Source organism: Anabas testudineus, chromosome 1 (genome assembly GCF_900324465.2).
Source record: "Anabas testudineus chromosome 1, fAnaTes1.2, whole genome shotgun sequence".
Classification (NCBI taxonomy): domain Eukaryota; kingdom Metazoa; phylum Chordata; class Actinopteri; order Anabantiformes; family Anabantidae; genus Anabas; species Anabas testudineus.
In genome coordinates, this window is record NC_046610.1 from 3,923,768 (window position 1) to 4,067,946 (window position 144,179).

The 144,179-nt window shown below is 38.9% G+C and overlaps 1 protein-coding gene across 1 annotated transcript; it reads right to left on the minus strand.

Moving 5' to 3' along the window:
- Window positions 1–11,075: 11,075 nt before the first annotated feature.
- Window positions 11,076–120,044, minus strand: LOC113162053 (voltage-dependent T-type calcium channel subunit alpha-1I-like). The gene is made up of 37 exons (XM_026360019.1): window positions 120,016–120,044; window positions 99,699–99,810; window positions 95,713–95,846; window positions 82,702–82,799; window positions 77,654–77,813; window positions 70,817–71,159; window positions 70,000–70,092; window positions 64,051–64,390; window positions 63,560–63,966; window positions 58,203–58,354; window positions 56,187–56,372; window positions 55,322–55,439; window positions 54,790–54,945; window positions 53,555–53,642; window positions 51,159–51,325; window positions 49,528–49,598; window positions 48,816–49,311; window positions 48,617–48,717; window positions 46,845–46,968; window positions 45,850–45,918; window positions 39,732–39,910; window positions 38,621–38,747; window positions 37,514–37,639; window positions 36,851–36,940; window positions 35,134–35,326; window positions 34,156–34,307; window positions 31,936–32,045; window positions 28,499–28,632; window positions 26,626–26,696; window positions 23,574–23,652; window positions 22,891–23,012; window positions 21,522–21,974; window positions 16,903–17,043; window positions 15,117–15,251; window positions 13,666–13,840; window positions 12,553–12,761; window positions 11,076–11,729 (listed from the first exon to the last, which is right to left on the minus strand). The coding sequence occupies exons 1-37, from the start codon at window positions 120,027–120,029 to the stop codon at window positions 11,076–11,078; spliced, it is 6,579 nt and encodes a 2,192-aa protein (XP_026215804.1). The 5' UTR covers window positions 120,030–120,044.
- Between the last annotated feature and the right edge of the window lie 24,135 nt (window positions 120,045–144,179).

The following is a 144,179-nucleotide window of genomic DNA, read 5'->3' on the forward strand; positions in this document are numbered from 1 at the left end:
TATTATTATTATTATTATTATTATTATTATTATTATTATTATTATTATTATTATTATTATTATTATTATTATTATTACTACCACTACTACGACATAAGTGAACTGAAGAGATCAGAAGAGTCATTCTTTCATACCTGATACCAAGTATCTCAAACAGATATGACTTTGCATCTGTATGACATCTACTGGGATGTCAATTAATGGCAATATTAACCCATTCATGTCAACATCTGATGCCTAGAGCAGTGAGGTAGTAACATAATGCCAAAGGTAGCAGGGTAGGGTAGCAACAAGGATGGGAAGATTGAAGATAATCATTTTTCTACCTAACCAATTGCATATGTGTCTAAAATAAACCAAGCCATGAGGTTTCCATGAAGGGTACTTTTTACACTGACAAAAAATAAAACACAGAGAGGGATTGACATCACTTACATAAATGACAGCATCACTAGTTTACATCCTAGTAATGTTACCATTACTATGGTTAGAAAATACTTCTAAAATACACATTTTGAAAGATGGTGACCCTCCTCCCATATACTAACTCTTATGCAAACACATCTGTGAGTTGCAACATACACATAACTACAAATGTGACCTTCGTGTGATTGCACGGTAGTGTCCTTTTTCCATACGTAAACACACATAAATGTAATTTGTCTATGGAAAGAAAAATGACATGTCAAGATGTTATGTTGGAATCATTATCATGTAAAGAACAGTAGCATCACTGCATCTGATGGCAGCTAAAAAGACCAACCTAGTGACCCTATTTCTCATTTAGCTCCATCGGGCTCGACTAACTAGATTGATGCTTTTGTCCTTTCCATTAAAGCACAACTAGGTTATTGTGGCATTGACCAACCAGCGCTCTCCTCCTCTTATACCACTGTCAAGCAATTTAGCTCGAGAATTGCAGTGCAGCTAGAATTACAAATTATATGACAGGATTTACACAGTAATGCCCTGAATTCTCAATCATACTAATGTGCACAGGCAGGCATGCACAAAACGATGTACACACACATACACACACACACACACACTCACCCACACACCTCCATTCCAATGGAAAAACAAAGTCATTGCAGTAATAACATGTTTAATTTTCAGTCTGCCTCCACGTCTACTCTGCCTCCTTAATGGTGCTGAAACAAGCTTAACACATACACCCACATGCTTGCTTTCATGTACAACCTAATACACATATGTGATTCACATTTCAATAACTGCAAACTTTCACACCAAGTTAATTTAGTTGAGTTTACAATCAGAAGAAAAATGCTTGTGGGTTAGAACAGTGTGGAACTTATGTGGATTAAATGTTTGTGAACTCGTGAAATGTCAGTTTGCACCGTTGAACTGTGATTGGGTAAAAATTCAGTTAAACTACACTGTAATAACTAATGTTTCATGCACAAAGCAAAGGATTCTGTTTCTTCGTGGGATATGTTTCAATATTTTTAGTTGTGCTGTTAAGAGCCTGCTAGTTGTAATTAGTAGTTCTCAGTCCCTTGAGATGTAATGTCTGTAGTATGTAGTGTACAATATCAATAACTGATGGAATATTTAGTTCCCGCCTTATTTATTATTTGTTGTTAGCTTTCATTTGAAGGATGCAACAGTAGAAATAATCCTAATCCGAAAAAAATATATCTCAATATAAAAGTACAAAAATAACTGAAATTGCATGACAGCACTCAAACTAAGTTAACACAAACAGCTTTGATCTCGTGAGTCAATCAAAGGCACCCCTGAAAATGTGATGACCCAATCCCATTTATAGGCACCAACAACTGCTGCACATACTCTCATTCATGTTACCCCATGCAATGAAACCTTCCTCTAGCACCCTATGGTGTCACTGAAATCTTACAAAGTTAAAAGCATCTGCACAGACTAACGCATGCTAAAAGTGGAAATTATGAATGACCTGCTGATTCAAACCACTTCCATTCAGTTTAGCTTCAATGTTTCATAGTGGACTTTAAGCACACATACACACACACACACACACACACACACACACACACACACACACACACACCTTTAACATCTAACTGAAGTCTCTAAAACATTCAGAAAAACAACGCTGTCAGTTTGTGTGACGTGTGAAACTGACTGCACATACAGAATGTTCGTATGTGCATGAGTCAGTGCATCTGCTACCAGAAACACAGAAGCCATTGCTCTTCCATTGTCTCCCAGTCCTTATTGGCTGATGTATAAAGAAGCTGATGTGCCAGACCGCTCACATACTTGGCATCTGCGTGCGTTTCATTTTTAAGCACTTACATTGTTCCCTCCTGCTCTGTGCTGAATGTGGTGTTGGTGTATAAGCTTTAAGTTTAAGGCTGAGCTGAAGATAGGGGAGGTATAGATGGTAATTGCATGTCTTGCTCTGCAGCCTCCTTTTTCTGCCCTTGTTGGTCTCCTATTGTGCAGATCACTAGACACAGAGAGAAGAAACACACACACACACACACACACACACATGCACACGGCCGTTTTGTTGATTAATTGGCCATCTATGGCTCACCAGTTCACTCTGTGGCCTAATTACGCTTTGAATGAGGATCTAAACTCATTTGAGAGAGCGCTTATCTTGTTATTGCACTGTATATTCTATCAAGCAGTCACACATGGTTTGTCAGGAATGCTTGTGTCTGTATGTGCGTTCAGTCTGATTTCAACATGACTAAAACGACTCAGTATTTCTCTGAAAGATTCACAGCAGTATGTACCCCACCGATGCTGTTACTGCTCAATTTACCACACTGATTTATGAAACAAATTAAATACCTGATTATATTTTTACTACTATGCAATGTGCAGGACTGGTGTGTTTTTTCTAGAGGGGCTAATTTTGTTTTTAATCACATTGTGTTCTGGAGCTGCATCGTCACAGATGGTTGAATCGAGGCTGGTTTCGCAAATTAGCTTGTGGGTTGTAATTTTTTATTTATTTATTTATTTTATTGTAAATGATTCTTTGGAGGAAAATATTTTGAAGAGGCATTTGAAGCAATTAATTCTCATTATGCAGCCTGATTCTTTTAAGAAGTTAAGCTGTTTTCCTCAGCGTGGCTCTAGTCAATGATGTAGAGGGAAGTCAGTGAAGAGTGACATTTATGTTTACGTCCGATCACTTGTTACTGACGCTGTGTGACATTTAACTTATTGGCGACAACAGCTGATTGAACATTTAGCACTCAAAATCACTGCAGGTGGACTTCCCTGATGTGGTAGGTAAAATGGCTTAAGTGTGTCAGTGCTGATGGAGAATTTTAGTTTACGTCTGCTTTCAGTCCACACACACACACACACACACACACACACACACACACACACACACACACGCCCTTAGTGAAGACCATATGTGGTGAACAGTGGTAAATAATGATGATGCTCTACAGTCATTACAGCTGGTCAACATCTGACAACCTGCTACAGCGGGTGGTTGGTCTCTCTCCTACTGTGAAAGGTCTGTTAAACCTTAGGCTCAACTGTGCAAAGTAATACATTTTTAATGAAATATCTTTTTTGTTTAATGTTTAATTTGACTAAAGGTGTAAATATGAAACTATTTTAGTTTCGAGATGAGCTGACCTGAACCAGATATAACAGCATTGCTCACAGTGCACATCAGGGTAAATTAAAGGATAAGAAAGTAGCACGCTCGCCACTCTGATGCAAACTCTGTACTCTATTTTGTATTGTCAATTGTCATTGTGATGTCAATACAGAGTTTAGTCTGGGTTGGTGACACGCATGCTTGAGTCAAAAGATCTTTCAGAAGACTGGAGAAAGTGAAATGTTTCGTGAACTGATTTTTGATGAATGATTGTGGTTCAGCAGTGACACTGTGTGAAGAGAACAAACTGTAAACAGACTGATATCAGACAAATCAGACTGGATAACAGACATGCTTCATTCCCTGTGAATATGTGCTTGAAGGCAATTTGAATCTAGCACAATGACAGCTGCAAACAGTGAAAGCTGCTACTACAGTGGCAAGAAAAAGTATGAAATGTCTGAAATGTTTTTCTACATGTATTTGTCATAAAATGTGATCTGATCTTCATCAAAGTCAAGAGTATTAACAAATGTAATTTGCCTGAAGTAATAATATTGACTTTAACTAAGAACAGACAGAACTACATCTGGGATAAAAAGGTCACTGCATATCGTCATGAAAACATCATCCCAATCGTAAAGTTTGATGAAGGAAACATCATGGTTTGGGTCACTGCTCACTGGCCAGTTTGCAGTGATTCGGGGGGATGAATTCCCAATTGTATCAAAAAAATTCTTCAGACTAACGTGAGAATGTCTGTACGTCAGCTGAAACACTGTAGAAGTTGGGTTACTTTGTCTTGCCACTGTATATACATAAAAGTTACTGCAGTTCATCTACAACTATAAAGCTCAACAACAGCAAAATCCCAATTGTCACCAGTTACCACAGCTATTCCTGTATTAATTTATCAATTAAATAATAGATTCCCCTTCTTTGACAGTGAACACTATTTCACCCCCCCCTCATATGTGAGCCATATATCCATTCTTGCCTCCCAGCTATGTTGCTACATTTTCATTTTGCTCTTTCAGGTGTTGGATCACTGCCTGCTAATCTCACTCTGGTTTCTGGTCACATTCAATTGATCAAGCTCATTACAGGCTACTAAATTAGTTTGGACACTTGTGAACCTGCTGTTTGTTTACATGCTGCTTTAATTAGAGTATGGATGTCTCAGAAGATGTCCAGGTGTTTGTGAGGAGGAGCCTCAGTGTGGAAGTTTGATTTATGCAAATTCTGGGCTGAATAGATCACGAACTGTATGTACAGTGGTTTGGCAAAGACTCAAGCTGTCCCTTAAAGAGTGCATATGTGTATGTGTATGTGTATGTGTATCCCTGCAGATACTTGCTCTTCATGCATAACAGGATTGGCTTTGCTGGCAGTATGTTTATTTTTTTCCTCAACCAGTGTTGAGTCTTTTCATGTTCTATGAGTTTGGTAGTTTCACCTTTGCATTTTGTGCTCAGTTCATTCAGCACAGCAGAGTTGGTTGGAGCTGAACTACCATCACCTTTTTAACAATTAAATAAAATCACCCACTGTAGATATACACCTCTTTCAAATTTACCAATCAAAAGTCAATATTGAATTAATTACCTATGCATATCAACATTGCAATAAATTAAATTCAACTCTTAATTCAGGAGATAATTCTGCCCTAGAACCTATTTTTATTGTCTATTCTATACAGATTATCAATTCTACTAACTTGAATGTTACCTTTCGAAGAGTTTATCTTAAACCAAGTGTGTGATATTTAAGGTTTTTAGGTTTATTGAACATAAAATGTAAAAGGTTTTGATGCAGATTGCTACAAGTAGTATAAAGGAGTTCTGGTTGGTGTGGTGTACTTTGTGGTCAAATGTACAGTACATATTCGATACACAAAGTAACCAGGGAGCTGAAGCACAGCTCATTTCCCCCAGAGCCCCCTACTGTTATGACACTGTATGAGTGGGACTGCAACTTACTTTGTAGATCTTGTTCATAATAATGCCAATGTGCCTTATTAGTGCCACACGTCTACTGTAGGTTTAATAAAAAATAAAAATGTTTTAGGACTTTGTTCGCTGGCACTGAGAAATGAGCGTAAAATAGAGTTAGAATTAATTTCTATGGGGGTTTATATGATGGCAAAGCTGTGTCAAATATATTTCACTAATGACATTTCTTTCATAGTTGGCAGCTCCTCACTGTAATGGCCAAAGCCTGGGTGAGATCAGAGAGGGAAATAAGAGATGAAAGAGAGCGAGTGGCATCAGAGGGAAGGAGTGGAAGCGCTTAATGTGGATTTGAGTGTAACTGAGGGTGGATAGAAGAATGGGGGAGGGTTAAACTAGAAAAGAAGACGTAAAAACGAATTCACACAGAAGCCATATGAGGAGAGAAGTGCTAGATGATTTTCTTAGTTTATATATTGTAAAAGTAGGTGATCTCTTTCTCTAATGTGATGTTCACCATCTTAGTTTAGCCTAGCCTGTAATTAGCACTAAACAGATGCAGTTGAGGTGATACTTCAAAAGAGGTGGACTGAATGACCACCGCTGTGTTGATCCAGGACAGAGATGCTTGACCGAGACAGGAGACCACAGGGTACTGAGTGATGATCCTCTCGATGTTTGCACAACCAGAATCAGCCTCTGTTGTAATCAAATCCACTGGGTCACACCATTTGTCTTCCAGAAATATTTTGGATTTCTACATACTGCCAGCATTTAATAAAAATACATTAATCGAGCACTTTTTCTAAAGCAACCAGTATTTTGGAAATGAAAAAAAATGGTTAAATATCAAACAGTGAAGCCAGAGCCCATATCTACAGTTTACAAAGTATTAGTATTTGTCAAGGAGTCACAAAGTAAAGTAGAAAAACACTATATGACTGTTATTGTGTGTGGATTCTGGGGCAGTGCAATATCAGCTGAGGAATCTTTACAGAGTGCCTGCTGTCTTCTGAATAGTCATTTAAAATCAGAGAGAGAGAGGGGTTTTTGTTGCAAAGAATCAAAAGCCGGCATAAATAATTACAGAGTAGAATCGTTTGAGATTTATTAATGCGCCAAAACTCTCACAGACATGTCATCTGACCTACTATCGCTCATTTGATCAGCTAGAAAGAAGCCGTCAAATGTTACAAGTAGTAGTTGAGAATGTCACAACCCCAGTTCAACGAGGAAGTAGCAGAAATGAACAGGTAAGCAGCTTAAAAAAAGGGGTGAGAAGAAAGATGTCAAACTGAGGCTGGCAGGCACTTTAATCCTGCAGATATCTGTGGGAAAGAAACAGGAAATGAGGTGGAGGGAAGGCTTTGAAGATTCAGAACAGGTGCCACTCAATTAGCTGATTGGCCTCACACAGGTGTTTCTCATAATACGTCCTCCGTAGACCAGCACTTGTTTCTACTTTGATCTTATCTAGGAAATGCACCACTACTACCAGTGCCATCGTCATTTTACTAGAGTAAACAATGACAATTTAATTTAGTAAAAACAGGAATTCTTATTTGTGAACTAATGTACCAGCAATAGGAAACTTTGATCGCCTTAGGGTCTCTCACCCCTGTCAGTGTCCCCAGTCATTTCAGTGGTTAAACTGATCTGGGCTCAGCTAAACATATGACCACATGTTTTGAATTTGTTGGAGCTGCTCTTTCCTGTTGCCTTTAATGAGCGAGAAAATGACAATGACATCTAATTTCATTGTAACTCTAGCAGCCGTTATCTCAGGGGAGAGAGTGTCTGCAGATTGCCAAGCAATATACTGTAGTTACACTTTGGAGGAGCAAATGCATCTGTTTCAAATTATAGCTCTTTAAGTACAAAATACAGCATATTTCATGATTCTGAGTTGGTTAAAAAATTATTAAAACACCTAAACAGTGAAAACCACCACAGCCAGTGTAGAAGGTCTAACAGTGACACAACCATTCGCAGTGGACTTGAAAGACTGAGGGCAAGGACATTCACAAGCTCCTATATTAGCTGCCTTAGCTGAGTGAGGTCCTCTACTAAGATAAACCTCCACTGCTTTCTCACCAATAAGAATGTAGTACTCGTGAAGGACTTGTGAAGAGTTTTCTGTGTGCAACCTGCCATTTAGGACAGCGACTGTAATGCTACACACATTGTTGTTACTGTTTGTCTGCAATGTTATGAAGATTTTAAATAAAAACTGAAATAAAAATCAGACCTACATGTATGTAACACTGTGTTTTAGTGACTACATCACAATATGGTTGATGGCTAACTGTGAGGAAAGCACAAGCGTAGATCAGTTATCAAAATAAATTACATTTGGCCGGAAATACTACATGCTACTAGGCAAAACATGTTATTCTTAATGGACAACATTCAAGATAGAATTATCTGTAAGATTCATGTGAGGTAAATAAAGTTAAACCCTGAATTATTTATCAATCTTAAATGAATTTAGTAATATGTGTCACTGGCAATAATCTTAAACAGCTTGCGTCTAGGCATGCCACCATGAACACAGCTTGATAAAATAAATGAAGCTTTTTGGTATGTGAGCAAAACAAGAAACCTACACCTACACTGGAATTTGACATGACCTTGAAGAACAAACAGTAAAAGGGTAATTTTAAAAAAACAACATCAGAAGTCGGAGGCTGTTGAAAATCTATCTCACTTTTATATGACACCAGAATGACATTAGGAAAACAAACAAAACAAAACAAAAAAAAAGTTCTCACACACACACACACACACACACACACACACACACACACACACACACACACACACACACGCACACGCAGATTTCAGATAAATAAAACCAGGTCAGGGCAAATGGAGAGAAAAAGAGAAAACACACACTCCAACAGTCTGGAATACATCATCATCCTTTGACTGAACTTTAAATCTCTGTGACATTTTAGACTAATACATGAATTCATAAATATAATCTTCTCTCACCATATTGCCTATCTATACGAGTCTCATACATCTAACGGTACATCTACTGTAGCATATTGCATATCTCGAATGGGGGCGTAGGGCAGTCAATAGTCATTTAAAACTCCAGCTTCCGTGTGGAAGGGAGATTATACAATTGAATAAGATTAAGGAGGGGGATGAAAACAACTAGAGAAAGATAAACAATGAGGTTTGTTCTATCCCATCTTAAACGACTACAGAAAACATCCTGCAGTGTTTTGACACTGACATCTTTGTGTGGGATGTGAGGCTGTTTATGTGATAACAAGCATGTACATTATGTGCTTCAGTGTGTCTTATGATTCTGTGTGTGTGTGTGTGTGTGTGTGTGTGTGTGAGTGCATAAAGGTCCACCTGAGGTCAACCTGAATTTTAAAGAGTGTGAAACAAGAATATTTTATAACAGATCATCACAAGTTACACAGTTTTGGACCACATTTCTTACCATTAACATTAGATATTGGCTAATATCTTGCTACACTCAAGCAGACCTGAGTCAAATAATCACATAAAACTAAGAATCCCATTCTCTGAATTTCTCAGAATAAACACACAATAACCTGACTCTACAATACAAGAACCTTACTAATTCTTTCCCATGTAACAGCTTTTCATTTATGTTTTAGCCCATATAACAACAACAAAGGCTCATAAGGACAGTCAACCAGTTTGCTCTGAATCTACCAAGCTATTTCACTGAGCAACACACTTGCTAGTGTGCTAGTTGCTAATATAAAGGAGTCTAATAGAGTGGTGTTGGTATAAAAGCTATAAATACTTAAATTGAATTCATAATCAACTTCAAGATCATTCCAAAGGTCTAGCTTGTGGTTCTGTCAAGTTGAATTTAGTTTTTACATCTCGATGTAATGTAATACAACTCAACAGCGCCACCAGCCACAACTACTTCTATGACAACGGGTTGAGAGAATAAGGTTGAAGGAAGAAACTTGGATGAAAAAGTACTAATGGCATAAACATGGTTCATCCAAGTATGCAGACACCAATGCCTGGCACAAGTGGAACCAATGTGCGTCCCCAGTTAATGTATTCTACATACGACGTATTTGTTGAAAGCGACTAACCCTACGATTAACTACTCATGTTTGTTTTAAGTGGAAGTTAATCCCCAAAAAGTTTGTCTTGTGGCTGTGGCGCCCCCATTGGCAATGCTCAGATTGCAGTTTGTGCTCAGGTGGTAAACCTGGTGTATTCAGTGGAAACTGGATGACATTCAACTATCATTGTAAAGCTATATAACGATATCTCAATTGTTTTATTGTATACTGTTTACTCCTTGCCTTGCAACATATTGTAATAATTTCAAATTATTACGGGTTCAAATATGTTAAACACAGTTTAGAAATTCTAAATTCTTTTCTGAGAAATCCAACCTTACAATGAGTACAACCTTACCAATCTTACAAAACATTGATATCACTCATCCATCTATGATCTCCGCTGTGTGTAGCTAAGCATCAGAAAATACTTTAAAAGTAACAGACGCATCAGAGACTTTCCAAAGATTGGATGCATTCAGCAGCTAAATATTACTTTCCTATGGTGTTTGGCCCAGGTCTGCACTCAATACATTTTAGCCCTTTCATGGGTGTGTAGAAAGCAGAGTCCACTCTGAAAGTGGCCAAAGCTTCCCACTAACAACCCACATGTATTCTCAGCAGCAGTCACAAATCCATTCTTTATTCAAAGAGGCCCTTTTTCAATTTTCAGACTAGTCATTCTCGTTTCTTGTCTTGTTCTCTGTCTTCCTTATGAACTGAGACAGACGTGTCTACATTCACACAACTTCAATACATCGACATTAAAATAAAATAAAAGTAAATTAAATAAAATAAACAAACAAAAAATACACAGCCATTGGACCTTTCAGTTTTCTGTAACCCACCACATCTGTTAACAAGGTTAAAAGGTTGGTTGATGCTACTGTTAGCGATGAAAATTACAAAAAACAAACAACTGTACAAAGTTCAGTTCTTCCTCAAAAGAAGCTTCAGAGTTTGCCATCTGTCCCTTGTTGGCAACACTGTTTTTGCACAAAGGTAGAGGGCACATTGGGTTGAGCAAGCCCTGTTACTTGGTGAAAATTGAATTCTTTTAGCAGTTTTGTCTAAATAACTTCACTCTAATAATGTTCATTAGTCACTGTAATTTTCAGGCCTGTCGCTCTAATGGCTTTCTGAATATTCAGTATTTCAGCATGGCTCAAGTGTGAAGCCCAGGGCTGCCAGGCTGACTCCTGGTTAATCTGAAAGACTTGTCATTTTTAAGTCCTTTCAAAGAGCAATCACGCCTCTGGAAAAGAAAGGATGTCAAAACTCAGAAGCAAATGCAATCTTTTGAGAAATGACTGATCCCAAGCAGCCAGATCCGTGGGGGAACAAGGGAGGACAGCTGATTCAAAAACAACTTCCGAACTGGGTTCACAGGACATATTAAAGGTCTCCCTCTGTTTTGTTTAAGGTCCAGAAATGTAAATAGTTAAAAAGTTCCACTAAAGAGAGGCAACAAGTGTTTCATCTATTTTTCCTGGAGCTTGTATCTGTGGGCCGGCTGCTGCTTTTCATGCAGCCTGTAATATCGCTGTCCTCCTCCTCACCCGGCTCTCCACCCTCTGTCCAGGGGCTGGACATGTAACCATGGGCATCTATGCCATAGAAGTGGCGGCCATCTTTACTCCTGGCCGACAGATTGCTTTGGTCCAGTGAGCCTGTGCTGTTAGACTTCTTCACCAGCGGGGGTGCCAGAGAGCCAGGGATGAACAGTGATGTCAGTGAGAGGCTGTTCAGTGTCTCCGACAAATGTTCGCTGTTGAAGGTCTGGCGGCATCCATCCCCCGCTGTCCCTGTGCCTACATCCTCATCTGAGTGGTCCATGGAGTCCTGCCTGGGGCACCCAGGGCTGGTGCTGCCACCTCCACAGCAGCTCTGGCTGCTCTGGTGCCCCCTGGTGAAAGAGGTACTGCGTCTCTTCAATAAAGACTGTCCCTGGTTTTCTGTGGGTGGTCCCTGGGGGTGCAAATTGTGGCTGGGGATGGGACACAGAAGAGGCATAGGGAGATCTAGATTCCGAGGTGAAGAGACCCTTAAACTGAGCCCTTCCTGTAGAGTTGTCTGCAGGCTTCCCTCTGAACTTCCTGTGGCCAGGGAGGAGCCACTGTGGGATGGGTGCTGCGCACAAAAGAGGGGTGTAGTGAAAGAAGAAACAAGTTTTAGTTGGTGTGAGCAGTGCTGTAACTTTGAAACTACAGTAACCCCTTCCCTACTGGACACAAACATTAAATTAAAAAACGTTAACCTTTGCTAAGCTACCCACTGTCTATGATGCAAGACTTCAAATCAGGAAATAATGACATTTGGATTACATTTTTAAATCCAAGTTGGATTTTAGTTTTAAGTTTTTAGTTTTAACTGCCATAACGTAGAATAAGAGAAACAAAACATTAAATGTAATTTTGAAATAGACAGTTGAAAAAGAGACTGGCACAACAATAGGATAGATGTACAGATAAAGAACAGCGGGAGAAGATGCACAGAGATGCCGAAAATAGAAAAAGAACACCACTGTGCACAGAGTCAGTATGAGGCTCAGGGCTGGTCAGGCTAATTAGCTGAGTGCCGCAGAGCATTACTGTAGCAGCTGAGGATCACAGAGGGACTCAGGCATGAGCTGAACAAACCAAACAGGTAGAGGAGAAAAATAATCTGTCTCCATGGTTACTCAGGAACAAGAAGTAAAATAAGGGCCTTTTCAGTTTCATTTGTTTTATGTAGGAGTCAACAGAGATGAGATGTTAGATTCCCTTACCTACATAAGTTCACGATACAGTTACATACTAGAAAATGCTCCTCCTTCCTCAGTGCTGATTAGCTAATGAAGCCATTCCAAAGTTTCCAGTTTCTGAGTGACAGATTTGTTGTACTGGTAATTTTGCACACGTCTATCCGTCCAACCATCCAGAAAAACACGAATCCAGCCATCTGTTCATAATACCTGAGAGCTCAGGGGCTTGCTGTTGGCTCCGGGTGAGCGGAGGGAGGCCCATGAGGCTGGGGAGGCCAACCTAGACGGCCCTCTGTCTCCTGTCTCGTTCCCAGGACTACTTGGATGAGCTGCAGCAGCTGGGTGGAAGAAGTCTGCTGGTAGGTGGTAGACGGGTGACAACCCACCACCATGTCTACTGTGACTTCCTCCATCCCCGTCTGAAAAGACAAGGTTATGGTTTGATATGTTTTGTCAGCGCTTATGTAAATATTTCAAAATGTGTTCTTGTAATTGATTGTTGGTCTTTTTTTAATCAAGAGTTTGTAAAAGAATCACAAAACACAAAAATGATTTAATGTTTTAATAAGAATATCTGCACACAGAATAATAATCATGGCTTCTTCCACATTCCTCCTAGAAAACCTTGCAGTATTCCAACTGTTTAAGTCGTCCTCCCCTAACCCTGCCACAAATATATCAGTATACCACAACATATAATTTATCAACATGTTCCATCAAACATCTTCCACAAAGATGGGCTCATTTATCACTACTTTAATTACAGTAGCAGCTGTGAGAAATATAAGATGTCCTTGTGTGTCTATATGAGTTTAGACACATTTAGAAAAAACTAATGTTATTAAAAATACTCACTGTCATCACCCTTGCATAGCTTAATGAGAATGTTGTAGTACTGAGCACACTATTAAGGACAATAAAAATGCTGACTGAATAACCTGAAGGGAATTATATTAATATGACCGATGTGAAAGATTCAAATGTTTGATACCTTTGGATTAAAATAAACCTCTCATCATACATATGCATCATTCAAATTACATACCTGGCATCTATCTTGCAAAAACACAATTCATTCTAAAATGAAGAGCAGCGTAACAAGATCTACAGCTGCCCAACAAGTGTTGTTGTGAGGTTTGACGTGCGTTAATTAGTATGCAAAGATTCCCATAGATTGCTTAGGAAACAATTACAACCAAGCCATTCTGTCATTTAGGTGCAATGGCTTCATTTCTGGCTTCACCACAAATTTATTCACTCTGGATAAGGGTATTAACTGAATACAGTAAGAGATGCTATACCTCCATTATGTATATAAGGTACCTGTGCAGTGTGCCGGGTCTTGTTGCTCTAGTGAGGGAGGATTCAGCTGAGGATGGATGCCCACATCAAACGACTCCTGGACCACCTCCTCACTTCCTGAGCTGGAGGGACAAAGCCCTCTGCAGCCCCCCTGGGTAGGCAACTCCTCCGAACTGTGAGAGTCAGTGCTGCACCTCTGAGAGCAAGATGGGGATAAATGAGATGCATGTTAAAGATAGAGGAACAAGTAAAAGAGTAGGAACAAAAACACTAACAGACACAGGGAGAATAAGCACGATATCCAGGTGCACTGATGATCACTGGAGCAAGAAAGATATCAGACTGAAGCCTTTCATTTCCCCTTGTCATAATGGAAATCTGAGTACAATTTGTTTCCAATTTCAAAAAGCTCTCTTTTCATGTTCCCCCCTTTATCCATCTATACAAGTCTGATTAAAATTGGATGTGGTAAAAAGAAAGTAACGACAGGCTTCAAAGCTCCAAATTGTTCGGCTGTTGTTGTTGGTAGTAAACTGGATCAAATACGGAGACCTTCAATAATACAGTGATGAAACAGGCCAGGTGGAACCGCTGTGAGCTGTTTGTGGGAAGACGGGGATATGAAGGACACGTGCGCACGCAGCATGTTTTAATTCTATAGTTGCGAGGACACTCACTGACAGACTAGATGCTTAACCCGAATCTAATACACTATCTGTAATTCTGGCTTTAACCCTAAAATCTTAACTCCTTCAAATGACTGTCTGAAAGCAGGAACTGCCCAAAATGTCCTCATTCCCAAGGTATAAAATTTAACCAGCTTCAAACAAGGAAAACCATACAAGTAGACACACAAACATCCCAGCAGGCTCATATCAAGAGCATGGAGGGAGCCAGGTGTGTTAATCAGGCAGTAAAGCAGGTAAATAATAATTAAAGATGATTAGCAAGATAGAAAGGGGTGTGATGACATTAGTCATCGACATTAGTTGATTTCAGCTAATCCTAATTTATCTCTTACATATCAGGTTCAATCTGTTGAAATATTCATTGATGAATATGTTTTTTTCTATTGCAGTATATGTGCACACATACACATATTGTAGTTTGCATGTCTGAACCAAAAGTTTGATTCAAAGTGTAAATCTGATTTTGAATGCATCCACTGTTGTTCATTGCAGATCAAATTATTCACACATACTGTAAATGTATTTGAGTAGTTATTAAGGTTTGCTGAGTTATCTTAATGTTGACATGTTCTAGGACAATAACACAAAATGTTCACTGCTGCACAGTTAAAGTAAGTAGATGACAATAACGAATTAGCAAAAAGCCTGAGCTATGCAGGTGTGTGTTTCAAGTGTTTACGTTGCAATGCAGGCACACAGATCACTTCTTTCTTTGTGCATCATGAGATCAGTAGGTGTATGTAAATGGGTGTTTGTGTTTTTGAGTGCGTGGATGTTAAGTACCTGGTTGTCTCTGACCAGCAGCTGGTAGCTGCTGTGTTCATCCAGGCTGAGGTCGTCAGGCAGCGCGGGAGACGATGACTTGTCTGACAGCTGCTCTGACATCAGTGATGCCTGCTCCACTTCGGCAAGTCGGATCTGTGGCACACGTACAGTTAGTTACAAGTTATGCTGCATCTGCAATGTCATTTAACAGGAGGCAAAGACAAATCCCTGAATGATTTGTGTGAGAAAAAATGGAAATTTAGGATATGCTGTGTTGAAAAGTATGACTTTTAATATAAATGTTTGTTTTTCTATTTTGTCTGATCAATGTAAATATTCTAGGTTCTAAAACCTGTAAAATAATTTTAAAAATAATTTTATTTAATTCTTTTTTTTTTTTACCTAAAAGTTTCTGAGATGGATACACAGCGGTTTAAAGATAATTTTTAAAACTGCCACCTTACTGCCTGGAGAGAAGATCAAATAAATATAAGGAGCAGCTTTAATATTAAGTGTTGAGGGGGAAAAGAGGACAAAGAAGAAAAAGGGAGAAAAGCAGAGCAGGCAAAAAGAGAATAAGGAAGATGAATGCACTATATAAGAAGTAAAGGCCCCATTAGATTAGAGCAAATTTGCATTCCAGCCAACTTCTATGCATGACAATATGTTTTATTTGCATAGAGAGAGCAGTAAGCAATAATACATAGTGACTTAATACCAGAAGCACAAACGCTACACCTTTAGGTCACGTGTCTTCACATACAGACGAATGTCATCATGACATCAAAAGAAAGCTGCTTTGATTCATGCAACAACACACGCACACATCACCCACACACACACACATCCACAGAGGGAAATATGCAATCTGCATATACATCAGACTGAACTCATGGGATCACCTCTGCTTTGAGCTGGAATTGGTTTTAGTTTCTATATGGGACTGATGTGTTCACGTCTGTGTGCCTCACACGTGACGGCACATGGTTAGAAACCAGCTTCAGAGCATTAATCATTTTGTGGTGAAATGTGTGATTGGACCTTTGAGAGAGACATGGCATGAATTTGTAAGGAATGTCTGAATAAAGGTGCAAATTCTGACTTCTAAGCCCCCCAGTATTAGATGCAGCTATTTTCGTCTTTATAGAAAGTAAGATCTAGGTATTAACTGGATCTGGTTTCATTTCAAATGAAATGAATAAATGCAGGCAAGGCTGAAAATTATATTATAAAATTTCATTTGAAAATACTATAATCGTGACATTTTCTAACTTTTATGGATAAATGTGATTTTTGTCAGCTAGTTCTTAGCATATTTTTCACATCAGTGTCACGATGGAAATGTACACCATTCAGCCACAACACTGAAACCACATGCAGATAATGTGAATAACACTGATTATCTTGTTGCACTGGCAATGTCAAGGGCGGGAAGTGATGAGTCAGTTCTTAACGTCAATTTGTTAGAAACAGAGAAAATAGGAAAGCATAAGGTTCTAACAGACAAGAACCAAATGGTGATATAGAGTGAGTCAGAGCATCTCAACAACAGCAGTCTTATGGGGTGTTTCCTGTATGCAGTGGACAGTATCTACCAGAAGTGGGAGAACACATAGCAAAGGCAATATGGTCTAGTCCTGTAGCACATATTAATAAAACATATAATGCTAGATATCAAGTGACCAGTGTTCCACATGTATCAACTATATAGCAACGTTAATCAGGGCCAACACCCTGTTATCTCTAGCTCCCCATCTACAGTATAAGTGACGAGAAAGAAGGGATGAGCATGTGTTTGGTTTACCTCTTGTGGGTGACTCTTACAGTCCTTGCAAACAGGAGGTGAGCAGTAGTGGTGGAAAACTGATCCCGAAAGGTTGTCAATCATGTCTCCTTCTAATGAGTCTTTTATCAGAAGAGACACGCTGTCCAGCCACTGGCTCTCCTGCAGAACACACACACACAGTTTATGGTAAACAGCGCTGTAGATACAGAGCATAGTAATTAGAAAAACCAATACGAACTGTACAGTCAAGTGAGTTGTAGTGTACACCTGCCTTGGAAACCAACTTTTTCTTAGCATAACTATCAAAATTGTAATTACAAATTGTGTCAACCATTATTATACATGTACTTTCTTTTAGAGTAAGTAGAAAATATTAATGTGACTTAATGTAAAACAGTAACAGCATATAACCCCACAACTCACAAACTGTCCAATAAGCAAACAAGAATCAACTAGTTAATTATTTAATAGAATTAATTAGAATGGTGTTGGTAGACATATTTTTCCCTTAGGAGAGAACTCAGTTAGCATTTCCCCAGATTTCCATCACGTCCAGGCTCTACAGTAGTTAAAGCTCTACTTAAATATAAAATAAGCATATGAGGCACAAAGAATAAAACTTTTTCTCTCTTCTCATTTCACTTTCAGCAAGAAAGTGAATATCTATATTTCCTCAAACCTTCAACTGCTGTGTTCCTTCAAACCTTTGTTTCATTGGGGATTGCTAATTATCAACATTCTTTATTTTACATTTCCATTTCCATACATTGCATTTTCTACTGCATACATTTAACATCAAACATTTTCACTTTACTGTTTTTCATTCATTATACCTTCAAATCTTTTGTTAATTCACTTTAAACTTTCTTCTCTACTTCTTTTGTAAACGGTATTTTCCAATTGAAACACAACCTATGGGGTTATTTTCAGCAGCTTCTGGCATGTGCAAGGCCAGATAGAAGAAAGACGGCGTCTTTTGCTTGCCTTAAATCAAGCCAGTGGGGCAGTGATTCCTTTTAAAAATACTACACTAGTCTCCTTTAGGTGAGCTGCAGATGTGTCCAAATCCTGAGTGGCGGCTCAAAGAAAACATGAAGTCAGTGGCATTAGTGGTGTGAAGGTTTTATAGAGTCAGTGGGATGTGTTTAGGAAGACAAGAAATATGATGCATAAACAAACAAACAGTTATTGGTTATCATCTCTACTTCATTTCAAGGTGAATCCCTCAGTATGAACCTAATTTCACAGCAAAATGGTGTGTTCACAGTTACTGTAGTATATTAGACCAAAGCTGAACAGAATTGTAATGGATGTTAACAGCAGGTGGGTAATTATTGGGTAATAATTTTACAGATGCCTTTGTCTTCTGTTCCAGACCCATTTGGCTGACCCGGGGGTTTGTTTAATACCTGTCTGATTATCTGACTACTCTTGTTTCGTTGCCCATCAGGCCTTATTCAGTAATCTCAGTGGGTTCCAAATCACAGCATTTAGCATGATGTAGCATGTAGCTGTAGCATCAATAGCCCAGATTACAGAAAAAAGGGACCCAGCGTGTAAAAAGCTGCAATTATCATTAAAGGTTATCAAACAGAAGCAGGCCATTATCATGTATTCAACTGTTTAGGACATTTTTTATTTAATTATTTATTATATTTGAATATTTGTCTTGTTTCTTATTGTCTCCTTAGACTAAACTCCAACTAAAAACTGATTTTTTTTTTCTTCTAGCCTTTTCATATCTAAAGTTCATGTTCAAAATGTTTATTCCCACCAGCATCTGCTGTTTTCTACTCTACCTCTCCATATCTCTTCATTAGAGTTACTGCTGAAGTGTGTGAGATGAAGATGACAACCACAGACAATAGCCAGACCATGGCAGCTCCTGCTGATGGTCTACGAGTACACACACACACACACACACACACACACACACACACACACACACACACACACACACACATTGTTTTAAGTGCTGGGACATGCACAGTGAGGGGTGATATAGCTTCATTGGTTGTGGTAAATGGGACGCTGACCCTGTTTGATTCACTACACTGTGATCTCTCTGTGATCTCCGATCCAGCAAGGCTCTCATTGATTCCAGTTCCCACACAACATATGTTCCTGTCTCCTAATGCATGTACACAAACTTATGATAGATCTTTACCAGTTGGTGCCATTTTTTTCTGACTTCAAATAAAAGTGACTTGGCAGTTTCTGTACACTGTTAGCAAAAGTATGTTTCCCTCTTTGTGTCTCCTAAGAGGGCGTCTTCTTTAAGTACTTAACATTGTTCTTAGTGGGTGGTACTTTTTTTCTATAGTTGCATTATTTCAGCAATCTTGCTTGGATGTGTTGTTTCACTGGAAAAAAATCTTAATATGAATATAAAGAAAAAGAAAACAAACAGTATATTCTAACAAAGGCTTTGGCTGGCTGTTAAATATAGACATATAAGATACAGTGCATATAGAAAGGCACGTGGAAAGATTACCTCCTCTTTCTCATCTGTCTTTTTATTCCTCTTGTGGTTAAAAATATCAGTAGCCTGACAGACAATGAGCTATAAGCACAATGAGACTGTGGCAGAGCCTGCCACCCACTCACAATCTCATAGCGTCTTCCAACCATCCCACAGTCAGCCTCTCTCAGTTCTCTCCTCCCTCCTCTTCACCCATTCACTCGGTGTAAAAGATTACTTGGGTTCACTGGGTTCACACAGCACTGTTATAACCACACAAGTTCTGTTTTTGTGACTCGTGTTTCTGTTGGTTCGGCTAAGGTGACGTGCACACATCACGATGATTTGCTGACTGTTGCGTGGCATTGAAAGGAAAGCACTGATTCCCAACTGGTGCCCTGTGGAACACACCCTACCTGTGGAATGTGCCTTCCCAGTGGTATATATATATATTTAATATGTACATAATGAACCTCACAGTTCACTTGGCACCCGCCTTAGCAGATTGAGGTTAACAAACATGTCTTAGTCACGTCCCTACAGCCATTCAGTCTGTGAGTGACACAGTTCAGCTACTTGCTCATTCACTTAGTTGTTCACTCCCTTTTCTGAGTGACTGAGTGCATATTTACTGCCAACTAATGCTCTCCTCTAACTCTCTCTCTCTCTCTCTGTATGTTTCTCCCAGCTTTCATTTTTTACTTGTTCTATCTTCTCCATTCCCCATTTCTGGCTGTTTCTTGTTTTCCACTTCTTCCAGTGTTTATTTATTTACCAGTTTCTTTCTTTCTGTCTCAGCAAGCGGACTTCTAAAAATACCTGTTTTCATCTGCAGGTGCTATAATTTTGGTGTAGTGCTGGCGTGATTATAAATGTAGCTTGTACTGACTTGCTGTTTGAGATGCAGCAATCAGGGAGCTGATGAATGAGAGCCACCACCGCCACTGCCCCCACTCAAGGTATTTTTAGAATGGCACAGACAGCGGCCATTTAATATTTCTGTGCGTCTCTGTGCGTGTCTTTGTCTTTGTGTGTGTCTGTGTGTGAAAATTAATCAACATGTTGTATTTGCACAAGTAGGGCAACAGTATTTCATGAATAAATACACAAATCCAGATGCTGTGTAGTCCCACGGAGCCCGGCTGGATGTGCAGCACAAACAGTTGTTGTAGATGTTAAGTTAATTAGCCTTGAAATAACCAAGATAAAAATGCCAATCATATGTTTCCAACATTAAAATAATGGGTCCAAAGACTGCATACAGGGCCTCATGCAAGAAAAAGTTCATCTTCTTCTTTTAAACTTTTGTTATTTATTCTTCTTGTGATGTTTGCTCATACTCTAGTATGAACTCTTTAGAAAAAGTTGCACATTTATAGGACTTCATCATTGGCATGATCAATGACGCTTTATTTTTATATAAGGCAACATGATGTGTTCCCTTTGTGGAGCACAAAAATACGTTGACAAAAATGTTAGCAAAGAGTAACAAGGATGATTTCACACCACTGAGCTTTGGGAAATGATGAAAGCAGATGAAACCTAGTGATGTTAGTGAACCATCAATATCAATAATAATGCTACACATTTTCTTATTCATTTTTTAGATTCCACCATTGGTGGAGAAACTAATTTGTTGTCATTAGCCAAACTCTTAATGGACAAAACGAAATACCTCTCTGGCTGTGATTCTGCCTAAAGTGGCACTTCACTGTAACTCACAAACGGCTTGGATGTAAAGCTGCAGGGAGCTGCAGGGAGTATGCTGTTAGGAGCCAGGTGCCATTAAAATCCCAAACAGTTAACTGCTGAGAACTGGCCATGATGTGAGATGTGACCATATTAGATATATGCAAGACATGTACCTAACATATATAACCAGTTCTCATTTTTTTGTTTTTTCATCTGTCAATATAACTGCCTCCTCTTTGACTGAAAATAATATGTCTCCAATGGAAATATAACTTTAGATATAAAAACATGACAATTAACCTTGTTCTGTTTTACTTTGTCTCACTGTGACATATATGAGTATGAAACTAAAGGCATTTACATAAAACATTTTTGTATGTTGACACACAACCCAACATTTTCTAACTCTTATCAGCATTATTAAAGTAGAAGTAGGGTTGTATCAGAAGTAATTACTCTCTTGACAGTCTGAAAGTCCTCTTACCTGAGCAGGAGAGTAGAGCTGACATCGATGGCGTGTATGTCCCTCATGAGCGGCACCGCCTCCTCCTCCATCTCGCAGAGGTGCCATCACCCCACCACTTGGGCCCCCAATCGTCCCCACTGTAATTGCACCTGAAGCTCCAGCACCACCCACGCCTGCCCCACTCACAGCAACACCCGTGGTCCCAGCTATGGCACCGATGCCCCCCATCATGCAGCAGAGGCCTCCCTGAGCCAGCTCCAGCTCGATCTCGGCATCCATCTCAGCATCCTCCTGCGCCTCTTTATTGGAATCATCCAGATGCTTCATGAGCACAGCCACCACCACATTTATGAGAACAAACTGAGCTGTGAGCACGAAGGACACAAAATACATTGGGGAGATGAACTGCAGTCCAGCGTGGCAGCCGTAGTCGCTCCCTGGCCGGCCCGGTGGGCACTCTCTCAAGGTATCCTAGTGGGTGATGAGGTAATGGGAGAGTTTAGGTCTTAGAAGAAGGCAAGGTCAAATAAAATTGTGGCAATACAGAAACACAGTAAGAGTGGACAGATGAGAAATTGGGGACATTTAAAGAAATGTGATTGAAACAAACTATAATTTTCACTAATTGAGCCTATAAGTTATCTTTCAAATATTAGTGTCATATTAGAAAGTGAATATTCTTTTAAGGGAAGAGTGTTTATGTTAATGGAAAGAGACTCATTCAGAGTATGAGTGTACCCCTTTGTCATGTCTGTACAGAGCATATTGTCACATTTTCACAGTCCAGCTTGTTGAAAGCTCAAAATGTTCTGGAAGGAAAAGTTCTTATTTGGCTTCATCCACAGCTAGTCACTCTTTTTAAGAGTCTAATCAGCACTGATTAGGTATCTGTCAGATATGGGTTGTGATCACATTTTAAGAGCTTGGTTATTAGGGTGCGATTGGAAAGTTGATTGCAGCGATACTTGAGAGGAAAGTGGGAGATCAAAAAGATTTTCTGAGTCTAAATTTCAATCTTCATACATCTGTTGAGTGCACATTCAGTTTTTTGACATCATTTCATGCTGACAGACTACTTGTTACTTGTTCCTTTCCCCTACATAAACATCATCAGGTCCTGAGATTTCAATTGAAGGCCTTCAATTGCAGTTTTGCTTCTTAGCTTCTCTCTGTGCTGAGAGTGGCATAAAATAGGTTTGGGAAGCTTTTACTGCAATGTGTTGGACTGCGCCCTTCTTAGCTGACCCTTATGTAAGACAATTCATGCTGTCCCAATTGTAAGAGATGAGGTGACAGTGAGAAAAGTGAAAAACGATCAGCCTGGCTGATTAGGAGCCCAGTCCAAGTGACACATGTCAAGACGTAGAGTGATTATAAAATAAGTAACCTTCATGATGCCATTCCAGTTGTCACCAGTAGAAACTTGGAAGAGTGTCAGGAAAGCCATTCCAAAGTTTTCAAAGGTGGCATGTCGACTCATTCCTTCACAGGGGTAGTCAGCATTACATACTGAGAGGTGACAGGATGAAGAAAGAAAAAGAGAGGAAAGAGGTTTTGTTGAGGGCAACCTTGGTTATTCCAAACTATACAGAATTGCCATATATCACATGAGGCCCATTTCCACCACAGGAACCTTTCCCTAAGACCAGGAACCTTTTGAAGAACCTCTGTGTCTGGGCTTAGAACTGAAGGTTCCCTGGACTTCCTTGGAACTAAAAGCACCAGGAACTTTATGCTAGAAATACACCTATAGACAAAGGCCATTATTTATTAGGCCATTAGTCATGTTAATAATGCTTTGGTGTGAAAAAGAAATTAAGAAAACACAGCAGTGTTTTTTGTTTTATTTACCTCTTTACTGGTTTTATAATAAATAAAATACCTGGGAATACAACACATGTTTAACTTTTTATTTTGGGGTGGTGGGACATGCTTTTCACTCAAATTTGCTTTTTTGAAACAGTCAAAAACAACTACTTAACACAACAAAATAGCAGTCCTGAATGCTACAGCTATTAAAATTATGTTAATCTCTTGACTAGCGACAAGTTGGTAACAGAATAAACTTACCCAGCTCTCCAAACAGCTCTACGCCCAGAGCGGCGTAGATGAAAAACAGTAACATAAAGAGAAGGCCAAGATTCCCCACCTGTCACACAAAAATCGACAGAATAAAAGAGGCAACTCATATGAATATTTTACAGGTTTATATTCATTTCATTAACATTTCAACATGTTAACGAATACAAACTCCAACCAGAGAATCTGTTAAACAATTTATGGTGTGTCTGATCTTCTGGGAAAATATCTTACTGCGCTCCCCACCCAGCTGGATGGACAACATCTATTTGTCTAAAGGTCATAAATCTAAACATGCAAGTTCGGGATCATGCAAATGTTTTTAGAAACTGTTGCAAACAATTCTGGAGGTTATCATATGTAGTTAAAGCTACCATAACTACTGAACGCCTCGCTGCCTCAAATCAAGGATAATCACTCTACATGATGGGAGAAATTTGTTGACTTGTTGACTCAACAGGTGTGAATCCATCCATAAAGACCCCACACATGCAATAGAAGGCACTAAGGAAAACACCTGTAGCCACAAGTAAGGCAAGGTGTGCTTTTGGATATGTGACTGTAGAATTCCATTAGATAGGCAAATAAACAGAGAGTGAATTAGGAAAAGAATAAGATGTTCAGTGTTTTTTACTGGAGGAGAGGAAGACATGAGGGTGAGGTTAGGCAAAGCCTGAGGATAGCTTTCTTTTTATCCTCTGCGGTGCATGTTAATGTTTCCTGGTGAATATTAAAAGCCCTGAAGCAGTTCTCAGTATGTAAGTTAAGTCAGTCTGATGTCTTCAGATTCATCAAGCAGTGGGTGAAAACCCACCAGAGTGATGAGGATACTGTGGTGTCAGAACAGAATCACCTGATGCTTATAAGAAACAGTAACAGAAACAGTAATCAGCCCCAACGTTAACACCAGTGGACAGTGGTCAGCTTGAGCACTCCAACACGTCTGCTGCTACACAGCCCTACATGCAGCAACCTGGCCAGAAAGGGCAACAATAAAACCATCAGGTAGTGTTGTGGATGACTGGTGCATAAACCTTACTTCCCATAAAACCCTTTACTCATTCATGGGACACACTACTTTGGAAAAGTCGAGTCCAGTGCTCATTTGAAAAGGTTTTTAACTGGATAAACAATCATTTGCTAATATTTATTCATACTTGTGCTTTCTATTTCCACGTTCACAGCACTACCACTACCATGTTTCAACATCAAAAATAAGTCCAACAAACCAGTGGAATCTGTCCAAATGAGAGCAGGCACTGGAAAGAAAACAAGTTAAAGTGGTTGGAAAGAGACCATTTATTTGAGGCGAGACTGAGGGAGATTTCTGTGACTGTAATTTTCCCTCAGCGTGTGAGCTTGTGTTTGTTTTAACACGTACATCTGTGTGCCTGTTCGTGTACAGATTTTATATCCAAACATCAGCGAAACAAAACTTCTCCCAAAGGGCTCAACATTGATAAAACAACAGAACCGAAAAGAAAGAAGAAATCTAGCTGCACATCGACTCACTCCATTACAAATGTCTTTAATAAAAAGCTGTTTTGAAGAGAGCAGCCAGCTCAGGTCCATTAGTGGATTTTTCTCTGGCTGCCTAGCATTATGAAAAACAAGTAACGATTTAGAGCCTCATAATGTTAGAGCAGCCAAACAGAAGCAGAACTACAGTTACCATTTTTATATGAAACCAAAGATGTATTACACTTCAGAGAAGATGCATAAGATGAATGATGGCGCGTCATTTTATGTTAGTGCTCACAAAGGAAGGAAGTATATTCTTGTACATTTTGGTCCTGTGACTTTGTCATCTAATGCTTTAGTTTGTTGCTCTTGTTTTCATAATGTCTGCACACAGCATTGTGTAAAAATTCCCACCCTCTTTATCTGTCTAAAACACTTTATTGGGAGAAAACAGCTCAAACGTTAGCATGACTTTTTTTGTAATTTGAAATCTGCACTGCACTGCTGTGACTTCCCAGGGTCTTTTTTTCACAGTGAGGTTGCCAGGAAACCAGCAGAGATGCTCCACAGAAATGCCAGATGGGCAGATAAACTGTTGTTTGTTAAGCAGTAGGTACACCTCATAACCCAATCTAAACTGCCACTTTATTTTAATTTAATTTTTTATAAAGAAAAGTTAGGATTTATTATATATTTATATTTTTTATGATAAATTAATTTATCCTACTAACAAGTATTGTCTGTTTATCTGAAGCCTGATAGTGTATTCCTCTGTAAAACACAGGTCCAAACAGTTCAAAAGACATCATTAATATACACAGCTGCACTGGCCGACATGTTCCTTCATTATGTTAAACACAGGGACAGTTTATTTTCAGGTGATGCTATGTACAGAGAATTGTCATCATATCTCATTAGAGCACCAAATTTAATGAAACACTGCTTATTTTACTAGTAGTTGCTAAAAACGCAGTAACTGTTTCAGAAAATAGTTTAAACTTGTAAGATGAAAAAGATTAGAAGTATACTATATTTTGAGAGACTCAGAGAGAATAAATTGGCTTGTGCCAATTCCTGTACAACAAGGACACCCTCCAGACCTGGAGCCTCAAACCAGATAAAGGAAAAACTCCCCAGGAAAAAACAAAACAAAACAAATCTTTGTAGTTGTTGGCACAGTTTGGCCTACAGTCTCATCTGTCTTTATCACTGACTGCAGTTTCTGCTCTTAAAGGTCCATGGCATTAACTCTGATACATACAATATGAATCTGAGCAAAGGTTGAAGAACAAAAAAAGTTCTGTCTACTTTGGAGCTGTTAACAGTAAGGAAATGAAAAAAAAAATCATTTAAAACTAATCATGAAGGTCTTTATTTTTACCAAATGAATGAGAGGGGCAGTAGAAAGTTAGGAGAGGGTTGGAATAATAACAAGGGATGCTATAACCCAACTTACTGAAAGTCATAATTCTCAAGGAGCTTCTGTCCATGTCGTCATTTATCCTTCCACAAATGCTAATTAACTCCTGTGGGTGCTTATGATAAGCTCACAGAAAGTGTGTGTGTGTGTGTTGGCACATACCTGAGGAAGAGCCTGGACCACTGTGTCTAGTAGAGCCCTCATCCCTGTTGCCATTTTCAGCAACTTCAACACTGAAAAGACATCAAAGCTTGAACTATAGCATCTGCACAAACTTTAAATCTAAGTGTGTGTGTGTGTGTGTGTGTGTGTGTGTGAGTGCTACTCTGGGTGAAGTGTGATATATTATATATATTTAAGTATGATATACAGTTGTGTGAAGCAAAGAACAGCAAGACACCAGGCAGACAGAGGGGAATGATCGAGATAGATAAGGGGTCGTCAAACAAAGAGAAGCTGGAAGATACCAAAAGATCAATAAATGGAATAGGTTTCCCGACTCTCCATTAGAGACACTACACAGTTCCCAGTAGTACACTTTCTGGATGAATGTAGCTGATGATGTGACTGGTCGCAGAGAGAAGAAAAAAAATAATACACAGCCGTAGTTTGACGGGCAACACGAAGCATCACTCAGTAACTCTGACAGTAAAACCTCCTGGGAGATGGACTGCTCTCAGGATGCTAGTTGGTGGGGCTGGGTGTGTGTGTATGAGCGGGAATGTAGTGAATAGTGACAGAAGTCCACGTTTAGAGCAACACTAAATGATAGGACAGTGTACGTAACCATTACTGAAATTTCCAAAACCAACAAACCTACATTTGCACCTATTTAAGTGCAATTATGATGCTTTTCAACACTAAAACTCGAGCTGCAAGCTGGGTTTGATTCATTCTCCACCAGACTACTTTAAAACTAAACGTTATAAAGCTGTTAATGCAACATAACATGTAACTCCACAGTGCATTATATTTAGCTAATATGGATGTATTAGAAAAAATAAATGTATTATTACAAAAGCATTCTTTACTATATGAAAAACAAGCAGAACAAAAAGGAGCAAGATAAATATAAATAAAAACACGTGGTTTATCAAAAAAAAAAAAACAATTCCACAAGTGTATTCAACTCCCAAATAGCACGTTTCATATTTATGTTCAGCAAATATTAAAGAGGAAGTTATTATTTTTTTCTTAAACTTGCCACTATTAAAAATGTTATAAGAATAAAGACTAAAAATCATCAGTAACCCTCATACTTGTGATCTTGCTTGTTAATTACCGTCAGCTGCTGTTTAATTAGCATATTACCAATGGGTCCACTCATGGTCTCTGGGCAGTTTTATGAGAGTCAGAGGGCGATGGTACGAGGGTTGAGGATTAAAGTGAGATTGATGTAATTAGCCTTTATCCTCCTAAGAGTGAAGTTAAGAGGAATTGGCGCAGCCCGGAGACCCAGTCTTATGATTTCCTCAGAATAATAACAAAGGTTCCAGATGAGAGTCATAATTATATGGGAGTGAAATATAGAAATGGAATATAAGCTACGATATGTGGGCTAGCCTTTTTTACCATGTCTTTTGACACTTCACACCTATTTTAAATCTTACTATGGTATTCAGAAAATGACTGCGTCTCAATCAGAGACTGGTTAAAACATTTAGGGTGATAAGAATTGCATTATAATAGCTCACAAGTTATGAAATTACATTTTCACAGCATTAATTCCAACAACAGTCATGTCACTCAGATAGAAGCAAAATAGAATATCTGCATTTAACATATGTAAATTAGTGCTTCAAAAGTAGAGTAATAAAACAAAACACAGTGATGAAGCACTGAGATATAAAAATATGTTTTAGATGCAAACCAATTTCAAATATAGTTCTGGAAACATTACTTGTTAGTCAAGAATTTGCATACATATAATCTGGCTTTGCTTCATGTCCATTATAAAAAAGAACAAAAACAAATAATATAAGACATAGGATTCCAAACTGTCTGTGTGTATGTGCTGAACTGTGTGTGCGTGTACCTCGTGCTATCCTGAGCACCCTCATGATTCGGATAATGGTGGGGTTGATGGGGAGCGAAGCGTTGATTTCAATCTCCTCCAGGGTGATGCCCATTACTGACAGCAGCACAATGGCCAGGTCCAACTGGTTCCACCTACACACACACACACACACACACACACACACACACACGAAGGACGAATGACTCTTCAATCTGCCATAATCTGTAAAGTGTCACCGCAAAAGAGAAACGCCAAGCCAAGAAAACAAGGATGAATATTAAGTTTTAGCTCATGTGGCTCAGTACTTCATGGTTACACACATCAGGGTCTTTGTTATGTTAATGCTCTGATGAATATTAATATTCTCCATCAACTTTATGCATAATCTGCATGATTTTCCCACAACTGATTTGGCAGAAGAATGAATATTTCTGTTAATACCAGCCGAACTCTTTGAATACTATAAAAACCGTGCAGGTTCAGAAACATTACTTACATTATTTTATTATCCTGTCAGTTGCCTTTTCAGTGCTGAACAACCAGCAGTATGATGCTAGATGATGCAACTAATGCTGAATGTGAATGCTATGCCATCCCCAGACCTTCTGAGAATGCCAAATCTCAGATCTCTACTCCACTGTTGCTATTTAAAATTCAAGCTCAACTAATATGGGTGTTTAAAGGTCAAGAGGTGGACTCACTAGGCATGCCAAATGATGCCATCAGGGATACAAAATGTTCAGCTTGGCAGATGTCAATGTGTACAGCTGCAGTTAAGTTAATTGGATCACATGATTCACATTCAGCATTGGTCACAGCATTTCACGTTTTGGCCAGAACCCTCTGGCAAAATAGATCTCAATTGGTCTCAATGGCATTTTTAAAATCCTGGTTATATAAAGGTTAAATCATTTCAATGATCAACATCAGACACTTTAATATTTGTAAATGAATAGATTTGTGTCAGAGGTGTGTTGAACTTATTATATTATTAGATACTGTATACTGTACAAACCACTGTTACTTTATCTGACATTTATTTAAGAGTCTAAAGTGGTAAATAAATTCCAAATATCAAAATCTTTAGGACTTCATTTGCAAATACTTGTCTTGTTCAAAGATGGGGGACAAAAAAACACTGTAATGTTAATAATGTATTACACACTGAAAAGGTTGTCAAAGTGTGAGCTAGCTGTTCATCTCAGGACTGAAACAATATTTTTCTTTCATATTTTTTAACTTAAACTTTGTCTTAATATAAATATAAAGAAATTTGCTGTTGAATACCTCAGAAAATATTAATTTCTTTCATTTCTGAGATGGGGCCATTTACTTTGGTTACCCATACCTAATACCTACAGTATATTATACAGTATATTATGTTTGAACCAGTATTTTGTTATTTCTAACGTACAGTACTGCGCAATATAAATGTTCACACGTGATATTCACTTAAAATGATTAATTTTTCATTTTTTTATACTTGTTTACATTGTTGTACCACATTTAATGCGTACAGCTACTTTAAATATGCAAAAACAATTGAAAACGAAGAAGGCAACAACAATCAACCATCAAAATAAATTCTTACTATTCATTTAGCTGAGTCACACATGGCAGCAACGACCTACAGCTACTTGACATTAGGAAATCTGGCAGAGCAGGCTGCAGCAAACATAGTCATCTTGGTAAATTGGGAAATTGACTGTAATATATACAGTTACACTTTTCAAAGTGCTATATAATTTCCATCTTATTCACCCATACGCTGTTTTCAGCAGGTTAATATGCAAAGCACAGCCTTTACCATGAGGGACAGTTGTGTTTTATCGATTTGTTCTGCGTTGCACAGGAATGGTAATACACATAGCTGTTTGCATGCCGGTTTTAGGGAGTAGGCGCAGACGCGGACATTTTTCTTTACAGTTTACTGACACAGTTACTGAGTGACAGATACTGAATAAAGCTGGTGTTAACAACCCCTATTTTGAGGTTAGGTCAGCCTCCTGGAAACTTTCCACAATCTGGCCAATCAGAATAGAGTGGGATGGGAGGAAAGATAGAGAAGCTGTTGCATAAAGATTATAATGTTATATATATATAATTATGTATGTATTGTATTGTAACCATGGAGTCCCAAAATAAAATATCAAGCATAAATTAATCATTATATGGCCTCAACAAGAGTATACAGTTATATTTTTTTAGTTTTTTAGAGTAGTATGGACAATAATGTTATATTTAAATAATCAAATACAATTTACTAATAAATTGCTGTCTAGGCTATGTTTTTCCAGTTAACGTGTCTCACCCTAGTTAATATTTGACTTCCAGAAGAGTAGGACTGGCCCGCACTAGGCTCACTGGGTGTAAACACACTCAAAATGTCAACATGGGGTTTCCTAATAAAGCCAGGGCTTTCCTAAAAGCATACAAGAGTGGGAGGACAAGTAAAGACAAAGCAATGGAAAGAGGAAGACATAAATTAAAGTGAAGGACAAAAGAAATAATATCAATGAAAATGTTTTGTTCAAGAGACAAAGAGCAAGACAGGGATAGAAATAGTGAGACAGCCAAAGAGCAATGAAGGGGTGGCAGAAATAACCAACAGCAATTTACTCCAGCACACCCACTATTCTAAAACGGATCGGAAGCTGCAATAATAAAATCTACATAGTAGGGTATTGCAAACTGTATTCACCAATCCCATCACAGCTGCTCCACAGGCCTGTACACACAGCGGAGATAGGACCCATCGCAAGATTGTTAAGATGTGGGGTACAGATATTGAAATCTATTAAAATTCAAGAGTTTCTGCACCTGCACAGCCTCAATGAGAGTCAGATATTCACTCTGATACAGATACAGAGTTTAATCTGATAATTCAACATAGAAGTCTGTATCATCATCATCATACTTTGTTTAGGACTAGCATGTGGGGAGGAGAGTAGATACTCAGCCAGAATTATACTTCCTGTTGACATAATTACTGGCAATATCTTTCATTTGTTTTCCTACGTTAGCCGTTCTTACAATACATTATCTGTTCATAAAGTGTGATTGAATTTTTGTTATTGTTCATATCAAGTGAATTCAATTAAAACATTGAGCATAAATCAAGTGACCTAAAGCTACAATATGCAACATTTGCAAACTAAGCTGGTAGCGAGTTCAGATTTTAGCCATTATGAAATGAGTAAAAGTCAATGAGTAAGAATGCAACAAAGCTGCTACAAAACACAGTCAACCAGAAATGATTGGCCTTTTCTGATTGGTTAGAAAGGCGAGCCTAAGTTGGAAACCTTTAGAATAGAATTTCTCTGCACTGCTGCAAATTAAAAGTTGTAGCTTCAGATCTCACCCCTTTGAAGACTATAACTATCAAATTGTATGTTAAATGTGCAGGGGATGGATCCTGGAGATGGTGAAGAGACTAAGAGTGTCTCCTTTTGTACCTGTCCTTGAAGAAGCGTCGAAAACCAAAGGCCACCAGTTTCAGAGATGCCTCAATCACAAAGGTGGAGGTGAAGAAGTAGTTGCAGTATTTCAGTGCAGTTTCCAAAGACTGAGGGAGAACGGGGTTAAACAAGATCAGAGGTTAGAAATCTAAGGATTTATAGACACAACCACAGTTCATGGTCTAATCATTTATTGTCACAGTGAAATACTGTAAATGCACCATTTGCAACATTTTCTTAGCTCTATTAGAGGCATAAAACAACATAATAACTAAAGAAAACAGTTGTTCTTCAAAAAATCTGTTTGGTCAAAGTGAGAAAAATATCTTGCCAATGATTCCATTTTAATAGAAAACAGCTTAATTTAGACAGACAACTGAATTAAGTCAGACTCTGGGGAGGAGCAGAAGACAATTTGTTCTACCACACTGGCATTAATAAGTCAGATAAAATGAGACTACATGAATTAAATGCTTGCAATGTTATGTGCATTTAATAAACCTAATTATCACAGCAAGTGCAGCTGTATAAGTAAAAGTAAAACCAATGGTCTATTTACTTGAAATCCACTGCATATTAAACATGTTTTAATTCAAATCCCTACAGGATCCATAATACGTTTAGTGCATGTATGTAGAGGTTTCACATTGTCCACTTAAGTCACATAGCCTTAGCAGACTGCAGCATATCATATGCACAGCCAAGAAGGGGACTGGCTGCAATTTGCCACTGCTACGATGTTACGTGACTCAAAGACCCTGAAACTTGCAGGAAAGATTATTACTTCTCCAAACCAGACAGAAAGTTTCTAAAAATGACCCTCCGGTAAGAGGCCGAGCGCTGTGGGCATCCCCACTTGTCCTGCCTTTGTATTAGATTAATCAAATTTTTTTTATATATTATATTATTTATAAACATTATAATTTACATTTAAAAGATAAAACAGTCCAATTTAAATTATCACAGATATCCCAAATATCACGTAAAAAATAAGTCTATAAGAACGACAGGTTTCAACTGGGTACTAAGACAAGAATCTGTACACAGCACACACTTAATGACTGACTGATGCAGAGACCCTAACCCTAACCCTAACCCTAACCCTAAGACCGCAACATATTCATAATCAGCTGTAAAGTTGATGGGAGTGTGCACACCTTAAGCTAAGTGGCTGCTGATGCTATCTTTAAAATTTGTCATGTTTCAGTGGCACCAATCTTCATATCATATATATTTAAAGCATGTTGTGGTTGAAAAATCTAAAAATCTAAAATATAAATAATAAATAATAAAATATAATATTTATTTTGGATGACACATGCATTCTCCAAGACAAATTTGATGGCCTCATAGGCTATTACAAAGACGTATAGATGTCATTGGCAGCTCAATAGTTGTGATAAATAATAGTAATAATAATAGTTAAAACACTGGTGTTAAAAAAGGTAAAGCAAACTGAAAATAATGAGCTGTGTAGGTTGTCTGTATGCAGCCAAAGAAGCTGCTAACATCTTATAGCCCTGCCATAAGCATATTGTTAGTAAGATCAATGAAGTTCACCACACAGGAGAATTAGGAGCTTCCAGGCAAGATGAGTCACATTTAGCCAACATGAGCATGAGAACAGCCGCAGGACAGATATCTGAGAAACAGAAACAGAAACTCCATCTCGAAGAGAAAAAAAAAACTCCTACATCTGTCTGATTTACCTCTAACAAATGAGCATGAATAAAAGTTAAATACCATTCTTAGCAGAAGTCTTAGCATTTATTTGTGCCGTACTATTAATCTAAGATGTGGGTGATGAGAGTTTATGTCACTTCTATTTCACCATATCACCTTCCAACCCTAGTAAAGTGTTTTACAACTATACTGAGAGTCCTCTGTGCTTAACTCAAACTGATTTTATTTCTGCCTCAAAACAAACATTTTACATAACTAATACCCCAATCTGTGCTTGAGTGTTTGTATTCCAGCACGTGGTGAATGTTGGCTGTTTTTGCTGCTGATTCAGAGCAGCAGGCTGGCAGTCTGCCTCTGGGAGTGCCCACTTAAAAAAAACAACATACAAGAAAACAAAAACTAGATCCAGATGGTGCATCACCACCTACTCAGAAGCCCTAAAACAAGTCTGCTGTTCTGCTGTGTCTGGAAAGCTCTGTCTCCATCGCCCACACCCTGACTGTCCTATCCCTCTCCAGTGAAAGGTGTGGTCACCTGTGGCTGGCTGTAGTGCTCCAGGGACATCGTGATGACGTTGATGCAGATGATGAAAGTGATGACCAAATCCAGATAGTGGCTGGTACACAGCGTATGGATGGCGAGGCGGGTGTGACCGTAGGATGCATAGTAGGGCAGCTTCTGGGCTTCTGAAAATTAAAGCACACCATCAAGAGAGGAGGGAATAATGTTTCCAAAAGAGGAAAAAGAAACATGAAGAAATGCAAGGTGCAAAGAACAATCATTTCTTTATGCCAAAGGGGGAGAAGAATGAATAGGCAGAGAGGGGAATAAAACCGTGAGCTAATTTAAAGAGAACCGGTTTGATAAATGTGTGAGAGGGGTTAAGTAGTTTTAAATGAGTTGAAATAATGACTCATTCAAAGTCACCTCTTTGAGGATGTGTAATAAAAAATATCAAAGTCTTGGCCATATGCCATTTGGACTGCATCCAGGAAAAAGTCAAAAATAAACTTCATAACTTCAGATTTTAACTAATTTGCTAGATTGCATTTTATTGTGAAACTGGAAACACAGTTATAAGAGAAGAAATGAATTTTATAAATGTAATATCACCTGTATACATTTTTGTATTCTCCTCCAACTCAGTCACTATTACCTCCACCTCCACTGACATAGGACTTTCCACAGGGCCTTACATCCATCTAGCATCTTTCCTCTCTCCTGCCCTCTCAGGACGGTTATGTGTCTCATCTGTGCCCTTTCCTCTCATCTACCCTTATTTCCCTGGACTTATTCCATCTATCCTTCATTTTTCACCTGGTCTTTTGTTCCTTCTCTTCCACATTTCCATTCCTTTCTTCACACTTCTTACCCAAATCTTCTTCCAAATCCTTTTTCTTCCTGTGCACCAAAGCCTCTACTCCTCCCTCTAATAGTAATTTATTTTTACCAGCAATTATTCTTGCTTTTCCCACTCAGTCCCTTCTGGCATCTTATTCCTTTGCCCCTTACTTCTTCTCTTCTTTTCCATCCGGCGCTGGCGTTTCTCCTCGCGACGTCTCGCCTCCTCCACTTCCTGGTGCTGTCGGCACTTGTGGAAGTTCTCCACCACCACACCAACAAACATATTGAGGACGAAGAAGCTGACGATCAGGAGGAATGAGATGAAGTAGAGCAGCATCCATGGATTATTGTTGGTAACCGGCTAAGATGAGAAGGAGAGAAAAGAAATTAGCAACTATGACCGAAATATTTTACACCTCACTCACATCCCATTAAAACATCTGACTCTAATTTCAATCCTAGAGGTTCACATACTTTTTCCATACACCAATGTGTAAGATATGACCATTTTCTTGAGTAAATAAATAAACAATGTGTATTTTTGATCATGCTTTAGATCACATTTATGCAGAAATAGAGAAAAGTCTTCACAAAGTTTAAAGCTCCACTGTAGATATAGCTATGTAGATAAATCCAGAGGGCTGAAATAATTTTGAGTGATTCCAAATCAGCAGTTTCCTCAGTTTTTGAGGAACATATGTAATATTAATGGCTAATTTACCAAGCAACTTCAATTCAAAAGTCCTGGAGGTACCAGCTATCAGAATAGATGACAGGGGAACAGAAGGAAAGGCAGGAAAGGGAGACAATGTGAAGAAAAGATCAGGATGATTGGATGAGGACGTAGTTATTGGAGGGAGTCATTACAAAACAAAAACCAAGCTCAGGTGCAATAAAACCGGAGATGAAAGTCTGATTTGCAATTTGGAGGAGCACTGAGTGTTGAAAGCGCAGGGTGGAGTGTAAATGGGATTAGTCATTCAGTGCCATGTTGGACTGCAGTGAGGTTTCTCCCAAAGGCTGGGGAACTGAATCATCTAGAATAATGTGCTCCCTTTAATAGGCTCTCTAATAGATTTCCCAATAAAACCAATTCTAAAATGAATCACTTTCACTTTGTAGCCAATTCAAAAGACTAATTTACTCTATGTCAAATGACTTCAACATCACCTGTGTAAATATAGGAATTATTTGGTCTGAACTTTTCTAAAAGAGTGTTTTATACGTTATGGTGCCTATATTGTCTAATTAATATCTGGAACCACTCTTAACTAGCCGGGGACCTTATGTAGTTTGTATCTCAAGTGTGAGTCCAAGTGAAGTAGTTTTTCTTTGACAGTGCATTGAAATGTTATATTAACAGACTGAGTGTCAATATTTTAAAAGAAAGAACTGAAGAGATGAAACTACATTCCTTTACTTATAAAATGTTAAAGCAGAGTTTCTAAAAGGTTTACATTATTAAGATTATGATGGCTCAGAATGTACAGGGTGGAGAAGGTATTGAACCTGAAGTCATGGTTTTTAGTTTGTCAGTTGAGTATTGATCCAACCTTCACCTACAGAGCATTTACACATCCACCAAGACGTGGTTCAATGACGAATAAGATTTTTTTTTATTACCACAGTAAAGCTCCATAGTACAGGTGAGTTAAAATCAAAATACACAGACATTACTTGTGGTCTTTAATGGCTATTTGTGGTTCTGGAGTCAGACCAGAGGATTGTATATGTCTCCCACATGGGATTCCCTAGAAGGAGCTAGTCGATGTGACGGGAAACACAGCAATTTGGTCCACACTGTTAGTAGTTACGTTTTCTGTGTTTTAGCATGCATATATTCAATACAGGACTTTGTACCAGTGTTCAGGTCTGCAGTTATTACCTGCTGGTCAATCCCCACTGCATCCAGTCCATGGTACATGATGTTGACCCAGCCGTCTTTGGAGGCCAGCACAAACAATGACATCAGAGCCTGGAGGAGACACACACACACACACACACACACACACACACACACACACACACACACACACACACAAGAATAAACACAAAACACAAACACTCACTTTGTTCTAACCTTGACTGATGCTACAGATTGTTTTTAGTCTGCTAAAATTGTTATCACATATGACCAAAGAGAAAACAAACAAACAAAAAAAGTAACAATACACTAGATTAATTTTATTTTAATGCACAAAGCTACTGAACAGTTTTGTGGTTATGTCTGTTTGTTTGCTGAGGTTTGGCCGTGCCAGCAATGCAGTTCTTATCAAAGTGCTAACCTTCAGCCTATGTTTTCTTTATTATTCATCATATGTCTATGTCTACTCCTATTTAATAATAATAATAATAATAATGATAATGAATACTTTATTCCCTTGCACTGCACAGTAGGAGAACATCCATCTTTTAGAGCGTGGTAATCATTAAATCACATTATAATCATTTCAAGTGAATATGTGGAACTTTATCTGTGTATACATTCAGAATTTATAAGCTAAATCCAGACAAGACGTCAGGGATATACTTTTTCTCTCTCTCGTACCTGTCCAAGGTTATCAAAGTTGTATTTGTGATGAACCCATCGATACTTGGCAGCCAGGCAGTCGGATTTGTTGGTAATGTTCTTCACATCCAAACCCACACAGTAGTAGAACTTGCCTTTGAAGAGCTTGGAAGGAAAGTACACACAGAGATGAAAACAGGAGACAGACACACACATAAAGATGCATTCTGATGAAGCCATGACAGCACTAGCATGTAGCCACTTCTTTCTCACAGTTTTTGAAGTAATATCCTAATTAGCATCTGTAACGGTGTAGATAAGGCCTAACCGAAGACTCCATGAGCATTTGATACCAATAGTCTGGATTTCTTTCTGAGAAAAGATGTTTTTTAATTCTCAAACATGTTGACTGCATCAAAGAGTAAAATAATGCATAAAGATGGATACATAAGAAGTAATAACATCAGTGGAGTGAGTGAGAACAGAGTGGTATTGACTACTACTGTATATTTATTGTTGTTTATATTCTTGGTCTTGAGAATCTTAAGACCTGTGCTAGTTAATTCTAAAATATACAGTCTGTGTCATTGTTAATACATTATTTAATTATATAACCAAGCGTAGCGGGAGTGTTTTTAAATCTTCCTAATTCAACGTGAGCTGTATTTTGGCAAGAAAATTACAATAGACCTGCTGGATTTCTACATGGTGATGTGTCATTTTGTACCTCTTTCTGTTGGATTTTGCTGTAATTAGCCTCCTTAGCCAGCCTCAGCTGAGAAATTGATTTAATTGTAGGTGCAAACAGGGCTCGACTCATCATATTTAATCTTCCATTTCTTGGTTTTAGTGTTTGCTCTAGATAGATGTTAACATAATAGTTGTGGCCCAGAAAGCATATTTCGACCCACTTTTATGCTAATGTGGAGTAAAAAATTAATAGGGCCACTGTGAGCATGGGAGCCACTATGTTAGGTCATATATTTGCAATTGTTTGAACAGCTCAGGTCCAATTAAAGCCTCTGCAGAGAGTGCTCATAAATTGTTAAGGCGTGTGAGATAACCCAACTAATAAAAAGAGAGATAATGAAAAAAGGTAAAGTGAAAAATACACGTATACTTTCAATGCATTTTAAAAATCTTTACCTGAACACCAAGAATGCCAAAGATGATGAAAAAAGCGCAGCAGATCAGAACAATGTTGCCGATCGGCTTGAGGGATGTGATGAGGGTTTCAACTACCAGCTTCAGCCCAGGAGCTCTGCTGATCACTCTGCAGGAAAGAGAATGATGAGGATAAAGAGAGGGTTGTGCATGATATCACAGAAATATCACAGAATCCAAAGTTAAAAATGTGTCCCATAAGGATAATACAGTACATATTTAAGTAAACACAACAAAAGTAGAGTAATATGGACTATCTGACTCCAGTGTTTTGGGTTTAAACAACTGTACACATACCAGTTTAAAGTAAGTCTTTTTAGACATAGTACAGACTAAGGGTTCATGGTGCATTTAAGGTAAAGACATTCAGCACAGGCCAAATGCATTCAAACCTAAATTACCTTATTTGAATATAATTTGAGTTCCCTGCATCAGCTCTCATGAGATACTTTCATCTCAGCCACTTTCTTAATATTCTGTAGGGTAACGTTAGACTCTGAAGTATTAAAAATATATCTTCGGCTGGAAAGAGTAGTGGTAAGGTCGCAGCCCTCCATGCGGGGGACTGGGGTTTCAAAGCCCAGTTGTGGCATACCTCCAGTAGGAGTCCTTAGGCAAGACCTCCTTACCAGCCTTTGCCTTGTACCTTGTAAGTCAATTTGAATAAAAGCGTCTGCTAAATGACTAAATGTGAATGTAAATCTTAAAGCAGTGGGTCCAAGCCTAAGAGAAGCCTCGCGAAAAGGTTACTGGATAAATGTGAAATATCAAGAGATGATTAATGGGACAGGAATACAGATACAAATTATGAGTATATGAGCATAGGGCACTTTACACCCTTTTTACTTAATAGTTTTATTAATAGTAAGTAAATAATTTATTAGTGGTTAATTATAAATATTTATCTTTGATTGCACTCTTGCAGATTTATGGACAGTTTAAAATGTAAGCAACAGGACACAGGGCCTACATTTAAAGTCAAAATAGTTTTGAAAATGCATCTTTAGAAATAAATTCCAAATTTTGTCCAAACTTCATCTGCACCCTATAAGAAACATCATCGTGCTCTGATGTGATCATATGATCGACCAACCTGAGGGGTCGTAGTGTCCTGAGCAACCTAAGAACACGGAGCACCCCCAGGATCTTTGCTCCACCCGCCATGGACACCACAATGTCAATAAGAGAGACGAAGACAAGGAAACCGTCTAGAATGTTCCAGCTGCTTCTCAGATAGGCTCTTTCCCCCAGGTATAGACCCATGGATACCACCTGAAGAGATGAAAAATATGGAAGGAGGAGAGAAGTGTCATTGACGGACAGGGATGTTAAAACTAAGTACATTTTCCAGAGAGATGAAAGAGAAAGAAAAGGAGAAGACAGACAAGCAACAAGCTCCTAAATCCCACATGTGCACAAAGAAGAGAGAAAGAACAGACATAAAGGATATGCAGAGAGGCAGGAACGGGACGGAGATTAGATGGAACACAAGTCTAGTACAAATCAGACAGCAGCAGGAAATCTTCAGTGTTACACTCTCCGCTAACACATTCACATTTGAATCATGCTTCATGGTCTTTGGATAATGACTCCACAGCAGAATCAAAACCCTGTGGATTTGTTGGTGGAGTTAACCAACTTTTCTATTGACACAGAATTTTGCTGACTTTGTTGTAATTGAAGGAAATGTCTGGCAAACTTAAGAAGAATACTTCAAAGAAACTGTTTGAATTATAGTTAAGACACACTTTGCACTGTGCCACTTCAGCAGTCTGCCCTAAATCCTCTTAAATCAGGCACTTCCACTCTGGACTCACAAGCTGTCCAACCACACAGAAAAATACTGAAGTGGTGGCTGTTGTGACTCGAGCTGATTTGTCTCAGATTTATAGTCAGTCCCCTTCTAGCTATAGCTGGATGGGAGGTCTCACTCACTAGTCAAGCCCTAATGGAAACTGAATCAGAAAGGAAACAGCTATCAGTGGGAGGAATGAAAGGCGGAAGTCAGGGGGTGGAGGATAAAGACAGAATATGCTGAAAGAGAAAAATAGAAAGTTCTGAGATCAATAAGAGCTGGTGAGGTTGGAGGAAAGCGTGCATGCCAACTGTTTCCATGCTGCATCATTTGACACCTTACAGGCATTTTCATGCATTTTCAATAACAACTTGGTGCGGCTGTCTTGTCAAAACAGAGCATGGTAGACCTGTCTGCCTGCAAAAAGAGAAGACGGCTGAAGTTTGATGAGGGAGCTGGGTTTCCAATCACCGAATATAAAGGATTGTTATATTATCATTAGTGTTACATGGTTCAGCTTATGCGTTGTGTTATAAATGAATGAATGAAACACTCTTCTTCATCCTCTATTGTGCAAAAAACAGCAAAAGCTATCCACCATGTTAAAGAAAAATAGAAAATAGTCCTATCCCAGTGTTTTACAATGTCTGCATTTTCTACACAGCCTGTCATGCTCTGTTTTCACACGACAACCACACCAAGTTGTTATTGCCATAAAAGTGCCTAGCAAGTCATCAAATGATGTGTGGCTCATACATCTGCCATGAAACTTCTTCTCCAAACTCAGCAACCTTTCTCAATCTCAAAACATTCAGTTTTTTCTTGCTTGTACATTGTGAAAAATCTGTTGTGAAAAGTTTCTAATCTTGGAAACTGGAACCCATTATATAGTAACTGTGGTGCATTCAAGCTGTTGTCCTGCACGAAGAAGCAAGTAACACATTTAAATAGGCACCTTCCAAGAATCGTGCAGCAATTCCTTTGATACTAGATTTTCAGTATCAGATCAGTGTAAATGAATTATAGCCACGGCCTGTATTTCACTAAGCAAATAGCCTTGCCTGGAAAAAATTACTGCAGTGATTAATATGTTTCAGCTGACTAGTCAATGGATTTTTTTTCCTGATTGCACAAGCATATTCCAAGATAACAATGACAGGATTCATCATGCTTGTAATAGAGTGATTCAGGAAGCATGAGACATGATTGTCGCACATGGATTGGCCACAACGCAGTTCAGCACTTAACCCCTATGTGAATCTTTGGGATGTGCTTGAAAAGGCTTCATGCAATGTTCTAAACCCATTATCAATACAAGATCATGGTGAGAAATTATTGCAACTCTGAACTAATGTAAATGTGGCATCAGCCTTCTTAATGCAGTGAATCTGTCTTTGGAACACATTCTTACTGGACTTTAGTCTAACTTTACTGTGGCCTGTGAGGCACAAAATGCTGCTGTACTTTCATGTGCTGGAAGCCACTGACAACAGATGCCACTACAGAACAAACACCATGACTGTCACCCCAGTAACTCAAAGGTAGTGACGACAGCGGCAGTGGTGGAAGCAGACATCGCCACGCCAACTGATGTCAAGTCGTTCTGCAGAAATAATGTACAAGCTGCAGAAATAATGTACAAGCTGCAGAAATAATGTACAAGCTGGGAATGGCTAAGTGAAAAATACATAAATAAAGAAAAATAAAGACAAGGTGGAAAAGAGAGAAAGGCAGCCAGATAAAGGGAGAGAAAAATAAATAAATAGAGGATGTATGTAACAGAAACACTCGTGTAAGTAACACAAACACAAAATCACTCCACCTTGTTTTGACAACCAACATTGTTCAGAACTCTTATTGTAATAAAAAAAGTGTAATCTGTCCTTGCTGGTGAGATCTGTACAGGATCGAGTCGCTGCCATATTCTACCATATAATGTTTTGACAGGACGGGAAGACAGTTCTAATATGTCTGCTTGGTAATAATAGCAGCTGGCTATATGCAGACCCTTTAGGGTCTATTGGAATACAGTGAGCCCTGCATTAAGCAAATCAAATACCGCTGTGATAAAACATGATGCATAGGAAATCTATAGCAGCTCAATGCCAATGTTATTATCAAAGGCTGCTCTTCTTCAGCTGTCTTTTGGCTGACAGGGCCAGTGTGTCACCCTAAATTTAAATTTAAATTACATTTAAACTCCACTCGCAATATCACACAGCAGAAAATATGGCAATGATTCAACTTGTCACGTCAGTGTTATTTTTGCAATCTGATGCATAATGTGTTCACACTGCTGCTTACTGTATGGGCTTTTGGTGCCCAGAAACCCATTAATGGTGCCCATTAAACTTCAATATTAAGTAGCCATATTGTTATATTACATATAAATTGATGTGAGGTCGTAGGTCATAGAAGCGACTGGGAACAAACGACATATATTGTATTTGTGATTTAAGCTGCTTAGGCTACGTGTGTTGGTGTCACACCTTATTAACGACAAACAGTAATAATTAGCATTTATTCTTGACTTAGTATTATTAATTATTATTATTAATTCATCAACTTGCTCATTAAAAAGCAGTTTTACATGTTGCACATTCATTTACCTGATGAATGTGAGGGGTCGAAGGAAAGCGCTAATTATTATAATTTCAACTTTCATCAGAGGAAATGTGCTGATTGTTGTATTGCTCACATTCTTTTAGCATCACTCTTCCTATTGTAGCACACATCAGCTGCCCATTGCAATCAAAGACATTTGCAGCACAAAAACTGTTTGGAAATCTAGCATCTTACTGGACACCAAGTTAAAAAATATATATAGCCTGGTTTGACCTACTCAATCTATCCTTTAAACTGTAACAACTGGTTGCTTCTAGCATTAGACTAATGCTAACAAATACAAGTAATGAAGGAGTTCTGACCAGCTAACACTTGCTGTGAAGCTTTTAGAATGCTCTTTAGAAAATGGCCTTCATTGTGCTCATATGCGGAATATAGACACACGGAGAGTCTTAAGTCTGGCTATGCCTTTAAAAAGATGCTTACTAATGCTCCTTAGAGCTAAAAAGCAAAACCTCAGACTCTATTTTCACTTCAGTTCTTTATGGTTATGTTGCTAAGCTCCTCAGTAAGTGTTATGAAGCAGTTTTAAAGAAAAAAAAAATAAAACCTCATGATTCCCCACAGACACTACTCTACACTTTTAAGCTGCAAGTTTTGCCTCAACCTCAAATTAGATGCTGCTTCATGACAGCCCTAACGCTAAATTATTAGGGGCAAGCAATGCATCAACTGAGAATGGAAAATCTTTACAATGAAGTAGCTGTAAATTGTAACTTAAAATTGGGTATGAGGAGAGTGCGAGCACATAAAGTGGTGCAACAGAAATGCTGTTAAAATGAGTTTAAGAAACTCAGTCTGTCAGGCCTGCTTACATCTCATCATAGTCGGATCGGTTTGAGCAGGCAAAAGACACAGTGTGTAAGGAATGAGTCAACTCAGAACAAGTGTATAGGCGTTTATGTGCGTGTGTGTGTGTGTGTGTGTGTGTGTGACAGACAGGGAGAGGGTGGAAAGTAGCCGCATCTAAACTCCCCTCCCTGCTTCTAATTAGAGTGTGATGTTCAAGGTCAGACTCATCATGTGCAGGTAACACTGTTTACACTGATCATTAATGCTCATGTACAAGTGTATTTGTGTTTGTGTGTGCGTGCATGTGTGTGTGCACAGGAGATGAGAACAGGCTACCTCTGTGATGGAGTGTGTCTCGAAGAGGAAACAGTGTTTAATTATTGTGGTTGTTTAATTAGTGCTGCTCGGAGAGAGACCAGGCTGACCAGTCTGGAATAACAGATTTAGAGCAACAGGAAGGGCGGAGAGAAGATGGGAATGAAGATGAAACGTGGAACTGATACAGTGTGAAGAAAACTGCTTTATTAGGCTAGTATTGACAAAAATATGAGAAAACAAACATGACTGCAAGTGTGTGCCTGATGACAGAGAGAAAATAAAACAGGGATTATTATAGAGGCATCATGATAGTCCTGGTTTACTCTGAATAAAAGCACATTGTAAGAATAAAATATACTACTGTATGTAAGACAGCACCTAAGTAAGTGAGTAAGTAGGACAGAGCACTGTACACACATTGGATTTTGGAAACACATACAAATAAATATATAGTGTAAATCTTGTTCTGAATTGGAGGTTGCACAGAGCTGCAAATAATAATCTCCTCATTTTGTGACAGTTTAAAAGTGATCAAAGAGCGAGATGAAGTTAGAGTGACAGTCTGGCAATTGCTATACTCTATTTGAGATAAGAAAATGAGTGGCAGAAGAGGTCGGGGTGCACATGAGTGTGCAAATGAAGCAGTTCACAGAAAGATAACAGTGGAGCTTGACTGATTCAATTACAAATGAGGGGACAGAGAACGATAAGAGACACACACACAGCAATCAAATGAATCAAACGACTAGCACCGAGAAAATAAAGCAAATTAAGTGTGAATGTGTGAAAGGTGGGAACAGAAGTTAACAAACAGCAAAGACAGGGACGGAAACAGAAGAGGAACTAGCCAGGCTGAGCTTAACCACATGTGAACTTAGCGTGGAGATGATATTCATATTATTGTGCTACTGCACGTCTTCATTGTCGCTGGTTCTTAATAAAAAATATATATTCATATATATTAATTAATATCAATTATTAATATATATTCTACCAGTGAGGAAAATGCCTGGAGACACAAAGGCTTTAATAATGGATGATGCCCTGGACAGCAGATTAATGGATTAAAAAGAGTTTGTGAGTTTGTGTGTGTTTATCGACAGGAAGTCCAGGAGAAGCAAAAGAGCAGCTGAGGAGCGATGGCCCTCTAATTATCTTCATTATCTAGCTGCCCATCGCTAATGGGACATATGCATCTGATTAAAACGCAAGTTGCAGCGTTGTCAAGAAAAGAGGAAGAGAAAAATGGAAGAGACAGGAGAAGGTGGGAAAGGGGGCACTTGGGGGAACTAGAATAACAGATGCACATAAAAGGAGGGGGACTGGTGAGGATTAGAAAGGGAAGTAGAGATAAAAGGGAGAGAGATAAGAGAAATGAGTGGACATGGGCAAGAAGAACATGTGATGATATCATGTGGATAAAAGAAAAAGATAAAAAATGTACAGGAGAATTCAGAGAGTTTTGAAAAAGACATAAGTAGAACAACTGAGATGGAGAGAGCGGAGATCTGAGAGCAGAGGAGGTGATGTGAGGTGAGACACAAGGTGAAGCCAGGAGGGGTAAGAGGAAAAACACTATGACGAGGAAACACGAGAAGAGAAGATGTGATAAGAAGTAAAGAAAAGAGGAGGAAAAAGTGAGGAAGCAAAGAAAGGTGAGGAAAAGGGAAAAGTATTTTACCTTGACGGTCATCTCCGCAACAAAGATGGCAGTAAAGATGTAGTTGGAAATAGTGAGAAACACTCTTTCCTGTAACAAAAGGAGAGAAAAGATAAACTGAGAGAAATGAAGGAGGGCAGGTTTAGAAGAGGAAGGGAAGAGAAATAGAAGAATTAAAGGAAGCAATAAGAAGTAAAGATGTTGAAGAAAGACTGACTCCACTCCGCTTCGCTCGTTAGCTTCAAAGCTAAATACATATGAGAATTACAATCAGCTCGGGCCTGAGAACAAGTTCACTCACTTCGTTTGTCAGCGTTTCTTCCAATTAAATTAAAATTAGATCTTGTTGTTTAATTAAATGTCAAATTTGAAAGAATTAGAGAGTACTTCATTTGGAATGCTTTAAACCATGTTCTTTGAAAAGTGCTTACATTCAATATTTGATTGCAGAAAAGTGGCTGGATGCCAAAATCCACAGAGAGCTCGGAGTAATGAAGCAGTGGGATTTTGAAGTAGTAATTCTTCATTAATTAAAATAATTGCTGGTTAATAAATCATTTGTACTTTTTTTAAACAACTGAAAATAGAATTCAAAACATAAGAATTAATTTGAACTATTAGAATTAGCAGATCAGCTAACATTGTTGTGTTTTACTGTACCTCCGATATGGAAACTGTAGGAGGGTAATGCAATTTTCATTCAGGACTCTGGGCTCAAGGTTGCCTGCACATTATACACCCTCCACCCATCCCGATCACCTCCTTCCAACTTGGTTTCCAATAATACAGTAAATGTAGTGCTTTAGGTTTGCTACAAAGACATAATCGTGATTGCAGTAATGTTGCATAGGAATGTAATTTTCAGGAGACAGCGCTGACAAAGCAGGTTCCAAGACGTCATCAATGTAATATTCCATGTTTGTGAACTCAGGCAGACCTGTCTGACTCAGTCAAATCCGAGCTGTTACACTCAAAGGGTCTCAAATGCTGCACCTTGGTGAGATGGACAAACTTACCAGGCTGCCTTGCAAAATCTTCGGCCTCTCCAGAGCCACGGTGATGCAGTTGAGAAAGATGAAGACCAGGACCACATAGTCAAAGAGCTTATGGGCAATAATGGACTGGCAGAGCAATCTGAACCTGACAAGAATGAAAGAGAGGCAGAAGAGGAAGGGGAAGGGTTAATAAGGAAGATGTATCCGTGTTTATCCTCTAATAACAGATGGTTGACACCTTTATTAAGGTTTAACACCTTGTATTGTCTGGTAATGAATGTTTACAACAAACAAACAACAAACATCTTTATAGCCAAAGACAATATTAGACCAACTACTGTCATTCCCCTGGTTTCCCACTCTGCTATGTCTCATAACCTTCTAATACACTTTCTGAAAGTTTTGAGTTGGGGTTTTACTCTAAGGTGGAACCACTCACACCATACAGACCTATGCAACCAGTGCTGAGAGATGTTTCTTGTTGTAATTGGTTGCAAGTCAGAAAGGCTGGGAACCGCTGATGTGGGAACTCTGACTTTAACATCCTCAGACACTTGCGTTGATCAAATCATCAGCTCTAGATCCAGTAAAGGCAGTAAGCAGCTCCTGAGTAAGGCCCTTATACATCTCATATCATCTGCCAGCTATAAAGGGAACAGAATAAATCTACTGCTGCACCTGCCCTCTGGGTGAGGAAATCGATGTGCTAATCTGACTGCTTTTACTCCAAGCCTGGCAACTATGTCCCTTTATCTATTGATTCAAATCTGGCAACCCTTCCCCCGATATCGATCATGACCAGCAGGTGCGCTGGCGTAGGCACTTATCGCGCCTCAGACACAACTTCTGATGTTGGCTTGTTTCTCAGTTTGTTTGTTTGTCTGCTTTCCTCACTTTAATTCAGCTTAGGTACACTTGTAAAAGCTAACACACTCACACATGCCTCCACACACAATAGGTATATACTATTCACTGAGGCCTAACAAGGCAATGATGCACATATGCTCATATGCTCCCACAAGCACATATGCAAAGTCATTCGCAAACACATGCATGGACACATAACTGCAGATATGGCCTAATGCTAGTACACACACCGCCAACACACACAGCGCCTGCTTGACAGATGGCACCTGCCAGGACGCCAAAACACAGCCCTGGGGCCTGGCTTCCCTTAAGTGGCTATCAGCACGCAGGGAGTCGAGTGAGTGAGCGACTGGATGACTGAGTGATTTTTCTTTCTTGTTGGTTTCAGGGGTATTTCTACCAGCAATGAACTGAAGGCTGGTGGAAAACAAAATAGCCCAGACAAACACAACTGAACAGACATATGCACACTAGAAAAAAAAATGCTTTGGAGGAAACACAGTGACATGATTTGAACAAGCTATTTGTGAAAACAGGAATTTTGACTTGTGAGTTCTTCCAAATTAAGGATAAAGTTGGTAACGTTTGCTAACATTTGTCTTCAGGTGCGACATGTTAAGTTACCTTTCCACAGATGGTTTATCTGCACATTAGTGCTAAACTAAGAGTCCATGTAGAGACCCTGTTCTGGGCTAATCAGTAACATATTTAAAGAAATCTTTGCCCCAAATCACTTTTGTCCCAGTGAAGCTTGAACATTTTTGGCCCAGCTCTATTCTTTCTGACCAAGGTGGTGTTTTAAATAAAGGTCAGTGGGTGTGTGGCACTTTACTGAAGTTATTTTCAAGATGACATGAAGTTTGTTTTTGGAAAGGATGTGGTAAACATGCATGGTGTTTAATTTGAGGGGAAAGTTGTCCACTCACTTATTCTGAGGGGAGAACAGGTAGACAGACCACTCCTCTCTGGTTTCACACCAGTCTGGCTTGTACACCTCCATCATCTTCTGTATACGGAAACACAGACTCTGGAAGATGGAAGAGAGAGGGGTGATGTCAAGAATGGTGGGGATATGTTAAGTAGTCCCACTGAATAATGGAGGAACAGCTGATCGGCGCCACTCACATAATCCGTCTCTTCATCGAGGTCTGTTCTGTCCTTGCGCGCATTGACTTGAGGAAAAACCTCAGTCATCAGCTGGGTGTGGGGACCTGGTGCCTTGCCATTACAGTCCCGGTGGTCTACTCCTAAACCACTACCTGCTACAGACCCTCCATAAATCGATCCCCCCGTCCCGGACCCATTCCTCCTTCCAGGGTCTGGATGTACAATGGGCAGGACTGAGGGCTGTCCACCTGCCCGAAACAGCTCTGGAAGCTCCAGGGAGAGAGCTCGTCGGTCCCTCCTGGCAGCAAAGTGTCTGGAGAGGAATAACGGGCGTGGTGGATGATTAGGTAGTAGAGGATGATGGGAGTGGGGTGGGTGGGAGAGCAGGGACTCTTGTTCTGCAGCATAGTTGTAGGAGATAGGTGAGCGGGTACTGTGCACACGGAGACTACCTCCCACAAGGGGGGCCCCACCGAACCCATAGCTCCTCCGACCCAGGCTGTTCGAGCTAGACCTGGGGAGCAGAAGAGAATAAACTACAATTAAGAGATAGGCCAATATTTAGATTAGTAAGAATGAGTATTCACATTAGAAAGTCATCACTTTTCGATATTATGATTACAACATTTCAGGTTTTATCCTCTGTTTCAAGTTTGACATTTCCATGTTGGTATTTAAAGTTGAATGCAGGTATAAAGAATTCATTAAACAAGAAAATCTAACTGTCTACCTGCGGCTCCATGCAGATTGAGGAGGGAAAGGGCGACCCCAGTTGTGGTAGTTGGAACTGCGAGCGTGGCGCTACAAAAGACAAAAATACAGTTCATAGTCATTAAGACACTATCGTTATGAATATATAACTTTTTCTAATGGCTGCATTTTTGATGTGCAAACAAATCTACAAAAGAAATATATACTTGAGTTTCACTTTTTAAGACAATGAAGCTGACAAATTTTGACAGTTAACCATTAGACAGATTTGCTGTTTATAGAATTAGGTCATACCTATGGTCATTTCTACAAAAAAAGAGGCAACCCTGTCAGTTTGTGATATAAATCTGGATAAACTGTTTTAACTTCACTTTTTGATGTGATGTTTATTACATTTATTTTAATTTTACAGCAATATATAAAACACCACCTTACATTAATGATTTCATGGACAGGGTCAAGTATGGGCACTGTTTGAACATAGCTGGTTTGTAGCTAGATGCTCCGATCCCCTCTCCAACAATCAGCAAGCGTGTGTTGTATTATATGTGACAGTGAAACAAACAAACCACCCAACAAACAGTTGAACCAATTTAAAGTTCAAAGTGAGATTCCACCATGGAGAACCAAACACTATCAGAGCTGTTGATAAAAACTGCAGAAAACTGTCTTGCATATTACTGAAGTACTTTTGCTCCGAGTGATGTAACTGGTGCCTTCTGCCTTCAGTAAACTTAGAGTGCTCTAATAGAGGAAGAGGAGACATCACACTGAAGTGGACCTCCCACACCCACTGTGTTTAACATTATAACCTCTAAAGTAAAAGTGTTGTTAAACTACAGATCATCATCGCTATCATCCTGCCACTGCATCACCTTTCCCGTCTCTCTCCATCTGCATCTCTCTGTTCTATTTTCATCTCTACTTCTCCCTGTCATTCTCTTCCTCTCTTTTTCTCTTGGTTTCACTGTGGGTAAACACACGATAGGAACAGTCTACTCTTCAAGTCACAGCAGATAACATCCACAGCAGTTTTAAAAGCATCATGTAGCTGTTGATTTATCAATATGTTGCTTTTTTGTGTCATTCGAGGCAGCAGCAAGTGGAACTGAATTTGCATCTTGAGAAATGAAATATATTAATCTCAGAAGCCAACGTGATGTTTTCATTTTATGTTATATCACAAAGGAATGGCAAAGTTGCTGATGGGTGTGTTGAAGTGTCATTAAGAAACTCCAAAGTCTAAAAAACATTTTAGTACAAGGAGCCACCAAAGTCACATTATCCATCAAAATCAGAGTTGTTCTGTTGAACACTTTCTGCATCTGATGCTACTGAACCTTCCTAAGGCATAAAATGAACCGCATATCTTAAACCAGCTTTGAGTCTCTACAATTAGATTTCATATCATACTAACTGCAATAATAAAGCAATGCCTTCTGGAAAGGAGGACAAGCCCATTTATCCCTCTTTAAAGCTGAATATTATTTATAGAGTGATGACAAACAGTTGGAAGATGGTTGGCCATAATGCAAAAGTACACATGCGATTTGTAGTGAAAAGCCTGACATCAAAATGTTCCGTTTACAGAGAGATTCACAGTCTAAATATTAACTGATGTCCATGACTGTGGATAGGTGTATGAAGTACCAGAGAGAGGGAGCGTCTTTCCAGACTAGTCTTGCCCAGGCTCATCATACTACTTTTCCTGGACTCGATGGTGAAGCTCCGTCTTTCTGAGGAGTAAGACCCTCTGGGTACCGAAAGAGCATCCAGCTCCAGGTGGCCATTGGGCGTCAAGGTGCAGATCCTTGGGTCTGGAGGAAGTTGGAAAGAAAAAGCAGTAAATACATTCAGTATGTAGTTCTTGTTTTCAAAACCTGTTGGGATCATGTGCTGCCGAATATCCTACTCCTCAATTGCAGCCTGTAGAGAAGAAAGAACGTTTCTTTCATACTTTTACACTGCTGGGCTTTATCAACATGCAGTTTCAGTTATTTTAGCTCCTGTGTTAAGATTGCATTTTATTTTCACCCACTCTCTATCAAGCTACCTTGTCTGTCTCTATTTCACCTGGTGATTTTCTACATTTTCCAGAATGACATTTGACAACCCCCAGGTAACAGGCTTCAATCTGTTGCAGGTTATACATGTAGGTGGAGGGAGAGCTGTAGCAGCAATAACACAGGCATTTTTTTAAACTGAGGATGGAAGGAAAATGTCAAGCTTATGGAAGTCTGGAGAAGGAAGCGAAGAATGCATTTGGAAATTGCAAAATTCAGCTAAGCTTAAGATGGTTGTACATCTAAAAATGCTTTGCATTCTGGTCTTTAAAGGCTACTGCCAGCAGAAAAGCTAAATCTAGAAATCAACAGAAGAGATAGCTGTTTTTGAGGACTAACATTAATATTGATATTACATTTTATGAGTCTTTATTTATTTCCAATTATTCTTCAGAATAAGATGATTTAATACATCTCTCAAGTGGATTTGAGACCACAGCAGGTTACACTTTGTTCACTTACTGAGAGAAAAAGAATCCTAAAAAGCAGCATTTACAGTGGCATGAAAAGTATGTGAACCTTTTGGAAATGGTTTTCTACATGTATTTGTCATAAAATGTTATCTGATTTTCATCCAAGTCAAAAGTATTAACAAATATAATGTGCCTTAATAGTAATACAAAACAAATTCTGATCTTTTATCTTTTATTAAGAACTGCTATAAAAATTTCACAGTGCTAGTGAAAAAAAGTATTTACTAAGAATTACTTTGACTGACCAAAAACACTATAACTTTTTTGATTTGCTTGGCACACAAAGAATGTGCTTATGTGAGCCATGCCTCTCCAAAAGGGGCTTTCAGAGGATCTGCGATCTAGAATTGATGATTTACATAAAGCTGGAAAAGGTTAGAAAGTGATGTCAAAGATTTAGAAATTCACCAGTCTACAGTTAGACAAACAATCTACAGATGGAGACACTTTGGGACTGTGGCTATTCTACTACACTCCACTCCAATGGCTTCAGAACAACAAAATCCGTCTTTTGGAGTGCCCAAGTCAGATCCCAGACTTAACCCATTAAAGATGTTATGGAACGGCTAAGACGAGAGCAGACGTCCAAAAAATGTGACAGAGCTAAAGCAGTTCATGCTTTTTCTTGCAGCTGTACGTAGAGCGGGCAAACAATACAAACTCGTGTTTACACAAAAAAAGGTTCAACAACTAAATCCTAGACTTTGCCTCTGTGCTCTGTAAGTGTACAGACAGTAAAACACCTTGTTGTCCTTCGATCTGTGAAGGAACAGACTGCAGGGCTTCATCTTTTGCTTACACTGCACTGCAGAGATCACATCTGCTCTGCAGCAGTAGCCCACTTTGGCTGTATAGTAAGTCTCTGTAGTACTTCTCCCAGTCTTTGAACTAATGTTTAATCCATCTGAACTGGGTTATTTGCTGTGTCTGTTGAGGAAGCTGTATGGCTGAAACAGGTTCTTTGTGAGCTCAGGATAAAGATAGGGCACATTAATATTTTACCACTGCTGGCTATTTTCCCAGTTTGTGCAACTGTGTAAGCTGTTGACACATAGCTCTGTCATTTATTTTATTATTATTATTTTTATTTTTTTTCTGGGCCTCTTCTTAAACGTGAGATGCAAGCAGATTGTCTGTGGTGTGTGCTATATTGACAGGAGTTGCACATTTGGTGATATAATAGCGGTGATCGTGGAATTTCAGGGATTTGATTGTCAATGTTATAAAATTTGGTTTAGCTGTGCTTGTATTTGGGGAGGAACATGTATTTGAATGGCACTGTACCTCATTCTGCCTTCCCTGTATTAAAATACATTTCTTATTCTAGCTGAAAACTCCTCCAGAAGGAGTCCCACAAAGACCCTCAAAGATTCACAGATTCACCATGAAATTGAACCAATCTCTCTTAAAAGCTGTTGCTGTGACTGCATTTGTTTTAACAATCTGGACCTAATGCAGTGATAAATGAGTGTAATTTTAAGGTTGTGAAAGAAACAGGTTTCCACCTCACCTGACAACTTTATGGAGTCATGTTTCTCGCTCTCATCAAAGTTGGAAGAGGAATGGTCGTCATCTGAATAAGAGCGGTTAGCATCACCCTGGAGGCAGAAACCAAGAGAAGAAAAGGGGAGTTGCTATTACACAGGGCTTATGTAAAATGTAGGGGACTCTGACAGCGCACTGTAACAGATTTTCCAAATTTTGTTTAACTCTGAACTTTTTATCACAGGTCAGTTCAAGACTCAATACATCTGATGGTACCATGGTGGCTCAGATCTCTTACAATTAAAGCAGTAAAACCTTCAAGCTACTGACACAGTTCTCCAGAAACCTACACATTTGGTTGATAGACCAGTGGGACTACCACTTCGGTCTTCACATTGGGGATATCTGGAGTAAATTGGCTCAATAATTGCTCATGTGTGGCAGTAGTAGACAGCTGTGGATCAGCAGAGGAGCCAGAGAGGGAAGACCAACAGTGAGAGAAAGAGAGACACAGTGAAAAACTGATGGTTGTGTTGTGTCTTGGTGTCTTAGAAGGATCAATCAAAAGCCTTGTGATTTGTGTCAGTGTTTTCCCTCCAACTCACACATTTTATCTACACACTATGTTTTGATCCGTGTATGAAAAGTCAACTGGGTGACTTAACTGCACCACAATTTTCCAAAGACGCGTCCGCGTGTTTGACAGTTGATGGCAGAATGACAGCATCATTTTCCAGAGGTTTCCACTGAGATGGCACCAATATTATGATATACAGCCACACACAAAGATTTTAGATTTTATTTATGTTGGAGATGAATAAGAATTTAGTTTTTTGTAAACTGTAAACACAAGTGGAATGACTGCTACACCCAAACCTGTGTTTTACATTTGTCATTGACAGATCTCAACCATGTTAAATCATATTACATTAAAGATACCATTTGTTTAAACGCCAGAAATTTGTCACTTGTTCATAGGAAATTAATAAATGATTGTCAGGTATTATGTTTTAATTTGATGGTGTTTCTTGGTTGCTCTTACTGAGTAATGCATGTCAGAGATAATTTGAAATATTTCACCTCTCCTGATTCAGGTTGAACTAATTAATATTTGGAGAAGAATAATTATCAACAAACCTGCCCTGGGTACCTCAATCACCAACAACTAAATTAATGTTTAGACATTAATTTATTATGGAAACAAGCTTATATCCTGCAGTTTGACATTGTGTGACAATATTTTGCAACGATGTCCCTTACCTCTGCCTGAAAGCCTTCAACCAAGATGGCCACCAGCAGGTTGAAGAGGACGTAGTTTCCAAAGGTCATGAGGGCCACAAAGTAAAGAGCGGCAAGTGGTGAAGTGGCTGCCATACCATTATACAAAACTGCATTCCAGTCCTCCTGGGTCAAAATCTAAGAGAATTACATAGATACAACCATGCAGTACCAGAGGTTAATCACACTGATTAAACTAAACCACTTAAACAACCCACGAGTCAGATATTGATGCAAATCTGAAATACCAAAGTTTACAGAAAGTGTCCTCAGCAGGCTAATAGTGCTACTATGTTTTATTATATTATATTTCACATAAATTAGTGTGTTAGCATTAATTTTGTCTAAAAGTATTTATTACTTGACCCGGACATAGATTTACAACCATTAGGGAAAGATCACGTCCTTGTAGGTGACATAAAGGTGAAATCATATATCTTATTAAGAAGCATGTGCATTTATAGAGAAATATAGGTCATAACTGAATGAGAATATGCAGAGATATATTAATTACCTGGAAAACAGTGACAATGGCCCAAAGCAGGGAGTCAAAGTTCTTCCTGTCTGGTACTGTGTCACCAGTCTCTGTCTTAAGACTGAACTTACAGCCAAAGATGTGCATCCCGAGGATACTGCAATACAAAAGCAGAGCCCCTAATGATGTGAATATACAGTATCATGCATAATGAAAACATATTATCTGCTGTACCTCACCGGTAATTAAATGGATTAAATTAGAGGCTTTGGATCATTTTGGTTTTCTTTGTCTTAACTGCACCTGTTTTTCTAAATGCTGTCTTTTCAGTTAATCTCTGTGTATTATAAGTTGTTTTTGTAGTCACTACAGGTTCTTGGCAAGGGCTATGAAGATAAATGTAAATGTCTTAGTGCAACTGAACCTTAAAATCTGCTTATATAAGATATCATCTGCTCTAATGGCATTGCTGGCACTGTAAAGTACCACACTAGGCAGTGTTAAAAGTGATAGAAAGGATCTTTAATGTGCACTTAATAGGATACAATTGTTGATAATAATTCCATGCAGGGTATCCAATAATCTTTGCACTGTCTCAAACTGTGAATACCATCAACAGTGGTGATTGTAAAACAAGTTGTGAACATTACAGAAATTAATGGTACAGTTTAGCAGGTCAGGACACCTTACACAGAATATACTGGCTTGGTACATAACAACATTACTTGAATTAAAAGGGCTTGTGCTTACAACCTGACGTGTGTGTATATGAGTGTATGCCGTGATCCAAGTCTTAGGACAGCTGTCAGGTAATTAAAAAGCAGGGGAAGCCTGAAATCTTCATTACAATGCGACACAGACACACAGAGGCATCCATATAGAACACATACATGTTTCACCCTACCTGAAGATGAAGATGAAAAGCATGAGCAGCATGCAGAAAGTAGCCACGTTGTCCATGGTCTTCATGAGGACCACGAGCTGCCTCCTCAGCGCTGGCATGAACCTCACCAGCTTCAGCACCCTCAGCAGCCGGAAGGTCCTCAGCACAGACAAACCGCCATCTGACTGACCAACAATCTCACATACACTAAGAAGATGAACACAGACAACATAAACAACCACAATACAAATAACAAATCTACTTACTATCTCTAAGTGTTAATCCTAACCGTTTACATAAAGTACATACAGTAGATATGGAGTACATTACTGCAACACCTCAGAGATTCACAACATATTTAACAGAGGAGAGTTAATAATTAATAATGATAGTTAATACTATTTAATTTCTTTCTTCCAAATCTGTGAACGGAAAGAACAGCATGAATAAGTTTATGGAATTAAAGTTTGGCTAATGGTAGGTAAAGCATGGAAAGGTTTCAATAACTGAAACACTTAGTTGAGGTTAGGAAAAGTGGTTATTCTGATTCAAACGCCATGGCGCAGGTTCCCTGTACATTTTAGTTTCAATAGAAAAGTTTACTAACTTTATTAACAGAAAATAAAGAAAATTTGGGAATATTTCATTAGTTGCTTTTGCGGTTGGCTACTGTAACATGTAATCTCTGATTTTAAAGGATGCAATGTTTTTAATTAAATTCAATTACAGTGGATTTAATTTTGTTCTCCAGCAATTAGGCCAATAGTGATGCACATGCAATGAAAAATGTATAATGCAGATTTCATTTTAATTTTGAGCTCGCTGTTTGAGTACCATTGCACCAACATTCATATATTGGTAAGCTATTAATATTAATGTTCATCATAAGTCCCCCTTACAGATTCCAGGGGGATCGTATTAATCTTTAAAGCTCATGAGATGTGTGTCTCTCCTTTTGTTCAACCACTTAAGAAAACAATGATAAGAAGAATGTGGTAAAGATAGAAGATGAATACATCACAAATTCTAGGGCCATATGTTTGGTTTATCTTATCTTCCAATAATTAATGTGTGTACTTACAGAAACAAATCTTTTCCTTAAATACTTAATGACTTTCTTAATTGCTGTTTGCTGCTGCAGATAGGGGATCACAAAAGTTTTACATTTTCTTGAATGTCTGGTGGGTATTTCTCATCAGGAGAATTCTCTTGTTAAGAAATTGGCTTTTTAAGATATTTGTCTTTTAATGGAGGTGCCAATCAAAGGCACCACTCAGCACATGAAAATAGCAAAGATTGAATGGGGTACTTTTACAGGGCAGCTTTGAATGAATAGCTGAGGACATTGAGCTACACAGATGAAGAGAGGGAAATTGGTAATAGAGCGAGCAATAAGAAGACAGATGTAGGTATGTTCAATCAATGCATATCTTCTGTGACAGGCTGCACATTTGATCTTGTTCCGTTTTTGTTGCTTTGATGTGTATTTGATCTCAGGGTTATAATGGGGATCACAGACAAAGGCTCTCATCCAGATGAATTGGAAAAACCCGCCAGCAGATCAAAATAACCACTCACCTGAAGCTCCAGGCACAAACAATAAAAGACAAAATCTGTTCCGTCCCTGACGCTTTGGCATCCAAATACATACAGGTGCTACATTTCTACCAGGTAAAATACAGGGGACAATTTGACAAAGCATAACTGTGAATAATTTAAATGGTGGATCTCTTTCCAGAACAGTCTGGCAAACCAAAAAAAGTATGTTACTTAAATTCTATTTGTCACCATTTCAGAAACACAATGCATGTGCACTCCACTAGCCAACAAAAAGCTGCAATATTAATAATAAGTGTAATTCATATTCTAACACAGAATAATGCACAAATCTGGGCCTAAAACACTGGTTTGACAGTATGACAGCACTGAATCTGCTGGGGATCAAGGTGGACGCTGTCCATCTGGCATGGAATAAATGCATGGACTGTTTACATAACTAACCACAGCGAATATGCTTTTACACCATTTCAGTCGTACCTTATGATGACGATGACTCCATCAAAGACATTGTAAGGGTTTCTCAAGTAGCTGAAAGAACCAAATGCAGTGATTTTGAGGATCATCTCCAAAGAGAACATGCTGGTGAAGACGATGTTGCAGATCTCCAGAACATTAGTTAGCTCTTCCGGCTGAAAGTGCATAGAGACAAATAGAATAAGGGGACACTAGAAAGAACAATTGGAAGACACTAGAGAGTGGAGGGTCGGGAAGGAAGAGAGCAAATTATAGCAGAAAATGAAATGCAATTAGCCACATTGCTGCTACTTGTAGCTGCAGTATAAAGTTCATAATGTGTCCAAAGCTGGATTAGCTTAATTGTTTTTATTTCACTTTGAATGTTGACAGAGATTTGACCTCTTGTCACCTGTGATGAAATGTTTGACAAATAAAAACATGGACTTGACAGGAAAAGTCAAACAGTCCAACCTATCCACCAGCTGGTCAGTTTGCCATCCCATACAGCCATGTCTTTAGATGAAAAAAGACACAGCTGTTAATTTGAAGTTGAGGTAGATTAGAATAGAACTGCAACAGAACGTTGACAGCAGAAATACAATTTAAAGAAAACAGGAGAAAAGGAAATGAGATGAGGCAGGGTAATAGAGGAACAAATGAGAAGCAGTACTGCAAGGAATGAAATAAAATGTGGACGCTACGTGTAGGAACATTGTGGTCACTTTGGTAATACAGTACATCCACAAATAACAATACTATGAACACAGACAGCAAGATGAATATGTTTCTGGCAAGAAAAAAAAAAAAAAAAAAAAAAAAGACTCCACACAGATGAATTCTTGCTTTCTCTCCGTCTATGTATTGATCTGGCTTGCTTTGTCTAGTTGTCAGCCATTTTACTCACCATGGATCAAATGCTCAAAATTGATTAGAGGAAAAGGGCAAGGATGAGTACAAACGCACACATGTGCACTTAAACACATGCCTTAACTCCAGCAAGGAGTAGTAGAAAACTACTGGTTAGCTGCAGATACATGTCAGATATTATGCAATGCATTCTCCGCTCTGCTAGTCCACATCCGTACTGTTCACTTCATTCCACCACGACAGCAGGTAGCAGATAAACTATACATAACACACTTTGTCATCACTTATAGATGTTGCAGACACCAACATTAAAAACGGGTTAATCATTTTACTCTCTTCACTTTATTTTCTAATGAAAGAAGAAATGGTGAGCTATGATGTGGTATTTCAATGCAGTCCTGAAGTTACGCCAGCAAAGCAATTGTTAATTGCTGTGAGAGTGATAAAATTAGCACTTGAACACACTGGCAGTCCACTCAGTCTTGTTAGCACTTGAACATTGGCAGGAACAGTTAGATATAGTTTTGCCTTCCACCATATGCCTTTATAATATATTTCAGTTTGTTTTGCTGTCACTCACACATTTGCTAATGCAAATCAATGTCTGCCTTCTGAGCTGCCTATACTGTAACATTACTTGTGTTCTTATCCCTCTGTATTTCTGTTTCTGTCTAGCTTTACTCAGAACACACATACACACACACAAGGGTCTAAATTTGGCACAATCATAAGTTCCAGCACAACACTATTCCACAGAGGTCTTTTGTAACTCCAGCAATGACGCCTTTGACATTTTACCATCCCAGAATCAATGAGAACTCTTTTTGCATTTACATGTCTACATGTGCGCATGTGTGTCTGTTAGTACTGTTGCACGTATATGTGTGTGTCAGTAATAATGAGTGTTTAGCAGTGTGAAAACACGCACTAATGATGCATGAACACCAGTGTCTGTAACGATGTCCACTGTTTGCAGACCAGCCGAACATCATTGCCAGCCCCCTGAGATCTATTACTGCTGTCTCATTACTGCAGACCTGGGAACAGATCTGTAGACTAATCAGCTGATGTATGGAATAAAATAAACAGATCAGGGATTTGATGTCACAATTGATTAAACACAGTGGACAAAAGTGAACTAAATAAAAAGTAAAAGAAATAAAAAACAAATTAAAAAAATAAATCTGATGCTAAATTCTTAAATGCTAACATAGTGAATGCAAACTGATGCAGTGTGCTTGCACCTGCTGGACAATATATCCACTAAAATGTTCTTACTGTGAATACAAATGCTTAAAACCAGTTTACCAGACAGGCATCTTTATGTTGATAACAACTACTATATACAGTATTTGAACCAAGGACTAGTGCATATTGTATGATGCAGTTTTATCACATATTCTATCTGGACAAGCACATCCTCACCTACAGGCCTCCAGGATTCCACAACACAGCTGCTGTGAGGTGGAGGTGGAGGTGGAGGAGGTTGTGGCTGACACTTGAATGTGTAGTTTCCTTCATATCAAGAGTCAACAAAAGCTTGATTTTAACTATGGTAAAACCATTTTGTAGGTGGTCCCCAAGATGAAACTTTCTGGAAAAGCTTCATCTTTTTAGCTTTTTACTACTCTACTAACGCTTTTAGCATCTGATGAATGACTCCGACCCATGTTATTGCCATGCCTTTTCACTTTTCCCATGTAACAATTCTGTGATAGTAAATAACACAACCCTGGTGCTCTGGCATTATTACTAATCACTCATGTGCTAATGGAAATCACAGGAATCTGTAATATCTTTATTTTTAGAAATCTGATATATTTATTAAATTCAGGTGCTGACCCACTTGCTGTTCATTTGATTTCCTAAAATATCTAATTACAGCTGTTGGGTGATTTCAGTTTATTTGGCCATCGCTACATAATCTAGACTGTGTTTGTGGGTGTTGACTGTGGTTTTTCCTGCAACATCAATATGGTTGTTTCCCTCAGTTTTAATCTTGACATTTTGTCAGAGAAAGAGAAAGCATTTAGCAGTGTGGATTGATCTCCATCCATCCTTGTCAAATCTCCAAAGTGCCCGTCACACTGTTGCATTATTAATTCTCAAACAGCTGTTAAATTCTCTGAAGTGTCTTCTCACTTGAGCAATCCACTCTGTTCCACTGGGGATATAGCCTTGAATTTTGAGTAATACGCATGATGCCAATGTGGCCTCTAATGTGTGACAGTGGCAGAATGGCTGTGACAACTGTGTCCAAAGAATTATGACTATATTTATAATGTCAAGAACAATCTACTTGGTACCACTTGCTCCATTACTCTCTATAAAACGTGTGAATATGAATGGCAATTTTCAAATGCAGTATTTTGATACTGAACATATCAAGAAAAGGTTCCCACTCACCTTCCTTCATTAAAGTTTGGTGTCTGGCTCAACACAGAGAATTTTGGACAAAACATGTTTATTTACTGTTAAACAAAATCCTGACCCGTGAAGTGCTCTGTAGTCAAACTTGGGAGTCTAGTCGCACAGGGCACTTTTTATGTCCACCACCAACGCAAAACACCCCGTAGCATTAATTGATTCAAAAATATGTTGCATCAGAACATAGTGCCGCTATAATCACTAAATTTCACTTAAAGCATAGTCATGAATGTCGAGGAACTGCTTTACTTTATTTAAATTGTGATCATGTGAGTTGAGAAAACTATGTGTTATTGTTATTACAAAAAAAGTGCATGCTCCAAAATTAAATTAACTATAAGAAAGAAAAAAAAAAAAAAAAAAACACATCTCACACGCTTTTGCCAACAAACTAGTTTGTTTTGGAATCCCATATGCTCTCCAAATGATGTGTGGTTATATGTCAATATAGCTAGTGGGCTATATAATAACCCTGAAATTTACAGGCGCATTTAGTGCACATTTCCCCACATTGCTTATTTATTGTCCCGGCAATAACAGAACCAGAGACCACAGGTGAGGTGGCAGGTGTAAGCACCTCTCTACAGGATGAAGATCAGAGTGATGAGACAAATAAAGCCTCTAATACCACTGTTCAAACAGAAGGAGGCATGACTCCAGTTTACTGTGGAAGGACAGACATCCTAGCTCGCCATTTCCTTCCCATTAAAGGAACAAAGTCTCTCTCTGCCTCTCTCGTTCTGTCTGCCTCTATTTTTAGCCGCCCCTGAGATGAGAGACGACCCACCACTGTGGCGGTGGCAGGCGTGAGTGGGCGATGGTATAGCGAGAGCCAGAAATATTGATAGAAAGACAAAGAGTGCACAAAGCAGAGTGACAGAGAACGACGAGAAACAGAGAAAAAAGTACAAGTTAAAATAAAACAGAGTCTCATTTTTTATTGCTTGGAGATCTTGGCGAGTGTGATCTGAACCAAAGGTGTTGTAATGTTCTGGTGGCCATGCCAAAACTGTGCGGACATCCTGTCTATCCTGCTGGGACTTCACATTAGACAGGCATTAAAAAAGCAGAAGGATGAAAAGATTTAAAAAGTAAAGATGGATGTGTGGGTGAAACAATATAAAAGGTCCACATTGTGGAGGAGTGAAAGGAAAAGAAAAGGAAAACCACAGATTGGTTCTCTCCTAAACAATGTAAGCAGAGAGACAAGCTGTAGCTGACGCATCTAGAAAGTACTGAACAGGCACATACTTTATTTTTCTCCATTCATAAACTTGTGCTCTTAGTTTGGTAGGAGCATTAGCTTAACATACAAAAAACAGTCCTTCCAACATGCATGAAACGTCTCTTTAAGAGGAAGTGCAATTCAGGCTGTATGTCCTGAGGTGAGTTTTGCTAATGGTCCTACCCACAATGAGTACTAACTAGTATTAACATTTCTCCACTGTATTGTGGAGCCTAGACTGGATTATAGCAGCACAGGTTTCCCATTGCCTCAGGAGTTGAGGACACATTCAACCAGTGGTGTGGCACCATCATGGGCATTGTTTACATGCGTAGCTGTGGATGACATTTGTTCAGCAGCCAGCTGGTCTTCTTCACACACTTTTGTCTGGTTATAATATATGGATGTAACAGCCCTGTCAGTGTCTGCTGGTTCCATGATGCTGTAGAATAGCTTGGAGATTACCCCTGGGGTTTGATGGCTTCCCGGCTGGGCGTGATTGAAAGTCCTATACTCTGTGTGTTGTGATGAGTAAATCAACTAAAAGGGAACAAATGGTTATGACCCAACTTCTGTTCCCTGAAGGAGAGCAACAAGTTACAACACCGTGCTGGTGTCAAACTGAGGCGACAACTGTGGTAACAGTGCTTTATATGTGCATGTGGGGCTGGACATATGTCACCGCAGGTTGCCTGCCTTTACGATGGAGGATACAGGATGGGATGACATTTCATACCTCATTCCTCGGGAAAAGAAGTTAAGTTGCAACAATTGATTTTTTAAAATCGGAATATGATGCATGAACACCCAGAAATAGACACATCTGAAACGCAGCTAATGTAACAAATGCTTTTCTTACCTGCTCATGGTGCTCGATTCCCATGCTGATGGTGTTGATCAGGATCGCGATCATGATGCCACGGTTGAAGTACTTGCTCTCCACTATTCCCCAAAGCTTCTTTCTCGTCTCGTGCCACAGCTCCTTGCATTGCTTCTTAGGATTGCAGCCCACACGGGTCCTTGCACCATCCTGGCCTTTCTTGCCCTTGTCCTTATCACCAGATCGTCCCCCCTCCCTGTCTGTTTCTTCCACAGCTCCTTCCTCTGCTTCCCCACTGGCTGCACTGCGAACTGGTCCAACCCCGTCAGTGAGCGACAAGGCTGTGGCACACTGAGGGCAACCTTCTGTGGCAGAGGTGGCAGCGATGGCCATGGGTTCAGCAGGTGAGGTATGATCAGACTTACTGTGGTGTGGACAGAGGGAGCCTGAAAATGTGAAAATGGATGTAATTGATTTAACCATACATCTTAGTAGAACGATCTTTAAATGTTTTTACTGTTACATACCACCATGCTTCAATACTGCTCTCCGCTTGCGTCCTCCCTCTCCATTGGCCTTCCTCTCCCTCCCTTCTCCACCCCCTCTACCTCTGCCGACTCCCCGAAAACCACGAGGTTTCCCTCGCAGGGTGTTGAAAAGGGCAACAGTTTGTCTCCTGGCTTTACGGAGAACATGGCAGACCAGCTGAAAAAGCTCTTCATAGCAGTCCCCAGGTTCACTGGCAAGAGTGGAAGAGGATGAGCACTGTGCGCGCTGCTCCTGCATCAGTTGGTGCTCCCTCTGCTTGGTCTCTGAGAATTGAGTGGCGATAACCACGAGGCACAGGTTGATCATGAAGAAGGAACCGACCTGAGAGGATGACAGTCACACAATAATTGAAAGTTTACTGGTGAATGCTGACGGACTGTTAAATGATGTTTCATGTGCTGACCACTCCGGAGTAAGTCCTGAAATTCACATTCACAGTACTTAGTGATGTATGATGTGATCTGAGAAAATATTATATCGTTGTCAAACAATGATCAAAAAAATCAGTTCCAAAGCCTTATTATGATACAAAGCTATTTATCTGCAACACTTGCAAACATTTGGCATGAAGTAGTTGTGGACCCATAATCTGATCTGTTAATGGTCAGTATCTGCCAGCTATTCACACTGAATACAGTAAACTCTCTGTAAAGCGTCTTGAGGCCAGTGTAGTGTAACAGTTGCTAGCTGTAGCCTGTTAGCCCACTTGGCTGGACAACTGCAAACATAACACATAACACAATATGGTTCCAAACAAAGCCGCTGTGTTTTCACTGAACTGGTAGTTTAGCCGTTCACCATTCGTTAGTTTATTTTCATCTGCTGTCTCCTCGTGTTGTTTTCCTCTGTTCAGAGTAATTGTATGTCTGGTCTCTGCTTCCCTTTTGTGTTCTCCCTCTTTTGTTTTCAAATCATTTTAACACAACCTCCTTTGTCCTGATCTGCATCTTGGTTCACCATTTGATAACACCTAAGTCACCGAGTTTGTTAACAAGCGAACACATACATTACAGTATATACAGTGTTAGGAGGGGGAAACACCTACTATACGATTACTTGAGAACCTCATAACAAAACATAACACAGAATTTAGATTTGATTAACACCACACTAGCCAAAATCTGAAATGTTCTGTGTTCATGGAATGAGACTTTACGATCATTAATAATGTGACACCTTAATTAAAACAGAGACAGAGGAATCATTTCAAAAGTACAAATTCTGACATTGTGATGTTATTAGATAACTGTGTTTCGTAAACATAGTAAACCTCCCGCACAACCTTATTTATCCAAGTTGTCTGGACATTATTTTCGTATATATATATATATATATATATATATATATATATATATATATATATATATATATATATATATATATATATATATATATATATACGACAGAGCTAATATGTAATTTTACTTGTGACTACTGTGACAGCAGATGGCTGTCAAGCTGTGCTGTCTGTTGTTGGTCATCTATACACTTTTTTTTCCTCTCCCCTCTTTGAGGGTTGAGGACTTCATGAAGTTTAGATATGTTCCAAAAGCTTTGTTTGTAGTTCCTTTGTAATATGGATAGGACACATTTTGAAGGGATCAACAATGTCAAAGAATCTATGCCAAAGGCCAAGCCTAACCTCGTGCTGCAACTCAACTTTATCTGAAACGTTTGCCTAAATCCTGGGATTTGTTTTTGGAAAACGTTCAGAGATGACTGCATTCACTGAAACTTGACCTCAAACTTGGCTGTCCTTGATCAATAATGAAATGGCTGCTAGCAGAAGAAAATCTTGTGAGACTTAATAACAAATAAGGTTTAAGGCTAACTTAAATAATCTCTGTTGCAGCAAATGCTTATTTATTTATTTATTTATGTATTTATATGTGCGTGTCAGAAAACTGAAAAGCATGCTATGCTGCAGTCTCGCATGTTTAAGGTTTAAGGCTCACTCTCTTTATAAGAGATAGTAAGTGAAAAACATACAGGAGGAGAGAGAAAAAAAGAGAAGAAGGGCAAGGTCACCCTGAGAAGCAGAACTGATGTGGAATAGAGGAGGAGAGGGAAAGAGAGAAGGCAAAGAGGAGGAGGAAGTCTAATGCTCTCTAGGCTGTGATCAATAGTGATTGCGAAGCCTGATAACCCTCTTTTGCTCTGCATCTGAACCCTGGTGACAAAGACTATGGCAATGTGGGATATAATGTGTGTGTGTGTGTGTGTGTAAAGCTGCTCTTCATTGATCCACAGCAGAGATTTGTGGTCAGACTGGCTGGTTCTGCAGGACTCGTGACTGAAAGGGAGGCAGTGGGTCCCAGCACCCGTTCAGCACCCTCACTGATACCATCAAATATTTATACTCACACTCTGCTGGAGCTGCAGAAATACAATTAGATTAGTGTGTGTGTGTGTGTGTGTGTGTGTGTGTGTGTAATAGAGAGGCAATAACTGTGCGTGAATTTGAGGATGAGTACAAACCCCCACATTTTTTCATTTCACAAAGAATTACCATGACTCCAAAATATTAAAGCTAAATATATAATAAATAATCAAGTAGATTTAATGTTAAAGATGGATGTTGTGTGTGTGTGTGTGTGTGTGTGTGTGGACATAAATTCAGAGGGAGCTGTCACCATTTCTCCAGCTCTGCAGAACCTTTAAGCCTTTTCTTGCTCATTGTTTTGGTTTGATTAACACCCACAACTCCTCAATGTTATAAACAGACTCTGATAAATCTACAATGCAAAATGAGAAGAATTCAAGAGATTAGAACATATTGCAGTTAAAATTAAACTAACAGGGATCCAATACATGCTTTCATTGTTGTCTATTTACCATTGTCACAGCTGCTTCAAAGGGCAATTTACATGTAGGTGTTCAAGACAAATGTATAACAGATTAACCTCACAGTGGACATCAATGATAGCTTTTTTAATATTGTAGTTAAGCTCCAGTGATGTGCTGTTTTGACTTTTAAATGTAGCACATATATAAGTTACTCTAAATGTTAGTTTGAAATTCAGCTAATACAGTTAAAGTTGATTTGCAATGAAAGAAATTTGACATAACGCTGTCTTTTGTATACTTATAATACATGTTGATGATCTGCACCTTTGGGCCTATAGATAGATACTGTCTGACAATAATAGAACATAATTACAGGAGTGATAACATTTGAATCCACTCACTGTGTAATATCAGGTATAAGCTGGGGCAAACAGGGAGCTTAAACAGTGTTAATTCAAGTGGCTTACCACACTGTGCAGCTCTGTAACAAAACAGGTTGGAGCTAGTATTTCCGGATGTTAAACCTTAATTCTGCAGGGCCAAGCTACTTTCCATGCAAAGCTTTTAATTCCATAGAGTCCTCTTGTCTAAATGGCTCTACATGATGGTAATCAGCAAACAGCATCTCTCTTACCCTCTCCATCTTCATCTCGCTTTTTCATCTGTCTCTCCATCTGTCATTCTCTCTCTGTCATCATTGTTTTTGTCCCGCTCCCTTCTGCACCTTCTCTCACTCACTCTTCATCCTCTCACTCTCTCTCGTCTCAATTCAACACAGTTAATCTGCATTAATGTTACGTGTGTGAAACTGTCAAAGCATCTATATACAACCAGATCCCCGTTCTCTCTCGTCTCCCTCTTTTCCTATGTCCCAGTTGCTTTCTGTCTTCCATCTCTTCTTAGTGTCATGCAGTATTAAAGAAAACATAATTAAAAGTCTCAAAGTCTCCTCATCTGTTTGCCAGTGAGATGAGGACAAGTGCAAATTTACCATGTGAATAATAATGTTTAAATCACTTTCCTTCAGTAGGACTAAGTCTGTTTGTGAGAGAAGCCTTGAAACATATAAGAAAGTAAACAAGAACCCAACTGTCAAAAGGAAAAGGACAAATATACAACAACTACAAGCAGGTAAATCAGGGTCTTATATTGTACAGTGTCAATTTGAAAGAAAAAATAACCTATAAAAATAAGTGAGCTTGAAACCTATAAAAAAATAAAAAGTAAATAAGTTTTTCAATACAAATTTAAGTTTGGAAAATTTGGGAATTTCTGTTAATAAATAATTAATAATATTTTTCAGTTTTTATATTTTTACTATTTTATTTTTATTTTTTTACAGTTTCAGATTTTCAGATTCAGATCTTATTTTTTAAGTTTTAATCTTTTGATACAGGGGGCGGGACTAACAAGAATGAGATTTGAGACTTTTATGTTTTGTTTTGTTTTTGTTATTTAATAAATGGGGTCTGTCTTGTTTAGGTTTTAACAATTAATACTGTGTATTGTATTCAATGTACAGCATATGCTATATAAACTTGCCTTTCCTTTGATTTGCCTTACTACTGAAGCTTTTAATTCTAAAGCATATTGTGTGACCCACTTTTAAACCTGGTGCTGTGATCAGTATGTCAGCTTCAAACACGTGAGCCCAGAGGACATGCTGAGGGATTCCAGCTAATTAATAACATTTCATTTAGGATCAAAGAGAGGTACCAACATGTTCCAACATTTGCCACCGCTCCCTTCTCCTCCAATCCCCTCTGTGATTTCATGCTATGACATTCCAGTCCATCACCACCACCTCCTGATCTCACTTCTTCATCCCTCCAATCATCCGTCTCTTGGCCATACCTCATCCATCTCTTCCTTCTCTATCATTTAAGCTCACTCACCATGTTTTTTCTTACGTTCAACTCCTCTTCTCCATCATTTATACCCTCTCCTTTTCCTTCTTTCTCAGCTCCTCCCTCCATCCCCTCCTCAGTCAAGTGTTCACAACAAAAGGCAACTGTTCATAGTGAGACAGTTTTAAGGGCTTGATGTAGAAGATACCACCCCACATCAAATGTGGAACAGAGCATGGGAATGTGTCCTTTTCTGTCTGAGAGTAAATAAATTGACGTATATCTGTAAGTGTGTGTGAGTGTTTCTGTGCGACTGAGAACAAAGAACAGAGCGGCAGATACATGAATGATGCTCAGTATACAGCTCAGTGAGAAAGGGGAGATAAAATGAAGGCAGGATGAAGGGAGTCAGGAGGTGGTAGAGATAAAAGGAAAGAGGGGAAGAAAGGAGGTTAAGGAAAAGAATGAGACACGGAGGGTACGGGTGAGCAGACTTGAGGATTGATAGATGGCAGGAAACTCTAAGAAAGGTCGGGTGGCAGGGAGCACAGACTGACAGATTTAAGGAGACAGACAGATGTTGGGAGTAAAGGAAGAGGAGATGAAGGGTTAAAGAAGAAAGAGGGTGTTGATGAGACACAGGGAGTGGAGAATAGAGGCAGAGAGAAGCTTGTGTCTGAATCTGAAGGCAGGCAATTAAAAGTATAATAAAATACAAGACAGCCCCTGGGTTAGGGAAGGAACTGGGACTGCCAGTCACACTGCATTATGACTTTCGCACACATACTCTTTGACAGGCTAAAAAGAAATATACCAAGGAGAACACAGACACACATGCACCATCACAATATATATACACACACAGAGAAGCTCGAATTAGAAGGTGCTTTTTTTTTCAGAACAAAGAGAGGATTCTTCAGGGATTTCAGCTCAGCTTTCACTATCGAACCGACAGTCTGGTGTGTGTGTGTGTGTGTGTGTGTGTGTGTGTGCATAGGTATGCAGGTGAGAGAGAGACACGTGACATGACAGTGTTTCACTGCCATCATGTGTAGCTTGGCAACAACCGGAAATGTAAAAGTGTTCAAGTTGTCTGACTCCAGAAACCACAACTTCACTATTAGCGAGCATCTACAGTATTACCATCAACTTCAAGTGGGACGGCATCTCAGGAGCCTAATGTACTAACATTAAAAATTCGATTTAAAACTTTTTTGAGTATTATCTGATACAGAATATAGAGATAAATGCAGATATCTGGATGTGTATGTGGTAGCTTGAACATGTGTGACTCACAATAATCAGCAGGATGAAGTAGATGAAGTTGTAGAAGGAATGAGCATCCATCACATAGTACATGATCTCCACCCAGCCCTCCAGCGTGATCACCTGTCAAGAAAACAGATGACAGAAAGTAAGTACCGGCATCCACAGGTAGTTCGCTCTGAGGATTGAAATTGTCCTGTTAACAGCTGGACATTATGTATGATGTGCTTTTTTCTGTCATTATGTTTATTCTGTACAAAACCAAAGCATATTGTTGACAACTAGCTATTTTATGGGGGGTTGCATCTTTTTTAGATACATTGTGATTTACTGGAGTCTAGTTGCTGGACAATTCCTTTTGGCCAGGAAAATAACTTAATATCTCATTTAAACATTTTGTTTTTTTATGAAATAAACAAATGAGATATGAGGAGTTGGTTAGTTCTAGAGGTGCTCTTACTTTGGACAAAGCCAGGCGAGCTCCTCCTGTTTGCAGATCTGTGCTATGCTCAGCTAAGCTGCTGCTGGTTTTAGCCTGATATTTAACAGATGGGAATGACGGTGGTATTGATTTTTTATTTTAATGTAACTCTGTGCAAGAAAGGAAATAAGGATATTTATTTATTTATTTAACATTGTGTACAATGGTTCAGTGCCACCAAAAGGATCTTTACAGCAGTTATGGTGCAACTTGCTTGTCTAACTCCTTGAGCCAACTTTGAACACTGATATCTGATTTATACTTTGTCATGAACCATGAAAATGCAGTAGATTATTCAGTAGTTACAGGGCAGTTATAGTACTAAAACTAAACAGTATGGTTTGTGGATTGCTCTTAAATTCCCACCTGAAAGATGACAATCCAGGCATAGGCTATGTTATCAAAGTTGATGGCTCCTTTGTGGGGGTTGCTGTGCCCAGTATGACACCTGGTGTAGTACTGGTTCCAGTTGACACAGAGCCCGGCCACACTCACGCTGCCATTGGCCAGAGGCTCTGGGCTCAGGCCCAGCGACTGGCGGTACAGGGCGTCATCTTTGTCCAGACAGCACGTCCTGCCTCCTTCGCGGCGCGCCGGGACATCAGAGCAGGACATGATGCCATTGTCAACTGGCAGGGAGCAAATAAAGGGCCGCTCATCATCCTCGTCGGCCATGTAGTAAGGCCGAGGCAGGCTGATTCCCGTAGTCCTGGAAGGGTCAGAAGAAGAAGGTGGAGAATACAGTAGTATAGAAAAAACATATTTGGAGAGCTAGTCTAGTTATAAAATATCTTTTTATGTTGTAGGAAAACTCAAATGGTGACGTTATAGGATACATGTACTGTCTACATGAGATGCTAAAGGACTTACAGTGCATCAGGAAGCATCATTATCTGACTGTTAGATGAGAATGTGTTGCTAGTAGTTATTTTTTACTTTTTACCCTTTGCAGACTCTGTTTCTCTTACAGAAGAAAAAAAACAGACTCTTAACACTCTAAGATTATTTTTACAGGTATATGAGGCATGAAAATCATAGTTTAACCCCTTCTGTGCTGTTCTTTGTATGACAAACATGAAGAATTGATGGAGTTATTTGTCTGCCAGTGGGAAGACTGATGCCAGCTGTAGTTCATAAAAGTTGAAAGGAGTTGAAACTGCAACCGTTAACAGATAAGATGAGGCAACTTAGAGCAAGGCAAGGAATTTGGTGAGTCTGTTTCCATCAGTGTTATTTTGCTGTGGTTGACTTGGTGTGTTAGGGCTTTTACAGTGGGACAGACACAGGATCAGCTTTTGACTTTGAGACTTTCTAGGTTTTGGAATAAAATCAATGAAAATAAATTCTGTTGAGCTATAAAAGTATGACAGTAAATTGATAATATCTACATTAAATGACTTCCACTGGGACTGCCAAGTTGAACTTTTGCATTCAAAAATATAAGTAAAAGACAATGAGAGAAGCTGAGAAATAGAGGCAGTAGATACTGTAGGATGAGCTTAGGAAAAGAAAGCAAATGAAAATCAAATGAAATATCAAAACAAGAAATGATAAAATAAAAAAAAATATGCATTCTAAAAGCAAAAAAGCTAAATGTCATATAAACAAAGACATTAAGGTAAGAAAGAAAGTCAGAGATGAGAGAAGAAGCAGCCATAGTGTCAACAAGAAAAATGCAGTAATGAAGCAAGACAAGAAAAAAAGGAAAAGACGAGAAGCATTAAACTTGAATCAATAACTGAAAGTGGCAACGGGAAGACGGGTAGAAGAAAAACAAAGAGGAGTACTACGTGTGAGTCAAGGTGTTTGCCTTGCCATTACAAAAAGAGCAAGGTAGAGGCTTAAAGACAGAGAGCAGCAAAGGTCTCCCTTTAATCTGAGAGTGGGTTGCTATTTAAAGGGCAGAGCGGAGAAAGAGATACAGATGAATGCAGACGTTGGTTAGCAATTACATCTGACCTGGTATTTGAGAAGGCTCGATAGAAGCAGCATTGTGAGCACTACCCTGTCTCTCAGTCAGTGCGTCTTCCAGGCTTTTGTATCAGTCATTGACTGTCTTTCTGCATTGTGCTGGGCTGAATAGAAGCTTTTGTCAAACCCACTTTCCAAAGGAAATGCAGCTTTTATTTTATTTATTTTTTTTCCTGTTACATTTACAGTGAAGCTCTGGATATTTCTGACCCGGGCCCATATTTACTAAGTGTCTCAGAATAGGAAATTACTCTAAGTGGACAAAATTAACATGAGTGACGCAATTTCGGTCCTACTTTTAGAAGTATGAGCAAGAGCAATTTATGAACATTTGTAACTTCAGAAATTACTCCCATCTCTACTAAAATGTAGGAGAGCAGAGCAGAGCCATGCAAGGTGCTGGCCTGACCCACTAGGAGGGAGGACACAGATTTGAACTATGTGATCCTTTAATATACAAACTGTCCTGGACCCACGCACTCCATGGAGGTCCTAAACTTGTATTTTTATTAACGCTACTAAATGTTTGATGTAGGCATAATTTGATTTGTCAGGATAATGCAGGGCTACACAGCAGCTTTCCAACAAACCCTCCCCCGCTACAGAAATATAATAAATATGAAGCCTATAACTACAGCTTTTAATAACTGTGTTATGCTCTGTTACTTATGTTTTTTTTCTATGAACATAAAGACAGAGAGCTGTCGTTGATTTCAGTATTTCAGTTTCCCGTTGTCTAAACTGTCATAAAAACCACAACACACCACTATAATTTGTACTTGTCAGCTCTCATTGTCATAAAACAGTGATGTTCAGTCATGTTTCTCGCTGAAAGTAGGAGTGGTAAGATTCATAAATAACCTTTCATATCCTACACTGAGGTAGGAGGATTAGTCTTAGGTTAAAATTCAGCACGATTCCTCTAAATGATTCTGAGACGCCTGATAAATAAGGAGCCCTGGTGTCAGTGGCTTCAGTTTTTATTGTTTATCATCATCAAACTGATTCTGCAAATTCTCCTCAGTCATGATAGAATTAAACTGCCTCATGGGGCCAATAAAATCTCAACCAGCGGCCTCGAGGTTGCAAGTACACATTAGAAAATGTGACCATCCACTCACTTATTCTAGTCTTCCCATAGCACACCTCATGCACGAGTCCCCACCACAGCATGTGACCGAACCGGCATCCTGTGACAGCAGATATCACAGTCTAGCTCATTATGAGATTGGACATCAGCAGTGTGTCCCTGCATATTGAGGTGATTATGTTCGGCAATAGACAGTGTCAGACACACAGCAATCATTTCACACCTGAGGAAACGTTGGACTCTTGACAGCAGAGGCCTCAGCCAAAGGTGTGTGTTTTTTAACACCTGCTCATGCTCCTGGACAAACTCCGCCATCGGAGTTGCAACCATCACACCTGGTTTGCATCAGCTTCGTGACAAAAATTGTTTTTTTGTGCATGTTTCCCCGACACTGAACAACGGTCCTGAAATTAATTCAGGTGGGTCAGGACATCCCATAATTACATCCCCCCTCTCTGTCTCATCTCAGAATGGGTTTCCATGGCAATGGCCTGCCCTAAAGCCTCTCATCAGATCATTATTTTCTCTCTGGGCTCGGCAGCGTGAACCACCATCCAGCCCACTCCTTCGTGGAGCCAAGCCGGCCTAATCAAACGCTTGGCTGAGGATTTCGTCTCCCCGGGCGCTCGCTCACCACAGACAGAGTTCCAGTTATTGTCTGAGCTCTGTGTTTTCACGCTGGTATTAGCTGTACTCTTAATCATAGAGATATTTGGGAACAAACAACACTTGTTAGGCTTCCAGCTACCAATTCTGACTTACCATCTTTTGCTGTTGTCAGGGGACATGATAACAATTAGAATTAATCACTAATAATCAGTGATGATTTAAATGTCCCACTTGTTTCCCCACATACTGACCAACTATCTTATAATACTCAGGTACAAAACATATGTTATATGAAAGATAGATTTTCAAGGTAATTCCTTAAGGCAAATCACACTGTTTATAAACTCAACTGATATAACTTAAAGAACTTTCACTATTTTCCCACAATGTTTGATAAATTACAAACTTTCTTTTGCAGGAAACATCCCAGGAAACTAGAGACTAATAAAAAATGATATCTGAAGAAGAAAGGATCTTATGTTGCTCTATATGGCAACTAGGTGACTAAATAGATCAACATTTTCTACTGCATTTTTCCAAAAGAGCATTGTTATTTAAACTGTTTAACTGTTTGTTATTATTTTTTATAAATCCTGGATTTTTGTCTGCGCTATTATAAAAATAATGTATTTTGCAAAATCACAAATATTTTCCTACATGGATTGAAAAGAATAATAATAATAAAATAACGTTATATATAATATATCCTCCCAGGGCCAAGATCAATATGAGCTCCAGTAATGTTCAGATCTTTGGTATTGACATTGCTCGCCTCATCAATAATCAAGACATTCAAAAGTGAAATTCAATTTTACTGATTACAGCTGAGATTACCCGCTTTGGTACTGTTTGACTAATACTGTTCACAGCTCTGCTTTGTAGGTGTTCAAGCTAATCTAGGCTTTACTGCCTAACACAACGGGTTCAGTCAGACTCGACCATGAGAGCTCAAATCAACAACATTAGCTCTGGTTAAATAAAACATCCTATAATCGCACACATCTAGATACGTTTGACAAATCAACCAAGATTTTATCTGAACACTGGAGTCCTGTTAATTGTGATGTATGTGAAAAAAGAAGAATAGACAGTATAAACCATTCACCCTTAACATTACTTCATATCTATGAAGTTCCGTTGCAGAGGAATTATGTTTTTTCACGGAGTTTGAGATTTTCATCAAAACCAGCTGCATGAAATCACTATGAGCTGAATTTTAGGGACAGAAGTGGAAGGATGTTGACATTTGAGTGACAGCTGTTGCTTCTGCTTCTCTGCACAAATAGATGTAGTAAACAGAGGAACACACAAACAAGCGAGATCGCTGTGCTGCTGAAGAACACAGGCAGAGAGCGAGGCTCTAGCAAGCTTTCCTCTGAAACAACATGACAGAGGTGTAATTGAATTTTTGAAACTTTCACCAAATAATCAGCCCACGTACACTAAGATACAAAGCTTCCATCCATGCATTAGATATAAGCTGCTAGTCTTTGAGAGTCACGGTCGAAGGACTGGAGTCTCTCTCAGCCCACATTGGGTATACAGTGGCAAGAAAAACTTGGAATTTTGGAATTTCATGTTTTTTTGCATTAATTTGTCATAAAATGTGATCAGATCTTCATGTAAGTACCAACAAGAAAACAGAAATCAAGAATACAGAGAATAAAGCTGCCAAACTGTGATATAGATGGGTCATAATAATACTCGGAAACCCCATATATTGTGCTGGGGATACTCAGTGGAGCCCATGTTTCAGAGGGGGAGATCTGTGTGTGCACGTATAAATACACATTCTTACATAGTATGTTTTAGGAACAAGGATGAGCAAAGGAATGTGTGTGTGTGTGTGTGTTAACACAGCAGAGAATGATTACTCAGTGTGCTTATGGTAATTGAGATAATACAAAGTGAAAGTCAAGCCAATTAACAGCAGCTGTGGGAACAAAGAAAACAGCAAAACAGGTTGGTTGGTTTAGTTTTGTCTTCTCAAATGAGAAATCAGAAGCCGATTTGGTGAAAGTGGGTGAAAATGAAATCTAAGCCCTGTGTAAATGCCACTTCTGTAGACCCCGTCCCCCCCTTTCATTAAATCCGTTCACACATATTCACAATCAGCTACATCAACAGGTTTACCATCACCTGCAGCATTTGTCATTGTTCAAACACCTGAAATGTCAAGTTGTATGTTTAACTAACAAAGACCTGGAGTTCCCATTTGAAATAGAAATACTGTGTGTTACAAACAAAGGCAGACGCAGTGTTAAATGTATGTTAGCACAGCAAAATCCCTTAGAGAAGAATTCAGGGTGAACAAAACACATGACTGAGATCTGCTGGTACAGCATTTTCATGTCTCCCACCTACAGTCAGCTTTGCCATCTCCTAATCATGACCTCCATGTTCAGCTAACCTGCCCATATTATGCTAAATCTACCATTTGTAGATATATTTATAATGTATATGTATAATTAGATGTGCGCTGCTTTTTTTTCTGTTTATGCACGTTTAGACTTACAGTCACCATACTCTACACGTTTTTTTCATCATGACAGTTTACAGACACATTTTGGGGACTTCAAGAAACTGTTTTTAAATCCCATGACATGGGTACAACTAACCAAACTCATAACTACTCCTTTAATTTCTACCTTAGGTACCAAGTATTGTTTTTAATCTCTGGTCTGCTGAAAATCTATAAGTTCAAGTTTGCACTGTATAAACTCTTAAGAATATTGAAGCAGAACATTTTAAGTTGTTGCTCAAGAAAAAATATCTTAGACTGCACTGATACACAATTACTGCACTTAACCTCCACTGTTCTGTAGCTGTTTCTGAAACTGAAGGCCTCCATGGTTACATGAGCAATTTAATTATCATTTCTTTTGAAATAATTTAGCTTTTATTCATGTTGCTATCTTCCTCTGATCGTTCTGTTTTATTAAATGTTGAATTGAAGACTATTTTTAAAAGTACATCATTAACTGGAGGTTTTCTTGAAGTCACTGAAGCTTATTATAAATATGTTCAAATAATATAAAATTAATAAGGGCAGGGCAGTTTGGGTGAAGGTGGGGGAGAGAAGTTGTTGGGAGACAAAAAAAAAAAAAAGAGTGTCAGTTTTTTAATTAAGTGGCAGAATTGACTGTGAGATAATGACATTTGCTTTTTGCAAATTTGAGTTTGCAGCCTCATTATATCAGAGAAAGAGAAGGCGAGAGCGACACAGAGGGAGAGAGCCTTCATCCTGCTCCATGGTAATATCACTAAGTTAAACAGATGATGTAATTAATCTTCCAAAGTCAAACTAAGAGAGAGCAGGTAATGAGAGGATACACTTAAATAAAAGAACATGTTATGACCATAGCATCTGCTATAATTAGTGCATGAACACACATGCTGGATCGGCAAATTAATGACATAATGTTATACACACACAGATCCTTCAGCATTATATTACGTTGTCTCACCCTAACATTCCTCATACAGTTGGGCACATACACAGACACACACACATGCAGTGGGTGGTGACTCACAGTGTGAAGTTCTCCTCCGGGTAGCAGCGGTTTCTCAGCAGCCCCGCCCACAGCTGCACACCGATGATGCCAAAGATGAAGAAGACAAAGAAGCAGAGAAGGAGGACATTACCCAGCATGGGCAGAGTGTCCAGCAGCAAGTTCACCAGGATACGCATGCCTGAAGAGGGACATTCACACACAAAACGTTAATGTTTTGACACATCCCACACAGCTCTACTCTCAATATACTTCATGTCAGCTCTCATAACAAAACTTAAAACGTCCAAACACACCAGGAGGTGGATTGACTATCTGAAGTTGCGGCTAGCCTCTTGAAAGCTGAACTTTCCCTTTGTTTTCTTTATTTTTGTTGTTCTCTAGAAGAACTGCCAGTCGACCTATGACCTTTCTGTATGCATTTTGCATGTGTGGGATTTCTCCGGGCACTCCATTTTGTTCCCAGAGTTCAAAGACATGCAGTTAGGTTAATTGGTGACTCTAATTTGCCCACAGGTATAAATATAAATGGTTGTCTGTCTCTATATGTCAGCCCTGTGATAAACTGGTCTGCTTTGTTTAAAGATGCATCTTGTGCAGATATGTGTTATGTTCAAAATCTAACCACCAACTATCCAACTTTTCTTCTCCATATTCATTCTCAGTTAAAACGTCCACTCTCTTATTCACGCAGAAATGTAACACAACTCCACATAAGCGCTATTCTAATTACTTAATTAATTATTATCAATCCCTAATCTCCACACTAATTGTGATCTCATGGACCATTAGTTTGGCTCTGCTCTCTATGTCAAAAAATAAAAGGGGTTACATTGTTTTTGTAAAATACATGGAGGATGATTACAGCATTTAGCTGATTAATCAGGGGTAAGCGAGCAGATGGTCCCCAGACCTTGTTCCAGGGGCTTTGTTAAAGGATAAACTGTCTTTAAGGACACCTTGATATGTGTTTGATGTGACATTTCCATAGAAAAATGCTGCACTTACTTACAGATGTGGCCAAAAGAGAATGACACAAATTAATTTTCATTCAGGTTTGCTGCCTCGAAGTTAAGATCTTTCTGTCAAGTGTTATAGCGAAGTATAATTACAAGCATATTCAAGTGTCAAAGCACGTTCCACATGAAAAGTTAAATTAAATTTTAAGTTTTGTGTGGTAAAAGATCTCCATTATTTCTTATTCTTATGGTATAAACACAACATATGACCTTTAGTGAACAGGTAGCTGGGACAGTTTGCTTTTTTATTAATAATATTTAATGAACTGTGGGTACTGAATTCAGTTTTCTCTCACTGCCTGTAAAGGCAAACTATTTTAATAAAAATTAAAAACAGATGTTGGAGAAAAAAGATTCAAATCAGGTGTGTTGATCTGTATCGAATTAAATCATACTGAGTTGAACTGAGCTTGAACTGAACATACAGCAGTTTGATGGAGAACTATACATGTGAGGATTAATAGGAGTGTAAATGAGAGGATGAACTGATTACTGTTACCATGGCTGCTAATACAACCGTGTCCCTGGGGGGGTTGTGGGTAATGTAATAAACAAGCAGAGTCCTTGAAGCTGTGGTCAGTGGGAACCAGGTTAATTAATCATTTCCATTAGCGCCCCAATAACTCTCATTTCTTATATCTGAAGTGAACACAACCTTTGACAGTCCAGCTCCTGTCTCACTATGACAGCTCTCAAACGGCACCTCTACCAAACAGTAAGAGACACAGTTCATTTTGTTAACTTTAGTTATACAGTAGCTAGAAAAGAGTTTCACTGGTTAACATGAGCAGCAACAATTACCATGGCAGGAGTGGGGAAGTGGGAGTTGCTATCTCAAGGCGTAAGGGAAGTTGCAACATTACAATTTATTTATGTCTCAAACTTAGATTAAATTTATTACGATAGCGACGGCACTGCTTGTCAATCCCGTGGCATGTCATCAAGAAATAAAAATGGAAGGGTTGTTTCACCCCTTCTCTTCCTCTAAGATTTAATCACCTCCCGTTTCTCATCTCACCGTCCCCTCTCCAGTCCTCTGTCCTCTCTGTCCCTCACTCATTTTATCTCTATTCTCCCCATCATTCACTACATCTCTTACACTCGCCGTCTCGGCTCTATCTATCATTCTAATAGCCTGCTCATCTGAGCACCCCTGCATCTCTTGTCTCATCATCCTTCTCTTCCTCTCGTTCATCTTCTCCTATCCTTCATGGAGCTGGAAAATCCCTTCTTCCCAACATCATTTGTCTCTCTTTGTCTCACGTTTTCTTCCTCCTTACCTACTTCTTCTTCTCTTTTATCCCACCTCAACCCAATCCTCGTGTCCTTATTGCAACTCTGTCTCCAGAAAATTACATTCATATGAGACCAAACTGCAAGCATAATTATATTTTTGTAGCAAATGTAATCATATAAGAATTATGTCAAGTTGCAAGAGGGTCGGCGTGGTGGATAAAGGGTGAGAAATGTGTAGGATTGAGAAACTGTAGACTGTAGAGTTGGGTTCAGGCAAGAAAAGCACTCGGTTAAGCTGAGAAAAGATTGTGCTTGTGTTTAAATGTTAATTCAGTTTAGTTACTTAATGGTTGCCTTGTTAAAATGTTGCTCAATAAATAACCAATATTCTTTTTGTTTTAGTTATTCTCTGTATTATATGCTACTATTTGGGAACTTTCTTATACTTATTTACAGACAAAATAATTCTCATCAGCCTGTGCTACAGATAAACTAATAAAGTCCATCTTCCTTTTAAATGTTAAAGTTACCTCTGCTAAAATGCCAGATAACAGCAGTAAACACGGCTTAAACTCAAATGACTCATCACTGTTTTTCCTCCCGACTGAGCTGAACATAACATCACATGCAACCAAGAAAGCAAGTCCATGCTGTAGATTAATAATGTTAGCCATTAGGGAGGTAATGGGAGTTAGAAACACAAACTTTTGTAACTGCACTGTTTGCTTCTTTTTGTACACTAAAGTGACAAAGTTTATAGAGTTTAATTTTTAATGTCATAAAACATAAAAAGTTAAATTATAGAGAAAGAAATCAGTCAAGAGGAATTACCTTATTCAATAACATGTAAAATATTACTATACTAATACTATTATAGGATTTAGAGAATTTAGTTACAGATTAGTTTTTCTGTGAAGTTACCAGTGTGTTATCTAACATTACTTCTGATACGTGTTGTTTTGTGTAAATTCTGTATCAAATGACAAATCAAAATGGCTGCACCTGCTTTCACACACACACACACACACACACACACACACACACAATAAACTACTCATATAGTTTATGTTGCAGATTTATGAGCTGTGGGAGGTTTAGCAATTATAAAGGAAACACAACAACATTAACTTCAAGCACCACCATATCCGACTTAGAGAGTACTCAGAGCTTCTTAAAATGATTGCCTGCTAGGCGCAATCCAGGCACATAAAGCACAAAAGCAACGAGCAGCAAGCTCTGATTGTTCTCATCAAAAAAGAACAGAGACCGTCGAGCAAACTCAAAGAGAAAGATTGGGTTTCTCAAAACACTTAAGCAACATCTGATCATTGTCTGGATTAGAACAGCTTCTCCACTGATCACATTACTTTCTAAGAATTTAAAAGGCTCTGTGTAGTTTGGGTTTGTGAATGTGTTTCCTCACACGGAATGAAACTCAGTTGTACAGAAGGCTAATACAGTTCAACCATGTCTGATATCAAACATGACCTCCCTGAACTTATTTTCTAAATTCATTCTGTACATTTTTGTTTTTGTGCAGATGTCTACCGCTTCTTGAAATGCTTGAGACAAAATCTATTTGCTCGCAGACACAATCTATCTGTGAGCCACGGGGCCAACTCACGAACAAAACAGGTCTCCACAAAACACAATCAAAATCGCATAATTGCTGCCAAGACAATGAGGCGGTTGGGCTGCATTTTGGTAGTCAGGTTTGTGTTGCATGTAAGGTACTGCAGGAACAATGGTGCTGGTTTCATGTACCACAATAACATCTGAATAAATAGCATGGCACAGTGTCAGTATTATGCTGCATTTGTTGTCTGCACCAACAAGGCCTGGCAGGCATCTGTGAGCAAAATGGAGCCTTAAACACCACACTCAGATTCTTACTTACAGTAACACAATGGGGGAACAGTTTTTTCTTTTCAATGCACATTTAGGAAGAAGTGGTCGCTTGTCAGAACAAATGAATGAGTACTATATCAATTTAAAAAAGTACTTTCCAATATTACAACATGCCTATTTACAACAGCACACTATTCATTTTTGATTATTACTCGTGTCTTTTCTTCTTTACATTCAATTAAACAACAGAAATTTTAAGAAAGTATATAATCTACAGTAATGCTGTGAGTGTCATAAAACATCAGTGCGATAACCAGAAATACCCCTGTGATGTAAACCTGCTGAGAAACGGTAACATATTCTCAGATGACTATGCAATTACAAAAAAATATATATATACGAGTTACATCAAAGCAAGGTGATAGCCATTGTAAGTAGGCATACTGTACATACAACTCTTTTATTTAATTAAAAATAAAAGACCATTTGACATTCATGTCTTTTTGTTTGTTTTAGATTAATTTTGTGAAACGTTTAGTCAAATTTCATCAAATCTCTAATCAGCTCAAAGTGAAATCCCACAAGTTCCACCAGTAAGTATAGCTTCTTGCCATCTAATCTGAATGTGTTCACAGTTGAGGTATTTCTGGCACAATGACTCATTTCAGCACCTCGGAGAGCGACCGAGCTACTGGGCTGCCTGCTCTGGCAGGCATCTGTCCATGGTGCTGAATTAGAGTCACAAATGATGCTACATGAATGGACATCCTTTCATCTCTCAGATATATAAACACATTTTTCCACCACAGCATGAACTGTACTGTTATGTTTTTATCTATATTTTATACACAGCATATTGATCATTTGATTATTTGTTTCTCAAACTCAAGCTAAGTTTCATTTAAGGTCAGTTCGTTATTTTGGCTTTGGACGGTACGATACATTTGAAGTGACGCTGTGACTTACTTGGCACCCTGTTAATAGCTTTGAGAGGTCGCAGGACTCTCACTGTTCTAATGGCCGTGAAGTTGATGTTCTGCAGGTCCAGCGAGTATTCCACCATTCTGCAAAATACACACAAAACACAGAGAAAATGATGAATGGTGTTACCAGTACAAATATAAATGAAAAAAGATGTTTTCATTCTAAAGGTGTAGCAAAGAAAATGAAAACCAACTACAAAACAGAAGAAAAACACCTTGTGTAACCCATCTATGCAACAGAGGAGACACTTCACCTGCATTACTGTGTTATACTGATTTAACCTGCACTTCTATCCATGTTGTTTCCTATTAAAAAGACTAAACAGAAGCACATACACGCTTGCACAGAGCCCTGCTGTGTCGAGCCTAATATGAATTAATGAGCTGGAATTTGTGTACCTAATTGATGAAGAACATGTCCGCTTCATAAGAAAACTATTGAGGCTTGGTTGTCTTATTGAACGTGCTGTTTATTCTGGTGCCAGAGACCATGGTGTGTGCCAGCATTATTATGGGATTTGCTAAAAGAACTAAGAAAGAAAACTGTTAGATTTGAAACATTTTTGTAAACTGGAAGAAAACATAGCTATATCATTTCAGATAACAACAAGTTACCAAACAGGAGAGTGCCAGCAATAGGTGAGCAGCAGCATATCATTACACACCGTGTGGATGGCTAGCTCCAGTGAATACAAAAAAATGTGTAACATTAATGAAAATGTTAACATTTATTGACAGGAAGTCCAGATCCTCCTAAAGGTGCACAGCTCCACATTTCTATACATTCACAAAGTATCTGATATATGGGAGGCTCTTGGTCAGTGGAGGATACTGCATCAATAGCTGAACTGTGCTTGAATCTGTGTCTGTGAGAAAAAACACCTATAGATTAGTCTGCAGATGAGCATGAATATTAATGTGTGTAGGTGTACAGCTTTATTTGGAAAGTTGCAATGTTGAGTGTTCCACTCGCATTCAAAACTATGTGTTATGTAATTTTGACTCCGATGGAGGAAGATGTCAAAGCACCAGTAAATAAGTACAGTAGACCTGCTGCAACCCTGAAAACTGGATGTAACCTTTTAGCACATGTAGAGAAAGCATCAAAGTGTATCCTGTCATTTTGTAGACATTCACAAGCAAGAGAGGAGCGAAATTAAACCTGCCACTATCTGAGATGAAAGTAGAGCCCTGTGAAGAGCACAGTTTGGAGGAGGTGGTGATAAACAAGCCTGAAGTAAAACTAGGTGTGGAATACAGAGGAGACAGAGGAGAGAGACTATTTTGCTGTTTGACCTATTTCAGACAAAATTGTTAAAAGGAGACCAGACTTTGCTTGAAGAATGGCAAAAAACATATAATAGAATTTCAGAAAAACAGGAGGCAGGCAGTGTGAAAGCGAAAGAGGGAAGAGAAAGCACAGGATGAGGAGGGATAGATAAAAACCTGTGCAAGTAAAGCACCCAGGGATGATTAAGTGCAATATAACGATGGCAATAAATTGAGATAGGGAGAGTGAAAGAGCCTGAGGGTTTTATCAAGTGTTGGAGATAATTACCACGTTAGGAACAGAGAGACATAGAGAGGAGTGTAATATGCATATACCTGGCTGAACAGAAGAAAGCTGCTCTCAGGCAGAAGTGGGTGGGGGGGGGGGGGGGGGGGGGGTAAGAGAGCTGTCAACATGTGGAAAAGAAAAGTACAAGAAACTGAGGCAAGTTTCAGGAATTTCATAAAAAGTATTCTGGCACTCCATAATAACAATCTCACTTCAATGAGACGTTGGACAGCCTACGAGGTGAGTTTGTGTGTGTGTGTGTGTGTGTGTGTTTAAAAAGCCCAAGCCAATTATTCACTCGCAACCTTTCGACCTACACATCTGGAAAGATTTTTTTCAAAGAAGGAATTTCGACAGCAAAATAATGGTGAAATAGAGACAGAGACAGGAATCCTCCAGGGAAATGGAAATGGAATCCTGAAAGGTTGGAAGACGCGAGCAAGTTATGTAACAATGTAAGACTGTAAGTCAAGAGGAACAAAAAAACAAAACAACACGTCCACGTTCTGCCAGGATTCAAGAAAATACAGGAGCTGCCAACTTCAATGAAACGTCAAGCTGGAAAAGTGAAAGAGCAAGTCCCAGGCCAGAGTTTCAAAGCTGAGACCTTCAGCTCCTCTGCGCTTCCAGGTCGGAGGTCAAAGTCCTGAACAGTTTATTTGATTCTTTACAGTCCCGTAACAAAACCCCAGTCTTGTGACCAACCCTCTGCATAAGCATCCTGAGTCCCTGAGGTGTGGATCTAAATCAGTGAGCCGTACAATACGAATCTCTCCTGCTGCCAGTGTGTTACTGTAACCCTGGCAGTGACAGGAGCTCACGGAGGTTTGATTCTGCTACAGCTCTCCCACAAATCAGACAAAACCGTGCTATTAAAACACACCAACCATGAACAGTAAGGTCGGAGTTCACTCACTACCTGAGTATCGACGTATCTGTGTGTGACCACAGAGGTCAGTGCCTCAGTGTTTGGTCTTTATTTAATTTGACAGGCGGCTTTCTACAGAGGGAGCGGAGAACGGAGGGAACACGTCTTCCACTTCTACGATGAGAGGAAGAAAGTACGTAAAACCATTAAGGTGGGTGGAGAGGAGATGCAAAACAAAGACATGAATATGACTGAAAGAAAGTTAGAAAGGAAAAGAGGGAAGTGACAGCATTTTAGTAGAAATATGTTCTTAATGCTGAGAGGTGCTGTGGATGACGCCCATTTCTAAAAGTGTTTGTGAGTGAGGCTCGCCCTTCTTATTGATCAGAGAATTTCTCCATGATTCAGAAGTTTTATAGCTTCCTATTTAGCGTAATTGGATAACGACTACTACCTGAATGGAGTGTGGCAGAGTGTAGCAGACAATAACAGAGCATAGAGCAGGGAGGGAGGAGGGTGGAGCCGAGCAAAGTGGACGTAATGGGAATCTGTCATTTTGAGCAATTTTTTGCAGCAATTTTTGATAACAGCTTATTTTGTCACTCAAACACACACCACTGCACATCCAACACACGCTCAGACAACGCACAGGCAAATAATTACACTTGGCACACAATGAAGTGCACACACTAGAGTCTACTATACACACAGACACAATGCGATGACACACACAAAAAGCATTAGACCTCAAATCCCCTAGTTTTTCACACACTGAGCAGATGTACAGAGAGATAACGCCGGTCTCACACCGAAATACAGTCACACAAAAAACACACGTGAAGACGAGGACGTGCTCAGAGCAGACTGGGCTCTCACAAAGCCGTGTCAAATGAGAAGAAAGAGGTCACACACTTGCACAAAAGTGCAGCACACACACACACTTGAACATTATATAGACACAGTCCATCACACTCAGACACACACAAGTCAAAATAAATGTAGTGCCTGTCTGTGTTTGAGTTAGGGCTGCTCTCCAACCAACAGCTTCATGAATATTAGAAAGGAGGAACTGGATTACTTTTGTCCCTAAAAGGCGTTCAGAGGGAAATGTGGATTTTTAACAAAAGCATGTTTAAACATCCTCTTTCTCTTTCTGGGTTTTCACTCTGGTGTCTCTTATCTTCAGGGAGCTGCTCTGTCTCTGCTGTTTACTTTATCCCCACTCGTAAAGCTCTGTCGCAAGTGAGAGCTGTGGAAGACTCTCAGGAGTCACCCGAGTGAAACAGTGGAAGAGCTTTTCTCCAGGGTTGCTGTGCTGGTTGGAGAATGTTGAGCTAATGGGAGTGTGAGCTAATGAAATAAGAAGACTGGAAAAGCTGCACAGGACTCACAGGTAAAATTAGTCTGGTAAAGGAGTGCGTGACACACCCAGACGGTCATGGGTTTGAACTCACCATCTGGCACTTTCTGTGTACAGTTTGCATACCAACGTGCTTGTGCTGGTTTCCTACATGTTCTCCACTTTCCTCTCACAGTTAGATTACCTGCAGATGTGACTGTGAGCTTGAATGAGATCCGTCCCTATAAGTCAGCCCTGTGATATACAGGCAATCTGTCCAGGGTGTAGCTCACCTCTCACCCGATGTCACTTGGACTTTGCTCCAGCCTCCACACAACCCTTAACAGGAAGCAGTAAGGATAATGGATGGAGCAAGACTATAATGACAGAAAGGGTCCAATAAGCTAATTGCTGATCAACAATTGTGGGAACGAGTCAACATCTATAGTGAACTACAGTTTTTTTCAGGTAGGTTAATTTCATTAAACTGTCACAGCTTATGTTTATGTTCAGTTCCTAATCACTGTGAAGGACACAGAACACTAGATTCACACCACGCTGGATAAAAGTTACGTGGTCGCTTAAAGTCTCTCTTAACAACACTCTCACTTCTCCCTTAATTTCAATCAAATGATCTCCCATCTTCCCAGAGGTGTTAATTATTTTGACAGGATGCAGTGAACTTCAAAAGGCGCGTTCACCATCAGTCGGTGTCAGACACTGCGCTCCATCATTAGCACGTCGTAGAAGTTACATATGTTGTTTAACAAGCAGAATCACACAATTAATAATAAAATGTATATTAATATAATAATAAAACATTTTTTATCTTAGTTCATGATTTATTTCAGCTATTTCCCATCACATTAACAGTGACAAAAATCTGTCTAACTGATGATACAGTGACGTAGGTAAATAGATCAAATACATTTAGACTATCCCACCAGCTCAACATTGGCCTAATGGGCAAAAATGAACTCATATGGCAATTAACTCAGAGCTCTAAATGTCCCATTTTATGCCAACAGTCCAGGCAAAATTCCTTCTGGAGAAGATGGCATCAATTATTAAAATGAGATTAATGGATGCAACAGATCTTCTGTCCCAGGAGTGGTTGAAAGTCAGAGAAGATCGAGGGCCACACACTGGCTCAGAGGCACATTAGCACCGAACACACATTCACCACACCTCTTCTTTCTCTCTTCTTTTATCCTGTCTGCTTACTTCCCCACCTCACAGCTCTCCTCTCTCTTTAGCTTCACTTAAAATCTTCAAATCACACCACTTTTTCCTTCTACATCTTCACTTCCTCCCTATTGGTGTTGTTTTGTCCACCGTCAGCGTGGACTCAGTCTGTGTGTGATATTTTTCCATTATCACATCACTTCCAGTGTTGTGGCAGGGCTCTAATGAGCTCCTGTTACACCTCCATCTGGGTACAGATGCTCATATCCATGTCTGTGTGTCCGTGCATATTATATGCATGGTCATGCTGGTCAAAGAGGGAAGTCAGCTGTTTACTGATGCTATTGTGGCGACGGTACCTATCTCTCTTGTCACTTGTTCTCTTCCTGTTCAGCATCTGAATATATAACACATTGCTGTGAAGTAAAATTGTTGCAACACAGATGAGTCTGATTGTTTCAGTAAGTTCTGTTTTGATGAATTCTGCTTTCACAATACTTAATATGAAAGGAAAACAAACTAATTCTTGCCTATAACTGCACATAGCTGAAAAGTTAAACTATGTAATTTAGGCAGAGAAGAAAGAGTGTCCCAGCCATACAGTGTGTGTGTTTTTACACTCGTGCAACCTGACAAGAAATTATCATAACATTATTTATATAATTTGTCTTTGATGAAAATCAGCCATAAACACACAAAAGTAATGTTCACCAGTTGTGGTAGCACACTTCATTTACCTAGACTTAGTGTGAAAAACTATTCAGGATCATTAACTTACTAAGCTCATACATCATCTGCCAATTAAAGTAATTAAAAGAATCTCCAGATGTCAACATGTGGAACCAAAACGTTGCAGGATTTACAAAAACAAGCATTTCATATTCTGTCATTCATTCAATTCCTTCTCAGTATTAAGGAGAAACAGTGTTAACATTTACATTTAGTGTGTACTGTAGGAATACAGTATAATAACACATATTAACACATATCAATACACACACTACTAATATAGAATAATACACAAGAGTACAGCAGTCTAACACTTTCATTTCGCATTTATGTTGCCCTTAAAATCTATTATTATAGTAAATAATAATTGGAGGCTGCACCTAATGAAATATATCTACTAACTGCAGAGTGAGCATCTTGAAGAAATGAAAAACATATTGACCATAGAGGTGAAAACTGTTTGGGAAGTTGAGATGCTCTGATGTTTCTTTCTTGTGAGGTTGGATCAGTAGTGACACATTTAGACGTTGAATGAGAATTAGCATCTAAATGTGTCACGAACATCAATAATACGTTCGTTGGACCACCCCCAATAATCCTTTGATTCAGTGATTAAGTCCTTTGTATTAAACCATAAATCAGTGGACACGTTATTTTTGACTTTATCCAAGAACATGGCTGCTTCCATCCAATATTTAAGAAAAATATGAGAACGGCCAGCATTTGTTTCTGTCAAAGCACAGGAAGAACATTTAATATATCTAATTCTGCCAACGCAGATTGGGATCAATTATGGTCCCCCATCTGCTCTCCTGAAAAAAAAAAAATCTATGACAAACACACAGACAGAAGGACACAAGTACGACCTCACCAACATGACATGACTCATGACTATCACACTCATCTCTGAGACTGATTGAAACCAGTAACCTTCTAGAAATTCTCATTAAAACCAAGAAGGCATGATTGAATCAATCATCATATGTAGGATTATACTCTATAAGACAACTGTTTAGATTCTCTACTGTAGCAGCAGAAAAGGATGGAGGGAGCGAAAAACAAACACACCCTACCACTACATCTTTAATGAAGATACAAACCCATCCACTAAAAAGATTCTTGCTTTGCCGAACCGGCAAAGCAAGAATTATGGAGTTATGAGTTTCCCCTGAATAAATTCAAGCTATGAAACGTGAACTGCAGTAAAGGCCTCACAAACAAAACATGTAACTTTAGAGATTACGTCATTCAAGAAGAATAAAATTACTTTTGAAATCATTTAGCAGTGTGATGAACCTTAAGCAGCTAAAATCCTGCGAGGCATCACCCAGGATTAATGGTTGTCATCCTAACAACGGAGGCACAATATTACAAACAATTAATTTGCTCAGATTTCCTATTGAACGGTGGCTGTGCTGCTAAGACAGGTAATGTTTATACTAACAGTCAAGCACAGAACGTGAGCAACAGCCTGAGCAACAGAGGATGTAGTCCTGGTTGTCATCCTAACAACAGGCTTGAGAAGAATGCATTTAGAGCATAAAATGTGTAAATTTATGAGCCCTGACATTTCTCCACTAATGCGCTTTGATGTCCCTTCCTTTCCTCTGCTATATTGCTCGTATTTTTCATTCACACTCTCTCAATACATCGGCGTGTCTTTGCCTCCTCTCCTGCTCCCTCTGCTGAGTGTTGGAGACAGATAGAGGCCGTGGAGGGAGAGAGGAGGAGCTGAGAGGATGAATAGATCCTGAGAGAGGTGGTGTAAAGCTGGGCCTGTGCTCACAGATAGCCCCTCAAACGCTACCTCAGATGACAGATGCTTACAAAAGAATACACACACATTAAAATGTGTAGTATGCACATAAAAAATATAACCACACACAAACACCAGCAACACATCGGGATCATAAGGTGGAAGACATAAGTACGGCTCACTGTCAAATGATAAACAAGCGAGTTAAGATAGTTACAATAATCCGGTTCCTTTTCTAAATCACTCGTCATTACTGACAGACTCTGGTCCCATATTTCATTTGCAGCATGTCTTAAGCCAAATCCATTCATTATCATTCACAATTGCCAGTTAACTTTGATTATGAAAAGGTATTCAACTAATTCACTATCTAAAAGTCAATGTTCTCTCGCAGGTGAAGCACAAATCTTGCTGGATAACGTCAGGTGCCAACAGTAACGGTAAATGCTCCATGCTCATTTCTCTCACTCTTTCCCTCCCTGTCCACTCCACTATAAGTCAATATACTGGTGCAGTGCCCAAACAAATTAGGATTAGAATTACTCAATGACAGTAATATTACTACTGCAAACAAAAGCCAAGGGCAACTGTAAATACACTACGCAGCAAAACAAAGTACACCTCTGTGCAACATCACTAAAATGTTAAATCAAAATGTTACCATCTAACAATAACTGTATTCTTTTTAATTAGAAGAATGGAATATTTAATCACATTTATAATTACTAGCAAACAGGTTAGACTACCTGACAAATCCAAGTCCCAGAGTACAACCTCAGTGCAGCCGGAGTGACTGCACCTGTGATTCCCAATTAAGGCTAATTGCATGAGCAAGGTTATAAAAGAACCAGTGAGCACCAGAGCTTTCTCCTTCTCCTCAGTTGTGTTTATTAAAACATGGCCCCATGTAAGGTAAGTAGCTACCTGAACAATTAAGAGACAAGATTGTGGGGCTTTATAAACAGGGAAAAGGCACAGGAGTGTCATAGTCGACTGAACATAAGCTGAAACACAGCAGTCGATAGAAGAGACATACAACCAATAAGAAAAGGTGCAGTGTCTGTCTCAAAAACTGAATTTGCTATTAATACAACCTTCTGAGCTGGCACAAGGATTATCTATGGATATCAGTGTTTCAGTGACTTATCAGATACTCTGAAGGACATCAGATAAAGTCAAGCCCTGCAGATACTATTCAAGAACACCGAAAATGAAGACAAATCTTTGTCTATATAATATTAAAATAAGCCTGTTTAATATTGATATATTATATATATATTGTCTTTTCTTTCATGAAACCTAAATAAGTCTGTTTGGATCAGATGGTGCCCAGCATTTTTAACATGGGCATGGTCAGGACTACTGCAGCAGCTGCCAACAATGCCGACATAAAAATTTGTCTGTCTTGATATGGGGCTGCAAGAGGGCAAAAGGTGTAGGAGAGATGCTAATCACAAAGTTTAAAGATAATCAAAGAGTGAAGATAATTAGAAAAACCCTAAGACTCAGTGACAAAGACAGCTGATTTAAAATAGACATAGACATGAATAATAATAATGAATGTAAACTCATCATTTTACATATTTTTGTCAACTTTTTTTCAACTTCCTCATTTCATGTAGAGTTTAGATAATAAAAAATAAAGAAAATCAACAGGATTTGTTGTTATTTAGCATTTTAGCGAAATTCACCAGTGTGTACTCAGCTTTGTTGCATAATATACAGTATATTAACTGCACAGCAGATGTGAATATTGAGAGAAAGATGTTCTATGATGCTGGTTTTACTGAACTTAATGTAGCTACCATCACTACCTCAGCTGTGAGACACCACAGAGGAAGGCAGCTGATGAATTTAGAAATATCTCCACTGTGTTTGATTGATCAGTGAGAAAAAGGCTGAAACTGCTCCATAGGCTTCACCATTGGTATAATATAATATATACTGTATGTGATGAGCGTGTTACAGAGAGTGGGAGGGTAATGTGGAAATGTTTGTAAAATGTGAGAAGAACTTGATCCTCTTTATGGTTACAGGCCACTCCCCCCTCACTTTCTGAGTTTTAATTTTTTAATACCACAATATAAAAGTGTTGCAGGGTTTTAACATAACCATGACAAAGTGTATCATGTTGTCAGTACGAGTGGATTCTGTATTACACAACATTTTGGCAGAAAATACATGAAATGTGTTGTCAGTAAATAATTTGCTGATATGCTTAGTATCAATGTTTAGCAATTTGCTAAATACATTTCCTCATTATGATGCTAAAAGCTTCTTCTTCCTCCCTGAATCCATTTGTTGTTGTAAATTAGTTGCACATGAAGGTAATTAGTAGACAGGGTTGCTGATAATACATTTCCCCCATACTCCAAACCAGATAGGCTTGTTGCCAGAAGGCACTTGATAAATGCTTTACATCCAGATTTAGTGCGACTCTTAAATTGATATGAATTCAGTTTAGCTGATTTGTTTCTGAATTAGTTTTGTCACTACACAAAAATGTTCATTGTGTATGTCACAATACACAAGAGCTCAGTGTGAGAGGCTTTCAGTTGTTTTTTTGTTTATCAAAAGAAAACATCACATACAAACATTCAGCAGGAGGGGTGGGAGTGGGCCTTGGGGAGAACCTGCTCTAAAAGAAACTTGTGGTTTCAGTTTTGGAAACCATAATGTTGCTCAGACGTTGCTTAGTAGCACTGTGTCCAAGGGTCTGGTTCAGCTAAACTGGGAAGCTAAACAGAGCCTGGTGTGGAACTCATGCTGCTTCTAATCCCTTTCCTGCAGCTCGCCTACTGTTTGTGTTTAGTGCACAATGGTTCCCAGGGGTGCAATGTTTTATCAGGCCCCCGCCCTTGCTTGCCAGTACATGCACTGCATGTGGTTGCTGTAAGACTGGGGAGTAAATGGTGGAGGGGGTACCTTTCTGCAAAGTGTGTGCACGCAGAGACGAGGCGACAGATCTCTGCACCTGCTTTTTGAACGACGATGAGTGATGTAAAGTTGAGGGGAGGGAGGGTGAGGAAAGATATACGAGCTGAAACAGCAGGATCAGAGAGAGAGAAAGAGAGCAGATAAAAGATTATGAGAGAAAAAGACAGTGGTAGTAGTATGTTCTGTCCTTAGGGCTAGAACAGTGTGCTGGTGATTGTTGAAATTTATAGAAAACCTACAAAGAGCAAAGTTAGGGGAAATTAGTCAGACGGAAAAATGCAAGTTAAGTAAAACATGGCGAAGAACTACAAGGAGGCAACAGAAAGGAAAAACTTAATAATTCATCTATGACTGGTTTAACCATGTTTTCATCAGGACCTGTTGAAATGTTGCAGAAGGCACTGTAAGATGGAAACACGTCAAGGAAGAAGGTACATGTGGTGTTTTTTGTGGTTTGTCATTCGATCTTTTCAAAGCAGCTGTGTCTCGTTGAATGAAACTCGTCATTTCATTAACTTTCAAAGCCCTTGAAACTTCACTCCAACACTTCGACGTGTTGCCTATTACTATTCCGCGTTTATCTACTGTGTACAGCGGAGTCAGAGTCAATTATGATCTCTGGAAAGTCTCCAACACGATAGAGAATGTTCAGCCAACACAAGACACAGATGTGAGCTATTTACAGAGCATCCCCAGACAACCTGGTGGTGTCATCTCCTTTATAGGGGATCTGTTTACTGATCATGGGGGGTACTGCTCTGCATGCTAATAATCTCTTTAAAGGACTCGAGAAAATAAAAAATGATAGGATACCACTTAATTGTTTTGAGTCATCAAATCATGTTAATTACTTTAATTCGTATGTGCCAAGAGATAATGTAGCACCCGGGCTTTGGAAATGTCTGCTTCTTGCCAGAGCTTTTTTTTTTTCTCTTGTGTTCCTTATTCTGCCATCAAATCTATTTTTAATTACTACATAGTGAAACTGATAGTTAGACTGAATGTCTACCAGTAAGCTCTTCTGAGAATGCAGCTCTTATGTATTAATTTCTCAAAGCAAGCCAGCAAGTGATGCTCACCTAAAAAAAAAAAAACACCTCAATAATGAGTCACTGAGAAAAAGACTTGTTTAAAAGTGCAATTTGACCTAAAGTCAAAGTACTTCTAATGAACCTCGACCCACCATTTCATCACTTGAAGTCAAAGTGTACTGATAAGGCAGACGTGTACCTCAAGCATCTTGAACTGTGGTGGCCAGTTGGTTGATTCATTATGGTATAAAAACTCTGATCCTCTCTGTTTGTATTACATCAACAATCTGTATTATGGACTCTGTGATGTCAGATCAAAAGCTACAGTCGGTTCCATCAGATGATGATAAGTGTCTAAGGAATTTGTATCAGCTTTATGGACTTTATGGTAATGTATACACATTTTCTCTATTCAAGAGAAAGTGAAAAACAGCTATTTATTTTATTCCTACTCTGTCCTGATTTAACCTGATGTTCTATCACATGATGCACAGCTGCAGTCTAGACTAACAAGTATAATTGATCATATCTCATTATGAGCTACAAGCAGAGTACAGCAGAATTTGATTTTGCGCCACAGATTATTGAAATTCACTAGAATGTTTGTTTTGTGAACATTCTTTTCTGACCTTCTTTTGTGAAACATGCCCCTAAAAGGCAAAAGTATTTAAACCCACTATAATATTGTACTGTAAAATAATACTATAATATTACAATTCTACAATCACAGACTGTTACAAAAAGCACGTCCACTGCTAGCAGAGCATCACTCAAGATATGAAAACACACTTCAACAGGTGCTCGGTACAAACGGTAAAGAATGGCATGAATGATGTTATTGTATTATATTAAAAACTATCAGGTTCAATAACATTTGCTGACCTTATTCAAAAAGAATCCACATTATAGTATAAAAAGAGTGAATATTCCTCTGTATGTAACTCACACTTTAATAAACAGGCAGCTGGATAGTGTAGTTTTAAGATTGCCGCCCTCCATGTGGGAGACTGGGTGTCAAATCAAGTCCAACAGGAGGTGGGCTACAGCCTGCCATCGCCTCGTACCTGGTACCTTACTTGTAAGTCGCTTTAAATAAGTGTCAATGTAGATGTAATAAAAAGTGTCAGTACATGATTTAAGGACTTTTAATTCTCCAGCCAGGTTCTGTCCCATATTCATCAAGTCGGCAGTAACAGTATGACTAACTGTGCACAGTTTATAGTATTTTTAACTAATTCATTAAACTACCTCAGCTGAATTACATCATTGCCTTATTGTCAGCTCAAAGTGAAAGCTAGTGACTCTCAATATGTACAATACGTATAATTTGTTTATGACATTTAATGTCACGTTACACATTTAACGGCAACCTGATTGTAATGCACGGTGGCATAGTGCATCATGGACTGTCAGGAAAGGACTTCTGAAAAGACCCATGAAAACTCATAACTAAACATTTGGACTTTTAATTTACTGTATGTGGAACTTACTTTTCTCTGAGTTAATCTAAGTCTCCTTCTATTTTATATACCTTTATGTTCCCCCCCTGACATGCAAAAAGCCTTAAACTAAGGGAACTGGAGGTTCTCACCCTGCCATGACAATAAAGAAATCCAGACGGTTCCACGTATCACCGAGGTAACAGCGGCGACCAAATATTCCCAGGGCAACCATCTTTATAACCATCTCCAGAGCGAAGAAGATGTAGATGAATGCATCAAAGGCCTGAAAGATATTAGAGACAAAGTATCACAAAACAATGTATTATATATTTTATATGACTTTATTTATGTAGTGATGTTGTATATGCAGTAATATATATATTAACTTTCATTTCATTGACTGAGTACCTCGTACAGCTTTTTTGATAACTGATCAATCGTGATTTACCAAATGAAAAACATAAATTACTGTCTCCAGCTGTTTAAATGTGAAGATATGATTGTTTTATTTGAAATGTTAATCAAATTAATCCATTTGGATTTTGGAATTCGAAAAGATCATCGTGAGATCTGAGAAATCCTTGTGTCTGTTTTACATTATATTCTGACAGTTGACAGAGCAAACAAGTGATCAATTGATTGTCAGTTAATTAATTAATGTGTAGACTGATTAAAACAAAGGCTTGTTGACAAACAAAAGCACTGTCCTCACACATGAAGAGTATATACAACGTCTAGAAGTTGGAGATTTGGATTCAACAAAAATTATTTTTCCATACCTCCATCAAATCGCATATTGAGGATTAAATGACTGCATACTGTAGGCGCGTTACAGACGTGGGCGCCTATGCAGCAACTTACCATCTTCTTTCTCTCTTTTACTCCTATTATTTATTAAACCTCTATATAGCCCCCGCCCACTTGCTTTCCAGTTGAGCTGTTTACCCTATACTGTGGGGTAACAGTGAGTATTTTGTTTGAGCAGTAATTAGCAATAAACCCCACATTCCCCTACCTCACCCCCAGCTCTAATCAAGCATCTAATTAAAAGAAGTGAGAAAAAAATTCACATAAATCAAAGATCCAGGGATGCTAATGCGTGTTATTGCTGTTGTGAGCAAAACGCTTAGATTAGATGGTCTATTCTGTGTATTGAGGGGAATTAGAGATGAACTGACATGCTTGGCGTTGCCTGTAATTTGATTTCAAGAGTGAAGTGGTGGAAACAACATGATCTGAATCTGTAATGTCTTTTTGTCACTGCATTTCTGCTGAAATCATGGGTGTCAGCTGAAACATAAATAAATCCTATGATGATACCAGACTGACCTTCTAATGTGAAGGCATAAGTTTGCAACCTTGACCTTTGTCAGCGCTGAAAGATGGATGAGGTGCCACCTTCTGAAAAGTTTACTGACCAAAGGGAGATGAAAACGTTTTCACAGCTCTTCTTCCCAGCCCTCTCACTCTAATTTGCTTTTTCTTGCCTTTAATCTTTTGGTGCCTCTAATACTATTGTTATCCATCTTGTCCAAGTGTCTAATCCAACTAAAAAATATTTTAGGGTGGCACATACAGCTGGCATATACCGTATATACTGCCAATATTGGAGCACCATTTGTACAGAGTAGTGTAACAAATAAAACCTCAGTTATTACAGTTACTCCCTCTAAGAACAACTCTTCTGACATTTGAAATCAGACATTTATTATTCATAGTGATTGTGCATCACCGTGAGCAGCACCATATGCAGCAAGCTAACATGAATTATGGAAGTTGCAAAGTGTTAAAGTTAAGTAACTTATTCCTGTTACTTTGATTTTATTTGGACAAAATGTCGACTCTTTGTCTTTCAGACAGATCCTTGGGAAGATAGCCACAAATACAAGAAAGTAGTAAGTAAAGTAATATTTTGAGTAATAATATTATTTGAGAGCCCAACACTGCATATGATCGATTGAAATTCACAGTTCCTAGATAATGTTCTATTATCTACACTGAATACAGTGCTATTTAGCTTTTGGAAAGTAATGGTGTTTTTCCACTGCCTTGTACTGAGTTAGATCTACTTTACTCCAAGTTCAGACTTTTTTAACTCTCCAACAACAGCATTTCTTCCTAACTCTGCATTACTCCACTATTTTATCAAAGTCTATCTATACAAAAAGTTAAACTTTAATCTGAAGGTTCCAAACATTTTACATCCTCTTTAAAGTACTTTTTAATCCATTTTGATAAGTGGTCAGATCTAAAATGCTGCTGTTATGAAACACACTTCAGGACAAGTGTCTCAGCCTTGGTGGATGTTTGTCTAAACTCAAGCTTGCAGCTCAAGCACAAATTTGTACTTGCAATTTGTAATGAAGGACTGATGGGGACTTGTTAATGGTTATCTTCCATCTTCTCTTCAGTTAGATAAAAACACTGCAGTTGATGAAGATTTTCATCAATCCAGGTCATTAGACAGCTACAAGGCAGTCACATGCAAATTAAATAGCTGTTTTGTCTTGAAGATGTTTCAATAGACATTCAAGCACTGTTTTAATGGGAGCTAAGCCTGCAGGACAACTTGTGAAGCGTGTTCAAGACCAAGGGCATCTGCAAGCATATAATTCATTTGTTCTGGTCTGAATCAGTCAACCAACTTGTAAACCTGGTCTTGTTTTCTTCCTCAGTTCAGTTTTCTTTCACAAGCAGAAAAAGCCAAGCATCCTTTTCTAAACTAGTAAATATTCTTATGAGAGAAACATTGGTACAACTGTACAGTTGGCATTTGTTCGTATCCAGAAATAGGTCTCAGACCAGTCTTTTAGCCTGCAGCCAATTAAGATTCCTGTGCTGTGATCTGCTCAAACAAACCAAACCAAAGAGAATAAAGTTTGGTTCCTGCAGACTAAAAAAGATGTAAAAGGTGTGAAAAAGTAAGAAGCAAGAAAATTACCTTTCCACATTTTAACCCCTCATCCATACATGCACTAGCATAAAGTAACTCACTACATAGTATCCTAAGCTCCAGAGGTCTTAAGTGCACATTTGTTAGCTTACAGAATGTGCTGTTGTGGCACCATTGAAATCATGGTATCGAAAAACAGATTTTCTGAGAGGAGCGTATTGACTGTGGTGCTGTAGCCCACTAAATCCATGCCGATATTGAAAAGGGTCTATAGACACTTGGAGGAGAAATTCTATTAGATCCAAGTCACCAGCCACCTCCCCTAGGAAGCTGAATCAATCCACTGGGTGTGTTGGCTGTTATATGATGAGTGTGGTGCCTTGCGTGTGTGTGTGTGTATGTTCGAATGAAAATGGGAAAAAAAAAGTGATTCAATAAGCATTTCACACCAACAGGCTGAAGACATACGTGCACAAGCGCGCACACAGATGTTACACCCACTCAGGCCACCTTTGACATAAGTAGAGGGGATTCTGTGTCTTGCCAGATGACGATGAAAGCTGCTGAGATGCCGCATGTGAGAAAGTCAAGCTCACCGCATCATAAAGACCACATGCTAGCAGTGAGTCGCTGCAGGGAATTACAGGCCCCAGCATGGGAGGGAGAGTGCAAGCAGAGAGCAGAACCATGTGTGGAAGGAATAAAGCGAGGAAGAGCGGAGCGTGTGTGTGTGTGTGCATGTGAATATCTGTGTTTTTAATGTGTCGTCAAAAGCATGTAAGAATAAATGGACATGTGAACGTTTACTGGAAACACGCTTTGCTTCTAGGATTGTGTCTTTGGTTAAATGTCTTGTAACTGCTGTTGCCACCAAATAGCACTTTACAGACAGCCTATATGCAGAATTGTTAACACGACTGTTTGTAGAACAAATTAAAATTTTTTTAGAAAAGAAGTTCACAGATCGGGATTGAAGGTCATTCACATTCTCAGGGTATTGTAAAAGCTACTGAAATGTTGACTGATAGACACCCGAGTGTCCAAAGTGAAGCAATGAGGATTATTCATTACACCAGTGGTTTTTCTTCTTAAACAGTATGTACAAGCAATTTAAGAGAATTTGTGTTATTCCATGTTCTACAAATGTTCCAACTTCGTACAGTCGTACAAATCAGCCTCACATGTTCTTGCATTAAGCCCACTGAGTTTTTGTTGTGTACATGTGTGTGTGTGTTCTTATACCTGTAGTATTTGGCATCGCTCTGAGGAGCAGTCGATGTTCTCACACGGCTGGTACATTCCCAGGGTCACGCAGTTCAACAGGATCACCATCATACTGACCCGTTCAAACCAGGTAGAAACAGGGTTGGTTAAGGAGTAACACTTCAAATAGAGACAGACACTGTACAGGTTGAGAGGACAAGAGGGAATGAAAACCTTTCATGTCAGACCCTCAAAGACAGTTATTACAACTATCACATACAGTAGGCTATAAGTATTGTAAAACTGCAGCAATTCAGTCACACAATGTACTTTTAGGAAGTAGCTTTGACTTTTTAAGGACTGCCACGATTTCTCCCAAAACACCACTGTCCTAACTGTGGTTGTTAAAGTGCAGCCCTAAAGAGCAGTTATAATAATGTACTGTTTGTAGTGGCAATGGAAAATATGTGTGACTGTGTACACTGTAACTACCAATTTTCCACTATTATTCCCCAAACACTCACACATACACTCAAACCCCAAAGAAATACAAATTATAAATCTAAGCAAGCTCTAATAGATGCTAGTAGAATTTAATTGTACCACAATCTACTGCCTCTGTGTCCTTGAACAAGGCACTGAATCCCTATTGATTCAGCAGTTTCTATGAGGGAGATCTCATTTTACACTACAACTCAAAGTGACTGGAAAAATCATGCAGAACAAATGTCAGACAATAGCAGAGGTGATGATGTTGTTGTACACATGACATGAAGCGCTGTTGTTTTGCAGAAAGGTTAATGGAATAGGGAGAACATGCAAACCAAGCTATATGCCAGAAAGAAAAGACAGAAACAAGGCAGCGGAGTGTGACAGAGAGATCCTGCATGCATTTTCTCTGTGTTAAGGGAGAGAGTACACTACTCGGTTAACAAGCGTTTGAAGGAGTATGTGCTCTAATAGCACAAGAGATCCAATCTGTCCCCAAGGCTATGCAGCACAGGATGCTGAAATGCTGCTCCAGCAGCAGCCTACAACACAGTCTGAAGGACGAAAGCAGATTCAGCAAGGAATAAGAGACAAAGAAACAGGGAGCTTGTTCTTTTCTGAGAGTACTACACTGCAAGTTTGAACAGATAGAATTCCCAGAAAATATTCAATTCTCAACATGTTTCTCTTGGACTCTCCCACAAAGAGATGGACTACTCTGGATATCACAGCACGGATAAAGATAGGCTGTGAGTGGGCAAAACACATGCATACACATAAACACACAGACAGAGCATCGCACACATTCACACAAACGCCCACTCAACAGAGCACACAAGCAGAAAAGTTCATTTATGTAGATCAGTTGTAGATGTGTGTGAGTGAGTGAGTGAGTGTGTGTGTGTGTGTGTGTGTAAAACCAAACCAACATGTTCAAAAACATGAACGCTCACACTAACCCACCCACAAGTAAGCGCACACATTCACATGCTGCCATACACCCTCGCTCGTGCGCTCTACTGAGTCTCATATTAAATCAAACATTAAATTAGTGTGTGTCCGGGGACGGGCATCATTTACAGAGAAATATTCAGCACTGCAGCCATGTTTAGTTTTGAGCCCTCACAATCTAACACTTAAAGGGGACGTGCAAGGTTTGGGTGAGATGAAAGACTTGTCATCATTGTAATCATATTCACAGAAATACTGCAACAGTGTGCACAAACACATCATCCTTTTGTAAATTAAGTCTTTAAGAATGAGATACTGTAGTAAGCCAGGATTCATGCAATATGAAAATGTGTTGACTGAAAATAGGAAAAAGGCTGTAGGTCTAGATGAACGAGGTGTAGTTCGTATGTACTGAAACTGGTTTTGATGAATAAAACTCAACAAATACATTTCAAATTAAAAGCTGATGATAAGTCAGAGGAACTCTCTCGACTTTATTGTGTTTTAGCAGCAAAAAAAAATAAAATAAAATTGTCCATATTAGATCAGATCAATCTGTCTTTACTAACAGCCTACACATCACAGGCTTTTCAACAGGGTTCTGTGCTTGGGCCAATTCTTTTCACTGTATATATGCCCCTGTAGAAACACTCTATACATTTCCTTTGCTATGCAGATGATACCCAGCTATATTTATCTATGAAACCAGGAGAAACTAATCAATTAATCAAACATGCTTAAAAGACATAAGGCCTGGATGTCCTCTACCTTTCTACTTCCAAACTGAGACAATACAGAGGTTATTTTGTTTGGTCCTAAAAATCATTAGACATGATGTGTAATGATATTCTTACCCTAGATGACATAACATAGTTCTCAAGTAACAATGTGAGGATCTTATCTTTGACCAGGATATCTCCTTTACATCATACAAATCTCTGCTCTTCCACCTGAGGAATGTTGCTAAAGAAGAATTCTGTCTCAAAGTGATGCTGAAAAACTAGTCCATGTATTTGTTCCCTCTTGAATCAATTATTGTAATTCACTATTAATAGATTGTCCCAATAACTCCTTAAAAAGCCTCCAGTTAATCCAAAATGCTGCAGCCATTCTGACTGGAATTAGCAAGAGAGATAATATTATTCCTATATTAGCTTCTTTTCATTGGCTCCCTGTAAAATCCAGAATAGAGCTTAAAACACTTCTCTTCACATATAAAGCACTTAATAATCAAGCTCCATCTTATCTTAAAGACCTCATAGTTCCATATTAGTTCTAACCCTAACACTTCGTTGTCAGGTGACTCTGAACCATCTCTTAGTTATGCTGCTATAGATAGTAGTCTACTGAGGGACTTCTACTGACTACTTTCCTATCTTCTCCTCTCTCTGTTCAAATGCTACAATTTCATGTCATTAACTTGTCTTTTCTCTCTCGCGTAGTTGTGCTTCCCCTTCTCTGTCTCCTTCTCTCCGTTCTCTTCTTCTCGGCCTTGGAGCTGCATATTTCCAGAGCGTAGTTACTGGTCCTACCAACCTGCCCAGGGTTTTTGCTGCTTGATTGAATAGAATTTTGCAATTAAGTACTTTGGAAATATATTCTATATACACTAAATATATTCAAATTATCCACTTATATGCAGTGAAATGATACAATTTTTAATCTGAATGTCATCATTCCATAAGTAGGTATATACTGTAGGCCATAATTACATATACCCTTAGCCAATTCAGCTGTTTTCTGTGTGTGGCCCTTCCTAATGAGGACAGAGATATCACCCGGAGGTGTCACTGAGCTTGTGGTGAGACCTTCCAGGCAACGCCTCTGTGCACAGCCTAGAAGTGCAGCCTTTTCAGGCAGATACGCACTTTAATAAAACTGCAGGTCAGCGCTTTCTTATTTTCCCAGTCTAAGTAATGATGACAGCGTTTGGGCTAATGCTATAAGGATTATCTCGGGGTTATTTCCACTGCCAAATGCATTCTTCAAAAACCTCTACAAGTTGCCAGAGTGCCCAGCTTTCCAGTTTAGCCTCTTATGCATACTGACTACACACGAGCTGCCTTTAACAATGCGCAAATGTCTGTCTGTCTGTCACTCAAAAAAAAAAAAAAAGAGTCAATTAGTGTAGGTGCCTTGGAGGAGGCTGTCTTTTTTTTTCTCCCTCACAGAGACACATGCACACAGGCCACAAATCAACACTGCACTGGGAGGAAAACGAGATGGAATTCAAAGCCCAAAGCTCTATTACAGATTGGTTAACCTCCACTGTGTTAGCAGGGAGCGATTACAAAGTAAAGTGCTGTTTTTCAGTAAGCTCTGCATCACATTCACCCAGCAGCTGTCACTCACTACTGGAACACCTACTGCTTTTCAATGTGGGTCAATCAGCAGCTCCATTAAAATGCTTTCTGATCCCTTTTTTGATAAATGTGACATTTTTGTCTGTCAAAGAAGTAATGCCTTTTTGAGTTTGTAGAGACAAAAACTTCCAAAACAGCATTTGTATAAATATATTAAAAAACTGAGTGTACCAGGTGTGAAGATTTTTAAGTAAATGATACATAACACAATTACTTGCATCCTTGCAGCCATATGGCATTTAGATTCTTCAAGGCAGCATTTTAGTGCTACAAATAATATATAGAATATTTGTTTTTCTATCAAAAAACTGCTCAATCTCAGTGCAAATCACCCCCCACCCCCACCCCACACTAACCACACACACACAAAAAAGTCAATTTATCGTATTACACTAACAATTACAAGCATTTTTATAAACAAGCTGTATTTTAGTCATGTTAAATTTCCCTAGCCGCAGCAGCATTTGTACCTGCTGAGTAGTGGTACAACACAGTTTGGTCCAACACTCCACTAAGAGATTGAGTTGCATCACAGAGTTGCACGAAAAGGCCAGAAAAGATTTTTAAAAACCAGTGGCGCCAGAGACCATTACCCAAAACATGTGGATGTGTGGAAAGCATCAGTGTGACAGAGCTGGAAAGAGCTGGGAGGTTTGAAGCGCCTGGCAGTGGGGGTTAAATGAATTCTTAATACCTCACTGCATGGCATCACTTTTTCTAATCCTTTCTCGATGTCTCTCTGCCTTTTCTGTCCCTCGCCCGCCCTCCCTTGTTTTTGTTGTTTCCGAAAAGACATGACGGCAAACGACCTCTGGTTTCCAAGGCAACCGATGGACTATCAAATGAAGTAAATAGTCACAGAGGATGCTGAGAGAGAAGGAATGGGAAGACAGAGGGGTTTTGGAGAAGTTATTCTGGTTGTGAGTATGGCGTCATTAGCTGTCCCACATGTGATTTACAAGACGAATGAATGTGATGGAAAACCGTGTGCACGATCAACTTTAATAACTTCAGTTAAATCAAAGTTAAACTAACTGAATCTCTGGTTATTCTGTGTGGATTAAGTTTGTTAGTAACAGAGCTACAGTGAGAGCTGGAAGCACATTAGAACTGGTGCCTCCATTGCTGACTGGGCATATAATTAAATTTATTGGAAGTGAAATTTCTAAATCACTGTTAAATCTGATGTTGTCACAAAGGTCACTGCAACCTTTCATATCAGATTAAGTAAAAATGACACATCTGAGATAAGTTTACTGTTCTTACTGAAATTATTAGAGAAGATAATTCTGACCTTGTCCTTGTTGTTTCTAGTACAGGAGGGTGTTGGGGGGGAAAGAAAGATTAGGCAGAAACAATTTTATTTATAGTTTCGTATGTGGAGTCTGTTCCCTGTGTCCAGAATAAATAACATGAATTAATTTAAGACTGATAGAAACTAACTAAAGAGTGCTTTCTTTTTCTTCTTGCTAATTCCACGGCACTTTCTAAACTTAGATTGACATGACAGTTTTAGATTTATTGTACTGTAGCTATTTCTGCTATTTCAAAACACTTAACTAACTTAACTATGCACTAACCCTAACTCCATACAGTGTGTTTCACATTTCCAGCGTTCTCTCAGCTGCTCAGTCTGTCCATCCCTCCCTGCTCTGTTATCACTACACTATATAATGTTAAGAGAGGCTGGCAGGTCTTTTTCTTTCTTGGAATTTTCCATGAGGAGCTCTTCGATCCAGTACAGTTGACCGGATAAAGCAGGGATGATGTGTGTATGTGTGCACTGGACAGCAGTAAATGTCATAGGATATCACACAGTAATGCTTCACAGCGTCTCATGTCAGCTCCTCTTTTCCCTAAGCTGTCAAGTCAGAGGAATGCACATGAATACACACACAGCAGGAAACAGAACACGTGGAGGGTGGAGATTATATGGATAACTGTCAAGATGACAGTAATTTGCTACGTGAATCTCTCATTGCTCATGAGCCTGTTGCCTTCTGGGCTTTTAGTCACATACTGTGGTCATATCTGAGTTTTGTCTTCAACCTTAATTCAACTGAAACTAATGTTTAATTATAGGTGTAATACGTCACCTTTAAACCATGAATGATAAACACATTAACTGCAACATGCAGAGTAAGTGTAAATCAATTTCTATAAACAAAGACCATTGCTAATGCTACTGGCAACCTCGCTGTAGTCTTGCTAATGCTGACTGTGTGCTACCGTAGGTTCATGAAGTCATGCATTATATTTAAATGTGTAATCTCCATCCGCAGCCAAATATGAAGAAAAGCTGAGCAATTATATGCATTTAATCAGGTGAAGAAAATTTATTACGAGACAGTTTAATTCTTAATCTTACTTACTAAACACTGATCAGTAAATTATTCTCCAACCAGCAGAAACAGTTGTCAGTGGGCACGAGAACAGGAAACCGGTTCTTTGATTTACTGTCATCCTGCCTCATACTGATGTAATATATCTTCGAAGACAACATGTCAATAACAAAACGTGTGGAGATGTTTTAGTCATAAAAAAACTAATCTTTTTAACAATTACTCAACTTTCCATCACGTCACATCTCAAACTCCCCCACTCTCTCTCCCTCTCTCTCTCTCTCTCTCTCCCAGATGGCCAGTGCACAGCTGCCACAGGATTCCTTGAGACAAGCTCTGCCCTGTTGCCGTGGAAACCGGTGCTGACAAAAATATTAGGAACCCGAGTTGTGTGTGTGCGTGTGTGTGTGTGTGTGTGTGTGTGTGTGTGTGTGCGTGTGTGTGTGCGTGTGTGTGTGCGTGTGCTGCGGTTTCAGTTGTTTTGTGAACAGCACATCTGACCCACTAAATCAGCAGTTTATCATTCAACATGTAGATCGAGAATCCGTTCGGGAACATTTTGGATACTGATGATGTCTAGTTAACTTGAGGATCCCCCCCCAACAACACCACAATCACATTTAATGTCAATCATTTTGTGAAACAAGATGCCACTTGAAATCGAATTCATTCAGCAGCACAGCTCAGAGCTGCATGAACACACACACACACACACACAAATAGTGGGGTTTGTGGTTTTGGTGAGATTATCAGTGTAGTTAGTTAATTTAGCTGTTAGTCTATCAGCTCCTGGAAATGAACTGAGGTAGATAAACTGCAGTAACAGAGAGGGCTGAAGGGATGGGAAGGGACAGATAAAGCTCCACTGGTTTACGAACAGCTGTCGACTAACGTGTCTTTTAGCAGTGATGGCAAGATATGGGTGGTGGAAGTAGAACGGAAAAACTGAGTGAGCAGTTACAGACATAAGCCTCTTTTGGACCATCTGGTGGAATTCTCTCCGCTTTCCATCTTGCTTTCTCTTTTCCACCCTCCCTTTCTCTTTCTCTGAAGCAGCATTGTGGTAATATGATGCTGTTGTTAAGTGTGTAGGTTTCCTCTCCTGCCCACGTTCACTGTTGCGCTATTTCCATCTTCCGATGTTGCCAGGCTTGTGTAACAGAGCAAAAGCCAAAGGAAGACTGACCACCAATTATGCAATACAACAATGGTTAGGACAATTTAAATTATTGTATATTAGCACACAGAGCAATCCATACAGTAGAAAGTATATTATATCTTAATCCTGCTCAATAAATATATCATACAGGTATGTTGGTTCTTGATACAAGCATCAGTGAACATCAACGACTGATTTACTGCATGAGTTTAAAGTTCAGACACACTTCTCTCATTACTACCTTCTATTCAGAAGACATAATAGCTGCTTAAATAAAGCAAGATAAAAAATGAAAATTAAGGTAATTTACCTAGATCCAGGAAAAAAAAGCAAAGCAGGGAACAAGAAAGAGAGCAAATTGTAGATGGGAGATCAAGAGAGCAGAAGGGAAAAGTTAGAAGCAAAAAATAAAACAAGTGTGTGTGTCGTGTGTGTGCGCTCTTGCTTTCTTAATAAATTAAAGTTGATTATCTGTCTTCAGTTTATATTGGTAATTATGGTCTGAGCCTGTGCCTCTGTGCAAAAATGAGTCCAACAAGCAACAGTAACATGATATAATGTAGTTAGATGAAATCTAAGGGCTATTACACACATAAAAGAAAAGGATAGGTGATGTGGTGAAGTGTTGTGTAACCAGGTAGTGATGGTTCCCTAATCGTAACAACCATTAGGGCTCTAATTCAAGAAATACCTGCTGCTGATATTTTCCCATCAACAGGGTGGGTAAAGAGACTCTTCTTTGGATCCTATGTGATGCTAGGGACAAAAAAACCTAGCTAATGCCTTGTCTAAAGAAGTGCCAAACCTGCAAAAATAAGATCTACGTTGTAACAAACCTCAAGTCTGACTTCAGTCCAAGTCTCAAACCTTCCTCTCACTACTCTCTTTCTCGACTCATCTCTTTCCCACACTGCCTACACCATGAACTCACTCCTCAAAATCTCATCTTGTCATTTGTTTTTTCTTTCATCGACGTCATCCTGAGCCTTTTAGGTATGTTTTGTTTTAATCCATGTTGTCTCTTCCTACATCACTCTAACATCATCTCTGTGTCGGGGCATCAATTAGTCCGAAATTGTTCAAATAAGCAAGAGTGCTCTGTCTTCTCTATTGTGTGGTGTTTGGCATCGTTAAATCTGGCTAAGACATGACAAGGTGACATATTAATATTCATGATCATAACAAGACGAACAAAGTGCGGTATCTGCGGGGACAAGTGCCTCTTTCTGCGGAAACAAGAGGCTTCCCAAATTGAGACGCTAATTTCGGTTCGCCGAACAAAGGTACACAAACATGCACTTGTATGTACACACGCAACACATTAACACATTATCGCATGCCAGTCATCAGCTCCCAAGATAGCATCATGCAGATAGCAATCATTGGAGGCGAGTGTTAATGACAGACTAATGACTGTCATTTAAAAAACTTGGGAGAATGGCTTCATTTAAGTCTCTCTCACTTTCCCACACTTTGTTTATCTTAAAGTTTATTAACAATGTCCTATCTGAAAATGGACAAAAAATCTAATAATTACCACCTTTGTCCGACTAAAAATATATTTTTTCATAACATGGTTTCATAGTAAATATAATTTCTACAAGACTTGGTCGATGTGGATAAAATAAAATGATGATTAATGTAGTCTGGTGAAGGAACTGTAAGGTTTAGAATACATTTAAAGTAATGGTCATTTAATAAGAAAGACGTGCAGTTGTGTTCACAGGCAAACTTGATTATTGCAGATGATGAGTTTTGCTTATCAGAGTATTTCAGCTATTAAACTTCAAACTACAATTTAATATAAAGGCATTTTACTCTTTTCTTTAGTTGCATTTAGACTACAGGAGTCTTTCTGCGGCAGTTATCAGAAAGCTGTTTCATGTCATGTTCTCTGAGGATAAGCACACAGGCTGTTATAAATAACACACATACACAGAACTGAGGGAACTCATAACCAGCACGGGGTCAGACCACCTGACTCCAATACATCACCATGGTGACACCGACGGCTGTGAGGTGTGCGAAAGCAAGAGCAAGGGATGAAAGGATTGAGTGAAGGGAGGAGGAAGGATTCACAGGTGAAAAACAACAGAGGAGATGCTAGTGTTGCTGATAAACACACATACTGTGCAGCGTGCACACACACCCAGCCCCACGTACAGGAACCTGCTGTGCTAATTACTGGGTCTGTGGTTCTTTGAAGGCTGCTGCTCACCTCGAATGTCCCCCTACCTATTCACACGGACAAACAGGTGTTGTACACCCTCTAGCCCCTCTGCAGGCTCAGTGGGCGATGCCATGCTGACAATAACAAGTATTGGCACCAAACAGCATGAAGACGGAGCAGCTGTACATGACATTACAAGCACAAGCCTGTCTGGAGCCAGTGGGCGTAAATGCAAAGACGATACAACACACGGGGGGAGGAGACTATAAATTAACTTAGATCAACATCTCTGAGTGTGGTCTTCTTAAAGCTCTATCCATCTAAAAAGTAGTTACAGTCAAACAACTGTCTAAACATGGCACAACAAGTATTCACGACTGAGCTGAAACAGCTGAGAAAAATCATTCTTCTAATGCTAGTTTACTAAAGTTAGGCTGCAAGAACTCAGGTTGCTTAACAACTTGCATATAAACTAAATCATCCTTTGTTAAAGCAAATACTAAAAGTAGAGAGCATAACAGCTGCTAATTATTAGATTGTTAATAGTTAAACTGATTGCAGGATAACCTGCGTTATTTAGGTTAGCTAACTTGTCTAGTAACAGTACCATGTCTATTGTATTTATTTCTATTTTATAGATAAGTATGTGGAGATTATAGCCTATAAGCTTTACCACACTGAGCTCTACAGTACAATGGCTGTTACTACTCTTTAATTGTTTAATGTGATACATAACATTTAGCACTATTAAAGCAATGTTGACTATTACACAACAGTCAATGAGCTGCTGACGAAATCCCAAAGGAGCACACAAAAATCCATCCAAACCATATCTATCTGTTTCTGATCAATACCATCTATGTGATCACAAAGAGAACTACTGATGTCACTACTGAATTATTGATTACCCTCTCTAAACAAATAGACTGAATATTATGAATGGCATTCAACACAATAGGATGAGCTATCTGCTAACTGCAAAGCTGTTCGCAATCGGAAAATTGATCCATGATGAGGTAGGTGAAAATTTAGGGATGGGTTTGAGAGTGAATAGAACTGGGTTTGTTGAGCTCTATCCCCTTTGGGAGCCACACAGGGGTCAGAGTGCAGAAACCAACCGTGTGAGCTGTAGCAAAAGTACAGGTATAATGAACAACGTTACTGCTTAGCTAAAGGGAGTAAATACCCAGTTTACATCTAATCTGTGCCTCTGAACCTGCACACCACAAGTGTAAACATGCCATATCCAACTATTGATACTAAGAAACCATAAAATGACAGCTGAGGTGGAATTCTACACTTCAGCCTCTTTGCTTTTTGTGATTCTACGGGTTTAACATTTCTATAGTATATCCTCTTTAACTTGGTAAAACTTCTTCCACCATCTGTCAGTGCAAGAAGAGTGAAGGCTTGGCTTCATTAGTAGTTGTAGAACAGTGACCTTTCCATTAGCTGGAGTCATAAAGTACCAGACTGAATAAAGCAGATACCCCAACACATTCAGCACCACTAACATAGTATAACGCAGTGTAGAGGACATAAGAACATACATTCAAAATGAGTGATAGAAAGGTTAAAGGTAGCACCATTACTTTAAAATTTCATCAACAAGAATAAGAGATTTTTCTCTGGGTTACCGTTCATATTAATTTTATACTTCATACTCTTTCTCCCTGTAGCCCATTTTACTCTCCACTCATACCAATGAAAGTCAGCAAATTAAACTAAAAAAGTACTTGTGCTGTGCCTTTGTGGCCCTCAGACATTTTATTAAACTATTTCATTTGTCCATGCCATCGCTAACTCTAGCTCTAACTGCTGCAAGAACTGAAACTTATGCATGTAACACAACAGTTAACTGGGGAAAGGTTGACCATTAAAATGAATTGCAGCCTCATCCAGGGAACAAATTGTCTATTCAGTGGAACAGAATCTGCCAATGCTGTGATAAAAGATGGTGTCAAATATATTGTGCAAAGGTGTTTATTTCAAACCAACTTATCTCCATGTTGCACAGAAATTGCTGCTTGTAATTTAGAAAGTTTTTTTTTTGTCCTCAGCTGGACAAAGACACATAACTTTGGTAATAGAATATATTAATACATTTGTGAAGGAGGTGTGTTGAGAATTTATATATTTTTTTATTTAACTGATTCCTAAAAGATCTAACCTTCCTATTATATCAATTTGGGGTTTTTAATTTTTTTTTATTAAAGGAAGAATAAGAATGTATGAATGAATGAATAAATGGATGAACTGACTCTGAGGTGTGTAAATCCCTTAAAAATTAGGATTTTTAACCTTTCATCCGTTAGATGTTCTAATCAAATACAATTCCAGTGTATTACGGAGGAATAATGGTCAGTGGGTAATTACAGTCAAACAAAATACTAGTGCGGTTTGATGGCTTTATTGCATAATAATAGGCCTTTATTTTGAAATGAAGGCAACATGGACACAAACGAAACAGCAAGCAGGAAAGAGACAAACAAGACATGCAGCGTTTTGGTGTTGCAGCATTGAGGAAGGAGAGATCAAACCCAAGATGAAGTGATAAAGTGAAGAAGTGACTTTCTGAATGTACAGTGAGTAAAGCTAGTCAGACACAAGTTTAAGTGATGAAAGTTGTTTCGTAACAACAAATAGACATAGCTTTAAGTAGAACTGAGTGCGATTTAATATCCATCAAAGATGGAAAGACAAACAATAAAGCACTGCCTACATATCAGCAAATATTTAAATTTAAATGACAATACAGTCGTGGTTTGCAAAAAAGACTGCATTTGTACTGTAATGTATTTTAAAGGTACTTCAAGTATTTAAATGCATAATGGATGACACATTTGCATTTCCAGCTTTTGTCTACCACTTCCTCATTGTTCATCATCTTATACAAACTGTGCACTGCAAAAAGCAAAAAACAAAAAGGTTTTGAGTTACGTAGAGACCTAACATAGTTGAATACTAAGAGTATTATTCTACATACAGTAATTAAACTACCTTGTCTAAGTAAGAATATAGTTGTTGTTGCATTGTATTAGCAATAATATTTCTGTTCAGTCTGTGAAAAAAATAATAAGAATTAAAACAAAAACAAATCTGATAATCAGAAGATAAAAGGAAATAACAATAATGTCACTAAAAAGAATAAACATGTAAAAATGTTAAATGTACTAGCTCCAAATTTTAAAGGGTAACTGAATACATAAAGGGATAGAGGACGAATTAAGATAAGGGGCCAGAAGGAAACTAGAAAGGGACAGGTCCTTCACCGGTTTGACATGTAGGTGCAGTGACATTAGCATAGTGATTAAGAGTGACATTAGCATAGTGATTAATACCTGCATTAGCATAAGCACTGTGGCTAGGATAGCATGGGGGAACCAGAGTAATGCATACCAAGGCAGCAAGAGAAAGAAGGAAATGATGTAGAGCAGCAGAGGAAACTGGAGAGGAAATAAATAGTAATTACGTAGAGTAAACAATAGGGATTAAGACAGAAGAAGTTGTTTTGTTTTTTTTACAATCCCAGCTGCTGACAGCTTCAGGACTGCCCAACAGTGTTCTGTCCTCATAAATAAGTTTACTCTTCATCTGTGCTGCATCTCCAGCTATGAGACAGGCATGTCCCAAAGAGGGAAGCTAGCTGTCAGTTTTCTATTTCCCCTGGCAACATAGCCACAACCCGTGTCCTTTTCTATAGGTAGGAACTCTGACCACTACATATAAAACACAAAAACCTGACAGCTATGTACACTATAGCATAGTAGTCTATATTTAAATTATATACAGTTATTCTAAACCTGTGGACTAAAAATCAGGCCGCGTACCATTTACAAGACTGTTAAGTTTAGTCAGATATCAAATAAAGTTATTGTATAGAATAGTTTTTAGCTCATGGCACAGATTAATAATTCAGATTTCAGTGAAAGAAATGTCCGAAAGCAATTGTTTTTAATTTTACATGAACAAGAGCACAGTAAGAAATCAATTGTGCACCAGGCAGGACCAGATTTAAGGCTACAGTAAACATGTCATCCTCTCTGACTGATGAAGTCCTCATTTAGGTCAATCAGTAACAAATATGCAATTTGGTTTTGGACAGCAATTGTAGCTCCCCCTTGGGAATCAGCTAGAAACAAGCAGAGAGATTAATCTTTCCTCAGAGTTTCACAAAATATCAAGTAAAATAGGGCTGCACCATCTAACTCCAGGCAAAAAGTGGGACTTGCTGGAAGTATGGTGTAATTGAAAATGCCAGAGTAGAGCAATAATACGCATCATTCCCTAAATCAGATCAGTCAATCAGGTTTGTATGACCTGAATCTGATCCATTACCCTTTCCTAGTGTCACAGTTGAGAATACAGAAGGATCAATCGAGTCACAAGGACATCATCCTTCTACACCAAGACTAAACAGCAAATGAAATACAGACTGTATAACAAGGAAGGCTGGAATCACGATTATCCCAAGACACATAAAAACATCTCTGCTGGTCCAAATTGAAAAGGGTGTTATGGGTTACCAAAGGTCATCGCGGCAACCATATGATGCAACAGAGGATGCTTAAAGGTTCAAAAATTAGCGTTGTCTTGTCAGGTTAATTCAATTACAGCATTAACAAATGAGAAGAATCCACTATCACATGAGCAGTGGATTTGTCCCTTACCTCTATTAACAAAACCTAAACATACCATCACACTGGAAAAAGACATCATAGAATACTCACTGGTGCCATTAATTAAAATGTAGTCTTGATCTAATGTATGCATGCTACACTTGAAACCCTTGTAATTTTAGATGAAAAAACTAATTGGAAGAGCCCATTACTGATGTCCGAGGTCATTACACAGCTCATTAGAAGTATCCCTCTAGGATGAGCAGATGGATACATAACAGATAGTGAAACAGATCTGAGTAAAATATCAAACAAGTCTCTTGTGCTATTTTTAGAGGGCCATTCATTAAATTCAGAAATTAGTTTACCTATATTCACATGCAAGGCACAATCCTTGAAAGGCTCTATTTATATGCAGAATATAACTTTGTGTGTGCATGTGTGTGAATGTAAGAGTTTGTGTGAGAGAGGGTGTGTATAAGCAATAACGCCAGTGGCACAGAGGGCCACATGTGTTGGTCCAGATGAGATTGAAAGTGAATTGGAAACTATTAATCTGACCTTCCCTTGCTATCAGATTTGGTTTGGAGCAAAATATATATTCACTCCACATGCTCAGAGCAGTGCACAGGTTTGGAAGCGGAGGCCAGCATTTTACATCTCAGTCTTTCAAATGGTCTCCATTATTCACTTCCCTCACACTGTTCTGATTATCCCTTCGCTTGGAATGAACTTGGCTGTGTCTCTGGCTGAGAGCCGGTTAACATGATATACACAAACAGATCTGTGCTCAACTCTGTTCTCACTTTCAGCACAGAATCAGTGGCATCACAGAGATGTGGAGACAATGACAGTATTCCCTGGATAGTTGGAAACAGCTTTGTTGCACAATGTAGGGGAGCGAAAGCGCAGACCATGACATGTTTGCTTTGACGTTTCATTTCTTATGTAACTTTGCAGTTTATTCAGCATGGGAAATGTACAATTTAGTGCAAACAAATAGCAATTTCACAGGGATGGTGGGACTGTTCTCAGAACCTCAGTCTGAATTTGCTGGAAAACACAGCTGAAACTTTTGTCCTGGTAGCCAAAATATGGCAGAGATCAGTGCCTTTAGGTAGCAATATGATGAAGATTCAATATTAGGAAGCTGACTTGTAGCTTCATAAAGCATACTGCTCTAAATGTAAACTAGAACACTTTCTCCCCATGAAAAACAGCTATTAATGCACAACCACTTCCAAAAACAGGTATTAATCAAAAATAAGAAGTCCTTGATGGTGGTTTGCAGAATGTGAACTGTAACTGAACATAAAGTATACTGTGTGATCCTCTATGTGTAAAGTCCTTCAGGCAGGAAATAAATGTGAGTAAATGTTTATATTTCTTGCAATAGGGCAGTGTGCTTGCATTCTACTTTTATATTGACAGTATAATATGCTGTAGGTACAGTATATCCTGTATAATGTCTTCAAGAACTTTTGATACTGTTGGATAACCATGACCTGGAGGACTGACAATCGTACCAGAGGTTCACTTGGAACATTTCTACACTGTCACTAGTCCAGAGAGGTTCAACGAAACAAGTTATTATTAAACTCTAATATCCCTGTATTAAATACTCTCTAATAATGTACAGATGCTCTGATGTGTTTGTATGTTTGCTGTAACCACTGCTCTTGTTGTGTTGTAGTTCTAATATTACTTCTGTACTACAGTTTGCTTCATTTTACCTCTCTTCAGAATGTTTCGCAGAAAATCACACACACTGTTTGGGGTTTCTAAGTTTACTTATACATAAGTGCACATTTGTACCACCAATTATACATAGATACATACATGTAGATACCGTAGTTTTGAACCTTACTTCTTCCAACCCAGGGCTCCTCGTGTACCTCTGGCAACAAGCTTTTGAAATGCTCGTTCCATGCATTCACCACACCTGTCATACAGATGACAGGTGACATGGTAGCAATGTGCCATTTTCAAGCACACAGGCATTTTGATTTTTGCTAAAGGACTGCTCCAGATATAACTGTATTTCACTAGCAAAGCACTATTATTATGTATTTCTCATGAAGACATGCTGTAATTGGAGCATTAACTCTTGTTACCAAAACCAAACTCAGAGCCATATGCTGCTGAATAGAGCTGCAGAGGGGGCTTTTGATTCTCAGTTGGATCAACAGAAATCCCTTTCACAACCCTTTCACATTAAACAGTCTTTTGAATAGTACTAAAAATATTGCTTTGTGCACTAACAACAGCCTTTCTGAATAATATCATTTCAATATTATTCTTTGAATAATTAGTGGTATACAGCCACCCAGACATGTTAATTCTGGGTGTGTGCATAACACTGAGTGAGGTTAAGCTATTCATAGTTCTGCTATAACAGCTACATCATGCAGCTAAGTGACTGTATGAGCTATTGTTCCATGACTTGGCATAAAAAGGCCCCATATGAGATGTATATTTACATATGAATGCACTTTTATGCACAATACTCCCCACATATGCCTAATTAGAGCAGAAGTTTTCTAGTGTTTTCAAGTGCACTTTAAAAATAGTTCAGTTTAAATTTGGTATAAAAGTATAAAATAATAATACATCAAATAACTAAAGGAAATAACTACTGTTAGAAAATTATATTTATGAGGAGATGTATTAATATATTTTAAGTACACACATAAAAATAAAGCAAAAATAAAAACACAGTACAATTTGTGTAGTCAGTGCAACGTCTAAAGATACATTTAGCTAAAATTATTGCAGCATAATAATACTACTGCTACTATTACTACTACTAATAATAATATATCTTAATAAAAAGTGTCAGTTTGAATCTGTTCAATAGAGGTGTTGACTCTCTGTCATCATATTGCATCATATCAGGAGTTGTTTCTAATGTTTAGTCTCCGCTCACTGATACAAATGCCCATCTTATGTCTCAAATCCAATTCCAGGCTTTTCCTCAGGACGGACTGAGACAACTGTGAAATGGACATTTTGTGAGCGCGCTAGCGTAGATGACAGGCAGAGGAAAAACTCCAGGCGATCATATTAAAATGAGCAGATGAGTTACACATAAGTCTACTATCAATAGCAACATAAAAAGTGATGTGCAAATGAAAGACAGGAGGCGAACTGAAAATTTTGTCCAACAGCGATTTGGAATAAGTGCGTAACGACAAAAGTTTGATCTGTCTATTACTGCAGACAGCCAGGGGCATTCTTTTTTTTTAATGCTGACTGCCAGCTTTCCCACTCTGCCTCACGGAGGGCTCCTCTGTGCCTCTGCAAAACGATTTAGCACAATGAAAACTACAATGATTTACTGTCTAGAAGGGAAAGGGTGAAGAAGAGTGATAGAGACAGTGAGAGCAGGCGAGGGAGCTGAGCCAGCAGCGACCACAGGACTCCTTAAGCCCTGATAACTGGCAAACATGAATTCCTTATTCCCTTAAAACTCTGAGACTACTTCTCTCTTTTAGACTATTTGCCGAGCCACACTCATTTGGCTTTCTATTAGCTCCTCAACTTGAACCTTATCTTCTCTGAGTGTGTCCATTTTCTAATGATAAAAACTCGCTTTCAAGTTACACTCCATGATTTTTATTCTCAAGTGACCTTACATTTCCTCTCTAGTCACTGTGGGTCACTCAACTGCAAAAGTTCAATTTTCAGTTCCCATTCATATTATTAGAGTTACACTGACTGCTCTCAGCCTCACCTGTCTGACTGTTAGTGGTCTAGTGGCAGAGACTTAAAAGAGCTGTGGAGCGTAGCAATAAAAGAGCAGGTGTTATGTCCAAATACAAGATCCATCAAGGTCCTACTACAGTATAGAATTGTAAATGTTGAATCATTTTTACTGCTTACATCATGCGTTAATAGTTTTGATTATAATGGCTGTGACTACAGTCACACAGTCATTAGTTTACAGGTATTATTGTATTAAGTATGAAATAACGAAGTGAAACCAAGGTTAGACGATAATGAAATGGAAATATGGTAAATTCTGACACTAAAATCAGGACAGGATAGTGAAAAACGCAAGTCTCCCAGAAATATCAGGAGGATTGGTATTTATAAGACATATCAAGATATCATACTTGATTAATTATTTCCTCTAATCAAGAAATGTTAACTGAAAGTATATTTTCTTTACAACTTTCTAACAATTCTCAAATATGTTGGTGTCATTTTAGACAGTTGCACAGCAGCAAAGTTGCATACATATTCTTTCTTCTGCCTTCACTGACATTTTGCCAATATTCCTCCTAAATAAAGCACATCCACACACACATTCAGTCCAGCTCCACTGTGGACTGAAATTACTTACACACACAGAATATTACACCTGTGGATCAATCAAATGCATCTCTGGACCTGAACCCACAAAGTGAATAAGGAAGTAACAAGGACATGCATATACACAAACAGTCAAGTACGGATGCACACACCCTTATATACATACACTCACACTTCCTCTTCAGTTGCAGTGTTTTGATTGAATACTGAGAGATGGTAAAATGTAAACCAGAAGCTGAGTGTTACACACCTGTTTAAATACACCAGTGGTTTGTATGTCTTGTTAAGACATGTGAGAAAGAATTATTGTTTAGATTAGTCTTTTCATTCTTATACAAGCTAAGTATATAAGTATAGCAGGCTATGTCTGCAATGAACTCAAATGATAATGTACTGTGTTCTAATCAAACTCACAAGAAGACCACAGATGAACAACATGAGCACACCACAGAACATACAGGACTAACAGAACCTGTGTTTGTTCTTGGCAGTCTGCCTATACACGGCACAAGAGCTTAATCTGGTGGAGAAAATTATAGTTAATTCACTCGTGAGCTTTTAAAGTTTAGCGAAGCAGACAGGACTGGAAAACTTGTAACAGAGACTGAAAGAGACAGATTTAAAGACAATACATAGACAAAGCCAAGTGTTTTTTTTTTTTCTTAGTCTGACTTATGAGGTTTACCTTGGGATGATATTTAATTTAGACCTGCAATGGATGGCTCACCTAGCAACTCACTGTTCCTTCGCTCTTGGTAATAAATTCACGTCAGGCCCAGTCAGAAGCAGATGTGATTCCTGCTTAATAGAAGGCAAAAAGGCAGAATGTCTACAAACAGAACATTTCCCTCAGCCTCATTCTTTCTCCCTGTCACAATAATCACTTATATTAGTTTCTGCATCTCTTGGAACAATATGCTGTCCCTTATTTATGAACTAATGCATTTTGCATTATAATAAATCATGGTTATTACAGACATGCTGATTTGTGCAGCTCTGCTGTTTCCTTTATTAATTCATTTCTTTCTTGATCATGCTTCGGTGAATTTCAGTCAGTCATATCTCTGCCTTTCCACACGCTGCCTCCCTCTCTCAGTGTTACTACTTGCACATATAGAATTTGCACACAAGTCACACATCACCTCACTGTAAATGTTGCTCTTAAGAAGTTTGATAAGCAGTGTCTGCTGAACTACTATTTTACTGTAATCTGGCATCCCTGTCAGTTCTCAAAGAGGCATAGCTACAATTTGCGTGTGCTTGTACATACACGGCTGTGACACAAAAGACAAACACTACAGAAAAACTTAAACGTATGACCCAAGAATCACGGATGACAAATATTTAATAATCTAGAATGAATGAAATTATTTTAACAGTAGCATCTAAAACAAATCTTTGCACATACTTTGCCAAATAACACTGAATACACTGAACTGGACCTATATGACTTCTTGGTCTTCTTGGTCTTCTTGGTAGCTGACATTTTTAAAAACACTTTAGTAGGTGCACTTTGCAAATATGAGCTAAAATGGCTAGCTAACTTCTATTATATCCTGTTGCACCTTTAGGCAGAATGTATATGTGTATATATGTATATATATACAGACGTATTAGTCAAGCTGGCCGCTGGTGTTACATATACTTGGAAATACGATTGCACCTGGACGAGGATTCAGCTTTCTATGCACCACAGGCATATAAGTAACCAAAGAACAGTGCTGCTTCTCCAAAAAATGTGAACTCAAATTTCAAGCAGCCCTGTTCTATTGCAGCCATTGAAATGTATTGTATTTATACTAAACAAACGTTCAGCTTGAATCTGTAGCTGTTGTGAACTTGTAAGTTGAGATGAAAACAGGGAGGGCTTATATGAAAGCTAAAAACCTACTTTGGAGTCACTTTTGAAGATAATCCACAAACTGACATTCACAGTATAAAAAGGATATGGGCTGCAGACCATGCGGATGCACCAGCTGCGAGGGCAGGTTGTCTGCTTGAGGCAGAAGAACACCACCGGTACCAGCTCCGGGTAGGGCACTACTAAGACACTGGTATCACTGCTGCTATCATCATCTTCATCATCTCCTTCACACTCCACCACCTCCTCTTTTTCAATCCTCTCTTCTTCTATAATCCCTTCCTCTTCTATTTCTTTCTCTTTCTCCTCCTTTTCCTTGGTACATGGGAGATGGTGCGGGGAGGGCCTGCGGGGGGAGGAGGAAGTGACAGCATCGTCGCTGTCGCTACTGGTTACGGCTGTTGTTACCCTGGGGAGTGTTGCCACTGACGGTGTTGTTGCTGTTGATGTTGCAGCGCCGGGGCCCTCCTCCTCCTCGCTCGTCATGGCAACTCAACTGTCTGCGAAGAGAGAAAGAGAGAAGACAGAAACAGAGATTTAAAATTAGAATGAGCTTAAATTTACAAGCTTCTTTAAATAAACTTGTGAACATTTGTTAGTATTAGATGGAAAGATTGATACTACACAGATGTATATAAGAAGTATGAAGCTAAAGTGAGTTTATCTTTGCACAGAACAGAACAAGTGTGGTAACTAGTCTGGGTCTCCTATGACAGACAGCAACAATATCACTATGTTATGAAGGGTTAAGGTGCTAGTGTGCTGATTTGTTTAACCTTTGGACACAGCCAGGGTAGCTGTCCCTCCTGGACCTCAGTCTTTACGATGACATATGCCATCTAGTCTTTTAAATGCTCAGCAACGTGAAACAAGACAGAGATAAAGAAAAGAGCGCAGCAGAGTGAAGAGCAAGTGAGTGAAGGAGAGTTCAGTGGTTTAGTCAGAGGCTTAGTGCTGAGAGGAATCAATACTATCCACCATGTAGGTGCCGCTAAGTTATATCTACCTTCCCAGAGATTTTCAATGAGTTAGCTGCGTGCACAAGTTTCAATATATATACTAATAAAAGCTCAGGTCTGAAGGGCTTAAAATAAACTGTTCATTTCAGTTTTTCTAGTTTTAAGGATTTTTTTCTACAAAAGAGAGGAAGACGACTTATACAAAACACAGTTAATTTGTGTTCCCTTATTACCAGGGTGGTATGGATTCTGTTTGCCTGTGGCCAGTGAGGCGCAACATAATTTTCAGCAAGACGCACACTACACAACAGAGAGGATAAAGGCAGCCAATTAGAGCAAATGTACGAGGGAACTATCTAATGAAGAGGATTACCCCATTTTAACAACTAAAAGCAATGAGTTTCTCATGGTAAATCAGGGCAGAGACACTGAAGGGATCTCGAAACCCTATGGTGCACACTGCAAATGCAATCGATTTTGTGAGGAACACTGTAACATTTCCTATTAACATGATGATCATACTGAAAGTGAACAATTAACTATGTGTGTGCCAATTCTCAGTTCAGTTAATACCTCATGTTATGTTATGTTTTGTTTTTTATTAAATAAAAATGGCTTAAAAATGGTTGTCACTTCACTCAATGTGTTAATTACCCTTTAAAAAAAACAAACTGTCCTTCAGCTTAAGTGCATTATTGCCTAAACGTAAGTTAAACTCAAGTCTATAGTAGGGAGTTAATGATTTCCCCAAATCAACTGATCGGTTCATAGCATGCTTTTCAAGCCATGATTCTTTAGTATGACAGTCCTGCACATTGTACACCCAGCATGCACCCCAAAAATGACTTAATTCAGTGATTCCAATTCCTACAAAAGTGTAATCATGTTTGCAGTTTAGTTACATAGGAATGGAATTTGTAGGAGACAGCGATGCAGGCAGGATGTGTATTATTTCTGGCAGCTGGGAGAGTAGAAACCTTTGTTAGACACGCAGATTTCCATAAAACTTTACTGGACAATCACAATGGTGTATTATGTAGCAAAACAAAGGGTGAATGATGACTGATCTAGATCGGAGAATGGCAGACAACAGACCTCAAATACAAAGAAAGTGCATCTATGCTGCATTTTCCTATTAAAGGCCTGGTCCGCATTACAAATGCAAAGTGCAAGAGTCGTGACACATTACTGCTCATTAGGGCCAGTGGGACGGGTAGCTGCTGTTTACTGTCTGCCACAACACACTGCTGTGGCTTCACTGCTGTTTGCAGCTGTTGCAAATTGTCCTTTATGGTGAAATCAAGTAGAAAACACAATACTTTGTACGGTGGATGTGTCCAGAAGTTTCAAAGTTTTGTGCTTTGTTGAACAGTTATTTAGTGTGTATTTTTTTTTTAGGTGCAGAGATACTATTCATGCCAGATTGCTCTGTGAAATCCTAGTCTGTCAACCATTGATACAATGCATAATTTAGCTATTTGCAGCCCTGTTTTATTCTGCACATCACTGCCTATTCTCTCCCCACTGGCTGATGCATTCAGTGTGACATAATGACTCCCGTATACCTGAAGGCAATACTTGACATATAGTATGCTCTGGGACATGTCTGGTTTTATTTGGTTTGATAGATCACACAACACAAACACACAATGAGTAAAAATCAGGCGAAACGTCTCCGAGTGAGAGCACTTTGGCTGCCTGGCATTCGTGCTGTTTTGAATAGAATCGTGATGAAAATCACAGGTTGTGATCACGCGTCAAGTTTCAGCAAGATAACTGGACACATTCATCAACATAATATAGCAATGCAATTCAGCTTTAGAGTCATTTTAAGCATTCAGCATTCTAATCACAATTTGAGAGATTTACATTTTAATAAAAGCAGAAATAGATAAAGAGGAGTTTAATTGGACAATTTATCCAGGTGATAATGCAGCATTAAGGAAATCAGAGTTAGGGAGAAAAGTTCAAGTGGGATTAGATACTCATTCAGTGTGACACATCTATGGACAGCAGTTGAAGAGATGCTGGACGTGACTAAATAGCTATCTCTAGGAAGAAAGATGAGTGCTAGTGAATTTATCACACAGGAAATTTTAATGGTCAGTCAAATGTTAATGATGAAATTCCATGATCGTTAACCCTGACGTGGGGTTTACGGAAGATAGATGATGGGCCATGGCTCCCATTAAAGTAGAAAACGGAGGAACAGGATGAAAGATGTCCCTTTGATTATTATAGCATAACTTCATCTACTCAGTAGGCCGGTTTAACCAAACAAATATCAACAGATAGGAAGAAGTCAAATGCTATGCACAACTGTTTCATCTTTAAATTATACAGATCAACAGAAGACACACCTCAGAATTAGCACCTCTGCTAGTTACCTGAGAAACTATAATTCCTCATGAAGAACATCATGCTCTACATGCATAGCAGCCACCTGCTCAATCTGAACTAATGATTCATGTTAATGAATCATGCTGTTGAATAATAGCCCTAATTTATCTGAGACAACAAACAATGGTTGTTAAACAATGTTGATCTTTTCTCTCTTCATTTCAATAAGAGCAACTAGGTGAGTCCTACATCACTGCAAAGTTGGTACAAACTTGTTGGTTCTCAAAACACAGGTAAATCTCAGTTCTAAATTTTAAAACTAAATAATAAATGAGTGAGACCATGAAAAACTGACAAGTCTGTCTTAATGCTTTCTCAAATATACAGTATTCGGGTTATACCAAACACTAAAATTACAAAGCAATGGAATGTCTTTCTTTTTCCAAATAGACATAATTCCTTTTTTTGCAAGCAAGTTATTGATTTACTTTCTGCGGTCTACAAAGTTAATTGCCTGCCTTGGTTGTGTTGGTTTGGTATGCAGCTAAAACGCAATAAATCATCACAGTCATCACCTAAATGGTGAAGTTAATTCTTCATGTGTGTGATTAATGACATGTCAGGCAGGTGTTGACTTTCGCTGATCACACATCGGCAGCCGGCTCATATATCACAAATTTGAGCAAAGCAATTAATACAATTAACAATTAACACAACAACTTATACCCTGACACAAAGAGATGATAAGGGAGGGGTATTTGAAACATCCAGAAAATGATTTGTTGAAGAATAAAAGAAAAGATTGATTTTTCCTTTACATATTTATCATTTCTTACAGTTTGAGCAACAATCAGACTAATGCATAGGACATACAGTATATATGTAGGATACTGTGTGCGCACACGGGACCGTGCAGCTGACTGGCAACGCTCCCAAGGATTTAATTTGCTTAGTGTGTTTACATTTTAAAAACAAATTCAGCATTATACAACCATGAATATGCAAGTGGGCCAACGTGGGGCTGGTGAACAGCTCAGTTTTGTATGATTGTTGCTGTGTGTGAGTGTGCATTTGTGTACGGTGGGATGGGGGCATTAGTTTGTATTTGAGATTTGCATTTCTTATTCATATACAGGAAGATATGTGTCTGTCAAAGCTGCAACTTTAAAAGCATTGTGAAAACGGTGTGAGCAGTTCCTCCAAACTCACAATGAAAGAAAAATCACTGGCCTTAGTAGAACTTTCACAGTATTCTGAACAATTTAATGACAACTCAATATCTCATCAAGATCAGTAGCTAAAAAGCATGAAGTAGATGAGGTGAGTAAAAGTTTACTGCAAGGCGACAGGTATACAGATATATATATAACAGTAGTTTTGAGGAGCAAAGGTAAATGACTATGACACCGATAACTTCAACAACCCACAGGAATCAGATAACTCAACTTTCCTTAAACGTTAAGTTCGTAAAGTTCTGCTCTTTTCAAAATGCAGATGAGAAGCTGAATAATGAGAGACACATCGGTCATTTCCAGGGGAAGGAGAAGAATTGCAGACAGACGAGTAATAAGACCCAATCAAGGAAAGCAAGCTAAAATCTATACACAGGCAAGTAGGGACCAAACAGCTGGAGGCTGTCAACTCTGTGTCTCAGAAAACAGTTTGAGTGTGTAAGTAGGGCTAAGCTGTTTACTGATGCAATTCAGGTGAGTGGGTATGTAGAGTGGGCAACACAGACATGGGAGGGAAAGAAAATGGACAAGAGAAGGCACAATGAAAGCAAGGAAAAGATACCAGGATGAAGGCAAACACAAGATTATGATCTGTTATTGCATCTTTCAGTTGTATTTGTTTTAACCTTTCCATTCGCAACTTTTCAGCACCTGTTGGTCCAAACTACTGTATAAGAAATTATGGTTACATTAGTTGAAATGTGAAATACTTGAAAATGCCGTATGTTGACTATTTATTGTGCATTTTCAAATCAAAAGGCAATCAGTGATCAGCTGCAACCTCAGCTGTCCCAGCAGGAGGTCTCAGCCGCTCTATTTGGTCCTAAACACTAATGTCTACATAATACATTATATGAAGGAGTTGATTATTAATATGAAACATGAACACATAAACAACATGATATTTACTAGCGTCTAACGCTGCCACCTCACTAACTAACGCTGGTAATGATGTGATGCATTAAAAGAAGAAATGCCAATAAATGGCTAGACATAATCAACAACGCCAGTGGTTGCAGAGTTAGAAGCTAACAGCTAACTAACGAGGTATAGCCCTGATGTGGTTTTATGACACAGATTTTAATTAGTGAGCCACAGACTGTGTTGAAGGATTAATGATCCACTTGTGTATTCAAACACACACACGCTGATAGAAATATTACTATGCACAAACTCATCAAGACCAAACTGAAACGGTAAGACGCACATGAATGGACAAATGAACACACTCAAACAAGTCCGGCCACAGTCATTAGGATTATACCTGTTGCCCACAAAGCCTTAGACAAGCACATAAAGCCAAAGTAGACACTGAAAAGTAAACATGGCAGGCTCTTAATGATGTTGGTTAGCTCCGATGAAAGGCTTTAACAGGCCCAGCAGAGACCAGTCCTGCTCCTACCATCACCCATTGACATTTCCTTCAGCTAACAACACAAGGCGTTTGCTCATCGACTTTCCCATAGAGAAACAAACATTGGCAAACAAGTGCTTATACCCACTGTTCACACTAGACATACACACCTGCTCTGTGCAGAAATGGATTTTTAACACACTAAAGAAGCAGGAGAACAGGGGAGGAGCACTGAAGATTAGGATTTCAATTCCCAGTGGAGTTGTTGGAGCGTGGCACCAACATGTACGTAAGCATGACATAACACAGAATTACTGGTGTTTTAACTGCTGCATTTTAAAGTCCTTTGTATTTCAGAAGCTGGTAAACAGCTTTAAAAACCACCTGGGACTATGTTAACTTGATTTGTCTTTGTGTAACTTGATTTGCTCTCCACGCTGTGTGATGATGCAATGATTTCTCATGTTTCTGACAACCAATTTATCATTCCCTTTGATACTTCTAATGTGCTCTTGTCTGCTTGAAATCAAAAAAGCTAAATGTCAGAGTGCATAACTACACACCTTTTCAGGTAATATCCAACGGCATTAGCATTTATTTTGATGGAGAAATGAGTGCCAACACAACTGATTGCTGGAAATGGCATTTTCACATAGCAAGAGGCCGTGTCAGTGCAGCGCTCATATACAGTATTTGATTTGAAACATCTTGACGCCTGATTTAGTAACATTCCAAATAGCGAGAACTAAATTGCGAGTCCAATCTTGAAAATTGCGCGCTTCGCTGGCAAGCGCTTTGCAAGTGATCCACAAGGAAAATTTGCATGATTGACAGAGGTGTGAACATGGTGGAGGTGGTTTTACATGTTTCACTGTCATGAGGAGTTTGGAGAATGACCATACATGGTTTGACAAATCTTACATTGATTCAACTACAAGCCAAACAACGCCATCCTATACCTCAGAACAAATGAATCATGAACTGACCCAAGCTATTTAGCTGCAACACTGTTTATGATAGCATTGCCAGAAATAACGTGTGCATTCAAAGAATGTGTGTGCTTACAATTTCTGTCCATGCTCAGTGTTTGCAGCGGTACGAACTGCAAATGCAAACGCACTGTTTGGTCAGACTCAGTGCACCCTGTGAACAGAAACACACATGACAACTATGTACAACAGCAACAGCTATAGTGTACTGCAATGACCCAGACACAAAGAAAACCGGCCCCACTTTTACTGTGATAACTTTGAAATTCATTTCCCCCATTTACTTGCAGCACTATGCATGTCGTAAAAAGAGAGCTGCATAACAACATCGATCCAGCTTTTGGAGTGACCTAGTCAGAGCCCAGACCTCAGCCCAATGGAGATGTTGAGGAATGACTTAAGAGAACCATTCACATTAGACATCCTAAGAACATGGCTCAGCTGAAGGTTCTGTGTTTTGGACGAATGGTCCAAAACATTGTGCTACTCCACAGATCCAGAAAGTGCAGCCAAAGATGGTTCAACCACATTGTGCTCCTTAAATGTGTGTGTTCAATAAAACATAAAATATCAGGATGGTTTGTGTTTTATCAGCTCAGAAAAGTTGTGTTTGTTGTTATTTGTGACTTTGGTGAAGGTCAGATCACAGTTCATGAGGAATTTATGAAGAAAGCCTGAACATTTCCACTTACCTTTCTTGCAAATATAAATCATATTTTAAAAGAAAGAGTTCTTTCTAAGTGGTAAGAAAAGTCCTTTGCAGTTTTACCAATGAGGAATTCCACAAGAAGAGAAGATGAGATGATAAGATGATAATTCAACAACAAGGAATTGTTAAGGAATGTTTTTTATACACCATGAAATGCGTATTTACTTTGAAATGTTAAACAACGTAGGATGTAAGCAGAGCAATCATCCACAGATGCTGCACTCGCTTGCACTATTTGTGTCAGAATAAGTGGCTGTGGGTGAATATACGTTATACGCTGATCTGTTTTGGGTCATATGTCTTCTGTAAACTAACTCCAGTACATCTCTATTTCGCATTCCACATTAGCCACCTGGCTTCCATCCATGCATACAAACTACAATGAGCTCATGTCTCCATCTTGCCACAGAATCAAACAAAAGAGACACTTCTGAGGACTAACTAGTTGTTTGGCTGCAGCAGCAGCAGCTTTGCAGAGTACAAATCACTTTCACATAAACACTTTTGTACTGTCTCTAGCTCAGAGACATTACAAACACGTATGATAGCCTCTGGGCTTGTGCTATTCAGAGAGTCTGTACTTCCAGTTAGGGCTTTAGAGATTCTTTCAAAGCATTTTCACTACATTCCTGAGATCATACCCTTTTTATACATCCTCATGTGCACAAGTTTGTGCAGACATGGCTACACACGGTTGTATGTCCATGTTTTCATCATATGATAAGTCTGTGTATCTGTCTATGTGTCCATCTATGACCAGATAAAAGCGTTAGAGAGCCCCTTTTCATTTGGCCCCTGCACACCCCACTGCCTGCTGCAAATTGTGTGTGTACTAGAGATAAAAAAAACAAAAAGCTAGTCTCTGAATCTTACAACATTTTGATGCAGGACCTGTCCTCTAGACTTCTTTAAAGTCCTTTTTGTTATCTTAACCCTAACCCAAAAATTCTGACCTAATTTGAAAACCAGATTACTACCATGTCATACAACACAATTTACAGTAGGACTGTATCACTATCCATTTATTCAATTGAAATATTGTGTTGGAAATGTGTTGTGGCTGGAGACAACTATTAAACACATTTTGATGATGATGAGTTTATTACATTCGATCCAGGCACACAGAAACAATTTTACCGCAGCAGCACTGACATATAGCAACGCTAGAGTGGTTACATTTATTTGGTTTATATATTTGTAACCCATTTTTTCTGCCTGCTTTTTAAGATTTGCCATTTCTCACATGGTATCTTCTCTTTCACGGTAGACTTTCATGGATGCTCTTTCAAGTACCACAATGTGCAGGTAGTATTAGAGATGATACATGAGCTGGCACTTTCATAAGCTGAGGAAATACCCTGGTGTGCCATACATGACAGCTAACAGAATTAGTTTTTAATTGATAGGAGAGTTATCCCATAACCACGGTCGAGACAATAAAGAAAGCCAACAAGGGTCAAAGGGGAATTAATTTGTGAAGCGGATGTTATTTACTGACACTGTACCAAAATCAGGAAGCTGCGAGACAGAGAGACATACAGAGAGAGAGAGTCATTTAAAATCACTTAATTTGAATTTTTGATTTCTCTGAAGAGCTGCGTAAACCTCAGGACATGGAGCCCAATGAAATAAAACTGAAGCCCACCGAAGGAGCACAAATAAATGCACTGCTGGTGAAAAACAGCATCCATATAAACGGTGACAATACCGGCTGCACACAGACCTTTCCTAGAATATCTTCTCCACAAATAATGAGTTTTCTGCTAACGCATTTCAAAAAGCAATTAGTTAACGCACATACTGCAGGTTAATTTTTGGCATATTATAAAACCAATACATTTTTGTGACTGTAGCGACAGATCAGCTGTGTTATCGCTAGTCACTCACCTATAGCTCTCTAAGTCAGTTTTCCTAGTGACTATTTTATTATTATTACTAACATACTGATTCACAGCAGTTTATTAACCTGTAACATGCCCTAATCTGGTGAACGATCATTTATATTCAATGAATATCCAAAAACTTTAATAGAGAGAGAAGCAGAACAAGCCTTTTTCCCTGTTTTCATTGTTGATGTGCATGCAGAGTTGCCTTTTACACCGACATACGTTTGCAGACTGTTGCATACATCATTACCTCATGCTAGACAGCTTTGTCAAAACATCAGTGTTTACACGAACAGTGCTGCTCATGTTCTGCTTTACTTCACATCCTTTCAGGCGCAGCGAAGCTGATGTGAGGAAGTTTGTTCAGGTTTCTTCTTTCAAAAAGAAGTAGGCAAAAATAATAAAAATCAATAATTTGTCCTTCCAGTCCCCTTTATGTGATCTTTATGCTTCATACACCACATTTTTCAATTCCCATCATATATATACTTTATTCAATGGATGCTGTATACACCCTTACAGGCTTGTGGACAACACACAGAGAAGTACACACACACACACACACACCAATCCAATTTGCCATGGCACACTGCACACGAACACATGCTGTCTTGCTGTAACTCTTCTTATCACCCTTTACCCCCTGTCTCATATATAGTCCAACAAGCAGTGCGTACATATTTTCCTACATGTCCTAAATTATAACCAGGCAAATATGTAAAGACTATGTAAAGTCCTCCATCATCTTATTAGGATTGTTTATACACACACTCGTTAACACAGTCAGGGCACAATGACTGACATTCACATGCTAAACACATAGGAACATGTCTGGTCACAATGAGTTAAAGAAATCAACATATTTCTGATAATATAGGACAAGATATTCATTACAATTAGCACTAGCATGACATACTGTATACCATACTGATCATACACAGCAGATTTATTCTACCCTGTGAATTGAGTTTTTTTAATAGTGCCAGAAGAACATTGTACATCCAGTCCAGGTTACACAGTGTGATTCCAGGATTTATGGTCTGTATAGGTATGTGTAGCATTAATACAGCACAGCATGCAATTACTCTAATTACATACAGTGACAAATAGGATTTACAATACATTAGTCTTTTGGCTTTTTCTCAGAACTGAATTCAACCACTATATAAAGACACTAGATGCTGACAACCAGAAGTCCAGTTAATGCTACAGTAAAGTGTCGGTGTACTTTTCTACAGTAACAGCGTTTTGTTTTTGTCATAAACTTTGATCAATGTAGCAAGAAACATATTTAGCGCTGCATCCAGCAGCAAAGTCATAACTGAGACCAAAAAGAAGCAGATGGGGAATCCAAATAAAAACCTCCAGAGCACCGCTGTGAAGATCCAACATAAACAATGAGGACAATGTGGTGTAAAAGTCCAGCTGACAAAATTCTCTGATTATCACCCCTAGTGTGTTGTATAGTTTTGTACAATAAAAATACCCAGCAGACAAAAAATAAAGGTATTGACAAAGCTCAACCCCAGTTCAGGACATCTTCCTACATATGCAGCAAACCATCATTCAGGCCAATTACTAAGAGTGATTTTCCAAAACCCTAATCTATGGTTCTACTTTATTTATTTATCTGTGTGGTATGCAGTCTATCTACAAACCAGAAGTCCTTCTCCATTCATCATCTAATAATCTTCACAGTTGCCACAAGCCGCCCATACTCAGTAAATAACCTCCTCTGCTTCCCATATGTGTCCTAACCTTTACCAACATGAATCTGACTGAGCTGAGTACGTCTCGGTGACACTGGGCCTCTGTAAAAAACGCTAGTCAACATTCTGCTGCATATAATTGGATCGTTCACACACATACACACAAATGAACAGATCTCAACTCTAGGTTGCAGCTCGGATCACAAACCTGTCATTAGGCTGCATTGTCAAGCAAAATAATAAACAAAATAAACAAAAATGCCCTTCATAAATCTTCAATTCAATGTGACAGACAATCTTCTTCAATTAAATAATATATCATCATCATCAAGCTGCTTTGCATGACAGAATTTGTGTAGTGCAAAGAAATTGAATGTTCGTAAGATGTATGTACAGCCATGCTGACTATCACTGCTCATATTAACTGCACGGTGCTTCTACTTTTATTATCTAATATTATTATTACTGCTGCAGCCGTAAAACACATTCTTCCATGTATTTCACATACCTATTAACTCTGGCTGTTTAATCCAGCAAAGTTAAAGCACATAGAAATAATTTGTAGCAAGGAATTGCTAACAATGCGCAGGAAATTGACTTTTAACCTCACATTATTGCTTCAAATTAGTTCTTAAAAGTGACTCAACCTAGTCCTTTGCCCTCAATATAATTAACAGAGTCACTCAGCTGCAGCAGGTAGCCTTCATTCAGTTAGCCAAGCATTATACAATACAGTGGTGGACTCAGACTACTGAAGCCTTTAAACGCTAGGCTGAGGGAATGAGTGAGATGAATAAAGAAAGAGGTAAAAGTAAAAAAAATAAAAACTAAGGAGGAAACAGATGAAGATGGAAGAGACCAGGTGGGGTGTGAAGAGGTGGGGTGTCATTGTGAAGGGGAGTGAAAAAAGATGTCTTGTCAAACCAGGCTGTAGTGACACAGTAAACACAGCGGGAAGCTGACATAAGCACCATCCTGTTCCGAGTCTAGCAGGGTGCAAACAGTGGGACTTCTACAATAACAGGGATCTGCGGTGAACGGGGTGAGTGGTTGAGAGCCTGATGAATTATTCAGCTCCTCGTTCAACTTTTCAGCTCCACTGTTTTAGCCTGTCTGTGTCCTCTTCTGACTCGGGCCAGTATCTGGATGTGTGTGTGTGTGTGTGTGTGTGTGTGTGTGTGTGTGTGTGTGTGTGTGTGTGTGTGTGTGAAGTCAACACAGCATACATTTTAAAACATTTTTAGTATAGACACAACTTGCTACTAGTGACAAGAGCAGTTCCAGTAGAACATCCTGAGTGTTTAGTGCCTTGCTCAAGAACAAAACGTACTTCAACCTCAGTTTTCTAAAGTCATGTAAACAACGCTGTGTGTATGTCTCCAATGCCAGTGGCTCTCCCCAGGGCTGTGTCACTACACAGTAGCTGATTCAGTCATTCTATAATAAGAGAGTACTGACAGGTCACACGAATGGTCATCTAGGTTTGTCCATTACAGATGATGGGAGGAAGAGAAGGGGAATTAAAGTGAAAGAAGGCAATGGGGTGAGACTGTGATAAATTTAATTTCAGTGAGAAGGGGGGTGAAAGAAGGCATGAAGAGAGAGAGGGGACGGTCTGGAGTCTGAGCCATATTAGATTAATAAAATGTTCTGTGTGGTAAATCTGCTTTTAAAGGCTCAGTGCAATATACTGAAAACCTGTGAGAATAGAAAGAGGAATACAAAATAAGAACGCTTACATGGTGACGTTTAGGTATAATGTTCACCATCATCTTCACATAGTCATAAACCTACAGTAGAGTATGTAAAACAAACTGTGTCTCCGCCCAATAAACGGCTCTAGATGAATAAAAAAACTGACAACTTATCTTATCTTATTTTATTGTGTAACGTATTTTATCATGATGGCTTGGGTGGTTTTGGTTTATTTAGCAATTCTCTTAAACTAAGACACAAACAGTAACCTTGAACACTAATACACAGAATAATCTATCCAGTAATTGTTGAGCCGTTTCGTTCAAATCTATGTCAGCCTCATAATTTGATTGCATTTGGATTTTGAAATACTTTATTGATCCAATTGGGAAATGATTGTTGTAGACAGCTGCTCAATTTGAGTCGCTAATACTTGGGGTTCAGCATTTTGTCCAAGGACAGTTTGCCATGTGGCCAGAAAGCACCAAGGACAGAATCACTGACCCTGATGTGGCATGTGGTCAAATGCATGTCTACTGCAAAGTTCATGGTAATCCATTCAATATTCGTCCTGGAGTTCACTCAAAACCAGAAATGTCAGCTTCACAATGGTGTGAAAGGAAAAGTAAGGAGATCAGAGTTACACTCCCATTCAAAAGTATTGGAACAGTGAGGCAAAAGATGAATATAAAACAAAAGATCAACATTTCATTTATTTCATTTAAAAAACATTGACCTGGCACTATGGAACATAAGAGGAACAACAAAATATTTTAACGGCAACAGTGGAAGTGGAGTTCAGTGGGAGTATGTGATAGTTTAGGTATAAACAGGTTTTCGAACCTGCAGTGTTGCAGTGAATTAGAAACAAACTTCCAAAAGAAACAACAGCAGCTTAAATTAACCAGAAAACAGCTTTTTCTGTCCCAGCACCTTTTCTAGTTACTAAACTCTAAGTACTTCTAATTTCATTGTGATTATTATCATCCCTGTTCTGGCTGCTTGGATCTCTTGCGTATGAGTAACTATCAGACATCCACATCAGAAAACTTTCAAGGCAGAATAATTAAATGGTCAATACGGACATTTGTTTCACAGAGTCAATTAAACCGGTGGAAAACATAACAGTTACATGGATGGAAAAAAGTCAGGCCTGATAGAGAGGAGTTCACAGGGTCTTCAAAAATCAATAGGCTTTTTCCTGCTGCTCTCATGAACCCCATGTTCTGAAGTCAGTGCTCGTGAGATGAAATCATTTGGCTGAGGGCAGTGCCAGAGCAAAGGTCGTCGAAGTCACCGTATTCACTGGGCTTTCTCTGCTTGGGGGCATAACTGTGATCAGCCTGTCAAATTATACATCTATGATGATCTGATGCTCTGAGATAAATAAAACCGAACATGGGTGGAAGGAGGTGATTACAGTAATAACAGGTTCTGTTTGCCTGACCAGCACTGTTGAGGGTTAAATAATCTGCCCCTTATTTGTATTATTCAAGCTGCTGAGCGCAGTGGTGTTCCAACTGGATGTTTCAAACCTCTCTTTTAGTTTGCTTGGACATGGATTATTTCATTTGTGCATTTGTAGTTGTTCATTTTCTCTGTGTATGACTATATTATAGCAGAGTCACAGCCCTCAAAAAGCTGAGCAGCATGAATCTAGAATATGCAAAAAATAAGTTTCTTTCAGTCCACACTTCCTTTTCTTCCACATCACCTGTGCACACTCTTCCAACGGGGGTATTATTAAGCATCAATTCTATTCTTTTTAACAGTAACACCTATTACTGACTATTCTATACTTGAGGACGAAGGAATATAGTGCAGTGCAAATATTGTGGTTAGATTAGTCCAAAAGATATGTTCAATGAAAGTGAACTGAATTTAATATGTGGTGGTCATGATGTGGAAGTATCGTGTAAAACAATTTAAACAGTATCATCCAGTTTCCGCCACTAGGTACGTGAGGTGAGTGTTTCTGTGTGAAAATTTTGCCCTTTGGCAATGTGCAGCACTTGCTTTATATCTCATTAATGCTTCTAATGCTTCTGACACAAGTGTGAAAATCATGCAGAACCATTCAGTACTAAATATAGAACAAAATGTTACAATTTGGGTTAGTGGATGTCATTCAGATTCAGTGTTTTCTCTGCTTTATTGATGAAAGGCACATTTATTAAAATAAGCTGAGCCAAACAACACTCAATGTTGTGCGTTTTTACAAGCATGCACACTCTCTCACACTTACTTGTACTTGTATCATCAAATCATGTTGTTGCTTGGTAAAATTCAGTGCATCAACCGTATATTTGTATTTATTGGTATTAGCATGTTTGCATTAACATGTGTGCCCTGTTTCTACAATTGCTGCTTCTTATGGAGTGTGTGAAGTATTATCAGTTTGGTTCTCACTGTGTCCTCCATTAGTCTGGATGTGAAGATGTGACAGTACCAGACCACTAGAATCTATGGCTGGTAAAAATAGACTGTGAAGCAGCTGTGGCACTCTGTGGGCTGGTAGCACAATCTGTCTGTAGTCACACTATCTGTCTGCAGCTCTGAGAGACACAGGAAGCCATGTCCATAAATCACCCTTTCACTTCCTGGTTTAAAGAATCCACAGATACAAGAGAGCTTTTAGGTGGAGCACTAATATACACAACCTAGTTAGTAAGGGCAATGTGTCACTGTCACTGACTGGGAGAACTGGGAGAGGAGCAGTGTGTTATGGCACCAATTTGTAGAGTTTGTTTTAAGCTCAGACAATGTCCCTGTTTTCCAAAAATGTCAAGTCTCTAAAAGCATATATTCTCAGGTACTGAACAAAAATACGTTGGCCTACTGAACATTTTCAGGGCATGAAAAAAGTAATCAAATTGAGTTATTTAAATTGGTACAGAGTCTGATTAGTCACAGGGCAGGTAAATGTATAACTTATCTGTTCTTTTTGTGCCTTAATTACTTAATTTGCTCTACTGTTGTAACAATTTCTGACATTTAATGACTAAATTGTCCCTCATATTACTTAACCCATTCCTCATAATTTATATAATTAAGATGTTATAGGAGTTGGAACTTCAGATACAGTATTTTTTGGCTCACCTGTGCGAGTCTGGATAGGGAGGAACAAGCAAGAGTGTTATAAGCAGATTAGCAGCAATGTCTACGTTTTAAAGTGCCCAAAAATGTTAGCTGTGTCAACACTCATTGTTTGCACTTTACCAGAAATTACATGATTACCTCTGTTGCAAGAATGAATGTTAATCAGGGGACATAAAGCTTGTAAATAACTTGTAATAACATTTGCATCTTTCCCAAATATGGAAATGAAGCTGTAATTTAACTGCTATTTAAGAATTGTATATTGGTAGTGTAACAGCATTTTTATGTTTACATTAAAATCGGGGTAGCTTTCTATTTAGCATCTGTAATATTGGATCCCAGAATCACAGAGGGAAAAAAAGCAATAAAAGCCTAAGTATGCCACAGAACTCACACAATCTTTGCAGATAACGATAATTGTTTATTTGCTGAAAACCTGCCAAATGAAAGCAAATTGCTGCTTTAGCATTTACCTTGTTTATGCAAATGCATTTTAGTCCTAGATATGATTTGAGCTGGTAATTGTACAAAACAAAAAAAAAATACAAAACAAAATGTTGCTTTCCAAAATAAATCATAATTTCTAATGGCTAAAATTGATTGTGTTTTTGCTAGTCCTGTCAAAAAACAACCTTTCACTTGAATATTTGTTTTAACATGTTGTGGTAGCTTTGAAAGTCTGGCCTAGAAACAGTTTCGTCTATGATTACCCATGGGCACATGGGCTAATGATTGTACAAGAAAAATTCATCCCTTAAATGAAAGAGGATTTAATCCATCCATTAACCTTGCCACCTTTGTTGTTAAAGGATGCGGTGATGCTGAAGCCAATCCCAGCTGTCATTGGGCGAGAGGCAGGGTACACCCTGGATGGATCGCTAGTCTATCACACACAACCATTCACACCTATGGGCAAATTAGAACCACCAGTTAATTTAACTGCCTGTATTTGGACTGTGGGAGGACGGTAAAGTACTAAGAATGTGGGGAACACACAAACTCCAAGCAGGAAGCAAAAATATTCTGTGGGTTTATATTTAAAAAGAAAAAAATCTGTTGATGAACTTTCAGAGATTCTGAATTCTTCATAAACAAACAGATCTCTGGGTAATGTTCTAAAAAGAGAATAGCATACGACCATAGCAAGAAAGCTCTTAATTTTCCACTTTGTGAAGAGTCAGGGAAACTAAGTTTAAATGTCTGTGGTGGCTGAAACATTTATGCTTCCAGAAGCAACTGTTAAAATACACATTTTTCCTGGAGGAAAATGTAATAGATTTTGATATGAGAAAACCCGTTTGGTCATTTCCTGTTAAATACAGTTGGTGATGGTACTCGATAACAATTACAATTCATCCTGTGGGGAATGGGAATGTATGTACCAATCCATCCAATAGTTGTTGAGACATTTCACTCAAAATATCTCTTGATAAAAAGCCATTAGGATTCTTCCTTTGGGCACCATGGGTATCTGTGCAATTTTTATGGCAATCTTAGTCTGGAACCGACCAAGTGACAAAAAAAGAAACAAACATGCCTTAGATGTCACTTGAACCAGTGATAGAAGTGTAAGTAATGATTTCTTCTCTGAATTTTAGAATACCAGCCTTTCCTTCCTAAGCCTGTCATTCCCTCTTTTAATGAATGACAGATCACATCTATGATTCAACACCCGCATCAGGGCTCCTAATGGCTCAGATTCATTCCCTAACACATCCAACTGTGACACAAACGGCTTTTGTTTTCGAATCAGTCACAGAAAACAAAAGCAGAAACAGCTGAAACGTTACAGCCACAGCTGCTGAGGTTGTGTGAATCACCTGTAGTTTGGTATTAATGGAAAAACATTTAAATACATAATGAGAGCAAATGTGGACATAATGACGAAGGTTAGAGGGCAAAGTGGAAGAAACAGGAAAGTCAGGGACTGGGTGGATAATAAGAGGTGGTGAGGTTAAGACTGAGAACCAGAGAAGCTTTGGAGCAAGAGGGGTGAAATTCAAGAGGATGAGACAGTGGATGTGAGATTTGTGAGCACTGAGTAAAAGAATGAGACAGAAAGACAGTGAGGAGTGGGAGAGAGATGGGGGTGTGATGTCATGGATGGAGAGAAAAGGGGGTGATATGGCACATACCTCGTGAGTAACGGTGAGCCTGAGGCAAAATAACTCTCCCTAGATTTAGATGAGCCGGGGAGTCCTGTATGCACTGTATTTGTGGGGTTCTTGGTGCAAGTGCCAAGAACTAGAGAAACTACACTACTGTAGGAAAAGAGCCCCTTTTACACTGCCTATTCAAGGTGGATGTACTGCACCAGTAAGCCCCCTCGCTGTTCGGTTTAATGCAGTGATTTTCAATACAGCAACTCTCCCTTGTACACTGGGGAAAAACACTATTTATGATGTGATTTGAACTGAAGTTCAGTTGTTATATATTCTGTTCAGTAAGTTAATTATTACGGTTATAGTTGGCTTTATTGGACAGACTCACAAAAGGACCACTAAGACATGCAAATGATTGGAGAAAGGCAGCAGAAAAGGTCATCTTACCAGGCCCCAGTTTTATGCTAACTCTAACCTAATCCAGTTGCTTCTTCCTCCTCCAGAGCTGCGAGTTGTAGCAGTCCTAGAGTTTCAGTTTCTCCTCCGGCCTCTCATCACCCACACATGGCTGCAGGAAACTGAATCTGGGATTATAATCCTTTATTCCAGTCGTGAGCAATTCCAGTCCTTGAGGGCCACTGCCCTGCTTGTTTTCTTACAATCCCTACCCGACTGACTGATTGCTGTGTTCAGGTGTGTTCAATCAATCATAAGCTGGAAGATTCTGATTCATTTTGTCTTCCCCCAGTCCACCCTTCTCTAAAATGGTATCTTCCATCTTCTAATTGAATGAACCCTTGAGGACCACAATTGCCAGCCCCTGCTTTATTGTTCATCAACATGCAGTAGTAGTATCATGGCTTATCCACCAGTAATGTTTTAAAACCAGAGGGACATTGGAGTTCTGTTCAATTCCAGAGAAGAAAGAGACAACAAGTAGGCTGAGAAAAAGGCAAAGTGAGATAAAAAAGGTGAAGAGGCAGAGGCTAAAACAACCACAAAGACATGACGAGGTGTCCCAAGATGAAAGATTATAAAGACAGAAACCAACAAAACCAAAGACACACGCATACACATACAAACAAAGTAGGTTGGGCTGGCAGACAGACAGTGATGTATTGACACAACTGTGCTGTGGGTGAGATTCTCTGCAACTCTGCCACAGGGACTAATCCTTCAACATACTCAGGCACACAGGGTTTATCACACTGCATCACAGAACAGCAGAGTGAGAGGAACAACGGGGAGTGAGAAAATAAGGGATTTAAATACACATGGCCACAAAGTCAGAAAAGGAGGTCATGATGGAGAGCATAATGTCAGACTGAACGACGGAAGACATAAAGAAAACAAGCCAGGCAGGGGGAAGAAGGAGGAAATGGGAAAGAAAGTGAAAAAGAAGACATCACATTCACATGAAATGTTTCAATAAAGTTTTATCTTCCTTCCTGCATGACTCTACTAACGTCCAGGATCGTCCAGCAGTTGAGACCAATTAGAAATAATTGGAAACAAATCACAAAAATAATCTTCGCAGTTTCTCATATGTCTCAGTGCTCACAAGCATATGTTAATTGCTAATTGCCAAGAATTGTGCAAATGAGCAAACTTTCACTTTCTCTACAATCCTTAAGGCAACGCTCGTACAAGAGATGCTGCCCCGATTCCAATGTGGAGCAAATTTTAACTTTTTAATTTCAAAAGAAAATGTGAATTATTTTTTTCCCAACCACTTCATGCAATTATCAGGAGGCCCTAAGCCACGGACAGGTTGCCAGTCTATCACAGGGCTGACATTTAGAGACAGACAACCATTCACACCTATGGGCAACTTAGAGTCCAGGTTGTACTCTGCCTCTGAGCTAATATTTGGCTGATATTTGAGCAGCAAGAAAAGAAGAGAGAACAGAAGAGATGGAAGCAGTAAAAAGAAAATCAGTCAAGACAGTTAGGTCTTTGTTAGGGAGCAAGACAAATGAGAAGCAAAAAAGAGAAACAGAAGTCAGATAGGTGAGCGAATAGAGAGGAAAGGAACCAACAAGAAGTAAGACAGTAGGAAGTCAGGTAATTTGTGAAGAATAAGTTTGTCCGGCAGGAATCATAATCCTAATTACTGAAGACAATATGGCAGCTGTAAGCGCCATCACATTCAACATGAAGATGTCTTGTCTGCTCTCTCTGTCCTACAGCTGAATGGGCAGGATGAGTGATTGGGTGATTGGTGTGTGGCTGTCACTCGCCCATGCAGTGCAAGATAGTCTGTTCACACAGCTCACAGGGAATCTCTACAGCTCTCTACTAACAATGCTTAATAAAACTACACAGTTTGATATGAGGATTAGGATTCATGCTCCTTGCACAGTTAAATAGACTACACAGTGCTTAGAGGATTTACAGTATGTTTCACAGCCTGAAACGTAAAGTACAAACAAACTCACAGCACATACAGTGAACTGCACAGGAACACAAACCCCCTCAATCACATGCAGCACTATAATGGGCTGCATCCTTTCATATCAGGCTCTGTCAAGACTTTTAGCCCCATGGCCCACATGTAGGCAACATGCGTGAACAAATACACGAAGCATTCAAATTGTGTAACATGCTGGTTTTATGTAAGTGTGTCACACACCCACTCCCAGGGATTTGACAGTTTGCAGAGCTCTGAGGTAAAGAGGAAGGAGAAAGAAACAGATGGAGGAAAACCAAAACCAAACATGGGGCTGCAACAGTAGATAGAGAAATCTACACTATACTTTAAAGACATCAAACAGGATCAGTTTATTTTTATCATATACCTATATTAAAAATCTAGTACACATTGTATATAACTCTGGAAGTAGTAACTAATCAACTAATACTCACTTAATTCACAAGTGATTATTCACTTGTCAGTCAGTGTGTAATAATGCAAAGTGCAAATATTAAGTTAATTTGTTAAGCTGTCATTGAGACTGCAAGAAATAAGTTAGCATCTCAGTGAAAGATCAGTTAGAGAGAGAAAGAGAATATAATATAAAGAGAATATAAAGACAGAGAATATTTTCCACAATGAATTCTATTTTTAACAATGTCTCTTCTTCAGAATCAGAATCACAGACCATTCCAAATTTTACACATGTGCAACATGGTGGTAATGAAAGCTGTGTATCTCAAAGTTGCCACAAAAAACCTTGTAGTTGTATGCTCATACACAGATCAAGGCAAAGACTCAGCTCTCCAATAGAGTATAAATAATCAGTCGTAGCCTTCAGAGAATATATTGTTAATGTGGTCATATAATGACTTTGCTTTATTGCCTCACAGCAGGAAGTTGAAGTTTTGGATTTGCATGAGTCCTTGCAGGTTTCCTGGTTCACAGATTTCCATCCATTGTCTGGAGACTTTAAACTGCCTTTAAGTGTGAGCATGTGTGTATGAGCATACGTGCTACCCCTGTTAAACATTTTTTCCCCATCACTTCAAAGAAAGACCAAACGAATGGATGAATGTACTACGCTCTGAGCAATCCGTCTAACAGCAACAGGCATTTTCAGATACTCTCCTTTAGTTTGATTGAGCAGAAAATGTGAGGCGATTGCATCATCCGTTTGCATCCGAGCAGAGTGTTGCATTTCCCTCCATCTGCTCCCAGTAAAATATGTGATGTTCCACCATCTATCACCACAGATTCTCATTTAGCTGGGATGCTTCTGCTCAAGCTGTGTGACAGCGTGCCCAGAAAAGACGTCTAAGGTGACAAAACATGTGTAAACAAATACGAGACATGCTCAGCGTCTGGGTCCCCTGTGAATCTCCTTTACGGGTGAATGTAGAGGGGGCATTTCACATGTAATATAAGAGTTTGTGATTCAGCACCTCCAGGCATATGTTGCTCGAGAAAGGTCAGATTTTGCAGCACTGAGAAGTAGTAACCCCTGAAGGAGGTAAAGGTTCCCATAAAAGATAAATTTTCAGTGTGACAAAAGCTTCAGTTACTGTATGATTTAAAAATTGTTGCCTGTGTGGTGTGCACCATGACTATGCATACTAATGCTGGTGTCTGCCTGCAGCTTTGAAAAAATAATTCAGGCTGTAAACATCTTAGAGAAACCAAGAAAAAAAACAAGAGAAATGTTTTCAGGGAATGATCTGTCAGTTATAAGACAGCTTCTCAATCCAGCCTCTCTTTAACTTCTTTCTTTCTTTTACTTTCAAAGTAAACTTTAATCTCTGAATGTTGCATCAGATCCAATGATATTTCTATTTTATGTTTTATGGACATTCTTTAAGTCCTGTGGGTGTGACACACCAGCGGTTGGCCATCAGCGATCATCAGTCAGTCTAGCTTTTGTTTTGTGTCCTGCATTGTTGGCACTGGTTGAACCCCCATCTGTAGTTATGTAACACAGCATGTTTAAGCTCTGATTGGCTGTTCAGATTAGATATTATATTTTTTTACTAGAAGCAGCTATAAACCATCTGTGGTGAGCAAGAGTGGTATGAAAATAGTAGCCAAATGCTGCCAAGTGCTGTTTACAGTTGGTATATCTGCAGTCCTATGTGCTCTTCTGTTGTCCCTTTTGGAATGACGAATACAGACAACCACCACCTGCTGGTTTAGTGCCACTTTTTTGGCCCAGACTGTCGGCTGTAGTTCTTTAATGTCGGATTCATGTGTCTCTGCCCTTATTTGTTTGCTGATGGCATGGACGGCCTACAAGATTAACAGCAGATGTTAAAAGTGTTCGTTCTTTTTGCAAAGCAGCAGGTGAACACAGGTTGTAGCATTAATTTAGGGAACTCATGGCACAAGCTATTTAGTCTTTGGATCGCATACTGCACATAGCTGGAGCACATCACACATGCACCGGATTGGCAACTGTTTCCTTCAGCTTCACAGCTGAAGCTTTTGTCATGTTAAAACTGCTTTAAAGACAGCTCTTCAATCAGAACTAAATCATTTGGTTGACTGGGATGGCAGCAGCTACACCAAGATTAGAGGCCAGTGTGTGAAATAGAGAAGTGACAAAGATAGAATAAACCAGGTGTGTGCAGCCTTTTGCTTTGTTTTTGTTGGAGTCACAAACTCTTTAATGAGCATCAGAAGTAAATGAATGGGTCAAAGCTGCTAACAGGGGGTCATGTAACCGCTGCTGTCAGATTTGCAGTTTACCATTTTTGAGTGATACTGGTACAAATGATGCTCCAAAACTAACCATGATGTTGAAAACGAATTGAAAAAGAAACGTGCTAAGCATTACAGAGTAAAGAAATGACGTAGAGCACAACACCTTCAGCTGCTCTCTGTCCACCCCCCTCTGTTCTCATCACTCCTTGAATCCCCATTTTCTCTGTACCTCTTCACCTCTACTGCTCTCTGTAGATGCAGTGCAATAAAGGCTTGATCTGCTTTCAATTTAGTTTTCTGCCTTTTATTTCCTTTCCTCTTTTTGTTTTTATTGGGGGGTGGGCATTTATCCTATCTTAGATTTTTGCCTCTTTTCAGTGATTTTCATCATTGGCCTAGTTCTTGTTTCATATTTCACTGAAGCTCACCTATTTTTTAATGCAGTAGAGATGATGATGAATCTATCAAAGTTTTTCCCTAATACTGTCATAAAGGTTAGTAAGTTTGTTGACCCCCCCAGGGGATTGCAAGATAAAGTACAGGGTGACAAGATGATTAGAAGAGTTTAAAAGAAGACAGTATTTCTGCTTGAAAAATGCTTTGGATTCTTCTCCAACTTAGAAGAGCTGTGCATTAACATCATTCACGACAGTAGATTCAGACAACATCTTTATTTTCCATCAAAATATCCAGTCTTGCAGCATAACATCCAGTTCTTTTAATGGTTATGGGTGAGTAAAGACTGTAGTCTGACTTAATGGTGAAACCGTCACTTCATATATAATGTGCTGTGTAGGTAAATACATAGCCCCGGATTATAATCCATATATCACATTACTATCCGTAAAAGACATAATAACATTTGCAGTTTTGTTAGATGTGAACATACATTTCAGGAGATGGGGTTGACAGGAATTGAGCAAATGCAAGCAGAGACATGTTCACTTTACTGTATTGTATGTCTGTCACCTGCACCACTTTTATGTTTGAAAATAAACCAAAGGCTCAGGCTGTAAATCATGACGTGTGGAATCATCAAATGAATCAAATGAATGCACCTCCCAGGGC

What these genes read in the sequence shown, in the direction of transcription:
- LOC113162053 (XM_026360019.1), bottom strand. An exon ending in CCGGAGGAGAACTTCACACT is followed by an intron (nt 71,160 to 77,653) that starts GTGAGTCACCAC and finishes TGACCCTTCCAG; the next exon opens with GACTACGGGAATCAGCCTGC. An exon ending in TCGATGAAGAGACGGATTAT is followed by an intron (nt 48,718 to 48,815) that starts GTGAGTGGCGCC and finishes TCCATCTTCCAG; the next exon opens with AGTCTGTGTTTCCGTATACA.